Raw genomic sequence first — 144,179 nt, 5'->3', positions numbered from 1 at the left:
GCCCAGCACCTTTTTGGAGGGGAGGCCCTAATTTGTATGTGACTGTTCTCAGCTTCTTTGGTGTTTTCTAACATTGATAACCCCACATCTTAATATGTATTTAAGAAATGAAAGGCTGATCTTGGTTGATTTTGGGTTTTTTTAAGCCTTGCATTTTCTGTCTTTCTTGCCTGACCCTGAGGTCTAGAAACTTTCTCTTTTTAAAAGAAACAAAATTTCTTATTTAGTCACAGGACGCTGGGAGCTGGAGTTTGTGGGAAAATACTGGTACACTGGTGACATAATCAGAAAACCCAACAGAGCTTCCAGCAGTGTAGAATTTCTCTCAGCTTTCCTCAGCTCTGGGTATGAGTACTCAACTGCTCTGAGCCTGAAACCACAGGTCTGGGGCTTCAGCTGCCTGCAGCACAAGGGCTGGAGCCCAGGGGTCAGCCTCCCCCTCTAACTTGCAGCTGCAATTAGGGAAAGCAGGGGCTGTGGGATGGAACCCACCCGGAGGGAAAGACACCACAGCTGCATCCTTTCCACATTCATTTGCACAGCTGCTGAGGGTGACAGTGTGCTCCACTGGTTAGGGGCATTACCCAATGGCAGAAGGTTGTATGCTAAGAAACAATAAGTTTTTAGTTACAAACCTTGTTTTTGGTTAACCTTGACAGGCAGCTAAGCACCACAGAGCTGTTCACTCCCTGCTTCCAAACCAAAGTCCCACCAGGAAGGAGGAGAGAGAAAAGGAAAAGCAAGAAAACTTGTGAGTAAAGATAAAAAAGCTCAAACCCCAAACAAGCAAGGAAAAAACAAACTTAAAAAGAAGAAATGGAAGAAGAAAGAAAACAAAACAAGTGATACTAAAGGCCTAGAAAACTCCTGAGCAAAACACAGGCAACTTCCCTAAACCTCATGGAATCTGCCTGGTTGTGTCCCCCTCCACACATATTGTGCAGCCTCAATCGATTCACCAAGGGTGGGGAGCAGAGTAATAAAGAGAAAAGGCCCTGTTCAGCAATAGGTAAAACCCTGGTCTATTACTGGCATTGTTTTGGTCATAAATCTAAATCACAGCACCATACAATCTCCTATGAAGAAAATTGACTTCAACCTGGTTAGGACCAGTATAATCCCCTGTCTGTGAAAAGATTAATCCAGGGCTGCTGTTAGGAAATGCTAGCAATGATTTCAATAGAATTTAGTACCTGCTCCTTATTCTTTTTCATTTGTATAGCTCCTCTGAGCTGCAGGAAAGGATTTGAATAAAAGAAAAGGAAAAGTAAACCCTCATCCTCCTGGGACAAAATGTTCCTGCTGGTTTCCTACAATGTTACTTCAAAGTAAGAATATCGGGAACAGCTACAGCACTGAGGACGATGAACCATGGGTGTACTTAATGTTATTCAACAGAAAATGTGTCAGGAGAAAGTAATCCAGGAATATCAATCACTGTTGTGCTGGGAATGATGAGTCAGACGGGTGCTCAGTGCAATACATCACCCTCTGAACACTTGCAAGGGAGGCTAAATGCACGTGTCACTCCTCACTCTTCTTGCAGCCACGATTAAACATGAGCTGGTACTGTGGTTTTTCAGGGCCATTGGGTCATATTTCCCTGGAAATCCAGAGTCTTTGGCAGTGATGCTTGAATTTGGAGGGACACCTCTGTTTCCCATTACTTGTCAAGGCAATCATTCACACAGAATCACACAGAATGACTGGGTTGGAAGAGACCTTCAAGATCATAAACACCTTAACTAAACCATGGCACCAAGTGCTACATCCAGTCTTTTTTTGAACACATCCAGAGGTGGTGACTCCACTACCTCCCCAGGTAGGTCATTTCAATATTTTATCACTCTTTCTGTGAAAAACTTCTTCCTAATATCCAACCTATATTTCCCCTGACACAGCTTGAGACTGTGTCCTCTTGTTCTGACATTTGCTGCCTGGAGAAAGAGACCGACCTCCACCTGACCACAGCTACCTTTCAGGAAGCTGTAGGGAGTGATAAGGTCACCTCTGAGTCTCCTTTTCTCCAGGTTAAACAACCCTAGCTCCCCCAATCGTTCCACACAGGGTTTGTGTTCCAAGCCTCACCAGCCTTGTTGCTCTCCTTTGGACATGCTCGAGCACCACAACATCCTTCCCAAACTGAGGGGCCCAGAACTGGACACAGCACTCAAGGTGTGGCCTCACCAGTGCCAAGTACAGGGGGAAAATGACCTCCCTGCTCCTGCTGGCCCCACTTGATATGCAAATGATACATTTGCATTGTCTTATCTTGATCTTTACTCAAGACAAGGCTCCCTCATTTGGGAGCAGGTGGGCTCTCTGTTGGTCCCATTTTAGTTATGTGGGGTCTTCTTCAGCAAGTCAGTTCCCAGGGTAATTTTTAAACTGTTATTGAAGGGTTTTAAAGGATAGAGGTGGAGGAGATACATGAACAGTGTTTTGGATTTTATAAATGTGTGCTGAGCACATGGATGAGTGTAGGATATGTACTGCATGATGTGAGGGCAATACTCACCATGGACCTTACACAAACTGATGGCCCATGATCACAGAATCACAGAAAACGCCAAGCTGGAAGGGAACCCATAAGGACCACTGAGCCCAACTCCTGGACCAGCACAGGACCACCAAGAGTCACACCCTGTGGCTGAGAACATTGTCCGAATGCTTCTTGAACTCTCAGGCTTGGTGCTGTCACCACTTCCCTGGGGACCCTGGGTGCCCAACTGGGACTGAGAACAAAACCTCAAGCTCCTCTAGTTCATTCCTTGCACTGCCCCATTAGTATAGAAACATTTCAGGTGTGGTACTTTGTAGCCAAGACCTCTTAAAGCAGATTGAGGGATCCCATTAGTGCTCATTTCCTCTAATTCTGGCACACCATGCCAGCACTCATCATGGCAAGCCTGCTATTTTCCCTTTCCCTCTTCCAAGCTGGTTTAAAGCTCTGTCAAAGAGCCCTGTTAACCCCTATGCTACACCTTTTTCCCCTCTGAGAAATCCTGGGGAATTCCTGATGAATGCCCATCAGGTGTCAGTAGACCAGGTGTTGAGTAGATCCTCCTATGGTCAACAACCCCAAAATTTTTCCACTGTCACCAGCCTTGGAGCCATGCATAAACTTGATGCCTTACTAGTCTGGAGAGTTTTGCACGATGTCCCTTATTTGTGCCCCAGGGAGACAGAGGAGTTCTCTGTGAGATCCAGTCTGTGCATTGGATCCTCTGTTTCCCTCAGAAGGGAGTCTCCTATTACAACCACCTTTCTTTTCCTCCTAACAAAGGGGTTTTTGATGTGAGGTACAGGTGGTGTTGATTTAGGGAGTTCCATTATCCCAGAAGGTCCTTCACCCACTTTATCAGGTGTCTGGCCTTCTGTTCCAGAGCCTCACACCTGCTGCAGAAGGGACTGGTACTTTGTCAGATTCTGGGAAGGAGGAGGAACCTTCCTGGTACGTGCAGTGACCTGCTTCCAGCCTTTGTCTTTGAGACCCTGGGCTAACACCTCTTTGCCCTGCAGGGTTTTGAGTTCACGATGAAGATGCTATAGACATTTTTATGCATGGCATTTTTTGAATCTCACTCTTTTTGATAACAATAAGCACAGATAAAAATAACAATTATACCACAGAGAAGCCTGTGTTTTAGAGCGTGCCCTCAAAAAGAGCAAACCCAGTTGAGGAGACTGAATTCCCCATAAGTGTCAGGAGGCTGCACTGACTGCATTTACACAAACCTGTGCTCTGCTCCATTCTTTATAGACCACAAACTCACAGCTAGGCACACTCACCAGAAACAGTCTCTTCAAGGATCTTCTTCTCATAACAAAGAGAGATATCGTATTTATTGCTTTTCTTGGAAGAAAAGCATTTCCCTTATATATATGCTAAGGTATTGCTATACCCTTCTCTCTAAAGAGCTTTAGATAGATAGATAGAGCTTTAGATAGATAACTTTTATGGTACTTAAAAGCCATTCCTTTTGTAAACAGCTCCAGAATTATTAAACCCTTCAAGGGCTCTCATAGCAAGATTCCTCTTACCATGCAGGTAGTACAGGAGATGCCAGAAGCAGATGTTGTGAAAGTTGCAGAGAAGAATCAGTGTTTAGTACAGAAGGTAGAAAAAGACAGTGATGAGAATAAATGAAAATAAATTTGTCTCAACAAACATTTGTCAAGGAGCCTAATTTCTGTGGTATGGACCGAAATTGCTGCTGACATTTTCTGTAATGAAGTTTCTTCTGATTTGTTCAAAGTCTCCATCTGCACTCTGACTCATCTACTTTATTCCTGGCCTGGGCATGTAAGACAGACCTCCACATCCGCAGGACCCTGGCATCCTACTGCAAAATGCTCCACCAAGGAAAGGCTGAGGCAGATGGGTACATTCAGACCTGGGGCTGTCCATTTGCCACTGTATAAAATAAAGCCTTCACTGAGAAAAATCAGCTTTGTATCCAGATCCTTCCTTCTGCCTTTTTTCTTTTCCTAATATGAAGTGTTTGTTAAACTTTGTTCTGAATACTTAAAAGAGTGGTTGTGTTGCATTTTATTTCTTTTCTAGCTGGATTTATAAGCAATACAGGTTGGCATAGCTCTATTGAAATCAGAGGAATTATCCCAATTTCCACCAAACGATGCAGATCTGGGGTTTAAAATGCATATTCAGAATGAAAGAGTCATGTAAAGAAAGTAGCTGGGGGTAATGAGGCAAGGATTTCAGCTAGAGATTTCAGAAGTGTATTTATGAGCCTTAGAGCCACATTTCTCATAGCTAGGGAAATAATATCTGTTCTGTTGCTTGCTTAATAAAATTATTCTCTGTTTCAGGAGAATTAGCAAGTCACAGTGCATTTAGAAACTGCTGCATTGGCATTTTGTAAAGTTGAAAAGGACAAGATGTTTGACACATTTAGTGGTCCAACATGTGTGTTATGTTTGTCTTTGGGCACACATTCTGTTACCTCTCTTTCTCTGCAGACAATCATTGGCCTGTCAGCATGAATAATTTGTTTTGCTCTGGAAAATTTCAGCCCCTGCTAGGATTGACTAAGAGGAATTGTTGTTTCAGCAATAATCTCTGTTGATATGCTGTGTATTAAGCAATAAGCGGCTGTTGAAATTGATTAATTGTTGAAGTGGAGATGAGATTTTAAGGCAATTTCAAATTCTGTTCATTGCACTCATATTTTTTTATTAACTATCCTTTGTTGTGCTGTTATGTACAAGATGAATAGAACTTTTTTTTAATAAGGCTTCTCAATGTCATACATTACCTTCTAAATGTTTGGGGTGTTTGAAAATCAGCAGCTGTATTTCCAAGCCTTCACCAAGGAAGGAGAAAAGGATAACCTTGTCTTTTAAAACATATTTGTCTGTGGTTTCTTGTATCACAGCAGACCTTTTTTTCCACTTTGATGTATATAGGACAAGGAGAAGCACTAGAGCTGGTCTGACCCAAGGTTGATGAAGGCCAGTCTTCTGCAGCTGGCAGCAGACAGCACCAGCTGCTTGAAAAGAGCAGACAAGAAGTTTCACAGCTAGTGGCAATTTGAAAATTAACCTTTGAGACATTTTCTCCCAGCTTCCATGGGTGGAAAATTCATTTACGCCTGGAGGCAAGAAGCTTTGCAGGTTTTCCTTTCTTTTTTTCCCTTTTCTTTTTTTTCCCCTTTTCCTTTAGGGTTTGCTACTATAATTCTGTCCATTCTTGATACTTGTAGGAAATCTTGGATCTTTTTGATTGCTGTGAGGCTCTTGCCCGTGATGGTATGCTGTGCCAAAGACAGGTGAGTTGAAATTGGTGTGAAACACCGTGTCATTGTATCAGTACAAAATATGTCCCCTTCCAGTCTCAGCAAATCTATTGTGTTTCTAAGAGTTTGTGTTATCTGTGCCTGATTAGTTGCAAATTTTAGGCCACAGTGGTTTGTTGTTTACTTACTGTTATCCCTGTCCCCTTTTTAGATCTTGGGTCCTTCGATTGCAAGTTCTTCAAAGCAGGCTGGTCCTTACGCAGCTTTTGTGCAGCACTCAGTTCACTGTGAACATCAGCTATTTGCAAAAAAAAGATATGCATCAAAGTCTAGGGGAACTGAACATTATTAACACATTCTGACTCTTATTTGACTAAATGTGACTGGGAAAACTAAAAAAAACAGAGCAAAATTAATACCGCTGCAAATGAAATGTGTTAACAAAGTCACTTGCTCACAGTAGATACCAAGGTACTGGGTCTTCTGTTCCACCAAAGACTTGAGGTACCTGGAGGAGTTGTGAGGCTGAAGTATTTTGATGGCCATATGTCTGATTTCAGGCCTCTGCTTCTCTACTTTTCTGGGGTTTCTTATCTGTAATGTGAATGATCATGAAAATGATAGCATATTTAATTCTGTGAGAGTGTTATATGCTGTCAGAGTCCTTCCACTGAGACTGCTGGAGCTGCTCCTCTTTGCACTATGCAAGGTGAGAATGCTGAAGTGCTCTGTTGGCTGGGGAACATGAGCTACTTCCCTGCTGCTCCCTATGGCTGATCTCTCAACTGTCCAAATTTAAGGAATCTAAGAACACCTAAACTTGACATCAATTTATACTTTCACTCGGAGCCTTTCTGAAGAATTTGACTTAAAGGGAACAGGTTTCACATTAACACAAAATGGAGTCTATCTTTATTATGTTTTTGGAGGAGATGAGGTGGGTTTGCAGCAGAGACTGCATAAAAAAATGTGTATATTTTTTGTCTTTGTTTAACTCCTTATCAGCAGGAGTGGAATTGAAAAGATCTACTGTGAGAGATGGAAAAGTTCAAACTCAACATGAAGTGAAGGACTTTACTCTTCTGGTTTGCCACTTCTCTGTGAAGAGCTGCATTTTGATTGTTGCATGGTGCTTTCTTCAGAAGGTGTTTTGTGTGAAATCTAGTGGATGGAGCAAGTTATGGGTGACAATGGCCAACCTTTAAACCTGATGGAAACTTAAATTCATATAGTGTGGCCGTTATAAACCCAATTCTCAACTCCTTATGCATCTGAAAAAATATCTGACTGCCCCTACGGTTCAGGAAGGAACCTGGATCTTAAAGCAACTTCTTTTTATGCAAAGACTCCTCACAGCAACTTTTACAGCACAGATTGTCACTCTGTTTAGTTTTGCTACAGTCCTAATTCTTGTGTGAATGTGGGTTGCACAATAAATACATATAATGTCTGTTTGTGGAGGGGAGGGATCTGGGTCTCATCATACTTGTGAATTTGTGTGTGAGATTACAGAGTCACATCAAGGCAATCATGTTTTAGCTGATCTTTAAAGCCAGATCTCAGGGTATATTAAAATTCAAGGTAAATCAATGCTAGCCTTTTCACTACAAGTAATCCAAGGTGATATGAAGTAGGGGCACAGTCCTGTAGAAATGGAGTAACTGAGATTGTTTCCATTCATTGTTGGCAGCATGGCAGTGAGTTATACCAGCTGAAATCAGACTGGGTGAGACAACTCGCAGAAACATGGCATTTCTGGAATCAAAAACTGGTGGAGATTTTTGTGTTTGTGCCATACTTTCCTGTTTTCTGAGTGCTACTTTGTCAAACAATAGCCATTTCAGTGCTGGTTTATCAAGTTTTTGTGGGTTTGTGCTAATCAGTATTTGTCAGAAAGCAACATATTTCTTTTCAGCCCAGGAAAATAATTCAATTGGAGAAAAAAAAAATCATTCCATTGCCATAGTTTATCTGCATGATATATACATCAGTGCATAGCAGTGGTATCTCAGGAGACCTCAAATGCAGAACCTGTACTAAGAAGAAAATATGAGAGCTAATTTTTCTTGTAAGTTACTCTTTCAAGAGTTTATGTCTTATTTCCATTCTCTGATGAGGGAAGTAGCCTTTCTCTCCACATGCCTGTCAGTTTTATGTGTGCTGGTCTTGGTGGAGACTCCTGTGCTACAAGCACTTTCTGTTCAAGCAGAGACTTGTGCAAATTTTGGGCACCAGTCAGCCCTTCCAGCTCTTGACCAAAATGGGAATTAGAGATGGCAGCACAAGAAAGCACAGCTGGGGCCAGCACTCACAGAGAGAGAGGAAATATTTTGCTGGATATCATGAACATTCTCAGCTTTTTGTATGATGACAGAGTTCTGCCTCCAAATCTGCCCTTGAATGATTCAAGAAAGAGGTGCAACTTCCAATGAATCAGATGATGGGATTAGAACCATTAAATTTCACAGGAAAGATTTGCTTCATATTCCAGATTTTTCTAAGCCTGGAGGAACCAAAAAGATGCAAGTAGTGCTTTCAGGGAGGGGAAATGTTGTAGCGGTATTGATTAGGGAAATTTCTGTATCCCAGGCCTATTTAATTTCTCTTTGGCCTCTCTGTTTTACACTGTTAGGTCTTGCACAGTGTTTTATAAGTTTCCTTGGCAGAGCTCTCTCATTTATAGTTATCTGACTCTGCTTCATTTTTATGCCCATATCGTGGGTTTATTGGATTGGAAAGTTGACTACAAGCCATCTAGGGAGGCTGTCAGCAGTAGAATATCACATTACTGAAGTGAACAGAAATTCAGCTCCTGTACGTTTCGATGCTATTTGCTGAACTAAACAGAAACATCCTGAGATATTTCCCAGAAGAGGACAATTTTTCATTCAGATATGGTCATGCTATCAACAGGCAACTGGCCATGGCTAAAATAATGCCCTCAGCATCATATAAACTCACATAAAACATGAGTTAAGGATGTGTGAAGCAGCTGGAATATGGCATAGCTCAATGTAGTTTATACCCTAGGTCCAAATCTGGCTCTGCTCACGAAAGGGAGCATCAGTGCAAATATTATGGACAGATTTTGGGGATCTTGGATTAACCACAGGCTAAAGGTGTCACTAACAACAACTAACCCCAATCTGCACTCCAAAGTCTTATCCCATTTTCAAATTCTCCATGGGATTTATACTCCAAAAAATCACTGCATCATAACTAAAAACATTTGTGCATAGTCTTGGCTTTTGACAATGCATCTGAGCTAAACAAAGAGCTATAAAGCTCAGCTGAAGCAGCCCTCCCTCTTTCAGAATCATTGCTCAATTTGAATGCTATGTATTGATGCAAAATGTCTTAATTTCATGACTGCAGGAAAAGCTGTCTCTCTTTTTAAAGAGATGGAGCCACCTGCTAACCAGAGAGCAGCACAATATATTAAATTGACATTGATTTTGCAGACAGTATTGCGTTCACATGTTAAAAACAACCAGTCACATTTTTGTCATGAGAGTAAGCTGGTGCTGTACATGACATTAAATAACACTTCCTGGATGGAATAGTTAGAGAGGTGGAGAAACTAATAACAATTTAAGTTTTTTGGTGCAAAATCAGTTTACTGCATTGACAGACACATAAAGAAACAGACTGCAGGGTGGTGAAAAGGTAGGCAGGTTGACTGATATTAGAATGTATAACTAGGAATAATGGGATAAGTTAAACAGAGAGACCCTCATAACACGAACATCTTGCACTGCAAAATAGTCTCCCCTAGGATAAGAAGAAACAGTTAGCTTATTAAATGAGTCATTTAATATGATTGGAAAAAAGTTGGAAAATATGCTGTAGGGAACAATCCTGGAGACAGACTACTAGACATTACTCTTCATTGCCTGTAGATTATCTGCAGTCACATTTTTTTCCTCATATTCAAAATGTGGAAGTGAGGTAAATGGAGGCTGTGCCTTTCAATTGCTCAGTTGCACAAGCTGAAAAAAAAATGAGGCTTGCCTTCTTAATGGCATTACTTAAGTGAAGAGCACTGACCTTTTCTTTAAAAAGGAGAATAGGAGAATCCTTATAAACTGACAAAACAAGGAATTGCCAGCATATGAGTTCAAGCTCAGGTAGGAAGATCAAACACTGAATTCCAGTGCAATGACAGAAAGACCCCTCACACACCTCCAGCAGTAATGCATGCTTAATCATTTTTTCTTATACAAGCACCTGAATTTCTAATTAATTTGTGCAATATTTATTAAAATCATGCCTAAGGAGTTTGCTTTGTCATCCTTTTTATTCTCTTCCTACTCTCAAATACTCAGAGAGGCGACTGCTTTTTTTGGATGGTTTGGGTTTCTGTTAAATATTACATATCTCTGATGATGAAGAGCCATTTGTGCATGCAAACAGAATAAATTACACTTTTACCCACCTGACAGAGTCTGTTATGCTGCTAGAATGGTCTACATGGTGGAAACATACTTGAAACTTCAGGTTTATAGTGATTTAAATGCATGAGGATGTTTCTGCTTCTGAAATAAGTGAAATAGTTATTAACTTCAGTTGGCACAGCTTTATACCCTAAGTTAGGAGAAAGAAACTTAGGAAAAGTCTCCTTTCCCCATCCCTTTGTGACAGACTTCAAATTGCTTTGCTGAAAATTTCCCATTGCTACTGACTCCTACAGATTAAACTCAACAGAAAAAAAATGGAAGTGAGATATGACCTGAGCAGAAATCCCCTTATTCTCCTGGAAATTTAGACACTTTTTCGCTCAACAGCTGTCTTACAATCTTTAGCCTCTGGTTGCTCAGTACACTGTCACACAGTAGCAGGAAAAGTGATCCAAGAGTGCTGTAGGAGCTCTGGTCCAGAGGGCAAAACAGGCCCACAGGACCCCTGAGGAAAGAAAATTCTGTTTAGTATCCACTCACTCCTGCTTTGCACTCAGTGAGAGAGAGTGCCTGGCTGTGTGAATTCAGATTTGGCAACTCAATGATCAGTAACAGCAATAAAGTGTTTCCTCATTGATTTTGGCTCTGGGAACAGATAAGCAGTGTGCCAGACACAGCAGTCAGGTGCTTTTTCTTGCCTGTCAGACCCTGAAAGACAAAGATTTAGTGTGTGCATGGATGTCTATGTATGAATGTCCACATATACAAAAATACATACCATTACTAGTCTATCTGCTTGCATACCTAAGGCTTATGAAATGGAAAACAGATGTCACAGGCAGATCAAGGATATTTAACTAGCAAAGCTTTAGCAATGTCCATTATCTCTGGGTAAAGAAGATGATTGAGATTTAATGCTCTTCTCTTCCTAAGCCTGTGTGAATGGTGGAAATACTGTTCAAATTATTGAAGAGAGGTCCTGCTTGAGCACAGGTATTTATAAGAGAAATGGGCAGTCAAGTAGGGAATGCTCTAGGGTTGAAGAACCTGTTTTTGTGTCATCAGTGCTCTGCTTTATGACTCTTTTATCCATTAGCTTGCAATGTCTCTGGAGCCAAAGTTAATCCCTCTGGTATATCAGAGACTCTTCCCATCTGGGAAGCTCACTCAGGGCCTCTCTCTGCTGCTGGCCTGCCAACAGCAAATTGCATAAACTGAAATTCAGACATGTTGGGAGATTAAATTCCTCTTACACTGCTAATCCTCGGGGGTTTTAGGCATGGCCAAGTGCTAATGCCTTATCTTGCCACCTATAAAAATGTGCATGTGATTGAGAGGCACCAGATGTGTGAGGAAGCTGGGCAATGTTGGCCTTTTCCCTCCTTCCCCCCCAGCTCTCAGATAAGGTCCACAAGCCTTCCCTCGCTCCCAAAGCAAAACACTCAGGTCACTATCCCTGCTCTCAACCACCCCACTCCCAGCTCTGGTTGCCACACCCAACCCTCATTTTGCTGGGTGTGCACATGCAGCCTGGGTAACTCTTACCCTGTATGGTCTGAAACAGGTGTGAAGCAAACAAGGAAGCCCTGACATGCAGCCTTGGACAGGAAGCAAGCTGCAGTTTATAAATTTCTGCTTTATGGGTATGTATTTCTATTCAGAACCAATTTGGCATTGTCCAGATGATCTTGCTAAAAGACATATAGCCCAAAAGGAATTCAGACAACTCAGTTATGGGCATAATGCTTGTGCAATTACATAATGCTACATGCAATTTCTCTCTTCATATGGGTTTGATTTGGTTACCACTCTTAGGTCACAAAGGATCCTGAAGCATTTCAGATGTCATTTATGTCCCCCAAACTTGTTCTTATGATAGCCTCCCTTGCATGTCACAACTCTAACTAAAAATAATCTTTCCTTCCATTTAAGATGTACTTTGTTTCTCCTTTAAAGCAGTATGGGTAAAATGCTTACATGCTGTCAGTAAAAGCATTATGTAAGAAGCCACACTGTTTTCTCTCTGTTATTTTCATGTTTGGTTAAAGGTGAGCTTAATTATTTTTTATTTATAAACTTCATTTATAAGGAACATCAACTGACCAACTGATACCCCAAGATTTGTTCAGAATTTTATCTGGACATTTGTTACATCTGATCATAATTTTGTTTTTGTCTTCAAGAAATAAGGGACTAATCCTGCCTCAGTCTAAAAAAAAATTATAAACACATAACAGTTGCAGTCTTGCATATACCTGTTTGAATAGCATTGTAATTCTGTAAGAGATACTTGGAAACAGGGTAGGTGATCTCTGTGGATAAAACATTATCATGCTGCCAGTGAAACTGAATATCCAGAGTTCTCAGTTGGTCCTTTCAGTTTGAATGGGCAATAATCGGGCTGTGAGACACCTTGGGGATGGATTGCAGGACTGTTTTGAACAGAAAAAACTCTCTGGATTAAAAGAGGCCAGAGATTTGGTCTGTGCACAGACTCTCTCCTGCATCCTGATTTTTAGTGGGGCCATTTTTCTACTAGTTTGCTTTGATCATTCTGATTAATCATCCTCAGTGTGAGTATCTCACCATAGCGAACTAATGGCTTTTCAAGTCCTGATATCCTGATACATGGTCAGAGCCCCAGAGGGAGGGGAAACACCCCCTTAACAAACCCCCTGTCTTGTCCCAGCATGTGTGAGAGCAGCCTCTGCACAATCTGCAGCTGAATGGAGGCACTCCTGCCTCCCATTCTGCCCCTGCAGCTCTGGCACCTGGCACCAGCAGGAGCAGGGCTGGGAGCTCCAGCACCTGCAGGGACTGGGGTCAGGGCTGCAGCAGGGCAGAGAGCATGGGGAGCTGCTGGGAAAATCTCCTCATTTCCTCTTTCCTTGGTCCCCAAAGTTTGTGTCTGTCTGCATTTGACACTGGAGAGGAGGATGGGGGGAATACTCTCTGATTGCTTCAGCTTATGCCTCATGCAGGTACTATTACCTCTGTATATGCTATTTAATGAAATTATCATAAACCCATTTGTAGTTTTTTATTTATTTCAGTCATCAACAGCTGGTAAGAAAGTGATTTCTTGCTGTATTTTAACTCAATATTTGGATGGTTTAGCTTCTGATTAGAGGTTCATTTTTAAACTTAGTAATTATGAGTTGTGAAAAAGAAGAAAATCACTTTAGTTTTTTCCATGAAAAAGCATTTATATCAGGGGAAGGCATGAGCAGAGTGTGTCTGTCTGCTAAAAAGCTGCTTTGCATCAGAACCCAGGTCCATTACACCAGTATGATGTTAGTGCCCAGGAAGAGTTTGCAAACCTGTTTATTTTTGTATTGAGCTGTTATCTTTCATAGCCCAACAAGGAAAAGAGTACCCTTGAAAAGAATTTTATGCTGGATAAACATGAGAGGGTTCTCTGTCAGCCTCCCACTGAGCATGTACAGAGCAGTGGCTGTGACATGGGGTTTGAGGGATGGTGCCAGGTCCCTTTCTGAGACAAACTGCTCTGACTGGTGCCTGGGTATGATAGATGAGGCTACATGGCCCAGCCTGCCCTGTGATGTCCCCTGCTATTCCAGGACTGCCACCACCCCTCAAGGCTGGCTGCTGTGGCAGTGAGGCAGAGCCTTTCTGAGCTGCTCAGGCAGGTATGTAAAACAAGAATTAAATAACCCAAGCTTTCCTCATTTTAACAAAATGAGAATATCAGAGCTATGGGCATGAATTTCCTTTAACAAAAGGGGTAATGTGTAGGATTTGCCTGATAAAAGTCTTTGCCTCTTTGCTTTTCCCAAGGCTATTCCTGCAATCACACTAGGTTTTTTCTTCCAGAACCGGTGAGCAAATCTCCCCATACCCTCTTTTCCAGTGAAGAGACAAGAATGAGCTGGTCCTGTGGGATGTGTGTGGGTTGTGGCTGTTTCACAGCAACAGCAAGGATGGGTGACAATCTTGCTGCACTGCAGCTTTGAACCCTCATGCAGGACATGGCTGAAGGGCCCAAAGAGATTGAGCAGGGACTGATTTGGGGTTCCTGGAGTGGCAGCACTGCTGAGGAGGGTGAGGTGGGACCTGCAAACAGGGGCACCTCTGTCTCTCACTGCCTAGAGGGCTTGGCTGGTCTGGGCAGTTACTCGTGGTCCCTTGTTCACATGACACAGGCAGCCTGCTGTGAGATCACCCTCCTGCCCAGGGCAAGGCAGCCCAGCAAGCCCAAAGGCTGCTGCACCACAGCCCAGCCCATCTAATCCCTGCTGATGATTACAGATGGATCCCTGCTGATGATTACAGATGAATGCCCATCAGTTTCACACTGTAGGAGATGGTGTCCTCTGCTGCAGAGGGCATCACAAGGTTCAGTATGTCTCCAGTGAAAGTGCAGTGATAAGAAATCTGGATGATTTATCTCCTCTGGTGATGGTCTGTCCATTTGGGCAGAGACACAACAGGTTGTGCTGGTAGGGCCTCAACATGGAAAAATCAGGCTGCAGCCTGCTAAAGAGGCATTGACGTCATCTTTGAGAGGAAAAGGTGATGCATCCTTCTTTAGCAATGGTTAAAATTAGGATGTGGGCCAATTTTCATAATTTTTGGTTTTGTTTTTTTCCATTTTCTAATTTCATGTTCAACCACAGAATAGCTCATGGTTCCCATAGACAGAAATTCTGCCACCTTGAATATTTGAGATATTAAAACAATCATCTGCTTTAGCCCCTTTAGACCTCAGGTAAAAATGGTTTTTATTTGGTGCCCAACTAATTAGCTTGCTGAGAGATGTTAATAATTAAGCTAATAATTACTACACCTTTGCAATGGACCTTGAGGTAACTTTAATGCAGGTAATTTAAAGATAAAAAATAATTATTTCTGGATTTTTTTTATTAGAACAGAATTATTTTATATTTATATTTATATTTCTTTCCCTATTTCAGATGATGAATATGAACCAAAACACATGAAAGTTCCATAACTATTGACCAGAAGGGAAAAGGAAAAATTGCCATGCTTCAGCATGGCTGGCAGAGAAGTTTGGGAAAAAGGACTTTGTTGCCTGGTGCAGGTCTTTCTTGAGTTATACTGCTGTTTCAGTTATTGAAAAAATAGCGCACCCAGCTTCCCTCTTTGTCCTCTTCTCTCCCCAAGCAGTGTTCAGCCAAGAGTGGCCAGCACATCTGGGATGTGCAGAATTGGCAAAATAAATTACAAAAGAGAATGCTGTTTCAAGTACAGGAAAACCCCAAAACTTCAATCAAAAAATGAGTGAAAACCCAACTTCTATGGAAAAGCTCTGTGGTTTTGCTCTTCATCATCCCTTTTTGCAGTCAGAGCCACACACACTTTTAATGGACTTCTTTCCAGCAGAAGGGATGGTGCAATCTTGGAACAACCAATTTTTGCAGATGGGGACATAGGGACAGAGTCATTAAATTGTTTCCCTAAACCTTAGAGTGACCCATTTTGTGTGGATGGCAGAGCTGGGCACCAGGTGAAAACTGTATCTGGGAGTTCATGTCTCACCCCTCCCAGCAACTGCAAGCAAAACACAGAAGCAAAAAGCTTTTTTCTGTTTTGGAGCTGAGGGACCTTCCTTCTGATCCCAGCACTCTGAGGTGACTGCACAGATGTGATTTATGCAGTAATTAAATCTGCAGAATATAGTTAGGCACCTAAATGCCTCTTAAAATGGAATTTAAAGGATGAATCCTTGAGGCCCTGCATTCCAAGGCACTGACTCCCACTGGTCCCCACTTGGTGCTTCGGCCACAGCATGGCCTTGAGCCAGAGTGGAGTGTCCTGACCCCAGCATGGCCTCCTCCAATGCACAGCTCTGTATTTCGTGCTCATTTGTGACGCTTTGAAGCAGGAAGACAGAATGGAACAGTCTATCCCCTTGCTGAACAGCACCCTGGAAATGATTGCATTAGGTAGGTACAGCAGGGCTGACAAAGGAAATGTTGTTTTCTGAGGCCTGCTGGTGCCAACTCCCTGAGCACTTGCTGTATTTGATCTGGCATTTGTCTGCTGTGACTCATTCCCTGTAGCCTCAGAAAATGTGCTCTCTATCAGCATTTTAGAGGCAGTGTCAGGAAACAGAAGGAAATTCCTTCCAAATGTGTTTCACCAAAATGGTGGGCTAAATTTTCATAAGATGTCAAGCCTGTTAGGAAAAGAGGCAAATGGCATACCTGTATGACCACAAAAGAGGAATTTCATTTACAGGCAAAGGCTGCAAGATGGTGACAACATTTTGTATTTATAAAGTGACATTTTTTCTGTATATTCCAGGGAGAGAGGGATTTCATGCTGGCTCTTTAGCAGCCTGTCTTGCTCCCCACCTATTTCCTGCAAAGGTGTAAGTGGAAAATTTGCTCTTGCCTTTAAAACCAGAACTATGTGTGCTATGGTGACACTACTACCTAATTCTGTTACTCTATATTATATTACTCTATATCATATCCATGCAAGGCCAGGCATCCTGTGACAGGAGCTGGGTGGTGTGTGGACAGCTGCTGGATGGTCTGTAAAAAAGGATCCACCTACACTGGGGGAGTAGAGCTCCCAAACACAATTTGCATCTGGTCTTCAAGGATCAGGTTTGGACAAGGTAGTAGAGAAAACATCTGAAAGAGAAACTGGCCTCATGAATTCTCTCTGTTATTCAAAAAAGAGGTGGTTATATTTTAATGTAAAAAAATGTGCATTATTTAAGCTGAACTAGACAAATGGCTCTACTTTATATCTGCAATAGAGTGTGAAAAAGTGTATTTATAACCACCTTTTACCTCTTTGGGCCTGGATGGTGTTGAGTGTTCAGACCTGTTCAGCAAAAACTTAGTGTGAAGATTACTTTGTTCATGTACCTGGGCAGAAGGGAGGAGATGATGGTGTTATTTGGGCCAAATATACTCATTAAGCTCTTTTTTGTTTTCAAGTGTTGCTGATTTGGGTACAAATCAGGACAATGATGGGACAACTCAGCAGGTTTAAAGAGCCCATGATGCTGCAGTGGGGCATGCCCAGCATCCCCAGTATTTTCCCATGCCATCACAAGCACATTCTGTGCTTCCTATCTCCCATTCATTCCAGTTCCTTCAAGGAATTGCCTTTCCCAGTCAAGCACAGAGAACTAGGCCAACACAGGGCAGCTTCTCCTGCTGCTAGTCACCTCCCTGCAGATAATCTGACCTTTTCTTTCTCCAGTACTGATAACATTTAGGAAAAAATTATATATTGGACAACAAACAGGTTTTATTAGTGGTTTAGAGGCATCCCAAGAGCCCCACAGGGCTGGGGCAGTTCTGGGGAGTGTGGGCAGCCAGAGGGCTGCTGAGGTGTGGTGCCCTCTCCTTCCCAGGCCAGGTGGGCATGGCTTCCCCAGCACTGTCACTGCAGAGCTGGTGGGGGATCTTATCTCATGCATTCCTCCAGCCAGGCAGGCAGACAGGATTTCAGCTTAAGTCCCCAACACACATGTCAAGCAGAAATAATTTTAGTATTCTGCAGGTTAAATCAGAGTTCCTTTCTTCCTTCTTTGGGTGTCATGTTCTGATGAACACTGCTTTGTCTTGGCAGGCAATTGCTATTCCTAATTTGTATAATAAAATCTGTTGTCTCCTTGGACAAGTTTTTCTCTGAACTACATAGATGCCAATTGTTATTGAAATGCATGACATTCATTTTGTGTGTTTGTTCTCAGGAAACAAAATGAGCAGATTTTTCATTTTGTTCCTGTGGTTTTGCTAAGCTAGCAGGCCATATTTTTTCAACACCAGACCTGTAAGCATCTGCTCTTTTGAAAAATTTGAACAGAATTCCTGCTTTCCTCTGTGTAAATATGGGGAGGAAAGGAGCAGGAACTGTGAATCTACTTTTTCTAATGTCTCATTATAAACTCTCTATGATGTCTCGTACAGTGAGTTGCATCAAAGCAGTCCTGAGAGGGGAACAGTGAGATTATGCACACTTTTACAGGTGGGAAAACTGAGCTTAGTGGTAAAGCTTAGTGGTAAAGCTGGAATAGAGCTGAGATGTGACTCCCAAAGCTCTTTGTTGCCATGTCATGCAGCCCCCGTCACAGTGCTTGCATTATCAGGGCTGACAACCTCTTCTTCAGTGCTGCTGACTTTATCCCTGTAACACATCCATGAAGTACTGATGTTTTGCTTGTGTAGGTGGGATATCAAAGCAAATATGTGTGTGTGTGTGTACTTTACAAGCAGGGGAAAGAGTTGCGCACAGACACACATGCACAGAGAAGGAGGGAGAAACATATTGCAAACCCTGATCTACTGGGGAAAAAGAAAACTTTATTAATTTTAAACATTCATCTTCTTGCTCTGCTCTGTGGGGCTCAAAATGTTCCATTCTTAATATGGCTGTTACTGACCTGAGGCCCAGTGAAATTTGTGGCTCCTCTTACTGGGAATCCCAGGCTGAGCCCAGCAGCAGGCACTGCCCAGGGTTGAACATGGACTCAGAAACTTGCACCATGTGAAGTTCTACAGACTGGGTCATTTTTCTTCAGAGCTGATGGGGCTCTTTGTCATGGAGAGGGGTCCTGCCACATCCTGAATCCTTCTCAGAGAAGTGTCAGCACTGTAATCCTGGTGGCTCCCCAAAATAGCCTCATTTTATACTTTGGCTAATGGAGAATCTCTTTTTGGGAAGGACTGCTCCAGAGAGTGGAAATCACAAGAAATCTGCAGTGGATGGGAAGTGTGGGAAAACATTTGCTGGTGTCAAGGAGCTGACCCAAAACTTTGTACCCCTTCATTATCTCCCTGGGGAAATAGGTTGGACAACACCACTGAAATACCTCAAGAACACCAAGAAGAAGGGTTTCCTCCTTAAATTTCTTGCTGGAGTAAGGCAAGGGCACATAAAGCCATGGATTTATATTTGCAAAGATCCTATAATCTCAGGGTTTTAAAAAACTGATATGGGAATGTATTTGCTGCATGTTGGGGGAGAGAGTGAGAGAGCAAGCACATCTGCAGTCTGGCTTGTGAATTTGTTTCACCCCTGCAAGCATCCCCTCCCCTCATGCAGAACCTGATTTTGAAATGTTTATACCGCTGCAGCAAATTTCTGCTTATAAATATATTAATTTTTGGGTTGTGCACTTTGTGCATCATTGCAGTGCTTCAAATGTTGTCTCAGCATGTTGTTCATTACTGAATCATGAGGAACATACAGTAAGAACTATGTGGGCTGAGAAACATTTTGTTTTTGTAATGCTTGGCTTGAGTCTATGCAGCATTTAACTTCCAGTCTACATTTGAAGTGTATAGGTTATAATAATGTTTGACATGGGTGTCACATCTGTTCATCTAGCTAGAATAAATCCTATTTCTCTTCTACATTTGTCTTTATCAGTCCAAAACCATGGGAAGATTTCTGTCAAAAATGAAGGCAAGGAGATTTCTTTCTTCAGAAAAGGAAAAATAGAATACCAATGTATCTATTCTAAGGTCAAAAGTACAAGAATAAATGCAGGGTTATCATAATTTTGACAGCTGTCTTATCTTTCTCATGGCAAAAAAAGAATTTTCAGAGAATTTTCTCTATTGCTTTCACAGAATATCCTGGAAGTTAGAATAATAGAAATATTTTAAAAATATTGAAATCTTTCTCTTTCATGCCAATGGTCAAACTACTTTGAGAAAAAAAAAAGACAAGCAATGAGAAATTAATGCATTAGAATTTGATTTTCAATTGTTTTTGCTAACATTTCTGAAATCTACATGTGCACTTGTGCACTTGCATATAGGTTACAATTTATCTCCATATTTACGCTTGGAAAGGTAAATAAGAGAATGCTATATGTGAAGTTGGCAGGAAAAAAGAAGCTGGGAGATGGAAATCTATTGTCAAAAATCTGGCCAGGAGTAGTTGTTCAAAATATTTTTATAACAAAATATCTGCTTTCTATTTTGTGATTTACACTTTTCAAGTGATTATGGAATGAAAAGAATGCTGTCAAAATATGTAAAATAGAAATATTTTTTTTAAAACAATCCATTGTTTAGAGCCCTACCCTAAAATGCCAAATAATCAATGCCTATCTAATCTTTAGCATCTTCTTGCATTTATGTGGCTTCTGGTTATATTTCTCATATTTTTTTTAGGCTCAGCTGACAGATAGGTAAGGCTCACAGACACTGCCTGAACTGCCTGTCTGCAGAGAGTTACCAGAGAGGCTCCAGCCAAGCTCATACAGGCAGAAAAGGAGAATTTGTCTTGGCTTTAATCTGGACTGAGCTCCCTGGAATGTCAAATTGGAGCTGGCTGCAAAATGGAGACAAATTTTCATTTTAAAATTGGCAAGATAAAAATTGTCACCATTTTCTTGCTCCCTTGCCCTCAAATTTCAGCAGTGGTAACGTGGGCAGAGGAATTGTCAAACTGAGAAAATGTATTTAGAGGCTCACTACAAATGTAGTCCTGGCTGTTTGTTTTTAAAGAGTGGAAGGATGGATTTATACAGGAACTCCAAAAGACCCTGAAACTGCTTCTCCTTCCCTGGATAAGAGCTAATGCCAACAATCAGCTCCACTACTTAAGTTAATGCTGACCTTGGCCAGCTGCAATTTATAGAATTCTTCCTTTAAACTTCCTAATGCTGGGGAGATTATTGCTTTCTTGTGAAATAAAATGAACAACTTTTTCCCTCAATGTGAAGTTACAGCTTAATACAAATACAGGACAGGGTTGCACAGGCTTTCACGCAAACAACCAGGGATGATGAAGTGACACACTTAAAACAAAGGCATCTTTCCTGAGACTCAGGTAAAAGTACCTGGAGGTGCTGTAGCCCTGACCTGACTGCTCACACTGGCATTGCCACTGCTTTCAATGGGATTTGTTACACTAAGGATCAGGGATTTTGTGAATAATGTTCTAGAAGCAGAGGATGTTTCTCCAGTGCCTGCTTCCCCAAGCCTCTCCCCCTTGGTCCCTCATCACTGAGATAAAAGAGATCTCCAGTTGCCCATTAATGCCAAGCTCTGCCAAAGCCCAGGGGCCTGAAAGCAGGAGTAGCATGTGAAATACCAGTAGGGATGGTCCCAATGCACTGTAAGGCTTGGCAAAGGGAATAGAAGAGTTAAAACACCTGAACTCTGCTTTCCACTTGATTGTGAGCTCTAATATGGGTTTGATAGGACATTTTGGGGCTCTGGGTTCTGTTCTGGAAACTTTCATGTGAACTCAGCTAAAGCAAGTCCTCTCTGGGATAATTAGAATCTTCTGGGACACAGACTATAATTCCTAATTAGTGTCAGTGGAAATGGTACATAAAAAGTGAGGTCATAGGCTATTTCCAAGAGGGTTTCCATACCAAGGAAAATTAATTTTTCACTGCCAAATAGAATGAATGCCAGGCCCTAGTAATCAAAGGGAGTTTTTTGACCAAAATGTTAAATATCCAAATACAGCAGATATAACTCTGCTGATTTGAAAGAACCTTTTTGTATAGGACTATACTGGGAAATCAGTAACTCCCAAAATCAATTCAGTTCACAAATGTAGCTGGGCAGGATTAGTTGCCCACCTAAACTTATTTTCCTCATTTGAGGCTTTAAATATTGATCCATGAGAAACTCAAACTGCAGAGTCAGGACTACACTCAGTTCTGACACCTGAATGACAAATTGGGAGCTCAGTAACACCTGTCCAGCTGTTTTTTCTTCCATAGATAAGCTCAGATGGACCCGGCAGGACATTAATGAGCAAATCAGTAATCAGTGGAGAAGAATGAATAGAAACATGGCTCTTAACTTTGAATAAAACTCTGGCACTACAGAACTTCTGGATGTATCACAGTAGAATTTAATGTTGAATTGTTTTCACCTGAGCCTGGTTTGAGCATTCCAGACACTGCATTGCTCTATTTGTTCTGATATCTGTAAAGGTAGATTTTGGGAAGGGTTTGGAAGAAGCAATACAAAATCCAGTCCACTTCCCTTTTCAAAAAATCTCTCTCCCTTGCATTTAATGTTATCACATAAATCACAGTATATTTTTGGAAATTCTTTTTTAAACTGAATCTCTGTCTTTTGCTTCTTTATGCAATTACAGAGCAAAGGACAAAGATTGGGGTTCCCTTTCTGGTTTTCTGCCAACTCCAGATCAAGGACACTTTCAATGACAGAATGAGATGGCAACATCCAAACTGCATAAAGAACTTATTTCTTCATGCAGCTTTTAATTTATGCTTGAACTCACAGCTTCACCATGGCATAGAGGCCAGAATGGCACAGATTTGTCTCACTAAGGATAGAAAGTATATAGGGATAACAAAATACAGTGATATTAAATTGTAAAAGCTAACATTTTGGGAAACATTTAGCTTTATTTTTCCCTCCTGGATTTGAGCCAAATGCTATTCAAGATTAGAAGACACCAGAGGTTGGAGGTGTATTAAAAACCATCTGCCAAGTCTGGGAAATCTTTTTCCTTCTGAAACACAATCTTCTAATAGAAACTGAACTGATGGACTGGAGCACATGGATTTCTGTTTTCCCATACTGATATTAAAAAGAAATAACTGCAGACGTTTGTGTGTCTGAAAAAATGTGTGCATATGGTCCTGGGAAATTAATGAATAAAGCATTAATTTATGAACCATAGAACTTGTCTTTGGAGCCCAAGCCCTAAAGTGGACTGAAGATGGACAACTTTCCATAAAGCAGCAAAGGAAGTTAGCTTGCTTAATGACACTGCTGGCTGTTTAGTTATGCAAAGGAATTATCTTCTCCCCTTCACTGTTTGTAAAAATGAGCTTGCTACATTCAGATTTGAAGTGGCATATCCATAAATTTAAGTTTAGTGCTGCTGTACAGAGGCTTTCCCAGATAATTCAAAAGCCTATCTCCTTGAAGTCATAGACACTGTCATTCTGACTAGACAAATTTTATGTTCTGTGTATAATAGCAAAGATGGATGATGTGAGCTGTGCTGAGAGTGCTCTCAAGCTTTGGGAAGATCTGTGTGGATATCTGATTTTGGCTTATGATTCTTCCAATCTCTATACATTGGTACCAGAGGTTTAAGTGCAGCAATGTTACCTAACACCTGTTTCCTGCTCTGTTAAAACTAGTGCAGATCAGCATGATTACTTGGACTTCGATAGGGTCAGAGTGGTTTATACTGCCTGGACATTTTGCCCTGCTAAGCTGGAATTCAGGGCAATTCCTGGAAAAACTGAGCTGAGCTTTTTTTATTTGTCTGAAGTTTCATCTTTATCTAATTCAGTTATCCATTAATTCCACAAGGACAACAGCACCTTTTAAAAGTCTGAATTGCCCCACTCAACTTGATCAAAATTTCTCTGCCAGACACAGAAAAGTTGTTGCCCATCTCTTCAGAGTGGACAGGATTGCATCAGTGAAATGACTCTTCCAGTTCTCTTGGGATCCTTTGAGGTGAATACATTGGGGACATTATTGGATTTGGAAAGACATGGGAAAATACACATAGTGGTTAGCATGTGGAGAAGGAAAAACTTATTCAAACATAAATATTTGTTCAGCACCCTCTTGTTAACGTTCACCACAGTGCAGAGGGATTTACTTCCTCAACTTCCATTAAATATATATTAATGGAAGTTTCGTAGATAAATCCCTAAGCTTCTCTAGGAACAGCTCTTCTGTATTTAATACTCCTCTTGAATTTCAATGCCCCTCAAAGCTTAAGGAACCTCAGACTTTATTTTACTTCTCTGGTAGTTTCAGTAAGTTGTGATAACATCCTGGGAACATGACAAGTGTGACAAAGACTGTGCTCTTTATTGGACTGATCACAACACTTGCATATGAAGGGAGAACATTTCTATTTCTCAAATTTCAGTATGTGTTGATGCAATATTTGTGTCAGCAGCTATCTGCAACCCCCGAGAAAGGAAGAAACTGTGAGAAAGGGTTCTTGGGTAATTTATTCTTAATGTTGAATTTTTCCAGTATTGGTATGACTTCTCTTAAGAAATACAAACTGATCTGTCCAAAAGGATGAAGTAAACTGGGTAATGTCATTAGATCTGGGACTGTCAAAGGTTAGTGAGATTAATCACTGGTTTCTCCAGATACTGTCCCCCAAATTCCTATGGAGGTCATCCCACAGTAATGGGGACCACTCAGGAGTCACACACCCATCACTGGAGCATCTCACTGCTGGCATCAAAGCCCCTTTACATGAGACCCCACGTGGCTCCACACACACCCCACTCATGCAAAGTCAGACCAGGCCTCCTCACCAGTTCCACCCTGGGTTTTCCATAGCAGTCTAAGATGTCTCATTCCAGAGAACAATGTATTCACAGTACAGGAACACAGAAACAGCTCCAGCTGGTGCCTCCAAGGAGCACAAGAACCTCTGGGCTTTTATCCCCCCACAGTTTAAGCTTGTTGAAGTCTCCCCTTCCTCCTGAGCCATTGGATCCTGGTATGTCTCTCAGTGTCTGGTCACCTGGCTGGAGCCCCTGGTTCCTGCATCCTTTGCTGTGCAAAGGGCCAGCAATTAATGGCCTCTTGCCTTGGGCTCCCATCACATGGAGCTCCATCTTTAGCTCACACTGCAGCTTGTATTCCTCAGCACCAGCAGTGTTATTTCCTTCTGACTGATGACCTTTGAAGGTATAGAGTTATCTGTCAAATACAAGGTTGCTCATAATAGCTGCTAGGTTAGGAATGGATTTTACCTTACTATTGATTAAGGTCATGCTCTTCCTTTCCACAAGCTGCATTGAAGTGACATGGTCTGTGGGCTGTCTGAGTGCTTTACTCCTTTATTACTTCAGTACTATGCCAGAGATCAAAGAAATATTTTTTGTCTTCATGTTCTTTATTCTCTTTTGTTCTCAAACTTTCAACTGAATTTTCATGTCTGTAAAGAATTTCCCTTATTCATCTCTGCTTTCTGGAACTGCTGTGTAAAATATGTGGTCTGAGCTCTGCATGAAGATAATCCAGAAGCTGCAATGGTCTCTCTAACCTATTCATCTATATACAGTATGTGTAGGTTAAAGATGGTTTTAAAGAGAAGCTGTGCTTTAGACTCGTTTTAGTGTCTCTTCAATTTAAACCTACCAGGGAGAGATTTCACCTGTTAAACCAAAATTGAATGACATTACATGACACTTTCCCACTTTCAGCTTGGTTTACCAGCATTCAAAGGCCTTTTCCCTCTGAGGGCAGGAAATAACATGTCACAGGAACAACCTTTTGGAAGCAAAGCAGTCTTTGTTTGTCAAAAAGGTGTCATAAAGAGCACAAAGAGTAAAGTCAGAAAATATTTATATGATGATGATTCTTTCATCCAAACAGTAGTTTTTTTCCCTCAGACAGTGAACTGTCTCCTTAAAAGCATGTCATGCTCAAGATCAGGCAAGTGCCTTTAAATTGCTTGGTCCCTCCTTAATCACATCTGCTTGACTTGACTGAACACCCTGTAACCTGAAAATTACACCTACACTGCTAAATGCATATTCTCCTGGGAGTGAAACCTGGCTCCCAGGCCAGGTGCTGTGAATTGGCTTTGGCTGCATTGCTGTGAGCAAATTGCAGAGCACACTGACTGCATTCACCCTACACAATCCTTGCCCCCAGACCTCTTCTACATCCCTTGTCACAACTCTGTGATTTTAAAATACAATTATATTTCAGTGTGCAATTTATTCATTTCAGTGTTCAAAAATAATGACAAATGCCCAATGCTGAAATATTAACAAGCTTTCCTTAAAGACAAACCGTACTGTAACAGGAAGCTTTTTGAGGTGTTAATTCCTTCCTGTTTTACTGTTGCTAGATTTATTTTTCCCTTACTTGGCATTTCTCCAGAATTACCCTTTTTTTTTTTTTCTAGACTTTAATTTTATCTCCCTCTCTAAAGCAGAGGGAACCTAGAAATAGAGCAACATAGTAATTCAGGAGTACTGGATAAGTTTGAGGTTTTGGACACCTTTGCATGACATGGGACAAAAAGAGTTTTCTCAGCTTGACTCTGGATGTTGCCATGGTGCTTTGCCGGCCTAATACTGTGTTAGTGCAAAAAGGTATTTCCCCACCCAGGCTCTTGTGCAGAGCCATGTGAAATGACTTACCCCTTAGGAATCCGATTGCTCAAGAATTTCTGTACCATTTTGCATTTTTCAGGCAAAACTTACAGTTGAGGATGCCATGCCATGTGTTCTCTTGAATCATTACCATTGCCAAAGATACACAAAGAGAGGGAGATCGTAGTGTGAACTATGAGATTCCAAGTAGAGTTTGCATGGAGAGTTCTACAATATTTATGAAGTCAGTGTGTTTGATCTAGAAATCATGAGAAAAAGCAAACACAGAATTCTGTCACACCATGATTTTTTCAAAACTAAGTCACAGCCCTCAGTGTAAAATATCCTAAAATATGTTAAAAATTCTTGTTATTAGTACTACCAAATGAGAAATGTAGTAAAATAGCAGAGTCTGCTTAAATCACCAAAGATCAAGAGCACACTGAATCTTCCTTTGTAAATAAAGAAGTAGTGTGGGATTTTTATTCGATTCTTGCAAAGAATTTTATTTTTCTAGCTGTGATGTAAATCAGGACTAACTCTCCTTTTATCACCAGTTGTGCTATGTCTAAAAAAAAGTTATTATATTTTAATGCTGTAGGGGATCTTAGAAAATGAATGGTCTTGGGAAAAATACCAAATGCAAAAATCTCCTTGTACAAATCCCAAGCAATAATGAAAATTAACAAAAAGAAACAAAATTCTTCATGCCTGCTCCATCAGTTCAGAAGCTTGCAGGAAATGGACATCCTGGAGTGTATTAAAGTGTCACTGCTACTTTAATAGAGGAAGACAAGTGAGCTTTCAGAAAGTCTTGAATTTACTGACCTTCTCTTCCAGTTTGAACTAATTCATTAGCTTCATAAAAGCCTTTCACCACTCTCTCAATAATTATTTTTTTCCGCATAGTTGAGTTCTAAATTAGTATTCAGCCCTCTGAAGAAAAGAGAATGTTATAAACATTCTTTCTAATGGGTGGATCTGAAAATCTCTTGCCCTGATGGCTGTGATAGATCTGTGGGGAATTTTCTGGGATTCTTTGGGGAATTTTTCTACAAGACCACTCCAAGCCTTTATCTTGCCAAGTGTTCAATGAGGCAGCATTAGTATAGCACCAGAATAGATGGACAGTGCTCTAACAAAGCTACAGGTTTCCATTTGGCTTTCAAAAGTATGAAGTACATGGAGCTTTTCTTTCCCTGAGGGCAACTTAGTGATACCCTGGGGACCCCCAGCTTGTCCTTATTCATAAAATGGGATCCATAATGACGAATATTTCCACTTATGGGCTTCTAAGCTTTCTTAAATGACCACTTGTACTGACAGTCAATTTCTGTTTCATTTCTTTAACATTTGGCTGAGAGATGACACATTTCAGCTGGAGTAGGTGGGGTTCTGCATCTTTCTAATGACAAATGTGCCTGCAGTCACTGGAAGACAAACCATAGCTATCCTCTTGTTTGCTACAAAGCCACCATATATTATGGCTATGCTATCCAAACTATTTGTTACCAAAATGTCATTAAGGCTGTAAAGTTTCAGTGGAATTTGTTCACTTTAGATACATAAAAGCTGTGATCTGAGCTCTATTGCCTGCAGAAGGTTTTTACTGCCTCAGACAGTGCCTGACAGGAAGATGGCGAAACAGATGCAAGGACAAGAGATGACTTCCTTACCTGCAGGTTCTAGGCTGGGAAAGGATGTTATGAAGTGGTTTGTGGCTGAAAAAAGCAAGTTTTTAGGTGCAAATGAAAAGCCTGAGAGAAGATTCCTATGTTGGCTAAACTCCATGGATCTGTTCTAGCTTCAGCCTTGTCTGCTCTCTAATGGCTATTTTTTTATCCAATTTTAGACACCATTAGATGGCAATATCTTGGGATAGGTCTAAAACTCTGTCAAGGATAAAAATAAGCTCATTTTTTTCGAACTTCTATTCCTACCTTTTCAAATTATGAATGTTTTCAACACTATTGTAAATCTGGTTTATTCCAGAAGTGTATATTGGTAGTGGTTACAGTATACCCAAAGTAATTCACAAATCCTGCTGTAAATTTCTGTCTCCTTCAGTTTAGAGCAGTATTGCCTCAAAAATAGAGTAAAAGCCTCAGGGTTTGGCCTATGAATCATCACCTTTCCTTATGTCTTCAGAAAATAGTTTCTTGGTTATGCTTCAGGGAAAATTTTTTTTTTGCCTGAAGCTACACCTGATTTTTATGACTATACCTGATTTTTTGATCTTCCTCTGCAATATCACACACACATTTGTGTGTGCATGTGTCTATGATTGCTTGCATGATTATAATTAATACAACATTGACTATTAATTTTGTGGTTCATGTGGGAAGATAGGTACAACCAACCTCCATAAACTTTCCTAGTGACACAATTCCTAAATTGTGCTGTACTGAAAGCAGTTTGCACCTGCATCACAAGGCAAATATAGACATATTTGAAGCTGTCATATTTCAGCCTTCACTGAGGGTGAGTGAAGGGACCCATGAGAAGGTTGAGTATGGCAATGGTAATAAAAAGTAAGAAAAGTCCCTGCTGCAGGAATGGTGGCACCCAGTGATAACTGCAGAATGGGAAAGGGGTTCCTGACACTGGGTATGAATTCATAGGCTAATAAATTGTTTGACAAATTGAATGTGTGGGAGGAAGACAGGAGAAAACCAACAGAAAACTAGAAAAACAGCTGTGAGTGTATCCCTGAGGAAAAACAGCAGGAAGAGATTTTAGGGAATGTAATGCACTGAAAAAGTAGGTTCGGAAATTGTGAATGAAAGATTTTTGTGCTGTCATTTGGTTTTGCCTGTTCAGAAGACAGAGTTTTGTTGGTCCCTTGCAAAGAAACAAGGTTGCATCAAAAACTATAACTTGTTTCATACCAGACTTCCCTTTAAAAAGAAATATTTCCACAAGTTCCTATTTACTTACTGACTGCTTTGGTCAATGTGCTAACAACATTTAAACCTTAAGGAAAAGTGCCAAAGTGACCGGGGGAGACTCTTTTGATACTGCGCAGCAGCTTCCTCTGTGTATGAATGCTGGTAATTTTACTGCAATTAGCACTAGCACTGCAGTTGCTTAGCTGCCAGCTTTTGATAAATGAGGGTTGGGAGCTCATGGGGATGTTTTAAAAGACCAGTTCCTGCAGGTAACTTTTCCATATTTCAAGCTTTTGTGGAATGTCTTAACTCCTTGGCAATGAGCACAAAGGATTTGCAATAAGGCTTACCTTAAATCACTTCCTTTTATATAGATATCACTTTTAAGTAATCACATTCCTCTTATTTAAGTGTGCAGTGATTCTCTAAAAAGAAAACTATGCTATTTAATTTACTCCAGTGGCACTTAAACAATACTGACTGGGTCCTATTCTCCCTGCATAATATTTGGACTAAGCAGGGCAAAGAAAAGATTTCTATTTTGTCTAATTATGAACCTTCCCTAACAATGTGAAGAGGATGAAAAGGTCAACTTGAATGTGAATGTCACTGAGGATGTAGAAAGTACTTTAGAAACAAGTGATAAAGACAAAACTCATGACAATCTAATCAATACAGTTAACAGAGCATTCAGAGCACTCTTCAGGAAGCAGCAGGAGCTCAGTCCAGCAGGTGAGATAGAAATAGGTGTCCAAGGGCCAGCTCAAGCCATATTTTTTAGCCCCTTAGGGCTTCCTCAAATAACCAAAAGCATGTTAAAGAGATCTTGACACTTGTGTTGGGCAACTGGGCTGAGTCTCAGTTAAACTGCTGCATGTTGTTTTGTGAGGAGGACTTTAATTTTGTTCTCCATCAATAAGTATTTCTTGCAGTTTGAAATATCCTGTATTGTTCTGCCTGATCTTCATCCATCTCAAGGAGGGCAGGTGTCCCATAGGTCTCTTGCCACATCTACGAGCCCCATGCAAGTACCTCAGGCAGCCAAACTATAACCTTATAGCTTTATACCTCTGTGCCTAGCCAGCTGAATTGAAAATCACTGTCTACATCTTAATTTCATCTACATTTCACCTCATGTTTCTCAGCTCCTGATCACACAGTGGCAGATGAGATGCCCAGTGCCATCACTGACAATTGCCTGTCACTGGATTCCTCCTTCCTGCCCTGCACAGGCATGCTGGGGGTGAAGGAGAAGATGGTCAGGTCAATGTATGTTGGGACATCCCTGAAAGACAACATAGCAATGAATGGTGTTAGATGAGGGGAGCTAATGGTCAAAATGGGTTCTCATTTAATTGTACATCTCTTCTGCAAAAGAATTTATGATCTCTGATTTACTGGGGTGGCATTTAAACAATACTGTTTGGGTTTTATTCACAACATATGAATTAAGCAGGGAAACATTCTTTTGAATGCATGATGGGTTTTTTTAAATTGATTTTTAAAATTCTTTTAATCTTCAAAGCTTAGGTAAGCTTAGGTTGTTATCATGACGAAATTACATATGTTAAGGCATATCTTACTCCTGTAATGAACATTACTGCTGAAAATGCGGGGCATAATGATATGGGGCCAAGGCCAGGTCTAGATTCCCACTCCAGCAGTGCTAGAATCTCCCATTGTCAGGTAAAACTGTCAGGAAAAGGAAGAGAAATGCACAGTAAGACTGCAGAGTTTCTACCCATGGGCCTTCCTCTTAACTGTATTGCAAATTTTTTCTGTGTCGTTGATTTAAAACAGGCCTGACAAAATAAATCATGCTTTAAAAATTAAGGCAGTAAATAATGGATGCATTACTGGAATAACACTATAGAGGGTCGGCGTGCCATTTAATTCCTGCAGTCATTTAAAACAAAAGAAGCACAGTTCTAGAAAAAATAGGGGCAGAGAATGTGATAGAAACCATTGCAATTAGTATCACATCAGTCTGATGGGTACAAAACACACGAATAGGAGGAAAATGTGACATTTCAAACCTCACCAAGAAATCTGCCTGAAACGAAGATGACTTTTTGGAGAGACATTACTGATGTGGAGACACGATTCTTTGAAGCTGATTTTTCCATTTGGCGTATTTATAGTTCAATCAAATATTCCTATTGATCTGAGAATGCGGTATTTTCCTTAGGAAAGGGATAATGAGTGTCTAGGTGTCTATTAAATCCTCCAGGGATTTGAGCTGCCTGGATGCTGATTAAGGCTGACACTGTTGGAACACTGACTGCGTTGCTCTGCCTGGCTGCCTACTGTGCCATGCCTTAAAGATCAGGTGTAGACCAATTAGTTAATTTTAATTGTGCTTATATTTATTTCAATTAGCCTATCAGATGTCAGAGAGGCTAAGAGAGCTTTTTACTCTCACTCTAAAAATCATTAGAATCTAAGAATGTCTCAGGGAGAGTTTATATGTGTTTCAATGTTTTGGAAAAGATGCAGAGCAAGTCTTCCTGATCCCAGTCAGAACTGAAATTAGACTTTAATAGAGTGAGACCTTAAAAGAAGCCAATTTTCTTGACTCCTGGTTGATTTATTTTTGTTATTTTTTTTTTATTCCATTGCAAATAAAATAATTGGAATTGTGTATGTGGTTTAAGAACTTACATCTCAGAGTCACAGAATCATCTAGGTTGGAAAAGACCTTTGAGGTCAATGAGTCCAACCTATGGCCTAACACCACCTTGTCAACAAGACCACGGCACTGAGTGCCACATCCAGTCTTCTCTTAAACACCTCCAGGGACAGTGACTTCACCACCTCCCTGGGCAGCCCATTCCAATGCCCATTCACCCTTTCTGTGAAGAGCTTTTCCCTAACGTCCAACCTAAACCTCCCCTGGTGCAGCTGAAGACTGTGTCCTCTTGTCCAGTCACTGTTACCTGGGAGATGAGACCGGACTGCACCTGGCTACAGCCTCCTTTCAGGGAGCTGTGGAGAGTGACAGGGTTCCCCTCCTGAGCCTCCTTTTCTCCAGGCAAAACACCCCCAGCTCCCTCAGCTGCCCCTCATAGGACTGGTGCTCCAGACCCTTCACCAGCCTTGTTGCTCTTCTCTGGACGCATTCCAGCAGCTGAGGAGACTCCCCAGTGTGGAGAGCCACCCTTCCACCTCTCCTACCTTGCCTGTCTCTTCTGAAGAGCCTGAAGCCACCCACCCACTGTGGCACTGCAGTCATGAGAGTCATCCCACCACATTTCCATGGTGACTGCTGTGCCACAGCTTTCCTGCTGTACCATGGCTCCCAGGTCCTGTTTGCCACCCGTGCTGTGTTCATTCCTGTTACTCCACCACTCTATTTCTCTTTCACTCTCCCTAATACTCCTTAACCTTTCCATTTCTCCCTTAAGCTTGGCCACTAGACAGAGCAGCTCGTTCACCTCCTCCCACCACATGCAGCCCTGTCCTGCAGCCTCAGACACCCCCTGCAGCCACTGACCTGGAGAGCTGTGTCCTTCTTAGCGTTCTGTTTGGGCTAGCACACTCCTGCTGCATGCACCAGCAATGGCTTTTAGCTGTTGGTAAAACATCACTGGCTTGATTCAAGCTGTGGGGAAAAAACTCAAACCAACAAAAAACTCCAATCAAAACACCACACCCACCTAACACCTGGTGCACCACCAGCAGCCCAGGAGTGGCTGTGTCCTTCCTGGTGTGGAAACTCCTCTGCCATGGCCCTGTTTGCCTGCTCATGTTCCTGCACTCACAGAGCTGTTTAAATCTCCTGCCAATGGTCCTGGCACTGCCCCTTCCTCACCTGATTAAAGTGAGTTTTGGCACACTAGGGTGAGCCTGGAAATGACTGTTAGTGAAACTTTGGCTCCATATGAATCTTAGACGAAGACTCTCATCTTTGCAAGTCTGAAGTTCAAAGTCCCAGAAGGGTATTTGTGAAGATTCCTCTTCCCCCAGTGCTTTGAGACTGTATTCAGTATCTTGCAAGTCTGATGAAGTGAGATTTCCATGCATTTGGACTGAAGTTCTCAGCTTCTGAGTATATGACTCTTGATGGGTCAGTTTATGCCATGACATGGATTCTACCAGAAAGTCAGCAGACAAAGTCTGCTTTTCTTTGTATAGGTAGATACAAAAATACACGTTCATAGGTAGGGATGAAACCCTACAGCACCCAAGTTAACTTTGGTGCTGTAAAAAGACCTCCCTGAATCAAATTCCATTTTCTTTAACATCTTATCCCACTGGTTACTGCCATATTTTATCCTGTATTTGGCATTTGCTGTTTATCATTGGAAATCCCACAGTGAATGATGTTGCTGATATCCCAAGCATCACACATGAGAAAATCACACATGAGAAAATCACACACACCTGCTGAATACTGTACCCCTGGAGGTGAGGGATATCTAGTTTTCATTCTGTCCTAACTCCATGAAATCCCATGAAGCTAAGCCAGCAAAACTGTCCCTGATGTTTAGCTCATTAACAGAATTCAAAGCAATGGAGGTCGCTTTGGGATGCTTGGGTTATATTTTGTGATAAAATTTTGCAGTTTTCTCTACCCAGACTCTGGAACATAAATCACAGCTTGAACTAAAAAGCAGTCTGGGACATTACAAAGAAGAAAAGCAATTGGGTAGCAGTTACAAGGGGGTTTTTTTGCATACAAAGCCTCTGTTTATGCTGACAAAAATTATTTTTCTCATTGATAACTAGGTAAATAAATGTAAAAAAATATAATTTTCTGCCTGAGAAGAGATTCAGTTGCAAAAAATAGTACATTAATTCACTTAAATAGAGATATTTCATGAATTCTTGTGAAGACTAGACACATATGCACAGAGCCACTAGAGGATATTTTGGTGACTGGTTTGTACCTGAACTTGACTCATAGGTAAGATATTTTAATTGCACCTTCAGATTACTATTGCAACCAATAAGCAGAGTCTTTTGCTCAAGTACTGATAAATCTCACTAATTATAATTTCAGATGATAATGATAATTTCAGAAGATTTCTCTCTTGGAATTCAAAATAACTCAGGCCAAATCCATTAAAAAACCCAAGAAGCTGCAGTCCAGAAGCATCTCCAAGGTCACAGCAGCTGGAAAACACAAACTTTGAGGGTTCCACTTTGAGGAACTTGAGGAAGGCTGAAGACAGTGCCCCTAGCCCCAGGCTGCAACAGACTTTTACTCAGCATGGACCAACCACAGGAAAATAAATCTGTATCAAAATCCAAGACTGCTTTAATTTGCATGTGTTTGTCAATAACCACTAGTGACAAAGAAAACCCAAGTGGAATTGCTGATGCCACACCCCCATATGTGATAGAAATGTAAGAAGGTCATGTTCCAGTTGCATCTCCTGAAAGTCCCATAGTTATGGATGGTCTTCTGAGCCAGCAATGCTGCTGTGTAATTTGTTTTGGGTCTGTTGCTGAAATGGGTTTATTTAAATTTTTCATTTATCCACATTTATCTGTTTTAAAGCCTATGCTAAACCTTTTGTGCTTACAGAACTGCTGTGCCAGTGAGGTGGCTTTGCTGAGCATGGGCAGTATTTCACTAACAGGAATTTGGGAGATTCTAGAGAGAAGTTTCAGCAGCTTGAAATAGAAATGTTTCAGGATGATGGTGATAAAAAGGTGTGATTTAAGACATGATCTGATACACTGGGAAATAGTGAGGAACAAGTTTATGACTCCAGAAGGCATTATTGGAGAGGGATCTAGTTCCCATATATCTTCTCATCTATGTGAGCAGAATTATGTGAGTATGGAGTAAAGCCAGTCTGAGCTCCTACCACTGTGAATTGGCTCTGGATACCTTCCCTCAGAGCAAGGTCAAACATATTTAGAATAAGGCAGCTCACAGAGAGTCAAGCTGCCATTTGGGCCAACATCCTGGGAAATGGGCCAAGGAGCACAGCTTGGTCAGGAGAGGGCTGTGGGTTACCAGCAAACCAGACCACTGGCAGCACCATGTCATCTGCATGCCCTGGAGATCCTGGATCTGCTCAGCTCTGCAGATCATCTGGAGCAAAAAACTTTTTGAGGCTTTTTGCCTAATCCACAGAGCTAAAGCAACCTGGGGAAAAAAAAAAAAAAGTAGCCAGAGAAAAGTGTGAGCTTTTTTGAGCCCCGCATGTGATCCCTTTAGGGGTTTAATTTGGGTGCCAGCTGTATCTTAGGATTTTAGCAGCTACAATTTTTGAAGAAACAAATTAAACCTACAGCAAACTGGTCTGAGAGCCTTGTTTTCCCTCAAACCTTCCTGTTGCTTTATTTATTTAGTCTTCTCTCTCTTTCCACCTATCATTTTGTCAGGTTTAATAGGGCCTGAAAATAAGACATCAGAAAACACTAGTGGCAAATCTGATCTATGTGTGATTAGCCCTTGGCTACATTACCTGAAAATTGAAATATATAAACAACATATAACTGTTACAAGAGTGTTCTGACCATAAATAGCTTCAGGTGCAGTAATGTAAAACAAAACTGGAAACCACCATATGGTCACAGACACAGATAGCGCTGTTTGAAAAATCCCTGAATTTTGTATTACCTTGCAGTGGGGAAAAAAAGGCTTGAAGCCACCTTTGGAATATCAATCTGAAGAGCAAATTATACACATTTTACATAGCTTGAATAAAAAATGTTGTCCCTCTAAGCCATTTTTCACATACTAATTTTGCATTCGTTTCGCTGTGTAACATTAGTAGGAAAAGAAATCTTGAAGTCTAAAAGTCTATTGATAAACAGTTCAGCTAAAAAAGTAATTATTCTCAGAAGTTTTTTCTTTAAAATATACTCTTCACTTAGAACAGCTCTTACATTGTTAGCACAAGCATAATGAAATAATGGGCCATTTAGTGGGCTAATGTATTTTTCACTTGCTTTTTATCAATTTTCTTTTTAAAAAAATCACTGCTGAGGGTGAAATAGTATAATAAGGTTAATGAGTAAAGAAATAACAGAGAACTGCTTTTATTGTACTTAACATCTCTAAATCACAAAACGGGCAGAACAGATGCTTTGGAACGCAGCCGAGGAGTTGATCAGTAGAAGCTGATTATCTATTAATGAGGGGTTTTTAGTGCTGTACCCTGGTGTAAAAATCACTAGACTCCATTCAGGCAGTCATCAGCTGCAAATGCCATGTATATGAATCACTTGATTGATGTACAAAATTCAAAACAGATTTCCCCTGGCGCCCTATGGGTTGTCATGCACTGATGATCCCCTATCTGTTTATGTTAATGAAACAGGGTTTTTCAGTAAGTAAATATGTGTAGTATTTAATTAAACTCACTGCTGAGCTCTGTGTGAAAATGTAGCCCCATTGTTCAGAAGTATTTTCTGACTGAAGTTCTTTGTTTTCATCCCAGCTTTTCTTCCCAGTTGCCTCAGTCCCATGTCTGAAGAGCATCTGGGTTTGTCCCATGCCAAGATGTTGTGAGCACCACTGCTCACAAGAAAAAGGTGCCTTTGAATTCAGCAATGGCAGGAACCAACCCTCAGCTCCCTTCACCAGCTCCACAGCTGGCAGGATTGCAATCAGGAGAGTGAAGTCTGCTGGCATTCTGCAAATTGCTCTGCTGCTGATCCCCTCTGGGGGCTGGGCAGTGACTGGGGAGCTGGTTTTTTCATGCAGTTTGATGCTGCATTTAGGAGATAAAGATTTTCAAAGTATTTTGAGGCTGAATGGTTAAAACAGTTTTATGAAAAAATATATATACACTATTAGAGAAGGAGTGAAGTTCCTGATTCCTGCTTCAAGGCCCTACATGTAGTCAGGACAATGCAAAAGAGCCATGGAAAGAATAGAAATCAGGCTTAAGGTAGAAGCCTGTAAAAATAGATCCCTCAGCTGAAAGAAAGATCTTATGTCTTTTGTTAATAAGGAAGGAAAAGTAATATTTATATTATTATTATGTAATCTCAATTATTTTTGCAGTTTCTTTTTCTTTTTCTTTTTCTTTTTCTATTTCTTTTTCTTTTTCTTTTTCTTTTTCTTTTTCTTTTCTTCATTGTGATGATTATTTCCTGAACAGAAATAGAGCAGTTGCTGATACACTCTGCAGCACTCACAGTGAGTCCTGGCATGATTTGTAGCTTTTTTTCTTGAAGAGCTGGTTAATAGTTTACATTTATTAGTGGCTGCTTGCCCTTTGCTGTGGCATGTGTTTGCAATTTAATGCTGCCATGTATCAATAGTATTTGCATGTTTGGTATTTTATTAGGTACCAGCAGTGCTCATGCATTTTATTTAGGCCATCCTATAACTTCCCTCATTTGCTTGTGGGACTGCACATAAGAAAGGCTCAGTGTATCATCTCCCTTTTTCACATTTCCAAGAGTACAAAAGCTGCAAGAGCCAGTCCAGTTCCAATTTCTCTTCTTACCTTGTAAGATATCAGGGATCTTTCCTGGACTAATAGGGTTAGGAAAACGTTGCTGAATATGATCTTTCCTGTTATGGAATCATTAATCTACTGAGAAAGCAATTTAAATGGAATAATGGATTTTGCTTTGACTGTTTTGCCTGTTTTTTTTCCTGAGGTTTGGTACAGAGGGGGCTCAGAATCCTATTGAAGTTATTGTTACTGAAGTTATTGAATGAATATTGTTATATTCATGAAGAGCTGCTCTTTCTGCTGTAACCCCACTAACGCATAAATGTTTCAAAAATCCTACTTGCTCACAGTTATTTAATTAATTAATTAATTAATTAATTAATATTATGAACAAAAATATTTTCAGCATCATTCCAAATCAGTGATACACAGCACATGACCAAAGGCAGCAGAAAAGCCATCTCCAGCCATGGCTATGCCTCCACCCTGTCAATATGTATGAGAATGGTGGCTTTGTTCCTACAGACAGCAGACCTTTCCCCTAAATGAATAAACATGTTACCAAGAGGTCCTTCTCTTGTGCTGCACAAGTTCTGCTTTCACAGAACTGGAGGAAAACATCTACAGAGGATTTATATTCTCTTTCTGGAAATAGAGTAAAAGCATCAATTTGAAGATTGGCATAGTTCTGTTCACTTGTTGAGTTACTGCCTGCCACCAGGTTTGTGGGAACTTTGTAATCTGCTTACAGATTGCTGGGCAGAGCTGGAGAAAATGTGTGGAATATTACTTGCAAAATAGTCTTCAAATTAAATTCCCTAAATTGCCTTTTGCTGTGTTTTTTTAATCACCTACTGGTCTTGTTTACAAACCTTCATGCAAATGACGTATCAAAACATGGTTATTTATGAAGAAAACAAATAATCCAAAACGACAAGTTCTTTAATATAAAATGGAATATTTTTTACATATTGGGTGCATTCTCTATTTCCAGTCCCTGAGCTGTCATGAAACTGGTTTACATATCTTAAGGCTGTGGTGATATTTTGTTTGAAAGATCACAGAGTCAGTGTTCTTTAGTGTTCATTTGTTTGGTTTCAGAGCTCTCTAGTATTCACAGTTCTAAGGTTTTCTTCCACCTGTGTGCATTGCAGAAAGGGAGACTCTCATGGCACTCTGGCTCCTGAGAGTGAAAACTCTCAAGGTACCAAAACCAGTGTGTTCTTAATGAGGAAATCATTAATTTTGGCAATTTCTGAAACCTCACGAGGACGATAGCAAAACCTCCACTGATTTCTTTTATGCAGCCCAGATTTTACTCCATGTGAAATCAAATATTTAGTCAAGTTCTGTAATGCTGTAAAATATAGCAAAATGAAAACAGCTGTGAGTACATCTACAATTGGTTTTGGTACTGGATGGTCACATTCTGCATCCAAGTCTGACATCTACTTCTTCAAAATTCTTGTGTAACATCTAAGGCATGAAAGAGCTGAAATCATGCTTTTTTGTTCTTCCTAACTCAGTCCTACATGGATTTACAGTTCAGATGATTTTCCACTAAGATTCTTGAATATAGGACCTGAACAGGGAGATAGTGGTCTCATTTTCTGGTTTAGGCCTTCCACAAAGAATAACAGCAGAGGCACACTAAATAGTCATGCAACCATTAAGGTGTTTAAAAGCTTTGATTTAAATTCAGCCTCCAAACATAGCCTTTCTTTGTCACTCTTATGGCAACCTTTCAGCTGAGTGCCCCAGCCAGGTAAGGCATTCTCAGGTTGCTCTCTTACAGTCTTTCATAGCAAAAGTAGTCCCCACCTAACTAGTAATCATCACTGCATATCACACAGGAATATGAACCACTGTGGGAAAGATGATTTTTCTAGTGGAAACCCCCCCACATCTATGGTGATGTTGGGCAAGTGGAACCAGTCCTTAGCAAACCCATCACCTTGAGAAACAGATTTTTTTTCTGTTTTTTCTTTTTTCCTGGGGTTGTTTTTTTTGTCTGCACTTTTTGGTTAATATTACACAGAACTAAAATGAATTTACTTTGTCTTATGAGGAATAAAACCTTTAGTTGCAGAAAAGAGCCAATTTGTAGCAAATAAATAAGAGTGATTTGTTAATTTCTTCAACAGGATCCTGCTTTTATGACAGTGAAAGTTCCTCAGCACCCTTCTTTCATCATTGCCTGTAAGGGGATAGGGAAATTTGAGGTAGATATTAAAAACACTGGATCCTCTATGGGTAAAAGCAATACCACTGGGAATAGAGTAATTCAGAACAAACTCCTCAATTTCTTACAAGTTGCCTTAAGTCAATATGGTAACCAAAGGTAATTTTCTGCGAGTGCAAGGGTAGAATCATGAAAAAAACTACTGCATCCTGATGTCTTATATATTATTAGAGCCTGGTTTTCTAACAGGTCAAAGTATGTAGGAAAGTGAAACCAAATTACAACCCCATAGATGTGTCCTTGTCTGACAGGATGTTGCCAGTCAGGAGATGGGACGAAATTCTATTGTTGTTCAGTATGTATTTATTGGAATTTTATATATACAAGCATAAAAGAATAGATGCACTCTGAAAGTCTTTGTGTTTAGGTTGGGTCTTGAGGAATTATTTTGTGTCTCTTTGATTTGGAGTAGTGTGGGTCACACATAAAAAAGGAAAGGGCAACTTGTGCGCTTTGAATCTCTATGTTCATGATGGTAAGGAAAGGTAAAAGGGTTATTTTGCAAAAATTGCAGATGTTGAAAGAGGAAGAGCAAGAGGAGACTGGTTTAGACCAGCTGAGATGTTCCTCAGTGTGGTCTGTGGCTTATTTTGTACATTAAATAACTGAATAATTAATCCCTGCCTCTAGCATTTAAGGTGAGGAACACAGGGATTGACAATTCTCACAGATGTCTTAGACAACCACTGGACTTGACTTTGGGGTGCCTGCCTGTCAACTGCACCACAAAAATGATGATGAGGAGGACTCCCATGCTTTGGGGAAGGAGAGGGATAAGCTGGCTCAGCTTCAAGTGCTGCAGGAAACTTGTGAGGCTCCTGATGGCTCACAGGATCGTGGCCACAGGCAGGTGGAAAGACAGAGCAAGATTAAACATCAAAGACTTAATTACATTACTATTCTTTATCAGGAATATAATTAAATTGCTTTGGATTTTTACATTTTGAAGGCAGTTGTGAAGCTTTAGAAAGAGAATCTGAGATGATGGCCTGCTGAAATATTTTATGTTAAGTGAAAGAATCATTCTTCTAAATTTACAGTCCTCACTGAATCATTCTAGACTTTCCATTAAAAGTGTATCATAATAATCTTAATTTTTTAATCTTTATTTCTTTGAGTGGTTTTTCATCTGACAGGGAAGCCATAGCTTTTTTAGGAGCACCATGAGAGAAATTATCTCTTTCAGACTGTCTGCATTAGAGGGCAGTCCCGAGGCACCAAGGAAAAGAGAGATGCTGTAACTGCTACTGGTGTCTGAGGAACAACCTGCACCTGTCTTTGCAGGGAACAGATCCTTGGGTTTATGAGTCAAAGCAGGGTCTGGGAGTGTGGATGTGTGCACAACTGAGAGCAAGGGACTGGAACGTGCACAGAGTGTTTCATATTCTCCACACAACCACCAGCTGCTGAGCATCCTCTTGTGTATTGTAGAAACTATATTAAAAGAAATATTCTCCACCTAGGCCGCTGGTGTACAGGCCTGTCCCCTCTGTGATCCTGCAGCTATTCCTGATCAGGAGACTAGACGTGCTGGGAAATCTAATTAGCTTTTTTAAACTCAGAATGGATCAAAATTGGCAGAATTGGAAAAATGTTCCGATAAAACAGCTTCTTCTAACCATTCTGTTAAAACCAAAAATGTTTTGTTGGGAAAGGTCAGAACAATTTTAGAAAAGTTCTCACAGATTTCAATCTTAATTTGTTTTCCTGTATGATGTTCCAATTTGAAGAATGCAAATTCTTTCTTTCAAAATTTAAAATAATTGTAATAATTAGCTACATTGACAAAGAGTAGTTAAAGTGAAAAATGTTTTACCTAAACTAAAAGAAAACCTTTTGGAAAAATTAGTTTAGTTTATCTTAAACTTTGATCTGTGTAGCAATTTGGAGAGATTAGCATGTACAAAAAGGACTTGAAACACAGTAAAAGTATTTTTTTGTCCAAATGAATGTGTTTCTGAATATTTTTCATTTTCTCTTAAACCCATTCTGATTATAAGGCAAATGGTACACAACTTGGATGCATTTATCATTGTCTTTTTATCTGTATTTAGTCTTTGTGACCCTTCTAGCTGATTTGCTAATTTCTTTCTTCAAATTGGATATGATCATATCAACCAGGAAATTGCCTGACAGTGTCAGGCTCGGTTTTATTACAGGGTTTGTTTCATGACATCCAGCTGCAACGTACATGGTATAAGTCCAGATTTCCCCAAACATTGCTCAGCTGCTTTCAATCATAGTAAGATAAATATTGGCTTGACAGTGTTGCTATAACAGGAGACTGTAGAAGTTATGGATCCTTTTTCTCAATGTACTCTTACTATATCTTGTGAGGTGCCAAGAATCAAACCCCAAGGAAATGCCAAGTTAAGGTATTTGTACAGAAATACCTTTGCAGGAATTTTGGGCTGTTACCTTGATTCCTTTGATTCCCCACACAGAGCTGAGCTCTGTTAGGCCCAGGTTTCATGGACTGGCTCTCATTTTTTAGGAACTTTCCTATAGCCTACTTCTCTCTAAGGCTCAGAGACTCAGACAAGGTAAAATCCATTTCAATTAATGTTGGGTGTGAGGTGTAGGTGTTTGTGTTAGAGCTAATCACTGGCTAGCTTTTAAAATCAATGCAGAGAAATGGGTTCCACTACTGCATGATCCATCTTATCCCAAGATAAATATGTAGAATAGATAATTGCAGCTTGCAGATGCCTGTGTCTCCCCATTGTCTGTAGGAAGAGGTTAGATGGCAAGGCTCTCAAAGTGGACGAAATGCGTATTACTGAAGGTGTCTTCCAGCCCTACAGTGAAGACAGGTTGTTCTTATCTGGCTCTGGCAGTTCTCCAGATGCAGATTAATGCCTCACAATTGATGGAACAGTGTGCAGGGAGTTTTTCATAAAAGTCTTGCAGCAGGAGTTAACACAGCATAGTATTTCCAGTATTTCCAGGAGAAGTTGTTCCAGTTCCAGTTCCAGTTCCATTTCCCTGGCCAGAGTGGAGGTCTCCACTGTGCAGGTGGACCACATTATCAGCCTGGTCTGAATACAGTACTATTAGTGCTTTGAGTTTTAAATCACTGATATTAATTCATTATTTTGTAAAACTTATTATCAAAAAAGTTGTTGAAGAAGTTTAAAGCCCAAGTTGCACTTAAAAGGTTCCCTTAATATTATGTTTTCAAAAGGCATAAAATGTGAGGGTGAACTCCTGTACACATACACACAAATTCAAAAGGAAAAGGGTTTTTTTTAGCATAGCTACTTCTATAGCTGAATTAGAGCACAATGCCTGAGGAAATCTATAGTTGTGGGTTATATTATCTGAAGATACTTTTCCACTGAAGGCTCATTTATTATAAGACCTAATATAAAATAATGAATATTTGCTTTAAGTCAGGTCAGGACCAGAACTTATCTCCCAGGGAATATGTGTAATTTTTGTGATAACCAGAAAATACTTTCTTCCCCTGGAGTGAACTCTACTGGATTTAGTGCTGCATTAGCAGGCTGAGCATCTGAACTGTGCTTGTTGGTAATTTAGCTTCTCTTCAGCAGAGCACTAGGGTGTTTCTTTTCTTAAGCATGCACGTAGTTACAGAGATTGATTTCAATAGAACTACTCAGGAAATGAGGATGAAAATTATTTCTGCTTATTTCACAGATATAATACTTCTGATTTTAAAGGAATAGGCTTTTCTGAAAATTGGATTTTAAGACCACGACAATAATTTTTTGGTTCTCAAAGTATTACATAAATATTAGTACTAATAGAATTAGGAAAATGAAGCTACCCATCAAAACTAATTTTATGAGAAAAAATTATGCCATTTACATTTGGATTAAGCTTGTAAATGTATAGAGGGGCTCTTGTACACTTAGATGCTGTATACCTAAAATTACTTGCATTGTACTTTTTCCTATACTGTAGCCACAGTATAGATGAAAACTTTCAGGTTTCAATTCTTTCTCTACTTTGATAATTCACCATAAATGCTCTAACCCTCTAGGCTGGTTTTCTGCAGCTTGAACAACAGGAATCTCACACGACAGATTTAGTACCTCTCACCGGAGAAAGCCGGAGCTTTTTATGGAGGTCTCTTGGTGAGCCCTTTACTGAGGAAAGCCAGTGGGGGAAGACAACATCCTGCTTCATCCTCCAGTGCTCCTACTCAGGGCTTGGTCCTGGGCCTGAGATTGTTTAATGTCTTCAGTAATGAGGGGGAGGATTGGACAGACAGACAGCAAGCAAGGGAGATAGGTGATGCCAGACTGAGGAGCACTGTAGATCTGAAATCAGAGCTCCTCTGAATACAGGATGGGCCCAGGCACCCTTCAGGGCACCCACCCAACCTGATTGATTCAATGACTCTTGGTTTTTGCAATGAACTGCGGAAGTGTTGCACTTTAGGAAAAGCTCTGGTGACATTAATCTCAGTTTGATAGCAAAGCTCCTATGACACTGACTCTTATAATTTACTCCCTCTCTATAGCCCATAAAAACTTATTAAACAGCTTCATGTCCTTCAAGTTGATTCTTTTTGCTGAATGGATCCTAAAGTCTTCATAGCACCTTCAGTAGGACAGGCCCACCTACTCATTTGCATCTCATGCTACAGCTGATGATTTGAGCACCCCAGGGTCTCATTGCCATAGAAGACAAGCTTCTATCTGTCTTGTGCTTCTCAAATGTCATGCTTAAAATAGGCTTTAGCTTTCTAAAGGTAAGCAGATACTGTTGGAGGTGAGCCATGGGTGTAACAACAACCACAGGTTTGAGTTAGCCAATTAACACACTTTTATATTCAGCATCTTCACCCCAGAGAATATGGTGGTCATTTATACAAGCTTGTGCCTCATATATGAGAATGACAGAATTTATTTCCCATATTTCAAGTTCATAAATTGTTTGAAGACTATTATATCACCATAATAATCCCCAGAACAAAAATTATTCCAATGAAATTGAGTCACCAAACAAAAATGCCATTATGTGGTCTCAGAAACACGCGGACTAAAGATCTTGAGCAGAGTATATAATTTAATGGGCAGATTAGGCAAAAACAGGTAATAATAAGGATATGACAATGAATACAGAACATTTTCATAAAAAAAAGTGAAGATCATATCTCAGCAGACAATGCCTAAAACCTGTATTCTACAGATTGAGAAAATTCACAGTTTGAGCAGATCTCTTGTTCATCTTACAGAAACTCAGCTTTAATTATAATGAAGCTGATGACCTTTGTGATGTCCTGATAGTCTCCGAAATGCAAACCTTCAAATAGAGATGCTGATAGAATAGTAAGTGAGAATGTCTCCTTTTTCTCATCATTGATTCCAAAGCCCAATTCTAACATTTACTTTACATCACAGTGGTAACTGTCCAATAGTTTTGCATGTTACTGGTAATAGGCTAGTTCTGCTGTTATATACAGGCTAAAAATGTTTGCAAAAACCTTACCCCAAATATTTTCACTATTCAAAAACAGATATAAAGAGTGATGAGTGTAGAGACATAGTTTCTTGTGTTAGAGAACCCTTCAGGTTTTGATGTGTCACAGCAATACTAAGAGGAATGTTCAGAGGAACTTTAAAATCTCTGTTGACAGGAGGAAAAGTGCCAGCAAAACTTCACCTCTGGCCTCAGAACAGACCTAAGGCTGCTCAGGAAACTAATAGATAAAGTACCCTGGAAAACATTTTTGTAGGTGCTGGAGTCCTTCAGTGACGGTCACTTTTTAAACATCCCTTCCTAAGGGCACAGGAGCAGCAATTCCCAAATACTGGAAATCAAGCAGGCAAGGCAGAAGACTGGCTTGGCTTTTGCCTTTGGAATAAGACAAAAAAGGAATGTGTATGCCCAGTGGGGACAAGGTTAGGTGATGTGGGAAGAATACAGAGATGCTGCTTGTCACTGGAGGGACAAAAGTCATGTGGCCAAAGCTCAGACGGAGATGAAGGTGCCAGAAATGTTGGGGGATTTTTTCAAATACATTACTGGCAAAAGGCAGTGCAGAAATAACATTGGCCTGCTAGAGGATGAGGATGGTCACCTCACAAACAGGGACATGGACAAGGCAGAGATGTTTGATGCATTCTTTGCCTCTTGTCTTCAGCATGGGTGATGGACCAGGAGGGTCACACAGCCCTGAGCCTGCTGACTTTGTGAGATTGATAACTCCCAGCTGGTCCTGAACTTGTGGGATCTCTTGCTCCAGCTGGATCCCTACATGTCTGTGAGGTCTCATGGGATTCATCCAAGAACCCTCAAAGAGCAGGCTGATGTCATTGCAAAGCCTCTCTAAAGGATTTTTGAGTGATCTTGGGAATCCTGAGGGGTTCAAGCTGACTGGAAATTGGTCAACATTGTCCCTGTTTTCAAGAAGGGTAAAAAGGTTAACGCCAGGAACCATAAGCTTCAGTATTCTGAAGTCTCACTTCAGTGATTGGTAAAATTATGGAAAAGATTATTCTTCTGGGAGGTATTGAAAAGGACACCTGAAGGACAAATGCCATCACTGGTCTCAGCCAGCATGGCTTCGTGAGGGGAAGGTCCTACTTGTTGAGACTAATTTCCTTTTATGACAAGATAACCCACCTAGCTGAAGAAGGGAAGCCAACTGATCTATCCCTTTTTCATATCTGTAGTGCTTTTGATGCTGACTCTCACAGGATCCTCTGGACAAAATGTCCAGCACTTATTGGGATAAACACATCCTGAGATGGGTGAGCTGGGCTGTGGGTTGGGCAGAAAGATTTGTAGGAAATGGGGTGACATCAGATTGGGACCTGTAACCAATGGGGTTCCACAGGGCTCCATCCTTGGTCCAGTGGTTCCTCAACATCATAAATCACCTGGATGCAGGCCTTGAAGAAATACTGAGTTTGTTGATAATACTAAATTGGGAGGAGCTGTTGATTCCTTTGAGGGTAGAGAGGACCTGCAGAGACCTCAAAAAATTAGAGATGAGCAATCATGAACTGTATGAATTTTAACTAGGGCAAGTGCCAGATGGTTCACTTGGGACAGGGTAACTCTGGTAGGGTGTGCAGACCAGGGAATGAGAGGCTGAGAGCAGCTTTGTGGAAAGGGCTCCCCAAAGAAGTGGCCCCAGCACCAAACCTGACAGAGCTCAAGAAGCATTTGGACAAAGCTCTCTGAAAGGGCGTGTGAGTCTTGGAGTGTCTTGTGCAGGGCCATTAGCTGGCCTTTGTGGTCCTCATGGATGCCTTCCAGCTCAGCATATTCTATGGCTCTATGATTTCAAAGAACATAGCTAGATCACAAAGGTGTCAATTGGTGAATTCCAGCTGAAACTGGAAGTAGCAAAAACCTGAATATATTTGAAACCTTGGTGATAAAGACTTGTGTGCCAGATGCCTGCAAAATAATACAGGTGCTCCACCTGTGTGTCCCAAGAGATACCTAAAACTAATTGATTTCTCTTTTACTTCTGCTAGTGATAGTAGAAAATAGTAGAAAATTGTGCTTAGTAAGGTCAGTTTTCAAAATGCTTGCTTGACTAAAATTAATTAGATATCACAGCATCCTCAGAATAACTTACAGAATAACTGTTTATTAGCTAGTAAACTGAAAGGAGGGACTGAAATTACTTTGCCAAAGTCACACATCAAGTCAGGATTACAATTTTGTGCTGTAACAGCCTGATTATACTGCCAGCAGTTTATCACCTTGCCAGTGCAATACTGCTCCCCTAGGTCTCCTTCTTCCTAATAGTGGTTAACTTTCAGACCCTGTTAAATGCTCACTGGAAATGTGGATCAGGGGGATTGGCCAAAGCTGTTACCCTGACTTTTTCTTACAGAGTTTTTAAAGCCAACATAAATTCTTTATTCTGTGGATGCCTGGAGTTACATTATGTGCCCAAATTAAGGTACACCTGATTTCTTCAGAGTTGTTAGGAACCATAATGCTTATTGAATCAGTGGGTGTATTTATTGTTGGTGAGCATCCCTGAAAACCAAGAAACTTTTATTTAGCTGTCTGAAGGCAGGCACTTAACCCCAAAACTCAAGTCCTGTTTTTTAAGTGATAAGATTCATTATCAAGTGAGAAAATACTTTTCGGTACAGTATGTTTCAGAGTGGTGCTGGGAGAATTAATTTTTTTAAAGAAGAAAAGACAGATTTCCAATATGTAGTGTCATGTTCTTGAATCAATGAACTAAGAACAAATATGAAGGTGTTTTTTAAGATTAATTTAGTTTGTCCCTAGACTTGGTAGGCAATACAGAATGCCAGTTCTTATGAGAACAAAGAATGCGTATGAGATATATTCTTTTAGATGCAACGAGGCCAATTGTTAACATTTTCGCAGAGAGGGTCTGTAATCTTTATCAGTTTTGAGGACTGGTTTTCACTGCATTAGGCTGACCCACTCCTAGTACAGCAGTTCAGTAAAAAGAAAGAAACCTCATGAGTGCAATGGAAGTTCAAATTCAGACTTATAGTCTTACAGCCTTATAGAATGTGTTAACGACGAAAAAAGATAATGCTAAATAAAAAAAAGAAAAAAGAAAAAAATAAAAAAGGAAAAAGATTGTCTGATTTCTGTTATGTAGTACCTGCTTAGGAAAACTGAAAGCTAGCAATCCAAAGCTTTAATGCAGAAGCACTTCCAGATTGTTATAAGCAGGCCCTCAGCTCTGATGGACTGATAAGGAAGGAGTAAGCACTCTTGAAGTCATTAAAGGAAATTATGTTAAAACTCTCACACACCTCAGGTCTGTGGGATGACAGTATTAAATGTCATCCCTCTGCCTCCTGCCATCAGATGTCCAGTTAAGGACCTGACAGATTGCCTTTCACGAAACAGCAGGTTAAGTATGTGTGTTTTACTCATGTTGAAGTTATTTTTAAGAGGCACTTATCAACAAAGGAGTTTTTTACAGGTTTATCTGTCCCAACCACACCAGGCACTATTGCTGAAAAACCCATGAAGTAGTAAAAAATGAGTACAGAAATGGTCGTGTCCATTGGGAAATTAGTAACGAAAAAACAGAACCAGCACCCAGAAGCAGCTACACCACAGCTGCTGGCACAAGTGGCACCAGTGGAGAGCTGCCACGGGACTCAGACCTGATGAAAATGTGCGTCACCAGGAGCCAACCCAGGCCTCAGACAGCTGCAGTGCAAGAGTGGGAGGAGGAGAGACTTGTACCCACAAATCCAGTGCCAGGCTTTGCAAGAATGAGAGTTTATGCCATGTTGTTCTTTGTTGTGTATTACTCTCCCCATTTACAGGACCATCTGAAGTGTCTGTGCTGTCAGGTCTTCCTTCCTCTGGGCTACATGAGGCCAGCTGTGTTTAAGAGAGATTAAAGCAATGCTCAGACGTCTCCACTGTGCATCAGCTGCAGTGAATTTCCCACTGGCAGTGCTGGCAGCCCCCATCAGCCCATGCCCCAGGAACTGCTCTGTGTGTGGGAGCAGCAGGGAGCCTGAACAGCAGCCCTGCTCACTGGTCTGAACCCAGGGACAGCAGCTGCCCGGCCAGTTTCACCATGTCAGAATGGGATTTTGTAAAAGACAGTGTGAAGCTGGGGTGAAACCTCCATTTCTCTGATTTAAGTCAGGCAAGCAGAGTATATGGGCTTGCTGCATTTACTGGAGCAGGTAACATTCCACTGTCAGACCCTTGGCATAGCTGCAAGTAGGGGAGAGCTGACACCACAATCCAGCTTTTCCTGTTATCCTCTTGCAAGCAGCATTACAATATAAACACAGCTATAAGGAGAGCATAAAAAGCAGCCATGTAATTACAGTGACTTAGTGGTCCTTTGCAGTGGGCACATAATTAACTGCTGGCACACAGTAGCACATCCCCCCTGCATGCAAAGTGAGGTAGAAGATTGTGACACATGGCAGCACACTGTGGCTGCCCCAAGGACACTCACTGCTGCTTGTTTCTCAAAGCTCCTGCCTTCCCAGGAGGATGGCTGGTGAGCTTTTTAGGGCCTCCATTATAGAAATCACTTATTTCTCAGCATTACTGAAAAAAAGGGAAAATCTAATTATCCAACAGTTCCTTCCTTTGCCCTGTGTGTTAAATAAACTTGCATGTAGGAATTTTACCTGTTTCCCAAACCCTTGTTAAGACAGTCTGATTTAATTTGAAAGCAGAAAATTCAGTGATTAGATATATCAGTATTTTAAATGAAGTCACATCCCTATCTGTGCATCCCTTTCAGGCTTACTTTCCATCATGCCTAAATAAACATGCCTGGATATCGCAGACAAATGAACATCCAGATAATGCTTTACATCCAAGATCTCATTCCAAAGGGTCTGCTTATTCAATGAGGCATTTCAATTAGATATTTGACTTGTCATGGCCTATCAAAATGTGTCAGGATAAATTCTGATCTAGCCTAAATCAGCACAGTTCCATGTTACCTGTGGATCATGGACCAAAGCTGACTTCAATAGGGGAGAATCTGTCTCACTGCTATTTCTGGCCTTGCAATATGTTGCTTATGAGAGAGCTCCTAGCCAAGAATTATTCATAGGAATTGGAAAATTACTTCAAACATAAAATAAATCAGACAGAATAGAAATCTCTCTGCATTCACTCTGTGAACACGACTCAGAATTCATCATTTCTGGGAGAAGTTTGCATTAGGCAGAAGTGTCTGCCAGAGCACTATCTCTGCTGGGTAGCAATATCATTGCTACCAATAACTTCATGGTCAGGGTGTTTTTCTAGGTGCTGGGAAATGTAGATCCAATTAAATACACTGGGGACCACAGTGACACAATGTCACAGTCTCCCTGTGACACAGCCAACACTGGGACAGGTTCCCATGTGTTTCTCAGTAATACAGGGGCTAGGTTTCAGTTTGCTGTGTTAAAATCTCTACCTGTGTGATGGTTGACTTGCAGCAACAATGGGAACATATACTCTTATACTGGGATGCTGGGGCTTTTCACAAAAATTTCAGAATTGTCCCTTTGTTTGTCAGGGGGTTTGGCAACTCTGCTTGTAGCAGCTGCCTCACAGGCTTTGGTCCCAAACAGACTATCCAGAGATGCCCAAATCCTATTAAATCTAGGTCATCCATTACTGCCACTGGCTCCGTCTGTCCAAACTGCCCTTCAAGACCATTGTAGCATTATTTCCAGGTTATCATAATTAAAAAATCCAAGTCTGCTTTTCTATAAATTGCTAGTTGGTTTAGAAAAACTTCAACTGGACTGAAACTATTTGAATAAGCAGGTTTCTAATTTGCAAACTAACCTCTCTTTCCTCTAACTATCACTTCACTGAAGTGAATCGATGGCTTTTGACTTCCTCTAATACAAATAACCCATTTTTTAGTCAGCCACATATATTTTGTCTATTTATACAGCAAGCACACATTTATCTGAAGCCAATGGCACTTTCTCCTTATTGTGAATTCTAGTGTGCAGAGAAAATGAAAGAGACTGATCTCAAGCTTAGAAAACCCAAACTCTGAGGAAAAAAAAAATATTTCATGGAGGGCCATCTGATATGTCAAGAAATAAATTCTGTATCTCTTCATTCTGCTTTTGTGCCCATATCTAGTGTCTAGTCAGTACAGTGAACTTTCCATACATGACTAGGCTTCGTCTTTATTCCTTTTTTTCTGATGTCTTATCATGAGGTGCCATTTAAAATTCTCTTAAAAATCAGAGAGTCATACCATGTGTGACCTTTCTTTATTTTTCATAACAAAGATACCTGCCATTTGACCTTGTCATATAAACATTTGTCGCTGTCAGCTTGGGATTCCAGAAAGGTTTTCATTTTCTTTGAAGCACTGTCCTTCTCACTTTGGCAGTGAAGTAGCTCTTGAGAGGTCAGCATGGGCTCTTGATATTTGCACTCACAATAGACCAAAATTGTAAATTTTTTTTGCAAATCAAATACTGCATCAAATACTGAAGCTGTCTGATCATGTTCAGCCTCCTAGGGAGAATATCTACTAATCTTTCAAAAAGTAGAGAGCCAATCAAGAGATCTATCAGCTCAGCAAGAGTTGCTATATGGAATTTTCTGGCCTGCATTACACAGGAAGACAGACTAGGATGATCTAATAGGTTTTTTCACGTTAAAACTGATGTCTCTGGCAGCCATTTCACTGGAATCACCTGAAATTGCATCAGTTGACATTCGGACCCATTTCTTTCTTTCATCCTTTTTTTTTTTTTTCCTGGGGAAGGAATAGTTTCTATACCTGTAACTCCAATTTTTTTCCTTCTTCAAGGAAAAAGTACAGTTCCCCACACTCTGATGCACTAAGATTAATTATTCTCCAAAGATCAGTAAGGTTTTTGAAAGAGGAAAGGAGCAGATAAACGGAAAGGTCACAGATTTATCCTGTGTAGCCTCTCATGAAGCCCACAGTGTGCCTAGCACCTTCTGGAAACTCTCATTGTGTACTCAGTTGGAATGTTACACACATTTTGTCTCAGCATTTCTTTTGTTCACATTATCGCAGCATTCTGTTCTCAGTTACAAAACTGTGATCTTGAAATAGTTTATAATGGGATACTTAGATTTATTTTTAACATGCTTAAATATTTCAAATGCACTAAGAATTCTAAATCAAGCACTAGCTAGACTAGCACAGTTAGTTCACAAGGCATTTGAAAGTAAATTCTTCACTCTGTAGACTTCCAGAAGCAAACACATGCACACAAATGCATATCTTACATACTGTAAAAATAATGGAATAAAATTGAAGTCATCATTTAAAACTACAATTTAAGATGAGAAAAAATATTAATGCTTCTTCTGTCCCCTAAACAAATTGCAAAAATTCTGTAGTCAAAGTTAAATGTAGAACAAATGAAAGGTATGGAAATGTACAGTTAAGGCATCCAGACAATCTTAATGTGGGCCAGTGTAATAAGAAAAAAATATCTGTTTAAATCAATCTACTTAGTGTTGTGCCCCAATTTGTATTAATTTGAATTAGCAGACTTATTTTTACTGTTATTTTTTTCATGATGTCACTCAAAGGTAGAACTGAGGTTATTTTGTGCATGGAGTCTGGTTCAGCATGTTTTTTTTTTTTTATTCTAGAGTGAAATAAATCATCCAGCCTAAAGAGCAGATGAGAAGTCACTCAAAGGAGAAAAAATTTATATGGAGCAAAATGCAGAGAATGGGAATGAATACATGATACTAGGCACTGATCTACTTTCCCCTTTTTTCTCTTCCTGTGATAATAAAATCAAACAGCTTTATGGACTATGGCCAGATATAATCTAAATATCTAATGATATTTGAGTAGAGTTAATAGCATTAACCCATATTCCCTAAAGAGGGCTTATAAGAGAGCAGGAGAGAAACTTCTTATAGGGATGTGTACAGACAGGAAAAGGTAATGGCTTAAAAATGAAAGGGAATAGGTTTTGATGAGATATTGCCAGAAATTCTTTACTTTGGGGGTGGCAAGGCACTACAACAGGTTGTCCAGATAAAATCTGGCTGCCCCATCCCTGGAAGAGTTTGAGGCCAGGATGGACGGTCCTGTGAGCAACCTGGGCTAGTGGGAGGTGTCCCTGCACATGGCAGGGGAATGATGTTCAAAATCACCAAGGAATGATGAAATTCATTCTTAATACACAAGGTATGTATAAAATGACTATTCAATTAAATTTTTTAATTAAGTATAGAATAGTGGGGTGTAATTTAGAAATTTTGCAATTTCTGAATCAAAGTAAATAATTAAATATTTCACTACAGCTTCTGGGAAATATTACCTACATTGTAAGCAGAAAGAGAAAAAAGTGTGAATATATTAATGAGGAGGTGCAAAGATTTATGCCTTCACATTGCCATGATCAGATAAACAATTTTTATCTATAAGCGTAAAGAATAGGACATATGCATGCATTATATCTAAATTTTTAATAAATCTTGGCAGATTTCACCTTTATGCATGCAAACATCTTGTCATCTTGCTGTATTGTAAACTTCAAGATGGGTTTTTTAGCTAGTAGTCACCTGTTGAACACCAACACAAGCCATTTATTTGGACTGTATTATAAAAAATACTGCAGTTTAGCTCACAGGTAAGTTAGAATTATGTTAAACAAATCATTTGTGCTCCCCTGGTTGCTTTTGCGTCAATGATTCAACAGCAGTTTGCTCTTCTACTAGCTAAACAAAATTTTTCTCACCAGGTGCAATCTTTTATGTTTAGCCTCATAAATAGTAAGCTTTTGCACTGTAATATATATTATATATATATTTCCAGTTAGTGAGCTAATTCTTTTTTTAAAGTAAGTTTTGAAATTAAGTTGGTACCACAAACATTATCTGTTATGAATAATTTCTGTGATTTCATAGACTGCTGTTCAGACTTCAATATTAGGATACATGGGGCTTCATTTTTCTAGGGGTAGAACCAAAGCATAAACATTGGCATCATAAATCTCAGCACTGTAGATGCAAACTTGTTTTTTCCTTAAAGCATAAGAATGTGCAGGCTGTCAGATCTTACTCTAATTGTATTTCAGTTCTTTGAATGTGTTGAGTATTTCAGCCTTGTGATTTAAGCAACTACACATTAACTTAGTTCTCATTAGTCATTTAGCTGCAACAACAGCAACTACCCAGAAAAGGGGAAGCTTAAACCATAATTCTTCTTTTTTTGTTCTTGTTTTTCTTCCATTTCTTCATTAAGTTTCTATTTTTTTCATATGAAATCTATACCCCCTGGATGAAAACCTTTTCTCCATGGTTTTAATATTGCAGGTGCTCTAAAAATAAATTAGCATAAGGGAAAATAACAAAAAACCTCCAAACAACTCCAAAATCACTGATATCATAGTCAAGCATCTCTCACTATTTTACATCAGAAACCCTTTTTAATATTTAATAAACTTACTGCTGTTCCTGGTCTTTTGGACTACAGTGCTATTAGTAAAGAAAACTGCTGTTTGACATTAAAGGAATGTAAGGAATAACCAAACAAAGAAATAAAATTGCCTTTTATGAAAAAAAACTATGAGCTTTCCAGAATAACACTGGAAAATAATTTGCAAAACCATTTTTCCTGTTCCTTGAAGAACCTGAGTAGGTTCTGAATGTATATAAATAGACATTTTTTGTGTATAACTCTTCATTTGTATCATCTCAATGTTACAATATTAAAATACTATTTAATTCGAGATAGGTGGCACTGAAAGAAAAAATCTCTCTTGTCATAGCTACAACTCAAGTGGAAACACCTGTAATGAACAATGACCATGACCTAGGTCTCCTCATGATGTGAATGAACAGTTTTGCTATTAATATTATAATGATTCACTTATGGATTCTTCTTTGCATCCATGATGATCCACTATAACCTCAGTAAATACAAGTTTGCAGTTTCACACATGGTTAATACCAAAATATGGGTGCATGATTCTGCATATCAGCCAAAAAGAAATATATTTAAGAACGCAGAAAAGAAAACATTTATTCTCTCACCTAGTGGTAGTTCCTAGGCATCCCTGTTGTGGCTAAGTATTTGACCATGATGTGCAAATGGATAAAGACATGTTATTAATAACATAACTCTTACAATGAGAGGACAGCCCCCCCCCCCAGCCTTAGCCTAATTCCCTGTGGAAGGGAAAAGTTTACTCCCGAGACATGTATAGTTTGATATAAAATGTGAATATGTTGCCTTCCTCTGTTAATTCTGAGACATATAAACATGCTATCTAAAAACCATTTTTTTATTAATTGTTATCATAATTTAAGTTCAGGTATTGGAAGACCTTTTCTCTTGTTCATGTAATTATTTTCCTTTGGAACATCTGATTTATCTAATGCACTCTTGTTTCTGGCAACACTGAGGGATTTAAGCTAAATGATATTTAGATATGAGATATAATTTAAGTTAGGAACTTCAGTTCTGACACAGAAATAACTTTGGAAAGTCACCTTAACGTATTAAGTTTTCTCACCCAAGGTCTGTCTTTAGGGAGGAAGGGTTTTGTTTTCTTAGAAGGTGAGGGTAATATGTGAAACTGGTAGGTAAAACTCCTAGGTCAGTGCAACAGCTCTATTAGGTTGGATCAAAAATATCCATTATCATTCTACTTATTATCACTGTCACATTCAATGAAAACCCTCTGTGTCAATAAATACAGAGGCCAGTAGCCTTGACATTATGGCAACAGCAACCCAGAAGCCAGGCATATCTAGAACTTGGAGGAATCTTGCATTTCAAGAGTGACATCATCTGCACTTCAGTGTCATTCAAACCTAAATCATGTTTAATTTCTTACATTGCTTCCCTTTGGTCTGGTAGAAAACCTGCTGCATCTGAAAACACACAGTGTGTGGCAGGGTGCCAGAGAACTTGGATCCATCTAAGGATTTGTGAAGGGCTCTGGGTTTTCCAGCCCAAGTGCTGACAGTATTTCACTGGAAGCCTTGAACATGGACATCATTCATTTGTCATTTATTTGGTCTGTTGTGTGGGTTTGGTACACACAACAGCCATTTCCTCACTATTGGTATCTTGAGATGTGCAAATACTACTTCACTGATGATTGCTGACAGCACCTTTCTTTGTCTGCAAAGCCTCCTGTGTTCAGATATCAGTTTTTTCTTTTGTTGTTGTTGAAACATACTTTGCTCCCACCTCTCTCACATAACCTTGTAAAGAGGAACATCTGCTTTTGTTTATTTTGCCATTCATGTCAGCTGTGTTTTGCTGTACATTTTCTTGCCCTGGCTACATCCCAGCCTTAGTGTTCACAAAGGGGAGTCAAAGGGAACCTGATATGCCCCGAGCCAATTACAGCCCTGTCTTGGGGACTCAGCTGGCAGTTCAGCTGCAGTACACGGAGCACAGTATAACCCTGAGAAATGTCACCCATTTCTTCTCCAGGGAAGAAGAAATTGCCAGTACAATGAGAAAATGTCTTAGCAGACACCAGAATATTCTGAGGTAATTTTCTTGACTGACTTTTCCTGGTTCCTGCCATGAAGATTAAAAAGTTAAATTCCTATAAAAATCATTCAAGCCGCTCCAGGTGGCTATCAGTAGGATCAGCTCAGTGCCTGTCCAAAGCAGGAACATATTAACATTATTTAACATTTTGCACAGGGATATTTTAAAGGTCCACAGGAAACAAACATCAGTGCTGCATCCCTTGGGGTCATATTTGCTGTTGAACTTGGTCACCACACAGTGATCTTTCAATTTTCTCATGACGCAGGTAAAAGGTATCCTACTCCACAACACCCTCACCTGTCCCTGCTGCTAAGCATCACGAGTTTGCAGAATCAAGCCTGGTTTGCACACAAGTGTCTCCCTGCAGAGAAAATGATGGTAATGACTCCCTGCATGGTGCTTTTGCTGCCCACACAGTGTGTCATGGCCAAACATGAACTCAGGTGAGAGCAGATATTATCCAGCACAAGGAAGAAGCGCCAGACTCCCTCCCCATTGCACACCTGTGGCACCATGCAATGGGGAGGGAGTCTCACATTCCTGGCATGGCCATGGTGGTAGCACTGCCTGGGTACAGCACCCAGGCCTGGAAACGTCACAGACAAGTCATGTCGCTGTTTTAATGTACTCATCCAAAACCTGCTTATTCCAGGTAAATGGGGATGACACTTGATTGCTTTTTAGAAAAATCATGTTCCATGCACTGGCTGCAGAAAAGGGAGAGTGGTACTGGACACCCTGCTGACCCTCAAGCAGAGGGGATCAAAGACATTTTCTAGGAACAGCCTCGTGAATTCTACCAGGTCAAAGCATGCTTGGTGCTTAAATGGTCTGAATGCAGAAATGAAAATTATTAAAACTCAGGTTTCAAATAATGCAAGGAAAATTTCATCTGGTCACTGTTTATATTGCAAGTGTATTTTAAACAATTTACTAACTGCTTCATAGGGGTTAGCAGTCTTTTACAGATGTCAACAAGTAAAATTATACCTGGAGGATAAAATATGCAAAGCCTCAATCTCTGATTAAAGCTGTAACCAGCTGGATCTGTACAAGTATGAAACCCCTGCATCCTCATTTCACACCAGCAGCTTATAGGAGCCATATATGCATTCACTTGACCATGTGGTTGTTTGTTTGTACCTGTCTCTGAAAAGTGGAAATATCTTCTTATAGCCGTTGCTTATGCCACAGCCAGGGAGGTTTCTGGGTTATCTCTCTGCCTGCAAAACATGCATTCAGTTGTGCCAACAAAGAAAACGTGGAGCTCACACCAGGTATCTGATTAACTGAGGTAAAAACTTCACATAAACTCACACTATTTTAGATTTCAGGTAGCTTGAATGTCATACTTAATGTACAAAGAAAACAAAATCATATTGTAATGATACTTGGTCCACAGTCTTATAAATATCTTACCAGAATTGTTTGAACTTTTTGTGGCTAGTGTTAAAATGTGTTTTTAATAACAAGTATTCAGATATCAAAGATTTTAACATCAGACAATTCCATGTCATATACCTGTCTATTCCTATCACCTTTCTGTCCTTATATCTTGTAAGCCGCAGAAGGAACTTCATGGGTCTCCCCATGGTCTCCAAAAGCTCAGCAGAGTAGACATGGTAAGGTATAAAAACAGAAAATATTTGCAGACACACTCCAGAGATGCAGTGGCTCAGAGCTGGGTGCTAACAAAAACCAGCATTAGAAAGTTTCACACAGAATCCAAGAAGTTCAGCAAAATTGGCTGTAGAGAAGGGAAGGGAAAAAGCCCGGATGCACATGATTCTGTTCCAGACAGCAACTGTAATTATAAAAATGTCTAAGCCTTAGGTAAATGCATAACATCTCCCCAAGTACTTAGAAACAATCCTGGGCCAGGGATTTCTGATTAGAACCAAAAAGTGCAAGTACAAGTAATAAAGACGATTTTTTTTTTTTCAGAAGGAATGCTGTTTCCTATTAGGTACTTACAGCATCTCCACAACATTAATCCCAGACTATTGACAGAGTCCACTCTACATTAAAATCAGCAGCTTGGCAATTAGAAAAAAATGCTGTGTGGGCTCGCAAAGGAAATGTGATTTGTGAAGCTCTCAAGGTTTCAGTCCAGGGGTTTTGTTCTAAATGTGCTGCCTACAACACTTTGAATACTCAGATGAAAACAAAGTGCTCCTCTAATGTGACATGTCATTTTGCATAGTGGTTTTTAGGTTCATTGCTCTGATTATTGTCTTTCTAGGAATAATACCAGTGCCTGCTTGAGATCTGGAAGATTAGCATTAACAGGATAGAAAAGAAGAGGGCAGCTGTTTCATGATGGCATTTAGACAGATGATCTGTCTGCTGCCTAATCCACATATCATCTACATGTCCAGTCAGCAAAATGCAAACTGCTAAAAAAGTTTATGTGAGAAAACACTCCAAATGTAGGTGTGTTTGCTTATCATGCTGCCTCTCCCACAGACAGAAAAAGTGTTGTGTTTTGTAATTTCACTAGCCAGATTGCTTCAGCTCTTTATGTAGGATAGTTTGGCTCTAAAAAGACAATATCTACACGTGTAAATTCTATGTAATATTAAATTCTCAGGCTTCTGAGGCAGAGAAAAAGCCTTTCTGGTTGAGCTTTCACACTTTGGGGTACTTATTTCTAATGACTCATAGAGTCTTGTGAAATTCTCTTGTGATAGGCACAGGCACAATTGTAGTGATACCAAATTTTGATGGCTGTAAAAGGCTCCCCAGGGATCAGGACCTCAAGTAGGATTTAATTGCAGTGGGGTCTGTAAATCTCAGGAAGTCTTTGTAATCTCAGTCTACCAGAAAGTCTGCTGTCTCTTGCTTACCACTATTGCCAGGTGTGAACATATTCTCCAGATGAAAACCATCTTGTGATTGAGTAAAGCTCACATGTTGTTGTGGTTGTGGTTGTTTTGTTTTTCTGTTCGTCTTAACAAAACCACGTCAATAGAAAACACAACCATAAGGAAAAATGTAACCAGGTAAACAAGATTATTTAGGGCAAGGTAAATGTCAGTAAAATAATGGAACAATAGGAATTTTCACTCAAGTGGAAAACTCTTAATTATACAGCATATTTCCAGGAAAGGAGACTGGAAGCTATTATAACTTACCTGCATTCAGTGCTTTGGGTGCTGTACCAGCCGGCATTGCCATGCTTTATATCTTTTCAGAATATAGAATTTTGCCTGCTGAAAAAGCGTGTAACCTGGATTGACTAAAGTGTGGAGCTCCACGCAGGCATCACTCATTCCTTCTTAACTCCTTGCAGCCGTTTTGAGAATTGCTGAGAATTGCTGCACTTCAAAAGCCTGTGTACCTCTCTAAAAATCTCCAACTCTCTTCCTTTTTACTGCTTAATCAAGGTGAGCGATTATACTAATGGATAAGAATTGTGAGCCTAATGAGTAAGAATTGTGTTTTGCTTTCTGTAATGATTCGTTTACTTGCAGCTTTATTCAAAGGGCTCCTGGCACCAAAGAAACCCTGGTAAACAAGGCAGACAAAACCAGGCTTCATGCTGTGAGGAAACCAGGTTGTTTATGTTGGTATCCTTAGTAGATATTTTCCTTAAAGCATACCTTTGGTTTAACAACATTTAAAATTCTGTTTATTATGATATTCTCCTCTTGCTCCTTGTGCTTTTGTTAAATTTTAAGACGTTGCTTGAATAATGCATGATATCCTATGAAGCACAGAGTAAATCTGTTAATCGATGAGTATGAAATTAGAGTTGAAAACAAGATAAAACCACCTTTTCAGTTATGTACTCCATATCCCTGTCAGAAGGTGATTTTTTTCCCTCTGTAATCATCATCACTTTGTTCCATTTCATTTTCAGTATAGTAAGAACTGGGAATTTCATCACTGCATTTGTTGCAATGAATTGGAATTAAATCTTTGTCCAATACCAGCATTTTGCCAAGCTTTTTGTACAGTATTTAAATTAGATCTCTTGAATATAGCTCCAACAAATGATATTTTGTATGGCTTAATTCTATAGAAAAGGGTCGACTTTTCCACTGGCATTAAATTTCTTCAAACCCAATCTCAATCTGCTATTTATGGCTCAGAAATCTGTGCAAGTTTTGCGTGTACACAGTGAGAAACTCTAAATAATTAAAACTTAAAATGCTTTTCAGAGAAGCCTTTTGGAATCACATCTGTTACTTTGTGTAGGAATTTTCCCTCGCAGATGTTTCTTTTTTTCCTTATTTCTTTCAGGGTACTAATGGCATTACAAGCTTGTCCTATACCAGACACTGTTAATAAACTAAATCTTCATGATAAGCTTGTCCAGTCACAGAAGGACACCTGTGACCACAGACAGGATGTGACAGATGCTCTGCCCCATCCTCCTCCAGTGGGTGCCATCTTTCACCAGGTGTTTCTGTACTGCTCTGGCAGAATAGATGGATGACATAATTTAAACACATCATAGAATAATTTGGGTTGGAAAGGACCTTAAAATAAAATCACCCAGTTGCCAAGTCCTCTTCCATGAACTGCGAGACCTTCCATTTGACCAAGTTGCTCTGATCTCAGAGTAACCAGTAACTGCCTGTTTCCTTTGGATCAGGAATTGCTCATATATAAACATATATACTTTTATGTGTATTTATATAGACAGAGGCAGCACCATCTGTGAGTATGGAAAATCAGAACAAAATGTTGTCGTCAGAAGCATGTGCTGTATGAAGACAATGAGATAAAGCATTCCCAAGAAAGACTGCCCAAACCAGAAAAAACCAGGCAACATGTCTGTGCATTGAAAACTGTAATTTAAGGAGTTGTGCAAGTAGTGGGGAACTCCCCTTGGCATTGCTCTGGCAGAGCATATTGCTGCCTGTAAAACACTTATTGGTGCTGATGCTCAGTTTCCTTGCCTTAATGATAATCTTTCAGAAAGTTCCAGGAGCTCTGGATGAATGGCCAAGGAAGGAGAAGGTAGAAGGGTTTCTGAGTCATGTCCTATTCCAGACCTGCTCTAGTCGAAAAAGGGAGAACATACAGTACAGAAGGAAAAGTTGAAAAGACACTTGAGAGGGAAAGAGAGGGTGTAGAAGCCTGACCAGGGTTTCAGCATCACTCACACTCTGTGGCCATTCCCTGGCAAATGTATCCCTGAGTTCTGTTCCTCCCCACACTGCTGGGGCACCACCTCCTCATACTGCCCCTGTCCACCTGTGGCACATCCTGTATCTTCCTCAGCTCACTGTGGTCCTACCTGGCTGCCCTAGGGAGCCCTACACTGACCAATGTCAGCCCCTTTCCCCAGGCAGAACCCTGATCCCAGACAGTCTGGTCCTGACCTTCAGCCTCCACCAGAGAGGCACCAGTCTGGGGTGGGTTCCTGTGGGGAAGCAGGATGGACTCAGTGGTTATTTTGGAACCAGCCTGAGACAAGCAGCTGCAGTTTCAGGCTTTCTGCAGATTTCTTTCATGTCTTCTGAGTGTCCTTCTGGTTCCAGTGACATCCTTTGTGTTACCTGAGGGCAGCCTTGGCTGGTGTGCTCTTTTTATGGGTGTCTATTTAGACACCTCTAGCCCAGCAAACACAAGTATTCCACTTGTAAGTATTTACAAGTGGAAAAGCAGCTGTCTCACTCAGGCCTCTGTTACCCCATGGCTCACTCTTTTGTGGAAGGCCAGTTTACTTGGTGTGAACTGGCTCCTTGCACCTAGCAGCAGAACTGCATGGGTCCCTTCTGCCACTGATTTTTCCTGTTCTCTTATTTACATCCAGCTCTCTTTCACCCAGCTCTTGGGTACTTGCACAGAGTGGACACTGGAAAGATCACTGACCTTTGGTGGTGACAGTTTCTGGAATTTTTGTCAGACTTCAACATTAAACTCATTAAAATTAATTGTGCAATACAGCACTAATCCAAAAGGTTTTGTAGGAAGCACAGGACAGTCACTAAATTACAACCAATAACACCTTTACTAGTAACAACTTCTTGTGGGAATATGTGTTCCAGGGACAAAATCCTTCCTTAACCTCACAGCTAGGGCTGCAGTGCAAGGATTACTGTCAAAAGACTAATATCCTCTCTGAGTTAGGCAGAAAGGGAACAATTTGATAGAGACTTATGTTTGAAGAAGAGTGTTTTCATGAAAAGCTTTATTTCAGAAAGAATATACTTAAACATCCTTCTGTATCTCAGATATTTCCATATGCATTTTCTCCTGAAAGTATTTTGTCTCTCTAGGAGTTCTCACTACAATCATGTCAAGCTATAAAAACTGCCCAGTACAAAACCCTGGGTGGCACATACTCTTTCACTCAGCTATTCTCCTTTTGACTTGACTATGTCCTTGCAGCAATTTTCACTGTTCTTCTTGCCTCCTTCCCCTTCCCTGAGCTGCCACTTAAACAGCAATCCTCTTCTAACTCTCACTCCCTACAAAGAAAGGATGCTTTTCTTTACTTTTTCTTTACCAGGTAAAGACAAGCAAACACAACACAACAGTTAAATGTAGCAAAGTTGCGACAGCTTGTTTGCAGTGCCACATTTCTACCACTTTAAGATGCCTTAGACAATCAGAATGTACTCATTTGGGCTTATATGAGTCCAAATGACACCTCCATTACCCAGCATGTTTTGGAGAGCTTTTTGAAAGATGTGGGTATGCACACTATGGAAAATGTGGAAAACAGAACAATCCAATGTGTCTTTGGGCTGCTTTCTGCTGATTTCTTTCATGTGTGCTTTTCAGACAACAACAGGGATCAGCTCATGCATTGGTTAATTTTTTCTTCCAGCCTGCCCCCTCATGTCCTTCTGCCTGCATGGTCAAGAGCATGTTTGCATGACCAGGGTGTGTAGGAGTTCCTTCTGTGGGACCTGTGCATGCCTAACCACAATGACAAATGTTTGCACAGCCCATCGCTCAGGCAGTTGAAATCTGCGTGTCTGGGAGCTCCTGAGGCACCTGAAGCATCAGTGACAGAGAGACGTAGGACAGGGGAAATTGCTTTAGTGAAAAACAGAGAGAGCTTTAAAATATTTATGTAACTTTACCTAATGCTACATTGGGGGGTTTTGTGAGTTTTTGTGGGATTTGCTTTTTTCTAGTTTTTTTTTTTTTTCTGTTTTGTTTTTGTTTGTTTTCTTCTTTAAAATTTAATTGTGAATATCTACTGTTTAATTGGGAAGGTGAAAATATTACTCAAGGTAATATCTGTAATACCCATTGTGCAGTTATGAGCACATCACTTTCTAAAAGTACTTTTCTGTGTCTGCATTAAATTGCAAAGAAGGTACCTCGTAGAATTAGGATAGCCCTTACGTGTTTGTTAAGATAAGCTTCTTGCTAAAAAATTACCTCCTGGTGAATAATACTGCAGCACTAGGAAATAAATTGAGAAGTTATTAAAATTTTTAATCTCCGAGGTGACTATGGCAGAAGATACCAGCTATATTTGAAGAGTAACTGGAAGCTTTTTTAACCTGCTGGAATGCACTGAAAATGCTCAACGAAGTGGTGGGTGAAGGAATGTGTATAATAAAATTGAGAACAAAAGACTCACATGAAGGTCTTCACAAGAGACTATTAAGAAACTTTGGTGGTCAGAGGTTAGATCCTGCCATGGATTAAAAGTGGTTAAACATAGACAATGAAGTCAAAATAAATAACCAATTTTTCAGAAGAAAAGAAGGTTAATAGTGAGTTGCCCCAGAGCTGAGCATTAGGAACTACCAGTCTGTTATGAAATAGGTGTACAAATGACCTGGAGGAAGAATGAACTTGAGCAATTGCACAATTATTTTAGGTAATCAGAAGAAGATGGGCAAAGTCTGGACATTTTTAAGACATGAAACACTTAGACTGGAAAGTTTCAATAGATAAACCATTAAACTGTGAGTCAGGAGGTGCTGGTCCCAGAGTATAGCCAGAAGAAAATCAGTAAAAGTATTTCAGTTCACATTGCCAGTATGCAGTTATGATTTTTCAAGCTGTTTGCACAGATCTGCTTATTCTGAGGAAATTTGTTTGGTAATATAATAAGTTGGTTTAGTGTTAGGATTTAATTTCTATTGTAATTCAGGGACTTATGTAGACAAAAAAAATAGCCTGGTGATTGAAGTGACTACCTAGTCTACAGACATTCTTTTCCTTATTTGGATTTTGCTTTGTCTTTATTTCACAAGAAGACGTAAGAGTCATCATATGACATTTAACTTTTTTTAAAATTGATATTTTGTATTGTATGTCTAATTTTGGCTACAATTTTCTTTTTTTTTCAGTAGGAAAATTTTCAGTCTTGATTATTGTGAGAAGTTGATTTTTGAAAATTTGAAAAGCCTCAACTTAGGAAATAGCAAATGTAGCCTTTGATGGAATTTTCAGCATTGTTTTTTTTTGTTTCATTCTCAGGAGATATCTGGAATCCATCATTGATCTTTAGTCCCGTAGTTTCAAGAAATACTCATTCTTATAGCAAAAGTTTTGGAGATTGGGTTTATCATGAATAACTGGATTAAGTCTCTGCTCTTGCAGACCATAGATTTGAGGTTTATCTTTCACCTGGATCATTCTCCAACCTGATTCATTGAGGCTGTATGAATGTATGCACACTCTGAAAAGGAAGAAGGGCTGTTTACCACTTTTAAAGTCTGACACAATTTCTACCTAATTGGAACACAATTAACACAGAGCCTTAAATCACAAGAACTTGTCTTGACTAGATCAGAGAAATAACTATTAAAAGTACTGCTACAGGTAAGACTTGTCATGAGACCTAATTGTATCTGACTAAATTTAGATGAGTAATTGAATGACTCAGTTTTGAAGACCATGGTGGAGATCAGAGAGGAGCAAGAATGTGCTGAGGATGGAACATGGAGGGAGTCTGCAACTTCAGCAGGCACAAGTGAGGATGTTTAGAAGACACTGCAGCAGGTAGGCAGCCCTGCCTGAGCCTGGCCTCTCCTGGGAGTCCTTTTCTACGACTGGGTGCAACTTCTGCAAACCAGGAAAGCAGTGAAAATTTCAGGAAAGGAAGAAAGCCGGGTTGAGGCAGGGCAAAGTGTCAGAGGTGCTGAGTGTGTGTGTGGACATAAAATTGTGTGCCTGTGAAATCTGGGTGCTTTCATTTCCATCACCACCACAGCTACATTTTTCTAGTTAAAGAGGAGGTGCTGAAACTTGTATTGCATTGACCTTAAGAGGAAGGCATGGAATTCCTCTGTGCTTTGAATTTCTTGGAATCTGGCCATGCCTCCACAAGATGCCTGAGAAGATTTTATTTCTGAGTGTTAACAGACTGTATGCAACCTGGTTTCTACACAGATAGTCTTTCCTTGAGCTTATTTTGTGTGGGATGGGATAACCATTCTTCACTGACTTACTCTGCCAGTTCTTGTGCTTTTCCGTTTTGGATCAGCAATTTTATGACATTAGGTCTTTACAATGGATCATCTTTTACTGCAGGTTTTATTGCTTGCATCAAAATAAGCCAGTAAAGGTTTTGAGATGCTGTGATAATTGAAATGATCTAAATATGCAAAAGAACTCATTATGTCTACTGGTATGCTGTCAAAGTCAGAAAGCTAAATTAATAAAAAAGGGAGGACATAAAATAGCCATTTAATGTAATTACATCCATTAGTGGTATAAGATGTCCTTCACTTGACACCCATTTGATGTTGGTCCCTGGTCCTACAAAATGGACTAAAAAGCTTGATATAAAAATACCCAGTGGCTCAGATGAACATTACAGGTCTTCAAAATAAACAAATATGAAAAAGTTTAACACCTATGGTGTGTGGTCCTTAGTTACTGCAGGCATTATAAATATGTTGCATTCTGCTTCTTCTAGGTGATCCCACATGTTTGAGTATATTTACAAGTAGATCATGTTAAAAAACTATCAGTCAGGGTAGGAAGGGTCTCATTTGTGATGGGAGAACTTCAGACAATTGATGGTGTATACAAAGATGTGGAAAATTTCTCATTAAAATGAAGGCTGTACAGGTGTACCTGTGCTTAGACATTACCCTTTCCCTGTGGACAACTCTACCTGCTGATTCTTCCCATCTCATTCCTATCAGAGATGGGGAGGCTATCAGAGGAGGCTAAAGAGCATTGAATCTCCACTGAGCTTTACCTATATGATGCCTGAAATCTCTTGGAGGGAAAAAAGAAATTAGCGTATCATGAAGTCCTTCCCTTGGCAGACAGTTAATGCCTTCTTGTACTGAAAACAAAAATAATATACTTTATATAGTTAAGGGGTATCTGGCAGAGCAATATAATGGCAAAATTTTCAAGCCCTGCTGAGGACATGGGCACCAAAGCCCCAGAGAGGGACCGCCTGGAAGGGAGGGAGCAGTGTCACAATGTTTGATGTTGAGGAGGCTGCCCCAGATTGCAAATGTGCTCCTGGGACCCTCCAAACACCCTCTGCTCTTCTGTGATTCCTCTTTGCTCTCTGTCCACCTCGTGTGCTTTGTAATAATTCTTTTAGATATCAAAGAGTGCTCCATTCCCTTCTTCATGCTAGTGAAGAGCAGAACTGGAGATGAGGCAGAAGTTTGGCAAAATCACATTCCCCTCTAGTTTAAAGAGACTTATTCTTTTATGTTGCTGTTAATTTTGTGTATTCAATGAATACAAGTATTCAATGAAGAGAGTAAAATTCAGCTTTTACAATGGCCACTGGGAACTTGTCTTAAGGGAGGCATTCCCAGAAACACAAAAAATAGAGAAACACTCTCCTTCTTTTCCTCTAGATATTGTTTGCATACTCAGAATACTCAGATACTTCAGTCATATCCATCCAGAAAAGATACATATCTATCCAGAAAAAGGTTAAGGGGATACTTTTTCTAATATTTACATAGAAACTGTGAAACTTTCTACTACAAGTTAAAAGATCTGCAACATTTCTTAAGGGTTTGATCATTTGAGTACTAATAGTTATCTCCAATTTCAGAGACGAATAACAGCTAGTCTCTGGCATATCTTCTAAGAAAAATGATACTACATTGGAATTTCCATAGGTCTGAAGTGTCACTATTCTCAAAAACTTACTTAGGAGTAAAGATCAGTATAGGTCAAAAGTAGCTTGGGCCTTTGCAGAGCAGGGGGTGTGTTGGGATCCATAAAATTAGAGAGTTTTGAGAAAGTGGTAAAAAAGGCAGGTCTCAGACAGCAGATTTGTGAACATTGCTAATACAGCAGAAAGTTTTCTAAGCAGTAGAGCAGATGTGAGAAATAGAATAATAAGCTCTTGTGATTTGCTCTTATAGGTTGCAACAAGTTTATTTAATGTATATCTTTAGAAGGTTAGTATGAATGAGTGTCTATGCTTTGTCTCTCATAAACGAGCCATCGTGTTAGAAAATAAGTCCCTATTGTGTTAACTACCATTACGTGTGTTTCATATGATTGGATAGAATTATTGTCAACATGTTTTGCTCTATGTGTGATTGGCTGAAACTTAGGCTGAGATGGTTTTGTGCTATCCTGTAACATGACGTTTCCTTGGCATTCCATTGGAATCAGCGAGCTGTGAACATACCCTGTCTCCATTGTCCTAACAATGTACTGAGACTGATGTTTGAAATAAACAGCTCACGACACTGATTCAGAGTGTCCCGTCCCTGTTTGTGGCTGTATATAGTGTGCCGACAGCAAAAAGGGTGTGCTGCCATGAGTTGTTAACGAACAGAAGTTGTAAAAAAATGGCTCTTCTGATTTTCAACTGTCCTAGTCTTCCCCTTTCATCTTGATTTTTCTCTTCTTTTTCTTTTCAGCCCCAACATTTCAATCTTTCTCTTCTCCTAAGATGCAAAGGTTTCTGCTCCTGCCCTAAGGTCTGTGCTTGATGTATTGGTTTTGCCCATGTCAAGCCTAAATAGGTGAAGACATTTGCCTTATCTTCCTCTAAGTATGAAATCATCTCTGTAGGTGTAGCTGTCAAAACACAGGATACCTAATAAACTGGCTTCTCAGAGGTTTTTTTCCTTAATGTAATTATTGCAAAGGAGATATGCATGCAGGCAAAGAATTGCTGCCTATGGTGGTGATTGGACAACATACAGGAAAGGAGGAATGGCCTCTGTCTGAGTACAACTTGTCTAAAGCTTGTGCTCTCATTAGGGACACATCTCCTCCTCTAGGTTGGTCACTTTGCTTCTGGCCCTGCCTCACAAAGTGATCAAGAGGCCTTCAGAGAGTTCTAGGTTTGAGGGTTAAAATGAGGTGATAACCTCTTTTCGCTCAGAAAAAGAGATGCTCTCCTTTTTATTAGCTTGATTTGTTAGCATAATAAAAATCTGGTTTGGATAACTAAGAATAAATGAGAAGCTTATAAAGAATTAGAAGAGGTGAAACTTTGAATTTCTGTACAGGCAGAACTGGAAACCAAGGAGGACTGAAGAATTTGAGCGTGTCCACAGATTGAAGGAATTATTCTGGCAAACAGAAGTCTGTGTAGCCAATTCTTTCCACATGTTTAATGCTGATATTTTTAAACAGTAAAGTGTTGGAGTTTACTTATGAAAGTAAAGCACTTTAATGTCACTGCTGCGTAGTCATTTTTCTTTGGGAATGTATAATCAGAATGGCTTTTACTGAACCTTTTAAATGGGTGATGGTAACAGAGTATTGCTAGGGATCTGAACTGAGGTGGGGTAATGTGAACTTTGTGGTATGTTATGGTATGCAAATTTAATATATGGGCTTTTCCATCCTGCTTAGTTGCTTTTAATGAAAATAATTAAAATACAGGTGATGCAGTTGTAGTTATATCCTACTTGTCACATGTAAAAGCCCTGTACTAGTGCTGAGATATTGGTAACTGATGACTTAAATGTGCTGTACCAGAATAGCATACCAATAGGCTTGTTTTTCATTTGTGTTGTGTGGGACTTCTAGTTGCTTAACCAATCCATTATTTCTTACATTGATTGAGCATTTTGATATGACATTTTCTTTTATCAGTCTCCTTGAGCTGATAAACAGGCTTGTTTGCAATAAAGAAAGGATTCCTGCTTTATTGTAGTGACTAATTGTCTGTCTTTGGAGTTGTCAGGAACTCCTTCATGCTAGTAAATGAAGTAGATAGAAAATTCTAGAGCATCCTACAGCACTTCTACAACTGTCCACATTAAAGGTTCTGCTTCCAAAAGATGAGTTTTCATCTCATTGCATAGAAATCTTACATGGGAGGCTTTGACGTCTTTTCAGAAGACAACAAAAAAGATACAGTGATGTAAAAAATCTAGTTCTGAGAATTATTTTTATGGGTAATACCTGGACTACTCCTCAGCCTTCTAAGCCTTTCCAGAGCCACATCAACTTCTTTGTTCACCTCCATGCTTCTGACTCTCTTTCATTGCATCTTCATTTGCTCCACAAAGCTGTTGCAGGTGGGTAGGTGGTAAAGCAACAGGCATTGGCCTCTATTTTCCTTGCCTTATGATTTTTTCACAGCTTTCAATCTCAGTAAATATCCCTCCCTTTCACTGTAAACCTGTACATAAGTCATCAACCTGATGATGAGTTTTTTGCCATGTTTCTCATTTCAGTCCAACTCTAGGTCATCTCTCCTAGGTCTGTGAAGAATTTTGTCATCTTCGTTCATACAGAGAGTTTGTAACAGCAGTTCCTCCTTTCCAGTAGGAAGCTGTGAGCTCCTACCTGGAACAAAATTGTTCACTGATTAAGATAAGAAGACACCAAGCCATGTCCTATGGAATGCACAGTAAGTTAATGCCAGGACTGAGCAGATACAGACCCAGCACTGTATCTGCCTGTCTCTTGTCATCTGGAAATATCCCTTGCTAGAGTTATAGAAGGAATGGGAATTGATTGAGGGTGTAGGGTGTAGGATTTGGGACTCATTGAGCTAGGGGAGATCTGTGTTTAGGGACAGTTTAAGGAAGCTTGGGAATGCTTGGGTGGCATCACGGTAGAAATTTTGTAGATTACAGATCTGCTTCAGTCTGTTTGTGTTTATTTAAATTATAAGTGAAGGTGGAACTCTGGATAACCATCTTCTTAACACATATATCTGAGTGTGAAGAAAAACCAAATCCTGCTAAGCTCTTAGATTTGGTGATATAATGGGCTGGTATTCATATAAGGGGATTGTGTGTTGTGGGTGAGATATTTCTGTGTCCTCAGGGCAGGCATAGAGGCTGTGAACTGTTGGAAGTCTCAGGAAAGCTCTCAGGGTAGGGAGAGGCAGCTAAAGCAGAGCCTGGGCCTTCTGCTGACTTTCTGCATGGGGTAAGTTTCAACATATGCAAAAAATTGAAGTCTTTGATCCACTTTAATTTTGTTGCCTTTCTGTTTGGCTGCACATCTCTTTTATTTTAGTTTGTTTTGGTGGTGTGGGGTGGTTTTTTTTGTTTGTTTTAATACTGAAATTGATATTTTTCTCTTTTGACATGCATAATATTTGTTTTTTTCTAAACCAAGAAGTCCTAACCTTTCCCTTAGGCCTTGGAAATGTTTCTCTATGTTTATTTCTAAAAGACTTACTATTTTCTTGCATCTTTTGCCAAGGTAGAAAGAACAGTTCTGAATACAGTTTGCCTAGGAGGGCTGTAAACAGGCAGACACTGCAACATTCCTCTGAAACACTTGCTGCTGACCAGCAGGAGATGCTGAGTACCTCAGGTATGATCCAATATACCAACTGCTGTGTTCCTATAGAGTTTTCAGACTTACAGGATTCGTTGCCTATTCCTGTAGGCTTAAGGGGTATAATTCTAACTACAGTTGGACAAATGAATTCACATAAATTATTTGACCCTCCCTTTCTCCTCTTAATGGACCACTTTTGATTTTAGCTAGTATAAAGATTGATGGAACATTCCAGAGAGTCACCCAGGTTGATAGTAGGTAGTGTCTTCAAAAATTTTTCATGAGTTCCTTGTTTTGCCATCTGCAAATGCTGCCTGAATCACATTAGCTTTTCTATAATCTTTCAGTCAACATCCACCAAGGGATTAACACATATAAAAGGTGGGAAAATAATGAATAAATGTGGAAAATATAAACATGAAAAATCTTAACTAGTGCAAATATCTGTGAATATTCAAGGGTTGTAGGCACTAAGGGATGCATTTATTAGCTGTCTGAATTTGAATAAAGATTTGCAAGCAACTAATTTTTCTAGTGAATAGCTAGCTCAGCCCTTTAACCTTTCAGGGAAAGAGGTGAGGCAGAACAAAGGGCCTCTTGAAGCAAAGCTATGTTACGGCTTCAGCTGACTTTAGGAAGCTTTTGAGCTGCACAGGGCATTATGCAGCAAGAGGACGCCAAACATATGAGCTTTGGAATATGTGTCTCTTATCTGAAGAGAGTTGCTCCACATTGTAAATCATATCCTGGCAGAAATTAGAATGAAGGCAATTCCAGAAGGAAAAGAATAGTACTTCACAAGTTAAACTTATATATTACTTATTTGGTAGCCAAATTTAAAAACATTTATTGAGTGATGACTCAGGTTTTTACCTGTGATATGACTTGAAAATGCTGGAATCTTATTGAAGTAATTTCTTTAATGGAAGAAAGATGGTGCTATTATAAAATGTGACAGTTAACAATATCTTTGGGTGGGAGTGAGAGAGAGAATCTGTAACAAAATTACTTGACTTTGCATAAGAAATTGCTGGCTCACATTATGAATTCATAAATATAAACTTGCAGGGGGGCTACCTCATTAAATCAAATGAAAGCAGTGGGGAGGGGGGAAAGAAAAGCACTGAGAATCACTTTCCCTACACCAGGCCCACGGGAAAAGCAGAACCATGTGAGGTGTAACACATTCCGCATTCAAGCTTTTGCTTCCTTTATGTGTGTGTTAATAATTTAAATAATTTTGAATGCATAAAGCCAAAATTTCAGTATTAGACAAAGCTGGCAAATAATTTATCAACTGCAGAACAAATAATTACCTTTAATTGAACGGAATCTTTCTGCATTCTTCAACAATAACCTAATGACTGGGGCTGATAATAAAATTACCTGACTTCTTTGAGCCGGATCTCTAGATTAATGTAATATTCTAAGATTTACATTATTTTTTATTTTTATTAATCATTTATTAATTATTTTTAATAATTTATTATTATAATTTATTATTCTTAACATTCATTTTTATATAATTAACTGAAAGCTACATAGCTACTTTTTCTTCCTCCTTCTGAACTGTTGCATTGATCTGCACCTCTGTATGTGAACAAAGGCAAGGACACATGGCTGTATTCCCATATCAGGACACCTCTTTCTTCCCTGGTGTGCATTGTGTCATTTTATTACATTGGATTGTAAGATCCTGACTGTGTGATTTTTCTGTGTGACCCTAACTAACACTGATAAATGGAACTCAGTGAGACTGCCTGAGTTCACTGAGATTGCTCAACCACTTACTAACACTAGGCATGTGCACAAATCATCACAAGATTTAGCAAACTCGACAGCAGAAAGTAAACACAAGAAAGAAAGAAAGAAGAGAGAGAAAAAATGGTGATAGATATTTAAACATCAGTCATACATCTACATAAATAGTTTGTTGGAAGAAGCAGCTGATCATTGCTCATGGATATAGCTGTTGAAATTTGCGAAAAATTAAAATTATTTCCTAACAGTAAAAATAGGATTTTGATTTTTTTTTGTTACTTTGTTTTTGTTTCTGCACTGAATTTCATTGTGCTGGTGGCAGGCTGCTTTTGGAAGGACAGGGTGAACTTTGCAGGAGACTGAAGACCTCTCCACCACTGAGTCTTGCAGCAGTCCAGGCAGCAGCAGTCTAAGCTTTGTGATTGTCCCTGGCAAACCCTGAATGGGACAGTCAAGGTTTTAGTACATGTATCCCAGCCTGTGAGCAGTTCTATTCCTATTCTCTGTGGTGAGATTGTAAGAAGTGCTAGAATGCTCATTCTACCGATATTTACTCTGCTGCTGCTTGTTATATATTTTAGATGGAATGATAAATACCTGCAAATAGGAGCTTACATCCACTGGCATCTGGGTTGAGGCCACCAAATCCGACCATTATGACATGTCACTGATTTGCTCCTTCATCACTCCTGTGGAACTAAAACTTTCATTTTCCTCTAAGGCAAGAGTGAGTAGCAGTTCAGATTGATTTTATGCATGTGAAAAGCAGGAGATGTAAATGACAGAAAGGTTAATGACAGGATAGATGATCTTTTAAAGCTTTCAGCTATTAGCATTCTCTCAAACTTTCTATCATGCTTCAAATAAATGATTCAGAGCTTTTTTAGCTGCAGTCACAAGAACAGGAGATTTTGTGATGCTTGCTGACTCCTGTGTAAAAACTCCAGGTATTGCTGGGGACATGTATTCCTCTTGTGTTTGTTCTCTCTAGAATGATGTTTTTCCAACTGAGCAATAGAGGATATGAAAGGGAGCTTAGGCCCAATGTTGTGTTAGGCTGGCAGCCAGTACTGTGATGCCAGTATTTCAGTGCCTGTGAGTTGGAAGGCAGATTGCTGACCCTCTGCTGAAATGGCACTGGCAATAAGATGGACCAGGCACGGCTACATGTCTCTTTTACCAAAGCAGCAGGGCCTAAGGTGGATGGAGCCCAAAGACACTCTTAGAGCCAGCTTGTTTTGCCTTGAGCTTGGATCCCTTCCAGAGGGAGCTTCTTTCCGGACTAAGGCTGCACAAAACTGTGGTAGAGAAAAAGAACAAAACACAGGAACAATGTCAAAGCCAGGCTGGTGTAGTGGCAGAATCTCAGACAATTATCAGGCAGTGTTTAATTCTTCAAGGAATGCTGTAAAATATAGGTACAGGTGTGCTTCCTCAGAAGGAGTTCCTGCTGTGGCAGTGAGGGATGGTGGAAGTTAACAGCAATTACAAAAGCAATGTCTGAAATCCTGACTGTAGCTGTATGTTTCTGCAGGTGTGTGGGTGCTGCTGCTGGTGATGCTGTGAAGTGAGACACAATGCAGAAACTGGTCAGCAGACACAAGAGAGACACATGGACACCACCAAAGTCAACAGGAAAAGCTGGCATCATAATTCCTATCCAAATGTTTCCTTCTGTTACCCTCTTTCTCAGAATGCATTTCTTTTCAAGACATATTTCACTCTGCAGACTTCCCCAAAATTTATATTCCTCCAAAACATTCCTTCTTTCTATGTGACACTATCTTTCTGTCCTGGACCAAAAGGTTGCTAGCTAGCTTACTGCTAGCAATGTGAACTGTGTGTTATGTAGATTCATTTGTAGTCTGGACGTTGGAAACATAACTGTAAAGGTTAACATAGCAAAATAAGAGTCATCTACAGCATATATCTGTGATACAAAATCAGAGCCCAAATTTTTGCTCAAAAATACATAATATAGTTAATTACTGTTCATCTTCTGTTAGTAGTTATCTAGTGGTTAATATATCAACATTTGTAGGCCAAATACAGTGTGGTTACAGTATATATTTGCTCCCCTCATTTAATATTATTTTTATTTAAATAATGAAGTTCCAACTTGAGCATGCTAGTTGACTCATACTTAAAATGTCAATACAAATAAAAAAACCTAAAAATGTCTGAGGGAATAACTCCAAACTAAACTGCATAATGCCATCTGAATTTTGGGCAGAAGGATTATATCCTTCAGAAATAATCACACTACCTGTGGAATTGACTGATGAGGGTTTGGATATTGTTTCTAAACAGTGGGATAAAGCAGCCTCTAGGGCTCAGAGAAGTTTCCAAGTTGTTGAATATTCATAAGGAACTTTATTGTTCTGATGAGCAGATGTAGTGCTGTAGCTGTGTAAAAGCCACTGGTTTTGGAATCCATGCTGCACAATGACGTTCATATTTTTGTGATAGTCTAAACACACATGATTCCCTAAGGCTGTGACATCTGAGTGCAGATTTCACAGAGATTTAGAAAAGAAATTCTGAATGGAGTGTTTTGGGTTTTTTCCATCAGAAATTTAAAAATTTGTCAGAAACATGCAGTGAAAAATACATCTACTATGAAGATGGCCAGGAGTAGAAAGAGCCCTGGGAAAAAAATGCATTAAGATGGAATGTTGCAGGACATCTGAACTTCACCGAGGAACACAAGTAACTAAGAGACCATGCATGTAAAATAAACTTTTTTTATGATAATTCACACATCTAAACCTGAAATCCTTAATTAAAATGATGGTAAGATATATAGTGAAACATCATTTTGAATTTGCCAACCTGCATGAAAAGAAAGAGACATTTGTCAAAACCAAGACCTCCTTTAAAAAAAACTGTTTCATTCCACCAGAGACAGGGATTACTGGTGTATCCTAATGGAGGTGTCATTTCTTGATAACTGAGAATAAACTACAAGGTTTATAGAATAGCATTTCTAGAGCAATATGTTAATAATACTCTGATAAATTCTCTGTTTGCACAGAACGCCTTTGAGTACAGTAAGATGCAATTGAATATGAATAAATATTGAAAGGGCTGCTCTTTAAAACTCCTGTTAATTTGGCAACTGCTCTAGATCAACCTGAATCATATGCAATTAGATGAAGTTATCCTCTCTTCACAAAAGGAGCAGATCTGTTCATTCCTGAACTAAGACCTAACTCCAACCTCCTAAAATGCCAGGAGTTTTCATGTGTATTCTACTGCTCTGACTTTTCAACTGATACAGCATATCACTAAAGCACAGAATCTTAGATGAGACAGACATTCTAAATGTTTGGTGACATAACATTAAATCATAGAACCATAAAATCATTAAGGTTGGAAAAACCTCCAGGACCCTCCAGTCCAACTGTCAATCTAACATCAGCATTATGTTCACCACTAAACCATGTCTCTATGTGCCATATCCGCACATTGTTTTAGCACTTTCAGGACGGTGACTCCAATCACCAGACTTCCCTGGGCAGCCTGTTCCAATGCTGACAACCCCTTCTGTGAAGAAATTTTTCCCAATACCTAATCTGAACCTCCCCTGGCAGAAAGCTAAGATAAGGCATTATTAACTAGGTTCACTTTTAAGGCTCAACAGCCCAGCAGAAGTGCATCAACACCACTGCACACAGCATGGGCAATGAACAGGAGGGGCTCAAAGCCATTGTGCAGCAGGAAACTGTGACTCTGTGACATGACTGTCATCATGGAAACATGGTGGGATGACTCATGCAGCTGGAATGCTGCAATGGATGGCTATAAACTCTTCAGCAGAGACAGGCAAAGGAGAGGTGGGGGGGTAGCCCTGTATGTAAGGGAGTGTTTTGACTGTCTATAGCGTGATGATGGTGATGAAAGGGTGGAGAGTTTATGGATAAGATTCAGGAGGAAGGCCAACACACAACTGTCATGGTGGGAGTCTGTTATAGGCCACCCAAGCAGGTTGAAGAAGCAGACAAAATACTCTATAAGTATCTGGGAGAATCATAGAACCATAGAAAATGTTGAATTGAAAGGGACCCTTCATTGATCCCAACTCCTGACCCTGCACCGGAAACCCTAAGACTCACACCATGTGCTTGAGACTGTTGTCTAAATCTTTCTTGAACTCTGACAGGCGTGGTGCTGTGAGCACTTCCCTGGAGAGCATGTTCCAGTGAAGACCTTTTCCTGATATCCAACGTAAACATTCCCTGACTCAGCTTCATGCCATTTCCTTGGGTCCTGTCACTGCTTACAAGAGTGAAGAGATCAGTGCGTGCCCCTTGACTCCCCCTCATAAGGATGTGGAAGACCACAGGGAGGTCTCCCCTCAGCCTCCTCTTCTCCATGCTCAGGAGAACAAGTGACCTCAGCCACCCCTCATACAGCTCCCCTGCCAGCCCCTTTGCCATCCTCATGCAATCCTTTGGATGCTGTCTAATAACTTAACATCTTTTCCCTTGTTCTTGTGTTCTTGTTTTTTCCCTTGTTCCCTTCAGGTTAACAGATATCTGCTGCAAGTACAAGACTGTGGAGAGGAAAGAAATCTGGAAATTGAAGTATGTGGAAGAGAACTTCCTGAGACAACTGATGAGGGGGTCAGCTTGGGAGTGCATCAACTGGATCTGCTCTCTGTGAACAGAGAAGGACTTTTGGTTGCCGAAGGCCTTCTTGGGCAAAGTGATAAATGATAGAGCTCTCAGTTCTTTAGAAGATTCTCAGTTCTCAAAAAACCTCAGATTTCTGGATGACAGACTTTGTACTGTTTAGAAGATTGGTTGACAGAGTCCCCTGGGAGGCAGCCCTGAAGTGCAAAGGAGTCCAGGAAGGCAGAACATTCTTCAAGAAGGAAATCCTAAAGGTGCAGGAGCAATCTGTCCTCATGTACCAAAAGATGAGATGGGTGAGGAAGAAGACCAGCCTGACTGAACATAGAGTTTTGGCTAGAACTCAGAAAGGAAAACAGAGTTTTGACCTTTGGAAGAAAGGGCATGGAACTCAGGTGGATTGTAAGTTTAATGCAGTGAGAAAATTAGAAAGGCTTTGGCCACAGAACTTAATCTACCTACTGCTGTAAAAGATAGCAAAAATGTTTATATAAATACATTAACAACAAAAGGAGACCTAAGGAGAATCTTCATAATTTATTGGATGCCTTGGAAACATAATTTAAAAAAAAAACATTAAAAGGCTGAGATGCATGGCATCCTGCCTTGATCAGCAATCGTGTGGCCATCAGGGCCAGGGCAGTAATTGTCACTCTGTGTTGGCACTCCTGAAGCCACACCTCAAATCCTGTTTTGGGCCTCTCACTACCAGAAAGACATTGAGGGCCTGGAATGCCCAGAGGAGAGCAGTGGAGCACAAGAGGAAGGGACTGGAGCACAAGTGCTGTGAGGAGCAGCTGAGGGAGCTGGGAGTGTTCAGCCTGGAGAAAAGGAGGCTCAGGGGAGACCTTGTCACTCTCTGCAGCTGCCTGACAGGAGGGTGTAGCCAGGCAAGGGTTGGCACCTCCTCGCAGGGAGCAACAGAGGAAATGGCCTCAAGTTTCACCAGGGGAGGCTTAGATTGGATATTAGGAAAACTTTCTTCACCAACAATGTTATCTAACATCAGAACAGGCTGCCCAGGGAAGTGGTGGACTCACTGGTCCTGGAGGTATTTGAAAGATGTGTAGATGTGGTATTTAGGTTTAGTGCTGAACTTGGCAGTGTTGTATGAAAGGTTGGACTTGCTGATCCTCAAGGTCTTCTCCAAACTAAATGATTTTATGAGTCTATGGTTCCATGGCTAATTAAAAGATGTTTGAGAAGTGATTTTTTTTTTTTTATTGAGAATGTGCTTCAACACTGAAAAAGCAACAGGAGACTAAAAACCACTAATTATATTTACGTCACATAAGGGAAGAGTCTGGGAAAGATGATGAAAATTATGTTTATTAAATCCAAGAACAGTATTAAGACATTTTTGAGATAATGTTCACAGAGTGTTTAAAGCTGCATTTGGAGAATGAAAATGTAATAAGAATGAATCAGCATGGGTTTGGGAAGAAGAAATTATGACAAACAATTCTGATTACATTTTTAAATGGAATAATAATTGGCTTACATAGAAAGAAGCCTGGTAGACATTTTACAGATGGATTTTCAGGGAAGCTCTCAACAAGGTTTCACATGATGGATTACTGCATAAAGCCTTCTAAATATGGATTAGGGGATGAATGCTTAAGATGTCTAAGGAATTGCTTAGAAGATAAAAATGGAGGAATTAAAAGTGCATTTTTGTTCACCCAAGCTGGGTTCTTTCATGGGAGTCCTTTTAGTGTCTTCAGCAGGACTTATACCAGGACTGTCATTTGAAGCAGAGGCCCACAGGGCCCTTGATGGATAGCTGTGTGCCCACATATAGGCCCTGTGTGCCTTGATAATTTAGATGGTACGGTAATACAGGAGAGTGACATTTCAAGCAGCTGACACGGGCTGTTTTAATACCATGTGGTGGAATATAATTCAAGGGGCTCCAAAGAAGTTCTGGACACACTGGTACTTCTACATTTTTAGCACAGGAGCTAGCAGGGCTCATAGGTTGTGCTTTTGAAGGCATAAGCCAGGCTTGCCAGCAATGAGCAATGAGATAGCACACCAAAACTTGAGGATATGAATGCTAGTAGGATGCCACAATCTGCTCCATGAAGTGTTGTCTACAATGAAACATACTTGAAATGCTTCTGACCCAAACCTCCAACATGAGGAACAAACAAGAGGAGTTTGAAGCTTTGGCCTGGTCCCAGAGATTTGACATCACTGGCATAAGGAAAATCTGATGGGATGAGTCCTGTGAGTGTGGTGCCCCATTGGATGGTTACAGGCTCCTCAGGAAGGACAGGCAAGGCAGGCAAGGCAGGGGGGTGATGTTGGATATTAGGAAAACATTCCATACTGAGGGGGTGGCTGGGCCCTGGAACAGGCTCCCTGGGGAAGTGGTCACAGCACCAATCCCTACAGAGCTCAAGAAGTGTTTGGATGATGCTCTCAGGCACAGGGTTTGACTCTTGGGGATGGTCCTGTGCAGGGCTAATTGTTGGACTCTGTGATCCTTGTGCGTTCCTCCCCACTCAGCATGTTCTGTGGTTCTGTGATTTTGTGATTCTGTGAAGTGAACTAATATGAGAGAAACAGGAATCTGAATCTGTTGTAAATAATCAATTCACAGTGGACTTGTAGGACTATATTTTCAGAAATCTGTATTGCTGACCATTTAGAGTTTAGGCCAGTAGGTTGTATTTCTGCTTCATCAGTTAGATCTCTCTGGGAGAAGGTGTTCTTGGTCTGGCCTGCTGAAGAAATATGAATGTTTTAAAACACTATATCTAAGGCTCATCAGAATAAATCATTACCTTCCAATACAGCTAAGGGAACTAATTCATAGAAAACTGAAACAATTTGTTGCACAGGTCCACTGCTCTGTTAATGCTAACATTAACAGAGTTAATGTCTTATAAAACAGGATAAAATGCCCCATTCACTACTCTAACTAGAAAATTGTATCAGTTTAAGAACAATGAATGATACAGTCTAGAAGATGATAAGAGAAATATGCTCATTTGGCATAGAGCCATTCTGTCTGCAGAATGAAACTGAGCTTGTGAGAACTGGTGTGACTTTGCAAAAAAATTTAATTGATGATACAATAATTTTTAAACTACTAAAGAACTGGTACAAATTTTGGAAGTTTCAAAGGAATCAGAAAGAAATTAAATTATCACTCTAATCTGTTAACTTGTTGTTACATAGACATAGGAAGTAACTATATTTTCTCTTCTGAACTTCTATTTTGAGAAGCTGCAAATTGCAAGCAAGTATGTGGAAGTGTCAAAATTCCTTTGGTTTCACCCATGGAGTTCGGAGTACATTGGCATACCATGAAATTTGTGTAGCCTTTTTGAAAAGTTTATTTTACTAAAAAGCATCTCTTGATTGTCTCATCTTCTTGTTTGCCTTTTCAGTTACTTCTTTAAAGGTGTTGCACAGTTTGGGGATAGTTTTGGTCTAAAAGCATGTTTTGGTCTATTAAAATACTTCACATCTCGAGCAGATGTTTTGAAAATCTGAAATCTAATATTTCCTAAAATATAAAACAAGGATTAGTGGGAGGAGAGATGGATGGAGAATTGGCAGGTAACCATCATAAGTGTTCAGGAAAATGTAAAGATTAATTTGTCCAATGTACATTAACTTAGATCCAAAGTAGTGGGGAATAGGAACAACTAAGAATACTTGCAGGGAAAATAACCGGGAAATATTGACAGAATAAAGAAGTGTCCCTTTGTTTTCCTCTTGTAACTACAGTGGCCACATTGCATATAGAGATTTCACTTTGCTGTTGGTATTTTTTTGGTGTACAATTTGTTTGATTTAAAGACCAAAGACTTGAGACTGTAAATACAAAGCTCCAGATTTCACATCCTCTTAGAAGGCCTGACTGTTTAATATATAGATCCAAACTCTAGAAATACCTTCTAACATAAATCCTACTTTGACTTAAGCCTATACATATTTTCAAGCATTGCTGATGATGTAAATATGCTGTTTGATTAGAGGAAGGAACAAGAAAATAAATCCAATAATATTCAAACTGGTCATGATTTTAGGAAAAAAAAAACAACTGTAAGAATGGTGCAGCACTGGATAAGGTGCCCAGAGAGATTGTGTAACCCTCATCCTCAGAGAGGTTCAAAACTAGTCTTGCCATGACCCTAAGCAAGACCCAGATCCAGCTTTCAAGGTAGTCCTGCTTTGATCAAGAGATCTCCTCCAATATTTATCTTTATGTGTTTCTGTGACACCTGGATTTTTTTTGTTGTTGTTTCTGCTTTTCAAACGTATCAACCTATTTGATTCAGTCAAGAATAAAATAATGGTAAAAACATTTGTAGGGTAATGTTGACAGACAAATTTTCCTCAGGCTTTTAAAATTTAAAAATGTTTTGAGATATTTCTTGGGTTTGTGGGGCAATAGCCATCATAAAATTGTCTTTTAGTTGGATGTTGAAGAGTTAGGAGTTGTAATATGATCAGTAAACAGTCAAACCCACCATTCAAAGCTTTGAGCTTATCTAACATTTCCTCTGCATGCAAAGACTTTCAGTGGGATGATTGTAATGGCTTTGCCTTGCAGTAGTGAGCTGAGCCACAGATAGTGCTATCCCCAGCAAAAACCTGGTGATGCTGTGAGAGCTGAACAATGAGCTGGCAATGAAAACATAATAGCCCATGGCCAATGGCATATCTCCCACAACATTTTCCTCTGCAATGGGTAAGACTGTACATATTTCAATTTCCACTTTAAAATGTTCATTCCCTATTTTCTCATCTTTCTCCTTCTCAAATGTCTTACCCAGTAAATTCAAAATAATTTTTGAATAAGTGCATCTATATAAAGAAAATGAAGACTGAGGATCACACAGCAAAAATGAACTTTTCCAAGTCAAATAGCTTTAGAATCATCCATATAACCCCAATGTTTGAATCCCCAGAGACAGGAACTTTAGCAGAATCTCTTGTAAATTGCATTTATGATGAAAGTTTTAAATGATACTCAATTTTCACCAGCTAGCAATAAATATAGTGCAACACTGTGTGTTGACCTTGCAAAGGCATCTGATAGAACAGATTGTAGTCAGCTGTAGGGATTTGCTTCCGAACTGTAGCAAACTAGATGTGGAAAAGCAGTGCTATAACATATCCTCCCCTCTCTAGATTTTGAACAGATTGAAAGGGAATACAGTCAGCATTCAAATACTTCTTTGTTGCCATGCATATTAAAAGCCCAGGGTAAAACTTTGCATTTTCATTCCTGACTGTGTACATAGATAGTGCTATTCTCCATCCAAATATGCGATATGAAAACTTGTCTGCATCAGTCATTTTGAAATAATTGCTTTAATTTGGGTCTGTGGCTGAACACAAGACTAGTGTCAGCTCCTAGCAGCCACTTTTCCCAACAATTTCCTTTTTTCCAGCTTGACAAATAAAAAACGCTTGATAATAACTTTGAATTTAAAATTCAGTGCCAACTGATAAGAGACTTATCAAATATTGGATTTCTCTATATGAATAGGCATATCCAAAGTACGAAGAAGATTCCAATGACTTTCATTTGTTGTACTACCTTTGTTATCAAATTTCACACTAATCAAAACTGTCCCTTCACTTCTGTCATGTCTCTGACAGCTTTAGATATCACATTTATTTATTCTACACCTCAGTTTATCAAAGTTTTGTTCACAACATATCTGTGGTGGAGGAATGATACCCTGCAGACACAAATGTAGCTGGTATTTGAGATTTTGACTTGCAATCTTGTGAGTTTTAAGCTAAGATTTAAAGGATAAAGGAAAATTGTCATTGTTTGTGAACATGAGAACAAAATGCTCAAGGATGGCAGAGTCTGTAGTGCAAGGTGCTTAGAAATCCCATTTGGTGAGTGGTAGAGAAGCTAAAAAAGGACTTTGATTGCCCACATAGGCTAGATGCTGAGTTTGCAACCAAAATTTGGTACTTGATTTTTTAAATGACTTGGTGTAATTTATAGGATTAACTGCATCTTTGGAATATTTGTTTTCTACTTTTATTTCTCATCTTTTGCTGTTTCAAATATCTCAGAATGATCTCCCTTGCCCAGTCTCAAATGTGGCTCACAGGAGAGCATTTCTTATGGTCACCAACAAAGCAAATGGGGTTTTGTGGTTATATGGGTGATGACTCAATAATAGGCCCTTCATAATGACTCAATAATAGGCCCTTCATTTTGTTCTTTCCATTGGCAATAGAAAGAACAAAATTAAAAGAAAAGCATTTAAAAGCAAAAATTGTTACATAGGTTTGTCTTGCTTTGGTTTACTTCATTCCTTAATGGAATGTCTCATTTTCCATCATTTTTCTACACTAGTACTTGCACTTTCAAATGACAATTAGATTCCTGTGGGTAGTGAAAAAAAAAAAGAGAAACAAATGCCTTGTTTCTCTCTCCCTTTTGAAGAAATGCCTGTAAGTTCATTCAAGTGAAAAAAAAAAAGAAGCTTAGAATTAATGGTTTAAATAAAATGGAAGTGTTTGTAACTATCTTCCTTGTTCAAAACTGGAAGTAATAAACTTAAAAATGATAATGCAGAAAACTGGAAAATAAGATGTGTCTGGCAGGAATGACTGTTCTTTTTCAGAGTTGAAGGGTTACTCAGTTTTCTCATCTCTCTTAGGTAAAATCTCCAGTTATAAACACAAAGAGCCTGGCACTTGAACTGGCAGATGTCTCTAATGTCTGCAAACAAGCCCTGCTTACATAGTTTGCCAAGCCTGGGTGTTGAAAATTAATGTGATTATGGAGATGGCAAGAAGACCTTGTGGAGGAGTTCAGGCAGTTCCTACAAGAGAAGAAAGCTGTGGCAGGGGATGTGACATTGGGAACTTGGGATTTTAGTTGTGGTGCAGGAAACCAGCAAGGACATCTTCACTGCTGGGGTAATTAACCCTGATATGGATCCAAGTCACAGTTTTTAAAGAGAAACTTAGTGTCTCTTTAGTAATGCAGCATTCTCAGAGAGATGTTTTGGGATTTGTCCCATTGCAGAGACGTAAATCTTATCCTGGTCATCAAGGGGTACCCAGTCTGAGGAAAGAGCAGAAGCTTTTACTCGTGCAATACATTTTTAGTGGAATTTCTGTGGTGATAAATTATTTATGTGATTAAATCTGAAAGCAACAGCAGATGTCTCATTACTTTTATGCAGAGATGGATCTGAGGCAGTATGAAATTTTAGTGATTCTTGATCAGCCCTGACCATAAGCTGAGAAAGAGGATTCTTGTGAACAGGCATTTATGGCTGCTTAGAGTGGATTCCTCAGGCAATTTCGAGCAACTGGGAGATCTGCAGATCTTAATGTGGGCTCATATTGAATCTGAAATTCTTATTTTCATATACAGTTTTGTAGAACTACAGTTTCTGGAAGATCCATTATATGATCTGGGACTGCAAGTTTCCTATTGTAACACGATATGGCTGTAGCCTAAAATATGGTGTAATATTTTCAGCTGTGGAAATTGCATTTAAAAGTTTACTTCATTTGTTTGCACTCTTTCCGTCACTGGTTTCCATGTGTTGATGGATATTAATGGATTTTAGTAGTTGATGGATATTAATGGATTTTAGTAGTTGATGTATATAGTTTAAATTTGCCAGTACTGAGTTTAAACTGGTAGCTGTTTAATCCTAAATTTCCCTCAGATCATGAACATGCCTCTTTCAAATTTATTCTCACAGGCAATTTTCAATGCATTTTCTTCCTCTGTTAAGATTAGTCTCTAATAATATTTTTTTTCATTCTTTAAGGTGAATTCATCATAATCTAAGAGAAATTTCTTTATTTTTCTAGCCTTTCTCTTGTTCAGTATTGCTGCTGATCAAACAGAAATTTGAAGGAGCCCTCATTTGCAACAAACTCTTTAGCTTTGTAGTGCTTCTCTTTTGTTTTGCTACTTTATACCATCCCTTTCTTCTCATTCTAGAGGCTGTAAAGCTATAGCAAACAAATTACAGTTTATAATGCATGATAATTCCTCTTGCATGATAATTATGTTTTATGTATAAACAAAGTGATAGGTTGATCTGCTGCAGAGGAGAAGCTAGTGAAAATCAGAGAGTGAAAAGCTCTTGATACTCTTTGATCTAACTTTTATGGTATGTGCATTCACTTAATGGGTCATTGAACTAAGAATCAGGATTTTTTTCAAATCAGAAGCCACTTAATTTTATCCAGCCATGTACAACTATTCTAGAAAACAAGAGAGAAAACCTAGGAAGTGCAAAACAGGAGAGGAAACATTACTCAAACAGTGGTGATCAGTTGTCCTTTTCTAACTTTTGTAGTTTTCTGGAGAACAGCTACATTGGTACCTTTTCAGAGGCCAGTGCTGTTTAATAGACTCATAACAGTTTGATTAACAGAATTAAAAATATTAACAGAATTAAAATATTAACAGAATTAAAAATATGCTGCTAAAATTACATAGAATATGGAGGTGGTAAAGGAAATTAGGGACAAGATCAGAACTGAAAATAATCTTGACAAACTGGAGGAGTGGTCTCCAAACAGGACCCAGAGAGCAGTGGTGGATGGTGTTGCCTCCAGTTGGCAGCCAGCCCCAGGGATCAGTGTTGGGCCAGTCCTGTTCAATGTCTTTACATTTACATTTACCTCAGAAAATTTGCAGATAACACCATGTTGGGTGCGAGTGTCAATCTGCTGGAGGGTGGGAGGGCTCTGCAGAGTGACCTGGATGGGCTGGATAGATGGAGCAAATCCAATAATACGAAGTTTAACAAGACCAAGCGCCAGGTCCTGCACTTTGGCCACAAGAACCCCCTGCAGCATGACAGGCTGGGGACAGAGTGGCTGCACAGTGGCCAGGCAGAGGGACCCGGGGGCAGTGACTGACAGGAGGCTGAACATGAGCCAGCAGTGTGCCCAGGTGGCCAAGAAGGCCAATGGCATCCTGGCCTGCATTGGGAACAGTGTGGCCAGCAGAAGCAGGAAGGTCATTCTTCCCCTGTACTTGGAACCTTGAGTGCTGTATCCTGTTCAGATCCCCTCAATTTAGGAAGGATGTTGAGCTGCTGGAATGTGTCCAGAGAAGAGCAACAAGGCTGGTAAAGGGACTGGAGCACCAGTCCTATGTGGGGCAGCTGAGGGAGCTGGGGGTGTTTAGCCTGGAGAAAAGGAGGCTCAGGGGGAACTCTGTCACTCTGCACAGCTCCCTGAAAGGAGGCTGTAGCCAGGTGCAGTCCGGTCTCATCTCCCAGGTAGCAGTGACTGGACAAGAGGACACAGTCTTCAGCTGCACCAGGGGAGGTTTAGGTTGGACGTTAGGAAGAAGCTCTTCACAGAAAGGGTGATTGGGCTGCCCAGGGAGGTGGTGGAGTCATCATTCCTGAAGGCATTTCTGAGGAAAAGACTGGATGTGGCACTCAGTGCCATGGTCTCCTTGACAAGGTGGTGTTAGGCCATGGGTTGTCAACCAATGAGCTCAAAGATCTTTTCCAACCTAGTTTCTTCTGTGACTCTAAAATGCAACAGTTAATGTGAAAGACACTGAAATTACACAGGGAGAACAAACTGAACAAATACAAATCACACATCTTGGCAACAATTCATCAAATCAGGCCCTTGGGGTAGAATGGGGGTAGAATATGGGTAATAATGTACATATCAATGCAAGGGGAATGCACAGGACAAGGTCATGTTAGTGCAAACAATGTGAGCGCCATGATAAGATGTATAAACAGAAGGGATTACAGCCTGCTGGAACTGTAAAGAGATCTTTTTGCACTTTCCATGTTGACAAGAATATCTGGAGAATGTGTCTTCATCTTTGGACACTGTGGCTCAAGAAAGACACAGACAAATTTAAAGAAAGCTTGCAGTGGGAACAGGCAGAAGTCTAGAAAGAATGAAGTAAGATAAAAGGATGAAACTAATGGAGAAGATTAACAAGGAGAAAATTAAGGAACAGAAGACTAGTCTTATAAAATGCTGGAATATTGCAGAGGGAGAAATTTGTTCGTTTTCCATGTCCAGGATGAATGGGCAAGAAGTCCTGGCTTAAACCATAAAACTTGGTAAAATCTTTCCAATAGTAAAATTAGGCAGTCACTGAGACAGGTGGAATGAGAATCTCCATTGCTGGAAATCTTTGCAGATGGTTCAGGAGTACATCTGGCAGACTAGATGTACTGCTCTGCTGTGGAGAACAGGGTGGCCGAGATTGCCTTCCAGGTCCTTCCTTGACACAGCTTCCCATGATCTTGTGGAAAGGTAGAAGCTGAAATAGGTATGCTGTTGTGAGAAGGAAACCTGAAGTCACTGTGAAATAAAGGACATGATTTACTCAGGTTTGCATTGTGCAGGATTTTAAACCTACTTTCTTTGTAAATTGGTGTAAAATACACCTCAAGAGTTTACCACTGGAACACCTGAGGTATGAATTATGGAGTTAAAGAGAAAACTGTGAGGGGAGCAGTGATTGACTCTAGAGCTGACAGTGCTGTCTGTGGAACTGCAGCAAGCTGCTCTGAATGGTGACTTGGCCTAAAAGGAAACATGGACTGACCTGAGACTGCCAAGATGATCAGGGAAAAGTGACCACTTTGTGGATGTGGAATCTTTTAGTCAGGGAAAGAGTATTTTTTAAGTTCCTACCAAAATATACATCACCCTGGATATAGCTTATAGATTTATCTAAAAGCCTAAATCACTTAGCCTGAGTCAGGGGATTGGGTGCCTGGCTGTGACTGGTTTGTGCTTGGTTTTTGTAGGAAAGGCTCTGAAGTGTTTGCCAGCAGCTGTCTTTTTTCTCAAACACTGAAGAATCTAGGTGACATGCTTGTTCTGGAAAGTCTCTTTCATGCTGGAAAGTCTCAGAAATCAGATGTGAATGAAGGTGAAAGGGGAACATGAGTCCTACAGGATAGAAGTGCAAAAGCCTGAAGAAGGCTTGCACTTAACCTAAGGGCTTGAGAACAGTAAAGGCAGAATAACAGCCACCTGTAATACTGTTCCAGTAGCCCTTTCTGTGTTACTTCTTCATCCAACACAGATAACATGGAGTACAAAGGTTCTCATCAAACAAACCTGATGATCAGAACTAAACTGCCCAATCTGTTTATGGACTTGATTTGTAACTGCTGGATTAGTTGAGCAAACCAGAGGTAGCTGAAAACATCTCAGATGTTTCTGTGCTGCATTTTCCAGCAAGGTGGTGTTTTCCACTGCAGCTGTAAGAGGCATTCTCAAATGCTCAGCCTTTAGGGACTGGACTGGAAAGCAACTTCTGTGGCACTGAACTGATCTGACCAGGGATTTGAGTCCAAGCAGCATGGCAGTGGATCCCCTCCATATGCTCAAGCTTGCTTCCTTTATCCTCAAAACATGATGTCCATGTCCAAATTGTTGCCTGGAAGCAATCCTTGGCATCTGGTGTCTCCTGAGCTGAGCCTGGGTGTTGCCTGGACAGTGCTACTTGGCATGAGCCAAAACTGTGCAAAAGGCTGTGCTTGCAGTTAAAACAGAGCAGATGATTGTGGACAATTGCCAGTATCTGTGCCTTGGCCCTGCTTTATTTGTATTGAAGTAGCCTAAGAGAAGATCTGCTAATAAAATGACTGTTCTGTGCAATACAGTAGTTCTGATTGAAGCCATATGGGATATTTCAAGGGGCTAAGGCAGCTGCATGCATATGTCAACATATGTGGCTTCCAGAAGGAAGCTGCTCTGGGAACCACACCATGAGATTTGAAATTAGCAGGCACCAGGTAATCAGCCCACTATTTGCTTTTGGTGAGAATAAATTTTGTAGGTAAGTTTTCAGCCAAATCATGTCTCTGACTGTGGTGTGTTGACCTTGACTACATGCAAAGTGCCCACCAGGGCCATTCTATCACTTCCCAGTCTCAGCTGGACTGGAAGACAGAAAAACACAACAGAAGGCTTATGGGCTGAAATAAAGGCAGAGGAAGATCACTCACTGATTACTGTCATGGGCAAAGTAGACTCAGGGAAATTAGTTTAATTTATTACCAATCAAAGCAGAGCAAGATCACTTGAAATAAATCTAAATCTCAAAACATCTTTGCTCCATCCCTCCCTTTCTGGGCTCAACTTCACTCCCAATTTCTCTACCTCTTCTCACTGAGTGGCATGTGGGGACAGGGGAATGGGGTCTGTGGTCAGCTCACCACACATCACCTCTGCTGCTCCTTCCTCCTCAGGGGAGGGACTCCTCACACTCTTGTCCTGGTCCAGTGTGTCCCTTGTAGGGTCACAGGTCCTGCCAGCAAATCTGCTCCAGCTTCTTTTTCCATGGGGCCGCAGTTCCTGCCAGGACCCAGCTCCAGCATGGCCTTCCCACATGGTCACAGCCTCCTTCAGGCATCCACCTGCTCTGGCATGGGCTCTTCCATGGGCAGCAGGTGGATTTCTGCTCTCCCATTGTCATGGGGGGAGTGGGAGCTTCAGACAAAGTTTATTAGAGAAGCCCTGCCACAGAGCCATGAAGTGCAGAAAAGATCCCCTTACACTCTAAAATCCTTTCCAGAGAGGAGCTTTGGGGCAGCTGGATCTAATCTCAGCCTCAGGGTGTCAATAGTTTAAGTAACTTTGTCCCACAGGCTTTACTGATGGCAAATCATATAAAATTAGTTATTTATTATGAGAAATGACCAGACAAAAGACCTTAATCAGAATTATTTATTACACAGTAAAAGCTAAAACTACTAATAGTGTTTAGGGTACCATAGTACACTGTATTAAAGAAATTATATTAAAACTAGCAAAAAGAAACAATTATTTATTAGAGATTGATGTAATTCACCAATATCAACATTTTTGGGCAGGTCTCTTTCTCTTAACCTCAAGGAATATCCTTGATGGGTGTCCCTGACACCCAAGGAAGCAGTCTCCACACATTCTAAGGAGGAATATGTTAGAAGAACCGAACTGCATGAAAGTGAACTGGACTTTTACAGGATAAATTGATTGACTGTCCATCAAATATCCCCAAGTCATCTGTATCAGCTTAGTGTTATCTAGAAACACTTTTTGTTTTTAGATAGATAGATCTAGGTAGATAAGGACACTTTACCATATCTGACTCACCCTGATAGTGAGTCAGACTGATTTTAGCATAATTCAACACCAAAACCTGTATGACATCCCCTCTCAGTCCACCACCGATAGCCTTGCAAATAGGGCATTATTTGAGTTGCTTGACCACATTCCAGGTTAGAGCATCCTTCATGGGCTCAGGGGCACAGCTGCCTCACCTTGGGCTGCACAATTGGCTGCAGGGGAATCTTTGCTCTGGTGCCTGGAGCACCCTGTTCTCCTTTTCCTCACTGACCTGGGTGCCTGCAGGGCTGTTTCTCTTGCCTAATCTGACTGCTCCCTCCAGTTGCTGTCATCAGCACTCATGGGCTCAGCCTTGGCCTGTGGTGGGTCCATCCTGGAGCTGGCTGGCACAGGTTCCATTGGAAATGGGGAGGTTTCTGGCAGATTCTCGCAGAAGCCACACCTGGAGTCCTCCACTGCCAAGGCTGTGCCATGCAAACCCAGTGCAGTGCCCAAGCACGTGGTGTGGCTCTGTGAATGTGGTGTGTCAGACCAAGCTCTGTGAATCCTTTTACTGTCTCAGGGCAGGCACCTGGACCGCACGTTGGGCACATTTGGGATGACTGCTTCCAGTGGAAACATGGATTTTGATATATTTTAAGGCAATCATGACATGTCAGTTTCAGAAAGCTGTGTGTTATCCCTGAAAATATAATTTTTGCCCTGGATCCTTAAGAGACCAACCAGCTTGCAAATTCTATTCATTCTTTCAAGTACCTAAGCATGAAAGCAATAAGACTTGTAGGTTGAATGAAGTTACATATGCATGCCTAATTAATAACACTTATTTTATTTTGAAAATGTGCTAATATACATATTTTATCTGTAATTATAAAAATGAGAAGCAGAAATTTCAGAACTAATATTCTAACACCAATTACTGCTGTGTCTTGGTTTTGAATTAATTTTTGTATTTCTCATATAAAGTATCAACTCCTGAGGTTGCTGAGACCTTCTGTTTGTAAGTAGAGGGCTTGGTGAACTTGTGTGTCCACTTCATTAATTTAAGTAATTTTAAAAAGTAATATGACACTAAAATAAAGGTTAACCAACTAATTAACAAGAAGAAAGCTTCAGTTCTTTACTTCCAATCTGTAGTTGGCATACTGGCTTTTTTCACTGCTTATTTGCCTGCACTGTACCCTCTGGCTTAGTTAGACAGAGTAGCAGAAACTGCTAAAATCACCATGTGTGGGGGGTTTTTTTATTCTTTTGACTATGTGCATTTCTGAAAACTATCAGGTGACTATTTTGACACGTCACAAATCTACTTTCTTTTACTCTGCTTTTAAATCAATGCCTGCTCTGAAGCCAATTTAGCCACTAGAATATTATTGTCTTCCAGGGAATCTGGGCTGTGTCCTGAAAAACAGATAAAATATAGTGCAGTTTCTTTAAATAACAAGAAGAAAGAGGTTAGTTTGTGACTTTGCATTTCTGCCAGGTCTGTTAGTGTACTAGTTTCCTTCATCTTTCAAAATTGTAAAACATGTAGTACATGAAGAAGAAAAGGATGAAGGTAGCAAATGTTTGTGAAAACAGTACAAACAAAAAATCTGATAATACTGCTTATTATGCTTTAAATAGAAAAAACTAGGGTTGTTTTTTCAGGGATTTTTTGGTCACAAGAAAGAAGCCTAGTGCAGAATTCCATAGGTAATTTTCCTATTAATTTATTAAATATTATTGTGTTTTAACCCAAACATAGAAACACAGATAAGAAAGAAACCCTCTAGTCTCAAATGGTCTACCACAAGGCAAACCTAAGCAGATTTCTTTTTACTGTTGAATTTGGACTGATTTTCTTGAAACTGAAGCTATCAAGATAAATTCATGGTCCCAGTGGGTCTATCACTATAGCACACAAAATACCTTCTGTAATTCATGGTGACAGCAGGGTGTTCAGTTTTTCTGTAGACATGTCCCAGTCACAAAACCCCACTGATACAGGCAGGCTGTGGTACAGAGGCATCTGGTAAGCAAGAGGAGGCCAAGGCTGTACAAAGGAACCAGATTCAGCTGAACAAGAGGATCACCCTGTCTTTGAAGCATTGACTGTCTAATCCAACATAATCAGCCCTAAAATGGCCTTTCAGAATCTGGATGGACATGTCATCAAATGGACACAGAGCTCAAAAATAACCCTGTTTATCTGAGTCACAGCTGAGGCAAGATTTCACTCAGTAATGTATTTTGCCGTTTCCCTGGATGCAAATAGCAGCACTTTGGATTTAATTTTCAGAATTTGTGACTCTAGCAGTTTTCATGAACCCACAGATATAGTGAGAAGTAGAGGTCCCCTATAACTTATAACATCATCCTGAGATAGTGGGAGTATTGTATGACACAGCCTGACAGGAGACACTACACAGAAAACTGTGAAGATTGGCAACTTGTACACAGTCCATGATCACACACTGCTGAAAAGTTCTTGCTGTTGCTGACATATCATTGAAGATGGGGCAAAATACTGTTCTTTAATTTCACTGCTTTTCCCCACTTCGAATCATAGGTACTTTTCAGAAAAAAAAAATCAGCTGCTTTCATATTGATATTAAGCTGATAAATAACAAAGTAAATGCTGCTACTATAAAATGTGAAAACCTGCACTACCTGCTAGGTTTTCAGTATTACTGTGGTGGTCCAAGAAGAGAGCATTGGTGGGTACCATCTGAGACATGAGCAAAACTGGCCGTGGCCTTAGCAAACTGAGACCCCACTTGCTGTAAAGAGTTTTGCAAGTGGTGCAGAGAGGAAGTCCTCTGAGATATGCTTCGTAAGATGATAAGTGGTTTGGGACATGTTTGTGACGATTTCCTCAGCTGTGAGGACCAGTTTAGGATTCTCCAACACAGAAGTGCTCTGGTTTCAGAACAGGGATGTGAGTAGCAAAGCTGAGTGGGAGCAGACATTATCAAACATATCATATCAAGAGAATGAGTGGCTGTCTCAGGAAGGAGGCTGATTAATCAGGTTCCCTGAAGCCACTCAGCACTGAGAGAGATTCCAGGGACAGTAACTGTGGTGGACAAGATGGTCATCATGGATAACCTGTACCTCATGTAGAGGCCTTGCTGAAGGACAGGGATGAGCCAGCCACCTCCCACAGAACACAGAAGAATGTCCTTAGGACCCTGCCACTCTGTGACACAGAGAACTACTGAAAGCAAACCCCTACCATGGCGTGGAGAAGGTGCAAACTCAAACCATTCTGTTTATGTTGCATTAGATTTCGCTGCTTTGAGTTTAGTTGACATAAAAAAGATATTTTCCTAGCTTTTATTATATAATATTTATTATTTTTTAGTTGGATGAAACCTAGATGGGAGAGAAAAGGGCATGTTTGCGTTCCATAGCCTGCTAATCTCCTATGGAATCTCAATATAAGGGAGAGGTTTAAGCCTATTTGTCTCATTGCTGTGACTGACTTGGGCGCTCATGACACAGACATTTTGAACAAAGACTAGAGCTGATATGAAAAATAAAAGGTAGGTGACAAAGATCTCTGAAACTTAATGATGCACTTGGGAATTGGGGAGGGTACAGGGGCTGCTGTGGAGGGACAAAAATACAAGTTCATATTCCAAAGCAATAAGTCAATAAAAGCAGTTTTTGTGGTAGCACTCCAAGTTTCTTTGAGATAAGGAAAAATTGCATTCATCAAGACTAATGAAAAGGGATGGACCAGAGCAGAAGTTGTGAGCCCTGAGTGTATCAAAGTTAGGTAAGGGGATGTCTTACTATCAGCTGGGACAGTGCACACCACTGGAAGATTTTCCAGGGAGCTTGTGGGGTCTCTGTCACCTAAAACAGATTAGGAACACATCTGATAAGAATAAAATAGATAATGTTTGATCCTGATTAAGGACTGGGTAAAGCAGGGCAGACTACCTGACCTCTTACAGGTTTGGTTTGTTGATTGCAGCACAGGAGGATGAGAAAGAAGGTGCTGTTTGGATAGATAAGAAAAGCTGAAATCCAGAGATTTTCTACACTATGAAATTTAGTTATGTGTTAATGATACAGGGACTGGAATACACATTCTGAGTTCTAGCAGTAATGAGAAAATGGGAGTTTCTGGGTCCTGAGGGGTAGACTTGGCGAAGCTAGACTGGAGGATTATCAAGGTTCAAATTAGAGAAGGTTTCAAGATGTAGTAGATGGAATCAGAGGGAGAAGATGGCAAGATGCAAAAATAGCTAGAAAGAGAAATGGAGAAATTCTGTGATTATAAATGGCAGAGAGATCAGGAAAAGGATGAAGAGAGGTGATCAGGATGTTCATAAAGGACAAATACCAAGAAATGGGGAAGTGGGCATGGGGGTAAGAAGAAGATGTAGAGGAGTGGCTATATTGAAGTGAAGATATCCATACTGTCAGTCCCAAATAATCAGTCGTTAATGACAGAAGAAGAAAGAGGCAGGGTAAAGAAAGAAGGATGTATTCCTTCAAGTACAGTTTCTGAAGGCTGCCTTCTCATTTCAGTCTTCACTGGGACTGCTTGGAGTTTCTTATTGAAAAAAATACACTATCGTCTGGCATGTGAAGGGCTCTGTTAGCATAAAGGACTGCTCAGGAAGGCAACTGCAAAAATTATTTGTTTCCAAAAGGTGTAACTTGTTGGTTTGTGTTTCAGAAGTTATACAGGCTTCTGTAAAAACAAGACTAAAGCAGCTGTTTTTGATGTCAGCTATGACTGTCAAGTCTGGTTTTCAGACTGGTATTTTGATACTATTGGAGGAACTATCAGTCTGTTTTTGTAGAAGCCCTTTTACAATACTCTAAATATGAAAAAATTATATGATAGTACTTGTACTTGCATGAGGATCTTCCTTGCAGATCTGCCATAGGCTGTTAAGGGCATGTTTGAACCAGGCATGTTCAAGCCCAGCATTTAAACATCGCTAGAATTCTCTTGGAAGTATCTCCAAAGGCTTTTGTTTGTTTCTTTTCTCTAGTGAAAAGAGTTTTTGATTTATACATGCCCCTCTCCGTATGTGCAACCAAAGATTACCACCAAATGCACAGGGAGGAGAGGCAGAGATAAACTTGTGAGACTTTTGTACAAGGCAAATGAGGTTGCTGGACACAAAGAGACACCCAATGCCTGCCCCAGCCCCATGCCCTGACCTGCTGGGGTGAACCCTCTGTGCAAGTACAGCTGAAATAAATGAGCTGTGTCAGCACAAGGCTTCCTGAAGGACAAGGTCCTAATACCCAGGAAACTAAAGCAGGTAAATCCTTCTGGCACAATAAGCAGCTTTTGCAGAGCAGGGCAGGATATGTGGGCTTTTGTTTTTGTTTTGTAAATGGGGGTTGTGAACTCCATAATTCTTGAAGAAAATTATTATTGTGTGGAACTGGTTTCAACTATGCACATGCAAAATACCCTTTCTGCTCATGTTTGGAGGAACCCCTTGGCTTTTCTACCTTTAAAAGTCTGGCTGAGGGTTCCACAGAAGCAGGTTAAATTGAGCAGGATAATAAACATTTTTCTTCTTGTTTAGATTCCTCAGGTACTCCTAAGAGGCACACATGTTTTGCTGAGTACTCTCTACTTCTTATATCTACACTGTGCAATTCAGTGGGAAACACTTCAAAAAATTCTCCTCTGGGAAACTTGGCCTTAACCTTTCATTAGGTTCAATAAGGATCTGCAAAGTAGGTTGTTCTACACTCTTCAGATAATCACTCATGTTAAAAAGATGGGAACAGAATACCCTGAAAATTGGAAGGAACCCCTTTTAAGAAACATTTCAACATGAATTTCACTGTTCAAGGAGTAAAACCATTTATTAGAAAAGAGATGAACTTTGGAGTGGAATTAAGAGAAGAATCCTTAGAAAATTCTGGCTAAAATTTGCCTGGTTCAGAGCTCCCCTGAGAAGCTGTATCAGTGTGTTACAAATCCAGTGGCACCCTCCCACTGCACAGCCCAGGGCACATGAACAGCACAGTGGCTGTGTGAAAAGGGTGACCTTGAACACTGAACCCCAGCTCCTTCACCTCTTGTCTCAGTTTGGGAATTCTTCCAACATCTCCAAAGCAAAGACTCCTCCAGGTTTGCCCCCATGGGCATGGGGTAACCTGGCTGTCCTGCCCCAGAACACACATCTGGGCAGAACTGGTGACGTCCCATAAAGTCATTCAAGACACTTGTAATGGAAAAAGCATCCAATATATTAACTCTTTCTTAGTGTGAGAGGGGCACCACAGACTCAGAGGAGATGGAGGGCCAAAGGATCTGCAGTGAGGATCTGCCCTCTGTTTTCAAGAGAGGCTTTTTTTCAATCCTCTTGAAGGAGAGAATATGCTGTCCAGTCCCTTAAGAACAAGTCTTGGCTGGGGCTGTTCGCTTGGCCACAATATTGCACTGTCAGATTTAAATGCCTTTTGCTTTGGAATTGCCTCAGATCTGCCCAGCAGAGAAATTCAAGTCTGTGGGTATCCCTATGTCTGAGTTATCATAGACAGTACTAGAGTATCACTTAGTGTTTTGTTCCCTAACTTCCTTTTATGAGACTGTTATTTTAATTGTGGATAACTTGGCTGGATTTTTTAGGACTATGTTTCACATGCCAGTATCCTGAAGATTTTAGCCAATGTGGTTTCATTGTGTTGTTCATTTTCCAAAATCTGATGTTATTGTTATTGGAATGATAATGTTTGTATTTTATTTGTAAAAGGAATACTAGGGGAGATGGTGTGTGAGTGTGAAATAGAGTTGTATTTCTTTTTTGTATAGCAGTGAAAAAAAATGTTTAAGAGGGAATGGATGTAAATGGAAACTTTCTGCTTGCAAATCAGAGAATTTCTGACCATTTCAGATGGGGTCATAAGTTAAGTTGTTTCATGTTTGTAGAAACAATTATTTATACAAAAAATTACATTTTAAATTATTATAATTATGCAAAGAACTGCTACATGATTGCTTGTAATAAGACACTTGTTTTATTGGCCTGGGACAGCCCTTCTATGAGTTTGTATATTCAAGTCCTTCATTCTGTGTTAATGTAGTTCACCTTTGTAACTGTGCAATTTCATCCATTCTTGGGTCTGACTAGCATTCCAGTAGTATTCTAATCCCCAAGACAAAAGGGTTTTTTATTGATTTCCAGTGGTAGATTGGACTGGGAAATTCTATTCTATTCTTTTCTAGTAATTTCTGTGTAAATAGGGGAGAGAGAACATTGGGTTTGCTTTTACATTTTTCTACATTTTTAAATTAAAATCACAACTCTGCATTCCATTGTGTGAACATCAGCAAATACCATGTGTTTTCTTTGGAGCTGGCATTTTGAAAGGATATTAACTTGTTGTGGCACTGCTGCTTGAGAAATAGACTTCCAGCAAAATCGTGATGTATGCTGTTAAATGAACTTCAAGGAGCTCTGAATTGCAGATCAAAACCTCTCCGAATAAGAAGAAAACTGGTAAAAATTGTCTCAATTAATCCAGTGTCTTACATTTACACTAAAGGAAAACAAAAAGATGAACCTTTCTCCACTCAGTCTAAAGGAGTACCTGTAATGCAGCTCCATGGGACAACTCTTTTTATCTATTAGCCACTGTTTTCAACCCAGTTTTGTTTCAGTGTTGAAGAAATTAATTAGGGGAGATCAAAGATGTATGTTAGGGTCAGCTAAATGGTGTTTTTCTTTTCTTGTCCTCTTGGCCCTTAGGCTTATCTGTCTTGAGCAAGGTGGATTCCATCACTGGGAGCTCTGTTCCAGGGATGCACTGGTCCTGCTGCATGCTGCACCTTTATGCATTCCAAAGCTGATGCTGATACTGCCACTTCAAAGGCTCCATTTTGCTTCAGGGGATTCTATCTTTAAAGCACTCAACATCAGTGGGAGGATTTGCACGTCATGTCACATCCCACTTTTGAAGTTTCTTGTTAATAGGGGTCGCCTTTGAAGACTTCCCACTCCTGAGAGGTTCTTCTCCCAGTTCTTCTTGTTGCAGGGATGTCTCTCACAAGATCTTTTTAGAAGCCCTCCTGAGGATTTTCTATCTTTAGGAACATCCCTTAAGAGCTTCTTAGTGTTTAGGCCTGAGTCTTCAGAAGAGTTTTGATATCCTTTAACAAGTTCCTGCTTGTGAGACAAGCCATGCAGCCTCTCCTCAGTGTGGAGTTCACTGCAACCAACTCATCTAAGTAAGATGAGTGTGACCTGGACAAAACTTTTCTTTAGGAGCAGATTTCACCCTTCTCCCATTATTCAATTTTATTTAAAATTTGAACATCTATTATAAAAATGAAGACGTATAGCTTGTGATAATTATGGTTTTAATTAGTGATGGACAATTGCATTTTTATTAAATCAACCAACTTATGATCAAATCCTTCACCTTTTTGGAGCAAAGTCATCTTAATTTTGGTTTCTTATGTTTCCTTTCTCTTGGTGTTGCATTACCTTGTCCAGACTGGAAAATACCAATCTATTTAGTATTACAGGCCTTAATAAAAACAGAAGGTACCAAAAAACTTATTTGAAAGTCTCTTATGAGATTCTGAAACCCCAGAGGTCTACACAGAAAACTAAACTATTGAGCATGTGCATGAGGCAAGTTTTGAGCTTTCTGAGTTTGTTACATGCCTTAGTTTGAGTGTTGTCAGATGAATTGTTTCAGAATACGGGTGCATGATTTGAGAATCTACTGTAATTTTTGTGGAAAGTTCTGTAAGTGAAAGGAGAAGGCAAACATGGATATTAAAGAATCTAAAATTATATGTAAATTGCATACATTTTTTACAAGTTCAGGCATTCCCATCATCCCAATTTTCATTCGAATGAATTGGGAATGTGCTTTCAGAATTCTTCACTGTCAGATATCTTTCTTGTTGTGTTTACATTTTATTGTTTGTTTTTTTTCAAGTTGACCTCCCTGGCATTGTGACCTTGGAATACGTGAGAAAGATGGAAGAGAAGTTCCCTTGGAAAGTCACAAAGAGGAAAGATATTACAGCAACATTATGCAAGTCAGGCTACAAAACATGAAAATACTTTTAGAAAGCATTTAATGGAGGAGGAAACAGTTACATGAGCATAGGAATAAAGTCAATCTGGTGTTCAGTGTGCTTGTACCCTCTGACTGATTCACATGTTAACCAGGAGAAAGGACAGCACTGGGGAGAGCCTGGGGACCATGACCAAGGCGTGGATCAATGCTGGACCTTTCACTCTTGAGATGATCTAGGGAGAGAACTCACTGGAGCAGGAAAGAAAGGGAGGTTGGTTGAGATGTGTTTTGAAGTACTTGAAAGGAGAGAGAAAGCAAAGTAGCAGCTCTAGGAGCTGCAAAGCCAAGGTGTGTGGAACTACTTCAGGACAAAGAGCTCAGATGTAGCTAAATGCCAAAAACCTCGCTTGGGGATAATTAATTTAGTCCCTTGAACTAAAAAAAAAAAAAAAAAAAAAAAAAAAAAAAAAAAAAAAAATTGAGACAACAGGCAAGAGGAAATACTTAATGAGGAAAGAAGGTTATGTAAATGAGACAATCTGTCGGCCAATTATCTTCACTCTCAGACAGGAAATATCTTCCTTTGGAAGCCCACAGATGAAAACTTGATGTGAAAGGTTTTTTTTCATTCTAAAATTCTGCATCATTGGCATGCCATAAAGTGGATTATGTCTAATAACATCTATTATGAAATTAACAGTGCATTCTTTTGAATAGGCTTTCATTTTAAAATGCATTCTACTTTTTACAGAGAACAATGTTGGTGCTTATTGAAGAGAGGACAAAGTAAGATACATCTACTGGCATGCCAAGAACGTCTTATTGCCCTCTTAAGATACTAAAAGTTTTCTGAAGAGCTATTTTAGTAGAAGGTTTCATGGTGTTTCAAGAAACATAAGATGCTTTGAAGAAGAAAATATAAGGAGACGTTTTACTTGGTAGTATAATATGAGCTGGTTGTGATATCCTGGAAAAATTATTCCTGGCAAAGAATGGTGAAGAGAAACCCCTTACCTCTTGTATATCAATTGGAGAGAAGAAACATATGTGTATTGATTACCATATCATGGTATAGGCTGAAATCAATACATGCTTAAAGAAAATACTTGTTTTCACAAAACTAAATTGTTTTTCTCTGGAAAATTGTTTCTTCAGGCATTCCAGCATTGTCTAGTCATGTCTCGTTCCCAAAGCAAAAAAAAGCCCTTAGGCTGTTTGCAATAAGGTTTTTACTCTGACCAATACTTGTGCTGTCTCAGCCTCTGATAGTCAGGCTTATGTTGAAGTATGTTCCATTATAATCAGTTTTCTTTGATATCTGTCATTTAAATTCTCAAACACAATTTTCTAGTTCTCCTTTTAAAGATACTAATGTTTTCATCAGGGATGTCAAGTTCTAAGTAAAAATCGATATGATTTTTTTCTGGTCTTCTGAAATCAAGACTCTTCCAATCTCAAATTACTCACATTCATACTGTGTGCAATAAATTAAGTTTTCTGCTCATAATGAGAGATTATTGTGATAAATATCAAACATGACTTTGAATGAAATGCAGAGCCATACAATCCATACTTAGTAAGAGATACCATCTTGAATAAGGTCAGAATCATTTTTGAAGCTAAGAAAGAAAAGATAATTTGGAGCAGAAATAGCTAGTTAGGAAAAAAACAAACCCTGGCCAAACAAGAAAAACCTCAAGAATGGCTCCTCTCAGTGTTATCTCAAACAGTAAAATCTGCTTGTTTAAGGACCTATTAATCATGGTGTGAAATGCTGCCCAATTTGCATAACTGAGCAACAGAATATAAAATTTGACAGAGGAAAATGAACATTAATTAGGCAGCTCTGGTAAGTGACAATAAGCTTCCCTGTTCTCCCTGATTTTTTTTTAGTACACACCCAGTAATTTCACACAAAATTTGGAATGTCTTGCCGGAGTTAGCTGGCACTTGTCTTTGTTTCTTATCTCTGATATGCCCTTAATAATGGATGCTGCAGGGGACACAGTTCATCTCTGCCAGGTGAGCACTGGGAGCTGCTCTCCCTCCCCAGCTGTGGCTGCAGCTGTCTGCAGCCTGGAGTGTGCCTGGGATGACTGAAAGCCCACGGTGCCAGCAGCAAAGGGACAGTGCCAGCCCCTCAGAGGCTGGCCCCATTCCCGGGTGCTCTGGTGGGTGTGTGCCCTTCCAGCACTCGCCTGCACCTGGCACAGGGGTGGGAGCACAGTGCTCTTTGCTCTGCTTAGATTGTGTTTGCTCCATTTCATTTCTAACAATGTGATAGAAAGTGCCCTGATATTGCAATGGTGGCTGTACATGCCACAGCCCTTGGCACCCCAGGGTAACACCAGGGGGGTGACCTTGATCTGTGCCCTCCACAAGGACTCTGCCCCAACCAGGGCAGTGACTGAGAGCACTGTGACACTGGTAAAGGAAATTTGCACAGATATTAGGTCATATTTTCAATATGTTTTGTCTTTAATTAGGGCAATTTATCTTCAGAATTCTCTTAAGTTGCATAGTAACATATTTTCATTGCGTTTCCTTTGAAGACGCTGGAATTAGTGTATCCAGTTACCAATGCTTTGAAGAAGAAAATATAAGGAGATGTTTTACATGGTAGTATAACATGAGTATTATGTTTTTTGGTAGTGTATTATGAGTATTGGGAGCAGATAAAGGCTCACAGTTCTGCTGAGGCAAACCTGGCTGCACTGCTCACTGCTCACAGCTGTTCAGGAGGTTATTTTGGCAATCAAAAAGGTGAAAGACTGTTCTCTTCTGCTATGAAATGGTCTAGATTCTTTGGATCTTGTATTACTGATAATATGGCAGAAAAAAATATTGCTTTGTAACAGAAAAAGTAACATGCTGCCAATTTGCTTTAGGTTAGCACAAATCATTTGTTTCTACCACTACCAATATAAATATTAATGCAGGGACTGGAACTTGACTTTTTCCTGCCAATTTCTGCTCTTTTAGACTGTTTTTTAAAGATAATTTTAGCTTTCACTATAGTTTTACCACCATCAGTAGGAAACTATTCTAAAACCAGTAATTCTGGCTTACAAATTGCTTAGCTAGAAAGACAGAATGTTAATATTTATTCTAAAGATTAATAATTGGAAAGATTTTGTGTGAGAGAAAAGACCCCAAAACTATTTCTCTTCACTGGTAGCTGGATTATATTATTATTTTAGGAAATTGATATTGAAAATTTTAAAAATAATTATAAGGCTTTGCATTCCATATATGGTTCCATGTCTAATACTTGGATTTTAGCTTTGCATTAAAATACACTGTCTAGAAATTGATCCTCTCTGTCAGGAGCAGGTAACACTTTTTTGAGCAACTAATAATTTAAAGTTTTGAATTGATTCTAAAAATGTCAGTAGAATTCTGTCACCAGAATTACAGTATTTACATCAAGGCCACAATATGTTCCTTGCTTGGGCAGATGTAGTGACATGAGAGATATTTTATTAATCTATTGTTTACTAAAAGGAAACGCTTTCTTACAACCATTCTGTATGGCCTTTGGAAAGAAATCTAGAGACCAATATGAATCACAGATTGTTGTGCAACATTGATGGAGAACTCAAAGGCTCCCTAAACCAAAATCCTGTGCAGGCATATGATAAACCTTCAGCATGAAGGTTTCTGGATAAAGCATCTATATCACTTTGAACAACATAAATATTTTGCATAAATATTAATTTACATTTTATTTTTTATGTATCACCAGTGTAACAGGTGCTTCCAAATGCTCTGGGAGCAAATGATGAAGCAGATATTAAATGGGGTATGCAGAAATGTTCTCAATGAATTGTCCCAAGAAACTGGTAAGGCAAATATGGATTAAAATCCACAATAGCAAGGAGCAGATGCAAACTGCCGGGAATGCAGATGTTTGTACATATCTGGGAAAGGTTTGATTTCTGCCAAAATTCTCCTTACTGCTTCTTCATTGCCCAGAACTGTCTTTTTTGCTGTACAGAGCAAAGAAAACAGAATAAAATCCTGAAAAAAATTACAGCATTACAGTAGAAGGGAAAAAACAAAGGTGTGAAAAAATGAGCCAGCTGGTTGAGGTGTCCCAGAACTGGTTCCATGTTTATGGCACAGTCAATTGTTTATCTGTAGTTAGACTGTAAATCAGTGAAAGATGTCTAAATAAATGCTAGGACAAATTTATCTCCTCCTGTCCCCTTCATTTGCTCTCTTTCTGTGGCAATAAACCATAAGATCTAAGTATATTTCTGATACCTGTAGTTAGCACCGTAATTTTCCTTAAAAGAGAACCACTACCCCTGGCCCAACCGCCCCCAAACTGTTGATTTTTGTATACAAATTCTCATGTAGCCCAGAAAAACATCCTTGCAGCTCAATATAATGGAAGTTCACTGTCCTGCCAACTGGCAGTACTTGGGGAATCTGCCTTTGGGGTGGATAATAACAAATGCTATGCAAAAGTCACATCACCCTTGTATGTATCAAAGCTATTCAACACTGAGCATCACTAGCACTGACTACCCCAGGCAGGACAGTACACAGTGGATATTAACCAACAAAGAAAGTGTTTCTCATCTCTTATGCAGAGAGACTGCAGGAGCTTGGCCTGTTCAGTTTAGAGGAGAGAAGACTGAGATCATTAATGCATGTAAATTTCTCAAAGGCAGGTGCCAAGAGGGTGGTGCCAGACTCTTTCCAGTGGTGCCCAGCAACAGGACAAGGGGCAGTGGCCATAAACTAAAACACAGGAAGCTTAGCCTCTGCATGAGGAGGATCTTTATATTGAGGGTGGCTGAGTCCCAGAACAAGCTGCCCAGGGAGGTCATGGGGTCTCCCTCTCTGGAGTCATTCCACACCCATCTGGTTGCATTCCTATGTCACCTGCTCTTAGTGACCCTGCCATAGCAGGAGGGCTGGACTGGCTGATCTGCAGAGGTCCCTTACAACCCTAAAAATTCTGTGGTTCTGTGATCAGGTGTCTGCTCACTGCTGGATGGAATACCATAAACATGGACAAGGTGGGGAGGTCTTGCTGTCTCAGAGGCCTGAGATGTCTCTCTTAACAGCCAGGGAACATATCCTGCATACATGATGTTTCTAGATGCACAAGCAATGTAAAAAGCAAGGTAGTTTTTCAGGTCAAGTTATTTTTTTTGGTTTTGATATATGGAGGGCATGCAGCATTGCAGGCAGAGTCTCTGCAGATCTCTCTTGTTGCTACAGTGTGGAGCTTTAAGCTGTGTACTTGACCTAGGTAGTTCTTCCTTCACACTCTGTTTCTGGTTAGTAAGTGAAGCAGCATTTCCATTTTGCCCTGGGCAGACCCTGTGCCTCTCCCAGCAGCAGATGTGGAAGCAGTAGTGAGCTGAGGAGGGCAGAGGGGCTATCAGCTGCAGAAACACCTGTCAGTAAAGCAGAACACATCCACCTTTGTGCTGGGATGCCAGCAGGGTTCATGGCTACATCCTGAGTCCTCAGGAGCCATCCCCAGGGTGAAGCTGTAGGAACCTGTCTGCAGGTGCCACTGAGGCTCTGCTCACAAGGACACCCCTGCCAACACCCACGTCATTTCCTGGAAAGCTGGGAAAAGAAGGGGCCAGAAGGAAACTTTTAAGAGGGCCAGCTTTTGTCTCTGCTGGTGTCTAAGTGAAATGATGGAGATGTTTTGTTGGCATATATCAGAAAGGGGACAATAAGACCCATTCAAGAGGAGTGTAAGGAAGAGTTTACACATGTGATACCTCACTGGTTTGGAAGCCTTCCAGGCATGGATATTGCCTCTTGACCAACTGCTGATCTTTAACTTCTCCCCTCCGAATGCCTTCACAGTTGTGACCTCTATAAATCACTGGAACAGCAAAGTTCTTCAGTTGACATTTGAATCATGCTAACATCAGTTAAAATTCATTGTCAGATACTTTTACCACACCATCAAGACTGAACCTTTCCCATACCATTCATGGTTTTCTTCCATTTCCTTTCTACCATTTCATTCTTTCACCACATTTCAGCCCCAAAATCATCCCTGCTGCTCTTTGTATCTTTGCTATCTGAAGATGTGCAGGGCTGCATGCCATATCCACGAAATGTCACACTGTGAATTTATGCAGGGACCCAAGGAAAGAACATTCTCCCTGTGTCTTTCCTAACAATTCTAAATGCTTCATTTGCCTCTTTGACTGCTTCAGGGCATTGAACTGACATTTTTTAAAAAGTCTCTCCTCAACGCCTTTAAGATCTCTTTCCTGAGTATATAAAACAAAGCAAGTTTTAACAATAGAGAAAAGACAGAAATAGTTTATTAAAAACATCACAAGTGTGAGTGACCAGTAGAAGTATGCAAAGAAGCTAAATGTGTTCTCATAGTACTTTTATCTGCAGCTATTTGCAGTTTTGCCACAGAATATCTCCTGATCGATTTTTTTTTTCCTTTTGAATGCTTTTTTCCCTTTTGGTTTTTTACTACCCTTGGTGGACAGCTTGTTCCCGCTGGCCGGTGAAACCACTGGAAGAAATCTGTCTCATGCCTTTTGACCCATCTTGATGTTCCTTACCTGGGCAAGACCAAGACCTGTCACCCACCCTGCCCCTGAAATCCCATTATCTCTCTGTGGGTAAATGAGGGTGGCAGAGGGATGAGGGGAGAGTCACTGCTGTAGGACCCTTCCTTCCTTCCTTCCTTCCTTCCTTCCTTCCTTCCTTCCTTCCTTCCTTCCTTCCTTCCTTCCTTCCTTCCTTCCTTCCTTCCTTCTTTCTTTTTTTTAATGGTTCTTTTCTGAGACTTCCAGCTCCTGCATCTCACCAGTGCAGTGCAGCTGTGTTCTCTGGTGACACGGCAGTGTCACTTTGTCTGCATTGTCTCACCTGGTGTCACCAGTCTCTGCTGCCTTCAGCCTTCTCACATGCACACAATGTCTGTGCCTCCTGCAAAGCCTGGCTGGCTTCAGAGCCACGTGCCCATGTGAGCTGGTTTCACTCTCACTCCAGTACAAAGACCAAAGGTCCTCATGCAGAGGTGTTGGAGCAGGAATTAGATCCTCCCTCGTACCTTGTCCCTTCTGCCCCAGACTGTCCTGTCTCACCTAAATAAAAGTGGCTGATGAATAAATCCTGAATTAATTGACTGTGTTTGTGGGTCTAAGCAGACACCACCCAGCATGCACAAAGCTCCCAGGGCTACTCAGACTAAGGATCTGTCAGACAGCACCTGTGCATTGAAATCAGGTCATGGGAAACAAGCAGTAAGGAAAAAAAGCCTGGTTCCTACCCAAGTCTTGCCCTGATATGAAGATGAGATGTGGGCAGTGTGTATATCCAGGTTATAAGGTCTCCCCAAGCTCCTATCAAGTCTTTTTTCATTGTCTACTAATAGTATATCATGGTTTGATTTCCTTATGTGCATCATCATCATCAAGTTGTTAAAAGGATTGTAACTAAAGCAGCCGTGCCTCAGCATTCATAGAGCCATCTGTTCAAATGGAGCAGTTCCCACCTGTCCTCTGGCTCCTCAGGCAGCAGAAGTGCATTCTCCCATGAACTTCAGCATCAATATGTTGCTGTAAAAGGAATTTAGGAATAATTGCCATAATTAATAACAGTGTTTCAACTGACTTTGCAAACACGCACTGGTTCTGCCTCGCAGCTCTCCAGACATGGATGGAGGGAGAGAAACACGTAAGCTTCTTTGTAATAAATACCTGGGTACCTGACACAACTATAAACCCAGGTAGTGTTCGCAACACTTGACATTTTTGGGTTTGGATTTTTGTTCTGACACTTGCATTATCAAATAATGCCTCAACATAGATTGAAGGTGGCTCTGTAAGAGGCACACAGTTCAATCCTTCTGGCTAGACTCATACAGTGTCTTCCCGTGACATATGTAGGGAATCCTCTCCCCAAAAGACATCATAGCCTTGATCCTGTCTAAGCAATTCCTGCAAGGTGAGGAACAGATGCACAATCCTCCTCCAGAATGTGGGTACACAGGAAAGGTGACATACACTACATTGCGTCCCTGAGAACAGTCTGTCATCAGAAATGCTGGGCCTTGCTTTACTGGCACAAGTATGGACTTTGTGCTCTGAAACCAAACAAAGTACTTTGTGAGGCACGTGACATGCCACAACCTGCTGCTTCTGCTGGCTTGGATGATGCTACTTAGAGCTGAACCACTTGGCTTTCCTTTCTCCTTCTCTCTTCTGCTACTGCTACCACTTAAGTGAAGATGCTGCCTGCTGGGTCTGAAACTGATTTATGCTCTCACAGAAGAGGAAGTGTGCTGCAGTGCACAGAGGAAAAACTCCAAAAAGCAGTCTAAAAATAAAGGTTGATTTTTGATTAACTATAACATCTTTGCCCTGAGTGCTATTAGAAAAAAGCATGTCCATCTTCCTAGCAGGACATGAGACACAGGCATAAGACACTGCTCAAGAACTCAGAAGTTTGGCTTTATTTAGATAAATGCCTCCCACTGAAACCAGTGGGAATAAGTTTTATAAATATCACTGAAGATCAGGGCCATTGAGGTAAGGCAATATTAAGGAATAATCCAGTGAATCTTTAAAACCACTTTCTATTAGAGTTAAGCTGTAACTAATGCTCCATTACAATTGCATACTGGAGTCCTTGGAGACTTCTTAAGTACCCACTTCAGGGAAGAGCTGCTTCATTCCAGCATGCAGTGAGCATTTGGGCAGTCCTTGCCTTTGTCCCTGGAATCTTGAGTGAGTCTTATGTCTCTGTTCCCACCTACAAAGTGGGGAAAAGTGCCATAAAAATAAGGCACTTGGGAGTGCTCAGACACTGTGATGATTATGACAATGAGGAAGGGACATTTTAAGCATCTGGATAAATCAGAGCTAGATGCTAAAGGAGGGCAAGCATGACATTTGAGCCAGGTGCTTTTCCATAGCAGCTCTTTCCATTTACCAGTCCTTCAGGGCTGAAACTTTAGTTCAGTAATTTTTGTTGCCTTCTATTGACATTCTTTCCAAGCTTAGTGCCCTGTTTCTGAGGAAATAAATTAGACTGTGGTATAAAAATTTTAACCCAAGGCCACTCAATGTATTGACAGATATCTTTATGCTGGGTACAAATTAGCACCTCTTTCCAAAACCTTGTATTTCCAGTTACTGCTGGAAACTCCTGTTCAGTTTATTAATTTCTGAGATTCAAGCCAGGCTGAGGGTAGAGACAGAAAGAGGGAGCATATAGATTTTTAACTGAACTACCTTGTCTTTTAATCTGGGATGTCTGTTTACAACATTACCTGTTCTGTGCAGAACTGGGGGAAATATTATCCCAGGTCTTATCATAATTGCAGACATATTAGGAATGTTCAGGATTTACACCCCAGAGCACAACTCAGCTGACTCCCACCTCTTCCATTGCACAAGCGGATGTGTGAGCACCATGCCTTGAGCAGAAAGACCACCACAAGCTTTGTGTACAGACCATGGGCCTGAATTCTGCCACTCTCCCACAGATCCACCAGATTTCAGCTTGACCATCTCTCCTGGACAGTGCCTCTGTCCTCAGGGCTCGTTTCCTGATCTTATCTAGTGTCTGCCTGAGGTGTGCAAAACATGGGCACGGGGAACCAAGCCGAGGGTTTCATGCTGTCTCTGCTTATGCACTGAGGCCTTTTCTGAAGTGTGCTCCTGTATAAAAACAGGAATTCAAAGCAAGTGTTCTGAGCCATGTTCCAGCCTGCAAGCCTGGGCCTGCTGATACAGGCTGCTATTTGGCCAGGAGCACTCATCAATCAGGCTTCAGGAGTGGACAGAAAGCATTTACAGCCAGCAGCCTGAGCCACAAAATCTAAAACTCAGCAGGAGCTGCTTATAAATAGTATGAAACAAAGTAGTGAAAATTAATCTTGTGTATCTGCAGGGGTTTTTAGGTTAGATCTTTTTCAAGATGGAAAACAAAGGTCTGTTTCTGCAGCAGTCATGAGGGTTTTTCACTTTGAATTATCAAAGTTATTTCAGAGGAAAAAAGATGGAAGTTTACAAAAAAAAAAAAAAAAAAAATCACTCCTGCCTTCTCTCCTTTCTCCTTGCTATGGCCTAGGTCCTAGGTTCAATCATGGCAGCACAAAGGGTTGATGTGACATCTGGCACAACCAAGTTGATGAGGAATCTTAGGGAGTCATAGAATCATACAATGGCTTTTGTTGGAAGGAAAACTAAAGATCATCTACATCCAGCCCCTTGCCATGGGCAGGGACACCTCCATTGGACCAAGTTTCTCAGAACAACCTCCAACCTGGCCTTGAACATCTCCAGGGGCAACCTGTGCCAGTGTCTCATGACCCTTACAGCAAGGAATTTATTCCCAATATCTAATCTAAACCTATTCTCTTTCACCTTAAAACCATTTTTCCTTATCCTATCCATTCCATGCCCTTGTGAAAAGTCCAGTTCTCTTGGAGTCTATTTAGGTAGTGGAAAATGCTATAAAGCCTCCTGGAGCCTTCTCTTCTCTAGGCTGGACAGTCCCAGCAAGGTTTAGTGAGCATTGAGGTGGTGGTGGGTGTGTGAGCTGCACCCTAAAGAAGATCAGTCACTGATGATGCAAATTCTTCTTCTGATGGTGGCTGATCCAGTTTGGTGCTCCTGCCCATTTCCCCTCCCTCCTCTGAAAAGGTTGGCACCCCCATCTCTGTGCTGGATGCCAACAAGCTCTTTGTGTAGCTGCCATCCAGTCATGCCAGTGGAAACCTGGATGGAGAGCAGGAACTTCTGATCCAGTGGGGAAAGAGGAGCATCCTAAACCCAGAAAAGTGAGTCACCCCCTTGGCCATTAAAATGTTGAGGGACAGTTTGCTTCCCATGCAGCAGCACTATTTCTTATGACTGGGAGGGAGCAGCTGATGAGACTGGCCTTGCTTGCATGAGCAGGGAGTAATGTCAAGACCCAAGATCCATCCTCAGGCGCTTTTTCAGCTTTTCCATAGCATGTTCAAAAGTAGGAAGACAGGGACATCAGCTGTGCAGGAATCTGGCCAGACAGCAGGCAGACTGGTGATAAGAGTGCTCAGGAAAGAGAGCACAGCATGGCAGCACTTGTCTGAGGACCCTCCAGGAATCTCAGCAAGACGGGTCTTTCAGGGAGTGTCAGCAAAAGGAAGATTATGTCCCTCAAAAATAATTGGTGTTTTTCTGATATCTTCCAAGTGAATTTCAGATGCAGCTCTATGCTATTATTAAATTTGAAATAGGTGCTAATGCAGAGGGAGGAGGAAGCAGCTCGGTGCACAGATACTCTGCCAGCATTTTCTAACATTTGAAATCTTTTAGGCTCAATGTCCAATGCTGGCAGTGTCCAGGGGAGAAAGGGAAGGAGGGTGCAGAGAAAATAATTGCTGAAAAGTGTATGTTACTCTAATAAGAAACAGCAATCAAAGAGTAAAGGGGCACATTTGAAAGAAAATAGACTTAGCTTATTCCTACCATTTTCCTGTCCTTAGAGGATTTTGATTAGGCTTCTGTCTGACAAGCCTGAAGGAAGGACCTCAGTTGCTCATCTCAGCCTTATGGATTTGTGCCAGATTTCTGGTCACATTTATACAGACTTGTCCTCAGCAGAATAGAAAAATGTCCTATTTTTAGCAAACTCAAAGATCTAGCATATGGCCTGCAGTCTATCATCCTGAGCCCTGGATGCCACGTTGCATAAAAGGAGCAGGGTTATTTGGGATCACTGCCTGGATGGGAAGACCTCCAAGGACAATCTCAGTGGTGTCAGTGTTTCAGGAGGTGATATTCTTTCTTCTGAGTCCATGAGTCATCTTCCTTAATGTCATTTAATTCTTTCATGTGAAGCAAAAGTCATGAACCTCACTAGTTTTGGCCAAGTTTCAAGTTTTAGAGCCTCTACAATAATTTTTCAGAAGGGTGACTCTGCCTCCTGAGATAATGGTATGTTATGGCTATCCCTCCTAAAAAGCTGTCTATGCAGTTCATGGATTCTTTTGAAAATCTGGTCTCTTACTTTGTATTTTGTAATGAATTCTTTGGCCAGTCTGACTCTGAAGGATATGAGATATTGTAGGAAAAATAGTGATGTGGACCATAAAATGATCTGTGTTTATAAATGCTTTACCAAGATCTACCCTGGTATCTTTGGCATTTTCTCTTTTCTTGAATTTGTTACCAATAAAAAAAGGGCACTGAAAATGCATTGGTTATTACCACCACAAAATTTGAACATTATCAGGCAGAAGCAAGCAAAAAATGTATTTTGACGTAATTGCTCTTCTATGTGTATCTAATAGAGCCCATCCATGTCATGGATATTAGACAATGCCTGCCATTGCTGTGGCCTGTTCAACCCCTAAGTAAAGGATGATGCAGGGATGGACTGAAGGGTTCAGGTCTGATCTAGATGCCTTCTATTTCAACCTGAATGTTTTTGTCTGTGCAGACTGAAAAGTCCAAGGCTCATCAGCTTACAATGGTTGGATGTGAAACAAGGCCAGTAATGTCACCAAATCCATAATTTATAGACTTTCTGTATTACATCCGTTTGGTCAGGATAATGTCTGTTGTGTAGATGCAGCTGCAAGTTTAGTTATTTGAGGCCTCTTTCTTTAGATGTAGGTGAGTTGCTGGCTTATCTTGGGTCATCTTGTCCTAAAATTCACCTATTCCTAAAACAGCCATTATGTGAATTTTTCTCTGGGTGTAGCCACTGATTGTGAAGATAGCCTGTCATAACTAGCTTGGGTTAAAACATCTTCTAAAAAGGTCTTGATGTTTTCAGTGAAAAGTACAAGATTAGATGAGGTAAATATTTTTCTTCCATATGAGTCTTTCAAACTCTGAGGTTGGAGGCATCTTGAGGTATTTATGAGCAAAATCTTCTCAAGCATTACCTAATTTGGAGAGAGTGATTATGATAAATCAATATTATTAACTGTTTGTTAAGAGTTTCTTCTTTCCTAAGAGGAAGATGAGTGAAGCAGAGTACATTTTTTTCTCTTTCCTTTCTTGTAAGGGAAAGAGGCATCCCTGTTTATTCCCAATAAGCGTCTCCACAAAATTCTTTCAGCTGCATACTACAATATCCCCTAACTACTGGGTGGGGTGAAATCACCTTAATAAAGGTAACACAAAATTTCACTTTCTCCACAAGCTGCATAATGGCACTTTATTCACCTTTTGTTTGGTCTCTCCTGCATAGAAATTCTAGGTTTCTAAAAATTCTAGGGGGTTTTTTGTCATGTTTTCCTTTTGTTTTGTTTTGTTTTGGTTTGTTTGTTTGTTTTCGTTATAAGGGGTTTTCTTACTTCTTTGAGGGTTCTGGGATGTTTTATATTTTGCTTTTTCATTTGGTTCATAGACACATGTAAACCTGTTCCTTCTACAATTTTCCTGCTCACACAAACTCACACAAATAGTTTGATCAGTTCAGTCTTGACCAGGTTTATTTCTACCCATTGTGAAAGATTTCTACCTTACCTGTGTCAGTACTCTCACAACTAAAACACCTAGCACTATGTGTCAAAATAACTCTAATCCAATTTTTACTCTCCTTAACATGCTGAGCTAGAACTTTATGGTGATGCAGGAGCTGCTATTAAAGCAGCTGTGTCACCCCTGCAACACAGATCAAGGGAAAGTCTGGAAGTGGGAAAATTAGACCTCTTTTATCCTAACTTTTAAGCCAGAGGCTTATGCATTGGTGGTATTTACAGTGATAGTGAGACACTGACCTAAATCTGCCGCCTGTATTTACAGTATGTCCTGTGCACCCTGTTTGTGCTACAAATGCACAGCTTCAGTTGACTCCAGAAGCTGTCCAGTCCCACCTGGAAAGTTCTGCTGAGGCCTGTCTGTGCCTATGCTGTGTGCTGTGTTCAGAACATCCTTGAACACCATGGGCTGTGGGCAGTTGCCATCAGCAAGCACCAACCCTGCCTCTCCTGCTCCTGATTTTCTTCCCTTTTGCACCTGGCATCTTGTCCATATTGCCCAGCCTTAGAAACAAGCCCAGAAGATACAATACCACTTCTGAGAAGGACCTGACACAACAGAGATTATTGCAATCAAACATGTTATGGATGAGGGAAGAGTGACTTATCAGTTTGATCTTAGGCAAGGACAATTCTCAAATTTGGTCTGAAACAGATGGACCAATAGATCAATAGACCTCCCTGTAAGACAATCTCCATCAGCTGTCAAACCTTGACCTCTGTATCAGAGAGGCTTCACTCTCTGCTTAACATCAGAGGTGTACACTGAGACTTTGTAATCAGAAAGATATGGAATGTCTTAAAGATGGAGACATTCTTAAACACCTGAATTAGCCTGAAGTGAGAAATGCCAAAATGCAGAAAGAGGTTGAGTCAAGGCATCTCGCAGTGACCATATCTGCTCTGAGCTTTGTTGTTAAGGCTTCCCTATAATCTGAAGCATTTTTAAACTTCTGCATTGCAAACTCCTCATTCTCAGCTCCCCTAAAAGAAACCTGATGCTTTCTTTCAGCAACAGCAAACGTGGTTTTCTTCCTTCTTTTGTCTGGGTCTTCAGCAAACTCTCATTATCCCTCCTTGCTTTTCCACAAACCTTGAAAGGCAGTTGGGTGGTGAGCAGTTATTGTAGATGGCCTGATGGGGCCCGTGGGTCCTGCCAGCGATTCCTGCACCCCTTTGATGCTGCTGAAGCCTAATTCCTCACGCAAGGAGGGTCCACTCCCAGAGCACATTGTGCATCCCAGTGAGAACAAGCTCTGATTGTGCTGCCAGTCAAAGCACAGCAGAGAGCTGCTGGGGCTGACAATGGGAGACACAAAGGTGGCTGAGATCACACACTAAGGAGGGGAGGGAGAGAAAGACAGACAAACTTTATTGGAGTTCAGTGGCTGAGAAGAATAGCCAGGCTCAACTGGAAGACGGCGGAACAGAAAAGGAATTTCCACAGAGGTGGTGGAAAAGAAAAGCGATGATGTTTCATCAGTTCAGTAAAGGGCTGAGACTTTTCTTTGAGCATTGACAGACCTTCTGTTTTTTGAGCTGTTTCTTTGGCTTCTAGCCCAACCTTTATGGTTCAAGGAAAACTACTACTTGCAGTGCCTTTGAGGCAGAGAGTATGTTAAAAATATTGGCTTTTTAGAATTACCAGATTATTTCAGTGTGGGTAAAATCTTAAGAATTTTTCTCTTTCATTTTTCCTTTCTTCCTCCACCTTCCTCCTCATCCATTCCTTTTTAAGGTAACAAGCTAAAAATCAAACAATATTTTTTTCCCATTTTAGAAAATGTTTCCAGCTGGGGAAAGCCTTTGAACTGAGGCAAGGCCACCAGCCATTATAGGGACAAAGTGAAATAAGGATTATGAAAAGGCTACTGGTGAATGGAGGGATTTATATTTAGAAATTAAATGGGAAGATCAATTCCTTGAAAACTAGATTTTAAAAAATAAATTTAGTAGACTTTTCCTAGCTTTTTGTTGTGATTTATTCCATGCTGTGTATCCATTACATAATGTATTTTTGTGTAATTTTATACCACTAGCCAGGTGTGCTGTGAATAGCTGTGCTGACTTTCAGGTCCATTGAATTTATCCAATAACAAGGATGTGGCAGCATACATCGTATTGTGCAATTAATGGAAATCTGAGCTGTAAAACAACATTTCAGATTTAAAGCTCTGCTTTTTGGAGCTGACAGGATTTGAGATTCTCTTGTTATTAGCATTCAATAGGACTGAAAATGAGACAGTTACAATCAAGCACATATGAAGAGGATGAGAAAAATTGAGTATAGGCCCTCTTCAATATAACAAACTTATTTCACTAAAATGATAAAATGAAGCAGAGTTTAAAAGAAAGATGATAAAGAGTTGGAGACAGCAACAACATGCAGAAAAAAACCCCCAAACATTTCTCTTTCTGTTCTTAGATGTTTTCGGGATGCTGTAATGATCACCCCACAGGTCTGAGCTCTCTAGGTCCCTGGGATAGCATCCTTTTTCTGCCTTCCTGCCCCATAGATCTGAACACAAGCAGGGGAGATATCAATGTCAGTAGGCATCTCTAACAATGATGTGCAGTATAGAGTTTAAAAGGATAATAATCAATTGTATTCCAGTTCTTGGTTTATATATTATATCCCTTTCCCTCCCTTCACAGGATTTTCTTTGGAATATGATGGTGCCCTTGTTCTTAAGGCTCACTTCAGCTCAGTGTTTGGAAATCACCTACCACAGTTAAAGGAATGGGACAATATGAATAATAAATGTTATAGATATGAAAGGATATGTTGAATAAATGCATTTACATTTTCTCCCTTTGCAATACTTTCCTTACACTATGTGCTTTAGACTGATCAAATATTATAACAGAAATAATTGGATAACTTATTCCATGAAAAGAGAACATGTTGATATATAGAATATTATTCCTTTATCATATCAATTCACTTTTTAAACTACATTTACATCACACTATGAATTTTGGCATTGAATTTCCTAGCATTTTCCAAATGACTAATCAGGTCAAAATCACTTTATGGCAACAAACTTTGGTGGAATTATCTGTAATACCATGGCAGAAGTGGTTTGTGACATAAATATATGCATCTTCATTTGCATACAATCAGTTCAGTTTGGCCATTTGGCACGTCCTTTAATAGAAAGTTAATTCCCCTTATTCCTTTAAATATTGGCCTGTGGCCTGTTCAGTATTAAATAAATTTGCAGTTAGACTTCCTGAGACCATACCTTCCTCAAAATTAAGCAGAATAAATCTTTGAAATAATTCCTTTGGGATCTCTGCCACCTCTTTGTTGCCTTTAAGAGTACTTTTTTATGATCTAGTTGTTACCAGATAGTGTGGTTTTAACCAGTGATATATTGGATGAGAAATGGCAGGCACATTTGAAACAAGCAAAAAAAAAACCAGCAAAAGAATGTCTGAAGGTACATATATGTAAGAAAGTCACCAATTTTGATAATGTCCCCTTAAAGTTTTACTGTTTTGCTTTCAGTGTAGTGCTTCAGTTTGTACCTGCACAGTGTCTGCTCTGACAGGTTAGCCCTTATGAGTTATGGTGACCCAAATGTGGGATCAGTATCCAGTCAGTCAATTCTGTGACCAGCAGTGAATATTACCTGTGAGCTAAGATGAATATGTGACACTATGGAACTAATGTGAGCTGGGATTTCTGAGGGATGTGCTGTTGCACAGAGCAGCACCACTGATAAATATATTTTCATATTGTCCTTTTCAGCAGAGCACAAGTGTTTTAATTCCTTGGGCTTAACTTGTCTAATACTTACTTCACCAAGCAGGTCCCCTCATTTTTGGTCTCCCCCAAAACTTAGGGAAAAATGTTATTTATAAAAGAGTGACAATACTGTGTGATTGCATGGTTCTTAGAAGACATAATGCAGGTGGTTGCCCCTGATTTTGCCTCCAGCAAGAATGGCAAGCCAAGAAGGCTGTGTGCCCCTTTGCTTCAAGACTTATTACTGGAAGAGCAAATTCCAGCCTAATATCCTTGGATATTGTTAGGATGGTTATTTGACCCCAACATAAAATGGTAAATAAATTGTGCATTACTGCAATATGAATTCATGCTTTGTTCTAGTTCCAGGACCTGTTCTTTCTATCCCTTTAACTGCTTGACTGAAAATCTTTCTCAAATGTAGCTATCTATGTTCATGCATGTGCTGATTTGGGCTGAGGCAGGGTTTATTTTCTTCATAGGGGCTGGTATAGAGTGATATTTTGGATTTGTGGAAATAATTTTGAATTTGAGGATGAAATTTGGAAATAATTTTGAATTCAAGGATGTTATTGCTGTCAAGTAGGGCCTACACAGAGTCAAGGGTGTCTCTGTTCCTCGTCTCACCAGTGAGGAGGCTGGGGCTGCACAAGGAGCTGGGAGGGGACACAGCCAGGACAGCTGACCCCAAGGGACCCAGGGGACATCCCACACCATGTGGTGTCATGGTCAGCATAAAAAACTGAGGAGAAGGAGGAAGGAGGCGGACATTTGGAGTGATAATATCTGCCTTCCAAGTCAGAGTCATGGGTTGTTGCAGTAGGGACGGACACAATGACACGACACTCTGGGTTCAGGCGGCAGTAGCCAACTCCTGCTGAGTGCTGTTCTCCTTAGGTCGTTTTGGAAGTCCACACAGTTTGTCCTGATTGCCTGAATTAGTTGCCACCTGGCTAACTGGCCAATGGCTGCCTGCGTCCCCAACACCCTAGACAGGTCGAGTTACATAACTGAGGTAGTTATAGAATTAGTTATATTTAAATTATAAAATTATAATTAGGATTATTTGTAACTGTGAGGCCTCTAGGCCAGCTGTTAGCCACCACAATGGATGAAGGAGCCCTGATTTCTTGGGGGTGGCTGAAAAGTGTCTGCCCATGGGAAGTGCTGAAAGAATTCCTTGTTTAGCTTTGCTGGCATGCGTGGCTTTTGCTTTACCTGTTAAACTGTCTTTATCTCAGGCCACAGATTTTCTCACTTTTATCCTTCTAATTCTCTTCTCCATCCCACTGGGGGAGTGAGTGAGTGAGTGGTTGGTGAGCTGCCAGATGAGGTTAAACCACAACAGTACATACAGGATGAGAGATCTCTTCTAAGCTTAACCATTTAATCATAAACATAAAATATCCCACAAAATCTTCTGGGAGCAGGAGACTGCCAGCTGCCATGCCCTAGTCAGAATCTAATTATATACAACACAACTAATTATATTTCACTTAAACAAAACTCTCCATAAAACTTTTGTTTAAAAGTTTGTCTATACTACTCCTAAAATCTGATTGCATTTGTGAAAGCAGAATTTCCACACTACTGCCAAAATGTACTTTAAGGGTGTGTGAGTTATCACTCTAAGTGAAAGCACTTACAAGACTTATGGGAGGAAAAGCACATCGTGTCACACACACAAAAACACGATTTCTGGGTGAAATTATCACAGAACAAGGACAATAAACAATGAGTTGGTTGTTATAGGCTGTGTCAATTAGGTTAATATGTCTGTATTTTCACTATATCTGAGCCATTTTGTGTCAGACAGCATGCAAAGATGATATTAACTCTGCTATGATCCCTGTGTCTGTAGAACCTACAAGAATTCTTAATTTCTAGAGGGACTTGACTTTTTGATTTGGCCTTTACATCGGCTCCTTGATAACAGTAATGTTTTGTTATTTTTTGGCCCAAGTATTGTTCATATTCAAAGATGATCCTGTGTGTTGAGAATGGAAGTTGTGATCTGTGTCTGTCTTTCCTGTAACAGCAAATGGGAAGCTCTTCCTTGCCTGGGTGACAGAAGTTGTCATGCACCACAATCTAGAGAAAAATCCTGTCCTGACAAAGTCTTGATCCCATGAGGAGATATTATCCACACAACAGGTCTGCTGCTGTCAGCTAGACTATTCAAAAACACCATCTCCAAGGGTCAGTCTCAAAAAATATATCTTCCCACCCATAAAGTGATTTCTGCTGTTTATAGCTTCTGGGCAGAAAATAAGATCAGTTAAAAAAGACTGTTTAAATGAGGGAAGAATATGGTCTGACTGCTGCATGGTTCCCTTTCCAAGGACAAAATACATTCATGGGAAAAAATTGTCTCTATCTTCTCTTTCTCAAGAGTTTCCAAATTTTCGGTGAGTGAAACGCAGAGGAATGAATAACGGGTAAAGAATCAAGAACTATTGATGCAGAGACTATGAATATGTGAAACTCTCACACAGGCCTTTCCTTTCTGATCCTTAAAAATTCGCCCTATTTTGAGCAGGAAATAGGACTTATTACAGTGTTACAGCCTGTTTTCATCTGGTCATGCCTCACATGTGAAATGAACTCTTATCCTTTTGCCTCTCTTTTCTCCCAAATGCTTTTCTCCAAATAATGATTGTCTCCTGAAATTTGGTTAATACTTTCAATTTTTATTCCTTAAGACTGTGAGCCACAAACTTATCTCTTGAGGATCTTTGTAGTTAACTGAGCTCAGGAAATAATGGTTTTGGTCAAAATGCGTTGGTTTTTGTTTTTGTTCTTTTTTTCCTGATGATATTGTTTTTGTTAACAACATCACCTTTGTTTAGTAATGCTATTAGCCCTTTGTAGATCAATGGCTTTGTTTAGCACTGCCTTCTCATGCCTTTTGACCATGATTCAGGAGCTATTTGAGGACATGCCTGGAGCTCAGTGACCTCACGGATTCCATTTGACCAGACTCATCAGCAGTGCTCATTCATGTGAATGAAAGAGTGCAGGTCTCTGTGGTTATAATTAGGACTCCATTGAAGGATTCAGCTGAATGTGTTCTTCAGACTAATATAACTTGAGAAACATTGACTGACCAGCCTTGGCTATGGCTTTTCATGTTATTTTTTTTCTTTCTACTAAAGGTTAAGCTTGATATTAATAACTGATTGCAGAAATAAAGAACAATGTAGAACAATGCATCAAATGAACCAGCTGGAAAGATAAACTGGTAAACTTCCAATGAATTGAGTCTTCTTTACCTGAGGTGTAATGCTGACCACAAACATGAATTACTATAGCCTAAATGGAGTCATTTGAGGAAGAAACATATGCTCAGTTATCATTTAGACATTCAGGCATCTCATTACATTGCAGCAATTTTTCCTTTGTCATAATTCAGCAGAAAATTCTATTTGCAATAGAAAATTAATTTTCCTACTTATGGTCTGCTACAGACATTATCATGATTTGTTGTCAACATAAATTATCAAGAGGTGTTACATAGTACAAAATTATTTAACATATAACAGTACCTTAGAGAAAATACAGGATCTTCTCATATCCTTTACCTGTGTGCCCCTCTAAGGGAATTTCATTTGGTTGATTTATAGTGGCAGAAGAAAGACACTAACTTTTGTTGTTTTACCTTCAGGTTCATTAATTTGTACCAGTTAGCTCCCTGAAAGAAATTCTAATGCTGTTTTTCATTTATTTATGCCTTGCCAGATCATGCCAAATCCTGACCACATTTAGCTCTCATCTATATAAGGATTTAATCTGCTGACAATTCTATCTGGCAGTATCTTCCATTTGCTTTTCTGCTGATAGATAATCTGTTAATAAAATATAATCCAAATACAATTAATAACAACAAAATATAATCCAAATATAATTAACTATTAAAGTTGTCATTTGAAAGGCAAAAACATTTGATCTTAAGAAAGGTGACTATTCCAGCAATTCAGCCAAATATTTAAATAGGCATTTAAGTACCATGAGAGACAGCCAAGGAATGTGATGTGATGTGAGTCCCCCTTAGTGAGGGCTTCTAAGGTTGATTGTTGAATAACCGTGTGGCAATGATGACATTGAAGGAGCTGATTCAAGCTGAAGGCAGAGAGCTTAACTAGATGATAATTTTGTCCAGCTGACATTCTCTACCATTCAGTTTTCTGTGTGAGTAAACTCCAGTGCAGAAAAAACAACCAGGCAGTGTCTGAAAGAATTTGAATTAACTCTGGCTTAGGAAAGCAAAGCAAATAAAGTTTGCCACCCTGTGAATGAGCATTGTTTGATGGGATGCACCCAGTGCTGAATATGACCTCAAGAGAAGGTAACACCTGAAACGACTAATCCAGCAAGTGAGATAAAAGGATATTATGAGTACCTTCAATTGTTTATATTAACTAAAAAAAAAGAGGGAGAGGGAAAGTGTGTTTCAATCTTATGAGTAGTGTGTTTATTTATTCACTAATGCCTGAAAAGCAGCAAGTTCTGAACAAATGAATGAGTGAAGGGTTCTTGTATAAAAGGTTATAAATTATATGAATTCTAATTTAATAGGAGAATAATAGGAAGCTTTAATAAGGATTGATTCTTGTTTGTTATAGCTGTTAACCAAACATAAGAGTAAGATACCATCCTCAAGGAGACATCTGGAAAATAGTATGCAGCACAATGGAATATTCATGGATCATGATAACATACAGTTCTGTTTGCTAATTTTTTATGGTGAAGGCAGTAAAGCTATTTAAAAAACAAAGTCACAGCTGATGAATTTCAATCCTTATTTCAGTTTCTTTTAATTAAAAGCTCAATAGACAAACGCTTACAATAAGTTTATCTTCTAGACTAACAGAGCACAGCCTTTCATTTGTTTGAAGTAACTCAGAGGACTGCAAAATAATAATAATTAAAAAGTTAGAAAATGAAACAAGTTTGTTTGGAGATGTTTGCATCCAGATCAATCCAAAATAATGAAGTATTTTGTATGTTTTCCATAGACCATGAAGCAAATCCCTAATCACTGCTTAAACATAGCATCAATTTTGTTTTCATGATTTGCAGCTGAAATTGCACTCACTGCTCTGATCATGAAAAGCTGTGCGGCATAAATCAGTATGTCCTCTCTACCACTGAAGAATATCAACCCAAAACTGCACAACTTTAACTGAGTGAAGATGTGGGCCAGTGAGGAATTTCCAGTCTCCCAGGCTGAGAGATCTTTTCGTCTATCACTTGTTACTGGTCTCATGCAGAAGGTGAGACCCATGTGACAGCAAAGAGCCACCAATAAAGGACAGGGCTCAAATTTGTTAGTGACTACACAGACCTCAAACACAAAAAGTAATCAAACCTCAACTGAAAATTAGTGGATTCCGACAGGACCAGGCTGACGATTGCAAGAAACTGGGGCCTTTTTGAACATGTGTCTAGCTACAAATGGTGTATAACATTTGTTGTCCTCATCACACATCATTTCCTTCCTCCTCAGTCTTACTAGTAATACTAGTCTGGAGTTCAATAAACTTAGAACTACTATCAATATACAGGTCTACAGTAGTATAAATTTTTTTAAAAAACATTTATTTAGTCTCTGTTTATCTTTATGCCTCCTTCACACCCTGAAAATCTGTTATCAAGAGATAGCAGGCTTCAGAAAGGTCACAGGGCACACAGTGTGACAATTTTCATTGTAAAATCAAATCTTCCAGAAGCTTATTTCTAGATTTATGAACACTTTTCATAACATCTTTATGATTTGTGCTGACATCGGTGTCCATATTCAAAATAAATGCAAAAATGTTGCTTTTAGTTAAAGTTCTGGTCACCTTGTAAACAGATTATATAATTCCCTTTGCAAACTGATTGTATAGCTATGGAAGGTAGGATTCATGGTATGACAGTGTGCCAAGCTGCATCCACATTGCCTATGGCAGATTCCCAAATGTTAGAGGCAGGAATTGGACAACTATTTTTGGATAATTTTTTCCAAAAAAATACCCATTTTCAGGGTTATATAAACAGTTCACAGATAATTTTGGGGCAGGCTAGAATGAAATGGAGAATATAGGTAAATTCCCACAAATATATACTCAGAGATGGAGAAGGGGAGAGTATAGATATATGTATTCACACAAATAATTTCCAGGGAACTGCAGTTATCAATAAAAATACATTTTTCCCCTCCAAAACAAGGGAAAATTGCACTTAATCATTACTAAAAAAGGAAATTAAGTAAGTCTTAGCTGTGTACTTCTCTTTTTGCCTTATGGAATACATGGACAAACCTAATTTTACTAATTCTGTAAAGTTAACTGGTAAATTTTGAAGACAATTCATTTTTACGGGCCAGTCATGAACACCTCTCTGTAAATATTTTCACCATGCAAAATGCTTGCAGCTGGGGCTGAGGAGCAAAGCTGTGTTGCATTTCAAATCCTGAATTGATTCTGTTCAGGATTGCCTACATCTCTATCACCCAGTGGTAATTTAATATCCTTCAGGAGACCTTTCTCCCTGCTGCCTGTGCAGCCATCACTACTTGCCTAGTAAATTATTTTTCTACCTTTAAACAGGGAAGGGAAGAAAAATGCCCAGATGAGCTGATGCTGGTGAAATCATCTTACCTGCAGCAGACAGACACAGTTGCTGGAATGTTCACTAAGACCCTCCATCCTTTCATGCCTGACAGGTTTAATGAGCCCAATGGGTACAGCTCTCTGTGAGGCTTGAATGTCTCAGCAGCTTTTCAGGTAATGCTGCCTCCCTCTGAGTTCCAAGACATGAAAATATTAATTACTCATTCACGATATGAACAACCTGTTTTTATTTTATTTGTTGCAAATTTACCACCAAATTGTTCTCTTTTTGTTGTCTTTTAATTTGTTGGGTTTTACTCTGGCAAAGGAAATAGTGGGTAAGCTGGCAAATTTGAAGATGACTCACAAGAACCAAGGATTGTTTTCAGTTTGTTTTTTCTCTCCAACATAAATATTTTTACCCTGTTCAGAAATCTGCTTCTTGGAAACACCTCCCCAGTTTCTTAGTCTGTACTGAAGGCAGATACAACACACTCCACATTACAGATAATAATAATAGAAAGAATTCTGTGACATTTCATCTACTTATTTTAGTGTCTGTGATGTAAAGCTCACTGATGACACCCAAGGTGTCTTGCAGAGATAAGGTGATACTGTTTGCTCATATTTTGAAGGAAAATTTCGCTCTCTTCCATTTAAATATTTACAGTGAGTGCATTCATCAGGACAGCTGCTTTCAATAGAGAAGCACAGCTGGAACTATGTGCTTATGTGCTAGGTAATTTATTTTAAATTTTACAGGCCATAATTTAGGAACAGAATGCTAATTTCAGTCTGAATTTTCTAGGGATTATAAGCTTGCAGGGCAGGTGGTGTCCTTGACCAGCATTAGGCAGATAGTGAGCAGACCACTTAGTCAGAAATGCAGTTTTAGGATTTCAGACTAAAAGAAGGAAGATTTTTACCCTTCAGGTTTCCTTGAGAGAAAGTTAACTCAAGGTAGCTCAATAACTTATCTTCAAATGGTATAGTTATATCCCTGTTCCAGGATATATCTGCCAAAATTTACCAGTCATACCAGAGAGAAATTTCACTTTACTATGAATAAGAAAACTATTTCTGGGATTTAAATGAACAGAGCCTCTCCAGCAAACCATACCTTCTCCTCCTGAGCTTGGCTCATCCTGAAGGAAAGATGTCTTTCCTCTCTGTTTGCAGACCTGAGCCCACAACAACCATCAAATGTTCTGCCTCGGAAGCTCTGTCGTGTTTCTTGCAGAGTTTTGGGCTGCTGCAGAAAGGTTGGGATGGTTCTTTAAGCAACTGCTTACATGCTGGGCGTGGACTCTGAACTTATCAGAGAAGCTGTACAGTAACAACAGACATGCAAGAGTGAAAGGTTTGATGTTGATTTCTCCAATCCATCCAGTCTGGCCAAAAGATATGGACAAGACACAGCAGTGTCCTAGAATTAAATATGTGGCCTGCTGGATGGGTCCTGCCAGCAGGAGCTTTGTTTTCTTGACTGAAGGATGTGGTGTAAGGAGGAAGAATGCATAAGGAAATTGGGAGTAGGTTCCCTTTGTTACAGACTTCTTAGTGAGAAAAGATGTAAATGAGGCTGACATTGTTAAAGGCCCAAAGTGTGACCCAGATGTTCATAACTAGAAAAAGGTTAAAGGAGGAAGAAAAATAATGAGTCAGTCTGCTGAACAGGTGCAAGAAGCATGGAGAATAAAGAGAAGAATCTGGGAATCCTAATTGAAATATACTGAACTCAATTGGCAAACCAGGAAGCTGGAGGATGTGACTGCAAATAACTGAATTATAACCTCATCTGCAGATACTTTGTGCCTTTTTCTGTAGTGGAATTGTCATTTCCAACATATTACAAGTTTAAAATTTCCCTTTCACCAAATCAGGTGCTACAGAAGAGGCTTTGCACTGGGAAATACCTCTCAGGAATTTTTCTTTGAGAAACAGCAAATGTTACACAGTACCCTACAGAGCAGGTTCCTGGCACTGCTACCTGTTAATGCAGAACCACCACACTTTGCGGCCCACTCAAGTTAGAACTCCTAGCAACCTGATTTATACATTCATGATTTTCCTTCTTTCAGAAAGAATTTTGCACCATCCTTTGCTGGTTTTTATAGAAATCAAATAAAAATTAATGTTGATAGTTGAATTATCTTCATTAGATTTCAGGGGCTCCTGAGGTGAAGAAAAGCAGCTCAGATCTCACAGAATACTTCTTACCCATTCATAAACTCAGACTGAACTTCTTTCAGAGGTTGCATTGATATACATTTAGAAAATAATCTTTTCAACTATGAATATTAGAGATTGGTATGCAAATTTCCCAACACTGATCTTTAAGCACTTAAATCCAAAAAGAGAGGCTGAGCATATGAGGTTTGTAGTGCTCCTACTATTTGTATTAAATGAGTTGCCACTTCTGAAAATATGCCTTTTGTGACATGTAGACTGGAGTACCAAATGCTGACAGAAAAAGACATTATATTATTTTCCCAGTGTGATACAGATTTGCTTTAGCAAGTCTATCAGCTGTGAATCAGCTCATTTCTTTAAAAACCTGTGAGTGGTGTACAAAAGGTCTACAGTGGTGTACAAACAGTCTACACTGTTTGTAGACTGATTTCTTGAGCTGGCCTGGAGATGCTGCAGTCCATGTGCAGGCAGTATCACTCTGGAATTCAGAAATGAAAACAGCACTCGTAAACTTGACGTAACAAACTCTAGTCTGCAGCAATCTGGAGCAGATAGCAGAAGAAAAATGCTAATGGAGAAGTGAATGTTCTTTAAGACAGCTGATAAAACACTCATTGAAGCATATATTCTTATCTGCATCACTCTTATCCTTGAAAAGGTATTTCTAGTTGATTCTTAGAGAATTTTTAGATGGTATCTTTGTAAAGAAAATGGTAGTTTTTTTTTTCTTTCCATATCTAAGCACTTTTGCAGCGATGTTTCTTTCTTCCCTCTTTACCATTGGCACTAAGTTGACATGTGAGACACGAATCATATGTGATTGAAATATCTATCTGTATGCCATATTACTGTGTCCTATCAATAAAGCCATATTTGTCAGAGAAATCAGTCATTCCTCCATTTTAGCTCTTTATCAACAGCAAAAGCTTCCTTTTGAATTTCTTGTGTGACAGCTCTGTCTGTAGCACAACATCCATCTGCAGCACATTTTTAGTCTGGCAGATTAATAAGTTAATAAATGTCTAGATGAAATGAAGTCCAGAATTCTTCTTGGGAATAGTCTCTGAATGTTTCAGCTTCAAAGAGCTCACTTTGTTGTCACATGATATGAGTTCACATTAAACAAATCTAATCACTTACCATTGACCTTGCTTGTAATAATACATAAAATCTCAGATACCAGTTTTACAAAGGTTTTTCAAAGTCTGCCCATTTTTTGGGCCTTCAGAGTGAAATATTTTTCCATGATATGTATACATATAGGAACATGTGAATCAGGATTACAAAAAAATGTTTATTTTTTTAGAGTTTGGTCTAGGTTAGGACTGGGGAGGAATCTGGTTTTATTATTAACACACTCTTTAGGCAGATCTGCCTCAAACTGTGGTTTTCATTCGGCCAGAAATTAAAAGTTCTGTGGAGTCCTATTGTGTCTTCTGAAGGAGGCATACAGTAACTTACATACATGCCTGTACAACTTTACCTAATTGCTCTTGTTTTGTTTTGTTGAAGTCACTGTTATATTTTTAGGTCACTCACAAGCATATTCGCTCAAATCTGGTGTTCATCTGTTTTTCATTTTCGTGCACAATAGCCAGATAAAATATCAAATGGCTGTTTTCTATTATGCAGGGCTTCAATCTGTGGGATTTTTCCCATGTGTAAAGCAATCATTGTCAGAGCAGGAACAAAACAGCGTGATGAAATAATTAATAACTGTTAGTTCAACTCATTATTGACCTAACCCAAATCCCATTCATGGTAATGAAAAGATTTCCAGGGATTTGGGGTACATTAGGTATGAAACTAAGGGTTTTGAAAAGTCTTTTACTGTCTTTCTGCAATAAATGCTAAAGACTTGTTTGTGCTGATGTTGAAATCTCAGTGGTGAGGGGTAGGAGAGGGGGCAGAGAGAGCTTTTAAGATAGAAGGATTTCATGTGCCACTTCAAAACTGTCAGGACTCCCCTACTCTGTCAATTCAATTTTAGATATGAAACTTTTCAATCAGATCACTGAATAAAATTTTACCCTTACAGTGAGATCTCCCTATATACAAATGCTTGGAGACATTCAGTTATGCATTGGAAAGACTCAAACAAAAATAATACCTCTCCCCTGGGAAGGATCAGCAGAGCTGCAGGCTGAACACAAAGTTATGGTAGGAGGAGATGCCAAAAAAAAGATCAACTGTTAAGTGACATAGTAACATCTAAAATTAGATTTAGGAAAGGTTTCTGGAGCACACAAAGCAAATTGCTTTTTCAGACTGTCACAGCTATTTGGGGGAAGGCAAGACTGAGAAAAATTTTTCAAAATGGAAATCCAAGTTAATCAGAATGCCTATATTTATCAGGGGGAGAGCATATCTTCAGCTCTGACAAACCAATTGTGCATCTCCAAGTGTTTTGACTCTTACCTGTGCAGAAAACTCCTTTGTGATGGGTGAATTTGATCAACAAAGTCTATGGTTTTGGTTTGGGTTACTCACAGAGGAGGCTTTGTTCCTGGATGGAGAGAAGGACTACCAGGTGTGTGTATCCCACCCCAGCTCCTCCCTACCTTACATCTCCCAGCAGTCAGGGCAGGAACACCTTGGCCCTGGAGCCTCATGTCCCTCAGGGGGGTAAACCACTGAACCAGTGCTACCCTCCTTCTCCTTTGCTGAGGATATAGTGAATCTTTTGAGGTTGTAACTGAATGTTTTTCTTGGAGCACAGCAACTTTTGCTTTTCAGTCTGGCTTTGCCATTATTGCCTCAGAACAACGTGCATTGCCACAGAGTGGGCATCTGAGCTGCTGGGTGCTTCCAGCACACAGGGTGACTATTCTTTGATCAGAGAAAATGTCCAGTGATCATAGAAACTGCTGATTTTATGAGCTTTTTTCAACTGCAGCAAGGAATGTGTACTCAACTCAGTCAGCAAAGCTTTAATATTATAATGAGATGTAATTTCTGTGTGCATTGAAGCATGGCATGCAATGCCTTTTTCAAGAAGTAGCATTCAAAACAAAGTCCCATTTATTGGGGTCTGTAGGTAATAATACAGAATGGTCAAACAGAAGGCTTTGTTTCTTTTTTGAAAAACAGTCAACAAACAATTGGGTGACTGAGGCCCCAGACAAAAAGGTAAAATGTTCCGTTAAGTGTGATCTGCAAGAGATGACCTTGGCTCTATCTCCTTCCTTTATTGCTTGCAGAACTTCACTCTCAAAGACCTGTGAGACATCAACACAGTGTATTCCTGTCTCAATTTACAAATTGTCTGCACTACCAATTCTGGTACTGTCTCTCAGTACCAGAATTGGTAGTGCAGCGCTAAATACAATAAAATAGGGTGAACAGTAAGTGACAGTACTGTTTCTCAAGTAACATATCTCAGTTTATTCAGCATATTTCTGCTCCTAGAGAATGAAATATTCTAAATAGTGGACAAAAAAATGTTTCTTGGTAAAGGAGAAAAAAAATTGGTTAAATTCCCATTTTCAAGTCCCACTCATGCAGATATTTTTATAGTAGATATAGATATACCAGTTTGATCTATTGTGTAGCTGCAATAAGAAAATATAATATAGAATTAGAAGTATAAATTGACTTCCTGCTGCTGAACTGGCCTTATTAGAATTTAATTTACATATGTTATATTAAAGTAAAAAATAGAATTGTATATTAGCACCGGATTACTTCTGACTTGCAATTTTTCAGAAGTGTTGAAGGATTTAGCAGTCAAAATCCCCTTTGAGGCTCTCAAGTGTTCCACAATAAGTGCCTACAGTTGGCTGACACCAATTCTACTTAATACCAGTAGGCAAAGAAAGTAATCTGCTTTATTTCATGCTATCTGGTCTCTATTGTGTCCTGCTTTCAGGGCACGTACTGCTTTCACAGTGCCATTGAATGTGACTAGTGTGCCACTCATTGTGCAGGGCTGTGTCTGCCAAAGGGACTGAGGGACATGTTGGAAAGGTGTACACAAGGATGGCAACCACCCTAATGAGCAGAGACAGCACAAAGCTTAATTACTTAGGAGGGTGGCACAGTGAACATTCTAACCATCATTTTAGACCCTGATTAGGGTGAACTTTAAATTAGATTTAATTTAAGTGGCAGCTAATGGCGTGGTTTAGTCTTTCTCTTCTGTTCTTATAAACACAAACTGGTGTTCCAGTCCTATTTGTTTCAAAATTGTCTCATTTTCTTGCTGTGGTGAGCTACTCTTCAGCAGTGAAAGGAAAGAGTTCTTGGAAGCTCTTGAAGAACCTCAAGACACTTACAGTACAAAAAATATATGAGATGCCTGCGGCCTGTGAGAAGTTCAGAGGGTAACAGAGAAGGAGAGAGCTGTTATAAAACACTGACTGGGAGAAGAAAAGCTGCTTCCTCTGTGTTTAATTACACCTTCGTGGCACAACCCTTCCATCTTTCATCCAGAGCAAGTGAAATTGTAGAGACACTCTCAGCCAGCTCTCTTATAGTGGTGATGAGTTTTCAGTTCATCTTTCCTCACTGTGTTGCAGATGTGCCTGTTGTTCTTTCCCTATTTTACTTGCCTTCCATTTCTTTACCAGCTTCTCTCCCTTTGTGTATCAGAGACTGAACTCCTAATTGTCTATTCTGACTTTTCATGTTGCCCTGAACTGCTTTTGATCTCCTAGCTCTCTATTCTCTTTTTCTTAGTCCACAAATAACTTCTTTGTGACATACCTGATTTTGTTTTCTACTATGCTTCTTCCTATGTGTCACAATATTTCCCTTCCCATCTTATACTTTTTTAAGTATTCCCAAAAAGAAATACTTATGGCCAAACTCACAGGTGTTAGGAAACCTTAGAAGTAAAAATCCTATAATTTTTTTTTTTCTGGTCACTGACAAATTCCTGGGGAAAATATTACAGCTTTAGGTATTGCTTTTCCTATAAGAAAATCTCTGATACAGATATGAAACTCTCTTCAATATCTCTCAATTATTGAAGTTTGGAATGATGGAATGACCTCAGTCATTCCAGCAGCAGCTAAAAGTGACATGTTTTGTTTCCTTGTGATGATATTTGGAAGATGTTTGCTCTCCTTTTTTCCTATTATCTCCACAGAGTGGTCTAATCTGTTAAGCTGATGTATCATCTTGGACTCATGATAGCTGAAAACCTGCACCATACTTCACCACATAATGTATTCATACCCTATAGTGATTGTGAAGTTAGAGTTGGACACAAGATCGCAAGAAAGCAAAAGGTTCATGTGGTTGCCAACAGGGAAACTGGTAAGAGAAATTTGGGTTATTACAGAAGTGAAGCCTGGGGATCTAACACTGGCATCTGAACACAGGATCCATGCCAATTAAACTCAGAGTTTTGATTTTTCTGCTTAAATTTACACAAACATACACACGTACCAGGACTCTGTTTTTGTGGTGGATTGACCTTAGCTGGCTGCAGTGTGGCAGCTGAGCTGCTCTGTCGCTCCTCCTCCTCAAAGGAACTGGGTGTGGGGAGGAAATATGATGAAAATATTCATACCTTGAGATAAGAACAGGGAATTCACTTACCACTTAGTGTTAAAAGCAAAACAGATCTGACCTGAGGAAAATATTAATGTTAATTATTGCCAATTATTAACATAGTAGGACAGCAGGAAAAAAAAACCCAACCCAAAAGCTAAAAATGTCTTCCCTCCACATGCTTCTTCCTCCTAGGCTCAGCTTCATTCATGACTCTTCTTCCTCCCCCCTGCACACAGTGTAGGGGATAGGGAATGGGGTACCCAGGCAGAGACAGGACTGCAGCACTGCCACTCCTTCCTTCCTGCCCCAGCGTGGGGTCACTCCCACAGGGTATCCTCCTGCATGAGCTGGGTTCTTTGCAGACTGCAGTTTTTCAAGAACTGCTCCACTGTGGATGTCTTCCATGAGGAGAACCAGGAAATTAAGCATTCTTAACCTAAATGGTCTTTTGGAAATTTTGGCCCAGTGGTCAGTATTGAATTTTGGAAAATCAGACTCAAATTACTATATCAGGGTTTATCTTAAAGTGACTACAATTATTTAAATTGATCAGATATCTGCATGTACTATTTCTTTGATTTCTGAATGTTCCCTATATTATCAGCAAACTGCAGCCCCAGAAAAAATGTGATTGTGCATATTTGTCACTCTTGCTGTTTCCTCTGTTTTTTTTCCCCAAGAGCAAAGATCTTCAGTGGGTATGTAAGGAAGGTAAAATCTCTTCCTGAGCAATTAAGTCTTTCAGGAGATAATTTTGTAAGTGGAAAAGGGGCTGTGGACCCTTCTTTCTGCCATGATGAGCTCTATAACCTGCTCATCATCCCTGGTTCTGCCAGAAGCGCTTGCTGGGAGCTGCCCAAGATCTTGGCTGATACCAAGCCTGTGGTGTATCTGCCCTCATGTCTGGGTGTGTTGGAAGAGATTTCTGGAACTGGTCATTGGTGCCATGGAATTTCTATGAATGGCATTGACTGTCATCTGTGATTTTTTTTTCCTCTTCAGTACAGGGAAGCTGGAGGATGCTAGTGAGGATCTGTGGGCAAAGTGTCAACACCCTTCAGAAGCTGGGTATTACTGTGGCAATGGTTTAATTCCATAGAAAGTTTTGTGAAAAGCTGGTATAAATGCAGAGCTGATACATGAAATTCTGCAGTGCTGAATTTTGCTCTCCTTCTTCATCCCAGGGAACAAGAGGATTAAGGGATACTGCAGCAGAAACCTTTCCTGAGATCTACCTTCCTTGGCCTCATCTGAAATATTTTTCCTGTTATGTCATTTTGTTTTGAAAAATAAAAAGCACTGTTGCTTGAATCAAAGGTAGGCTCTTTTAAAAATGTGGTTTTAAACAGTTCAATCTGGCTCCTACGCTACTGTTGATGAGATAGAGCATTCTGAGTATCACGAATGTGTGTCTTATGGGGTTTTTTGTTAAGAAGAATTGATATTTGCTTGTGTGGGATGGGAGAAATAGCCTGCTACTACAAATCCTCATGTAATTTCCATTAAGTTAAAAAGACTTTTACTGCACAGTTCAGTAAGGGTATGGGCAGGAGATATTATGTCACTTTTTAGCAGATGGTGTAGCAATTTCATTTGCTGGAGAGTGTTACAACATACCACAAGTATTTAATCCTTCTTAAACTGTAGAGAGTTCATTACATATAAATCTGATACTCATTTCTTGTTTTCCACTCTATGACGGTAATAGTGCTGCATTACTGTAATATCTGAAATTTTTCCCCGTGGCTTATCTAAGAGGTATGTCCTTCGAAGTACTGGAATTCAGTATACAAGTTTCAACAACAAAGTAAGTACAACCAGACTAAATAAAGCAGAAAATAATTTTTTAATATAAAACAATTGTGTAATGCAACAGTTTGTGTGTTATAGCCATGACAAACTATTAATTCCTCATTCTAGGAACCAAATTATGACAATATAATTAAATTTCTTTTCCAAAGAGATCAGACTATTCAGTCAAGCAAGCTCTACTGAAGATATTAAACTTGATTCTATTTAAACCAGAACCAACTTAGTTGTGAATCTGTTCCTGTGTATGTGAAGAGTGAATGGGAATGTCCAGATAGCTCATTCATCACAATGTATGTAAAAAATAATCTATGTGAACTCCTTTTTTGTGCTGGAAGGAGATTTATCCTTTCTCTCACTTCCTTCACCTTCTCCAGTCCTTGTTAGCAATGGCCCTTAGCTTTAAAAAAGCAAACAAACAAAGTCCCTAGTTGTCTTGATCACCTGGAGATAGAGACTTGATTAAAAAAGTAAAGCATGCAGCAATTTCAGATAAAACTGCTTGTTTGGGAGCTGTTAAAAATTCACAGTTGTTAACTGAGGACACAGAGGAGGGTCTCTGATACACACCGTGCTGCAGGTCAGAGCATTCACAGACTTGTGCTGAATTAGCTCAGAAAACCAGGCTGTTACATGTGACAAATACATATCCATGGTACTCAATTAATTCAAGTAAATGTTGGTACCTAATTTCCAGAGGTTTCTTTTCTAAGAAGAGGATTTAGGACCCTTTAACTTCACTGAACAAAGGGTGAGGAAACTGGTGGTAAAGGTACTTGAAATGGGAGAAATATGTATTCCAAAAATTTATCAGGAAACTTCATTATTGTTTTGCTTATCATTTTACAGTAAAGTTCTTTACAATACTCTCTCTGCATTTTCAGAGAGTTAGTTAGCATCTATCACTATTGGAAAATCTGATTTTCTGACATCCAAATGAATCAATTGGGAAGTAGAGTGAGTGTGATTAGCAAAGCAAAGCAGATTCTAGTAGCACCTCTTATAAGCTGTTCTGCAGTATTAATTAAGAAAAGAGCCATGAATTGTTTTCCTGAGGAGGCAAGAGCTGTTTCACTCCTCATGCACACCCACCATCCACAAGAGCTGCAAAAGCTCCTTGTGTAACTGTGCTGGGGTTTCTTTGTAATTGAAACACTCAGGGAAACTATTTCTGAATGCCAATCTAACCTATTGAGTAAACAATAAAAAACCACCTAAAATAAGAAAAAGGGAAGCAAAAAGAATGCTACTATTATTATAGAATTGTGTAAACCAGAAAGGTTTTGCATTTCTTTGTCAACTTGTCATTGTTTTTCAGAAAGTTTTTTGACAAAGATTTACCACAGGGTAGAACTGGGAAGAAGCTCTGTGTGGTTGTGGCAATTACACACCAACCTGGCAGCTTTGGGCAGAGGACAGCTCTCTGTGTTGTTTATTTGGGGGGGAGACAGACGACTTACACTCATCTCCTGATTTCAGTAGTGATGTGGGTTGCTTTGTTTTGGTGTTTGTTTTTTTAACATAGCAGAGTACTTTCTAACGACTGTTTCTTCAGCCATCGGTTCCTATCAAATATAGTGAGCTGAGTCACAGCAGCAGTGCATGCAATGGAATTCTGCCACCATTTTGTGCATGTGCAGGAGCTCCCCATCTCTGCTGGAAGGGCAGTGGTGATACTGCCCTGAACTTTTCCTTCCAGCACTGGGAGGGTCCCTTTCTTGGCTGATCTACCAGATATCTTTTCTGCTAAAAACCAATTCACTAATTAGGCTTGCATTAAAGGTAAATTAATGAAGGTCCAGTCTTTCTAATGTTCCCCCTCATTTGTGAGTCCAGCTCTCCTCATCTAAATCCTAGTCCACATTCAGCATTTCTTAACAGGTTCTTTTAGAGCAGCTACTGAGAAAGCAACACACCCTCCTTTACTTCAGTTGCTAACTGGAAAATCCTTTATTTATTTTCTGTAGCTTCTTTCCTCAAGCTCCAGTAAAGTGATAGCTCAATGCTCAGAACTTGTCCTTTGTTAACAAGTGTATTTATTGCAAACCTACAGTGTAAGTTACCTTGTGGTAAATTTACTTCCCAAGCTCTGGAAGTCACCAGGCAGCTCTGGCAGCAATCAGAAGCAGTCTGCATCTATAGGGAGGGGGGAAAAGTCCCATTTAAAGAAACTGTGGAATAGTCAAAGTCATTAAGGTAAGGCTGAGAAGCATTTAAGAAGGTGACACATCAATGCAAAATGTCTGCAATATAAATTGTCTTTCTCTGATGTGTCTTCAGTCATGTAGCATTGAGCAGGAAAGACATATCTTGTTATTCAGCAAACCTTGATGCAAATTAATTCTAATAATAATTTATGGTATAAGACAGTGCTTGTTATGGAAAATAGGCTGATGGTTTAATTTAGGGCAAGAGTAATCAAATGGATCTGGCTGAATTTATTTTATAAAATATAATAAATGGAATGTGAACTGGGTCATGTTAAAAATGTTGACAATATGCTTATTTTTTGAAGTGCATTATTAACCAACCAAACAAAAGTAGCACTAAAGGACAGTTTTTTCAAGAAACCTGACCATAAATGTTTAATGATGAGACAGAGGTTTTATCTTTCTTTTCCCAGCTCATCTGAAATTAATGTTCTAAGTGATATGGCTGTGACTGCAATCTTGGCAGTGTTGGGGACAAGTCTCTATTTCTGCTTAGAGTTTCAAACAATAAAGGCATTGGGGAAAAGAAGGTTATTATTACCAAAGCATGTTTTAAGGCAAAATGCTGTTTTCCTGCTTGTTGCCTGCTAAGCAGATTGCAGGGTTGAGTCTCCTCTTCTGTTGAAGTCTCTTTAAGATAATTTTTTTTAGGTATGAAAACATAATTAGAGAAATTTGGATCATTCCACAGGCCAATTTGCTTTTCCCAGCCCAACCAATTTTCTCCTACTTTGAAAGAAATCTGAATAAATGGTCTACAGCTCATTACATCTTGGATGTTGGAAATGGAAGGGACTTGCAGAGGCGTTGTGTCCAGCAGGTACATCCCAGATGCTGTTATCCATCACCCATGACTGTGGCAGAGACAGTGTGGTGCAGCAACTGGAAAGGGACATTAATAAAAGTCAGGGGATGAATGGTGTGCAATGTCACCCACAGCTTCATATTCAAACTTACAGGGGCTGAGAGGATGACAAGAAATACTTCTTGATTTCATGTGGAGCTGATGGGCTGCTGTTTCTGATGGTTTGTTTCCTGCCTGTGTGGGTTTTTGCCCCAGCTTTTATGATTTATTGGATTCACTGTCAGAACCTGAGGGTTCTCTTTTCTAGGCATAGGCACAGTAGAATAGCAGATTTCCTTCAGATCCTTTGGGCATGAGGTCATTCCATGTATCATTAGAATTTCTTTGCTGGTGTTTTGCCATTGTTTTCCCCTGCATGTAATCAGCAATTTGTATGTTTAGCTTACTCGGCACTGCTCTTGCTACAGAGTTGACTTAAATGGCTGGCACTTGTGCTGAAAAACTCAGCTCCCCATCTGTCTGCTGGAACAGGCTGTCATGTTTTGTGTGCTGGACACAGCTGTGTAAAATACATGTTCTGATTGATCTTCTGCAGTTTCTTATCTTGGCCCTGGCACTGCCTTATCTGGGTGCTTTCTGCTGTTTGCCCAAAGCAAGGGGCTAATCTGAAACCTCTGTGTGAGGCCCAGCCATCCTCTTCATTTCTATGCAGCACGGGGCTTTGTTCCAGGAAAAGCACCGTTAAATTTGGTTAAATTTGCATGTTAGAAGCACGTGGTTGTGATGTGCTTTCACATTGTACTGCAGCTTTGACTAATGAGTGTTTTGCTTTTCCTTCAAAGCCTTGTCACAGAGTGCAGTGCACAGGGCAGGTTAGCAGGATGGAGAAGGTCAGTGCAAATCCCCAGGGAATAACATTTCCACTGTAATGAAACACCTTTTTTTCAGAAGACTCAGAAGCAATTCACACACCAAACAGGAACAGCAAGATGGGTAACACAGCACTGGAAGTTGTTAAGAATGGGTGTTTGAGATTGCTTAAAGAATCACCAGCAAAGGTATCAGTAAAATCCTGATCTAATATAAAGCGACAGCATGACAAAGTTCATTGGCAAGGTTCACTCTACTGCTTATGAGATGGTTAAGGCACACTTAGGGAAAAAGAAACAAACAAAATCCACTCAATCAATCCAAACCAAAATAAACTGAAAAATGTCAACCTGTGTGTGTGTGAAAAAAGGATAGAAAGGGCAAGGATAAGAAGGAATGCAGCCTAAAGTGCTTAACAGCCCTCAACAGTACTTAAACTTAACTCATAACTTAAATTAAATGTAGCAATTTAGCAAAAGAACAACACTTACCAGCATTTAACTTAAACTTTTCACTTTAGCAAAGCATTCATATGGGATTTATTATATCACAACAATAACTTGCTTATAGGCCTAACTTAGCACGTAAACATCTAAGAGAGCAGCATTTCTCCCATATTTGCCATAACATAAGTGCACAGTATGCACACAGACATAGTCAGTGCAAGGTACCTGTGAAAAATTCCCCTTAAAAATCCATTAAATACTCACTTCAGATGCCTTTGTATTTTCCCAACAGGGGAAAGGTTGAGCTTTGAGGGTTGCAGCAATCAGCCCAGGATCCAGCCTTGTTCAGCAAACCTGAGAGCTGGCTGGCTCTGAGAATTCCCACTCAGGGGATTCTGCTGGTCACAGCCACTGCCACCCAGGAGAGCCCAGAGGGGCTCACTTTGGACCACTGTTTATAGGCCATGAGAGAATTGGCTTCAGTCATAACAATGGTTCAATCTGGCCACACTTCAGATGGGCTACTTTCTTTGAAAGTGTGAAAATAAGGATGTTGTGCCATTCAGGAAAAAAAATTAAAAGTTTTCAAGGCTGTTAAAAAAAAGAAGAAAAAAGAAAAAAAAGCAGGAGCTCATTAGACAGCACTGGTTCCTGGGAGCACTCAGCGTTTCTGCCAAGCTCAAGAGGAGCTGATCCCAGGTGCTGCCCATCAAGGCCGAGGCCAAATCAGCATTTCTCAGATCACAGTGGAACCTAAAATCAGGGGGAGGTGATGCATCACCACAGAAGTGCACAAAAGCAATGGGTCATATGCCACCAGTTAATAAATAGAGACAAACCTCTGCTTTTGGGGATGTGTGTGGCAGCAGAAGCACAACATTAATCTCCCTCAGGAGACAGCAGGAGTATCAGGGTGTTACAAGGCCTGTAGAGACATTCCCCAAGTGCCTCAGGATGTGGGTCCATGAATCACCTCTCTCCTGGTGAATTTTAGGGGAACTTGTCTGCAAATTGCTGCAGAAGGTGAGAAAGAGGAAAAGTGAGGGCTGTGAAGCATGTGAATAACATTGGAGGACTCTTAATGGAGAGCTGTCATAGCCATATCCTTGCTGCAAAATGAGAGGTTATTAACAGGAGTGACTCTTGAGCTTGAGTTCAGTGCATTACTACACTCAGACTATTCAGTTTCATGCTGAAAAGATGGGGACTAAGAATAAAACCAGGTAGGAGCCTGCATTAGCACTTACAGAAGTGGGATAGCCTTCAAACAAAAGTTTGTGGAGAGCTGGGATATGCTACAGCCAAAATAAAAATGGAAGAAGCAATCAGGGCAAACAAGCCTATAAATCTTGACAGTAATTAGGGCCAAGTTAAAATGGTTTATTTATGCCAAAGGAGATATGATTTTTTGGGCTATTTAACCTGCTTGTGTTTTCCAGCGCCTTTTTGACTTTTTAACTTTAAGTTACCCAAATGAAAAATACAATACTTTCAATACAAAATCTCACAATGTTTAAATTGGAAAAGTTTTGAAGCAAAGTGCATAATTTTTTCAGAAAATAAACAGTTCATTTTCAAAATGATTAATTTAGGATAATATGTCTTAGGAGCATCTTCTGACTCCATCTGCTGTGAGAGTCAGTGCCTGGGACAGAAAATCTGTTTAACAATGCTGTAGAAATGTGCATGTCTCGAATCTCCTTTCTTTTGGCTTAATTAGTATTGCTACACTAATGTGCTGTGTCTTGGGCAGCTGTCTAGCATCTCTGATGGCTCTCAGTCTAGAGATAATGTCTCTTCCAGATGTCATTTTTGGGATAGATTATCTTACAAGGAAGCTGTTAATCAGGAAACTTGTGTTTCATGAGATGATAGTGTCAGACAAAACTGCTTCATGGAAACTCTTCAACAGTGAAAGAAAAAAAAAACATTAAAAGTAGAAATAAAAATATCAGAAGGTTTCAAGGGCATGCATCCAAGCATTAAGAAATGCCAGATTTTAGTTTTATTTGTGTACCCTAAATTCACTCCCCTAGTGCAAATAATCAAATCTTTACTAATGTATTTTAGACATTTTCTGCAGAATTTAAGCTCCATTGGACAGTGTGTGTTCTGTTAATGATCAGTTAATTAATATTTTGTATGATCCCACACTCAGTGGGTGACCTTTTTTGCACCATTCTTTGCTGTTTAGAAATAATCCAGAGCCAAGACACCTGAGGACCAAATTGCAGCTGCTCACTACAATGTGAGCCTCTGCATAGGACAACAGGTTCCCACTGACTCTGGTTCAGCTGCTTGAATATACATTTCCCAGCTCCTTGGCACTTGCTGAATGTCTGAGTCAGACCTTGATCTGAGGATGGAATTACTAATTCATGTCTGCATTGGTGTAGTATGTGAGTACTGCACAAACATTAATTACTCAGATCATTAATTTCTATAAAATACCTGCAATGTGAAGACAGATTGTTACCCTGGATTTAGAGATACGAGAAAACTTTTAATAAATTTTTCATTAAATACTATAATATGTTCACTGTTAGTGTTTGCTATGTGCAAGTTCCCCCAGGAGGCTGGATCTCATAACCACCCTCATAATTCAGGGTGTATTCATGAATGCTGACACCTCCCACTCCTCATTTGCATATCCCTCTTCCTCTGGCTCTCCTTGCCCATCCATTTTCTTTGCCTTTGCACTTTATTCTCCACTTGGGGATGTCTCTGATTTCCCATACCCTGATCTCAATTTGTTTTAGACTTTTCTGAAGACCCCATCGTCTCCAAGAAACAGTCAGAGACTAGAAGAGATGAGACCGAAATATAATGGATGTTGCTAAATTTATTAATCACTTTATATCAGTGCTGTGTGCACTAGAGTTCTCCTGGGTAAATGAAATACTGTCCTTCTCCTCAAAGAGGAAGCTGCAACCCAGAGGAAGCAGCACAATGAGCCCAGAACAGAATAGCCTGGGTAGTAGAGACTAATACTTAACCTATAGTAGCAGTTTCCTGAAGAAAGGAGGGATGAGGTATAGGTAGGTGCGTAGGTGTGAACGGCTTTCAGAGGATATAAAAATAAAAGTGGAAAATGTCTTTTTTGTTAAAGAACTTGTAAGGCAAATTCTGAATAAGAATTTGTCATCAAAGCTGGAGATAAGCTTATTAAGATGTTTGTGTAGGGAAAATAGAAGTGAGGCCTTCCTGTAAGACAGTACAGAGGACTCTTGGCAAGGATGGTTATCACTGAAAGAATAAAATTGTACTGAACTACTGCTGCTGTGATAGGAAGAAAATGGGAATGACAGGAATTTTGCTAATATACCTGCAAGGGGTGTGTTATTCTGTCTTGGACAGAATCTTCTCTTATGCATATTTGGGTTAAATGCCATTATTTCTCTTTGTTTTGCACTGTGCAAATGTTTGTCTTCATAATTCTGCACACACAAGCAGCATTTTTTAAAAAATGCTATGTGGTAAAAATTGAGTGATTCAGAGTTAAAGATGGCAGCTTATCTGTCTGCCTGGAAATGCAGGGTATGGTCCTGCAAACATTTCCATTCCAGTTTGACACTTGTGAGTCAGCATTGAATAACTTGCCCAGGGTCACTCAATAACAATACTGCCAGAACCATAAGGAAATTTTTCATGTGTATTTGTAGGATTCTGTCTAGAGTTAGCTAAATTCCACAGGAAATAACTTTCTAAACAGCATGCAGGAAAATATTCACTGTGAGAGATTTACTGTGCATCTTTAGCATTATTTCCTCAGGGCAAATTTCTGGTTATGTAGGAATTAGACTTAGGAAGCAGCAGTCATGGTAGCAGTTGTGTAGCAATTGGCCAGAAGCAGACTGCTATTGCTGTAACTGCCTGAGCTTTAAATGCAGTTCAAATATTCAGAATTTTTCATAAATTTTATTTGATCATCTATTCAAACAGCAGCAGTACATAGTATGCAATGTTTTTTATTAAATCACAAATCTTTCCCTGAGCATGGGTTTCCTCCCACAGAAACATAGAGCTTTTTTGGATTTGTAAATGACCAAAGACATGTGGGAGTGGAATAATGGAAGTCCTATTTTCTCATAAAGCAGGAGAATAGAAATTGCTACATCTGAGCAAAATTTAACATGGATCCCTGGTCAATGTTCAAATGTTTTAATGAAGAAGATTATTTGTCTTGAAAAGTAATGTAAATTCTTGGTGCAATCTTCAAAACTCTGTAGAAATAAACAACAGCACAAGATAGCTCACAAATCCACAGGTCTGTGGATTTTCAAGGAATTCTTGGTTTAAGAAACAGTGTCCTGCTTCTCATTCCAGCTCTGGTACTATGGCTTCCTTCTCTGGTGCACACATCTTTCAAATCAGTATCCTCGCCCAAGCTCTTTCAGCCAGGGGAATTGCTCTGGTTAGGGCTCCTCGAGCTCTGTCTGCAGTTAAATGTGTCAGGTTCTTTGTCTGTGCCAGTTTCACTTCAGGAAAGAGTTTAATTGCTTGAATCTGAAAGATGTGCATGGCAAATTCATTAATCCCACAGAGGTCTGTGTTTGTCTGTGGGTCAGCACCCTTGAGAACAGCTGTTAGAATCTTTCTGCATAACTATATGGCCAGAAACAAATTTCAGCAATTGAATGAAGATAAATGACCTCATCCATCTGAACTTCTGGAGTCAGCAAACCAGAACTGGGAAAACCATCACACCATCACATTTCTGGTCGTTACATCTACTTAGGGCAAAAAAAAGTACCGTGAGGATGACCCTTCATATTTTCACACTTCAGAAGCTGGCAAACCTTAGGAAAACAGAGGCAAAGGAATAAAACCCCCATATAGTAAAAGATTAAATGTATATTCTGTCTTCTAAAGGCACTGTCAAGATTTAAAGAATTATTATCCTTCTGCAATTTATGACCATTGTTCTCTCACTTCCTGTCATCCCATCAGCTGAGACACTGTATGAACTCTGTGGTGCTGTGAAGATTTCATTGAACCTCTTTCACTTTGCACCATCATTCTCACAGTGTCACTCAGGCTGTGATGTGGTGATGGAATGTGTCTCTCCATAAGGTGTCCTCCACTTAGGAGGATTAGAAAGCGAGGCCAAATATAATTAAGTCATCATACAGTTTGAATTCATGTTGTTGGCTCAAGTTTGTGCAAATGGATGTAATTGGGTTTTTGGGGTTTTTTCAGCTTATTTTAGACCATATAAATTTTTTTTGTCTGCACCATTCTGAGCTGTATCTGTGCCTGTCTTTACCATGCTGGATTCTGTGTAGTCTGCTTCCACAATTTATATGGTTGCATGGCAATGGCAGATTCAGATTAAATAGGTCAGATATTAATTATCATTATCAAAGTATTAGCTTTCATTTTACAGACTGCAAGGCAAATTATATAGAGGATGAAAACCTGTGCTTTCTGTTTCTGTAGTTGAAGAGAACTGGAGAGAATTCAAGCACCTCCCCAGGTATTCTTCTCTAGTTATAATGCTTGGGAGCTCAGATTATGGATTGAGCAAACATAGGTGATAAGTGTAATTAAAATAACTTCCTAATCAGTGCAGGCCACATTCAATAAATGACCACCAGTTGAGGGGAGTTAAGGACACTGATCCTAGTTTGTGGTTTTAAGCCATATTTTCTCATTCCATTGTAAATACATTGTTCACTTTACCTGTATATCTGAGGTGCACTATGGTTACTGGTGTCATCTTTGGCCTAGCAACCAAAGAAATATTCTTGGCTCTGTTAAGTCTTCTACTTTTACTACAATATTTTCTAAAATTTGCTCATCTGGGGATGTTCCCTTGTGCTGACCCACTACAACAGTAACACATTAATTCTAATGGTACATTAGAATAATTGTCTTGGCTACCTTAAAAAATTATTTTATATTTCCATCTAGAAAAGCTCCCCTTTAAAATGTTTGTATGTTTAGCTTTGAGAACAGAGATATTCAGTCATATTTTCTCTATCCCTGCCTGAGATTTGTGACATTTCAATCATTCAGCTTCTTTGACAGAGGTGCAAAATTACATTTTACATGCTCTGCTGCAATGTATCCCTCTGCCTTTTGCAGAAGTATGGAGCTTGTTGACTCTGTGGTACTGGTACCACCACACAGCTGCTTTAATTTAACAACAGAATCGACTAGATACTGAATGTATCACATTGTGGGGCTGGTTTGTCACTAAGAAGAGCCTCTGCTTATTGACAGTTTTTCTTTAACAATGGGATTGAATGTTTGACAGAAATACACTGAGCTGCCAACTTAGAGTCCCAATTCCTTAGTGCAATGCAACCCCACTATTTTAGAGGGAATGAGATTAGAGGATTACCATGTGTTTGCATTGTCACTAATGACCATAAAAAGGCTTGGGGGTTAGAGTTCAGGGCAGAATTTTTCTACTTCAATTTCTACTTTCCTATTTGTGCTACACTATTCCATGTAGAAGATACATGTAAAGGCACCTGAATATCTTACTTTTTTTCATCTTGCAATCTGCTGATCTCTGTTTGTGCATTCACACACCGAAAATCAAGAGAAACAGTCTTGCCAGAGTTATGGAGGTTTAAAGACACAAAGAAATCAAAAATTTTAGTAAGAAATAACACCTTCTGTTAGAGACATTACTATCATTTGAGCACATAGACTAGCTTTGAGGTGCAGATGCCCTTCAGGAGAGGAAATTTAGGTCTGTAAGACCTAAATTGCTGATCCATATCAGTGGGATATGCTACAGAGGGCA

The sequence above is a fragment of the Melozone crissalis genome, unplaced genomic scaffold (genome assembly GCF_028551555.1).
Source record: "Melozone crissalis strain CALT ecotype California unplaced genomic scaffold, PUWL_Pcris_2 ptg000002l_1, whole genome shotgun sequence".
Lineage (NCBI taxonomy): Eukaryota > Metazoa > Chordata > Aves > Passeriformes > Passerellidae > Melozone > Melozone crissalis.
The sequence above is the reverse complement of the archived record's forward strand: the minus strand, read 5'-3'. Positions refer to the sequence as shown.